The 124048-nt window shown below is 40.6% G+C and overlaps 8 protein-coding genes across 18 annotated transcripts; 3 read left to right on the forward strand and 5 right to left on the reverse strand.

Annotated features, from left to right (window-relative positions):
- Positions 1-29603: 29603 nt before the first annotated feature.
- On the reverse strand, positions 29604-44401 carry trip10a (thyroid hormone receptor interactor 10a). 4 transcript variants are annotated; one of them, XM_079642643.1, is made up of 16 exons: positions 44139-44401; positions 40063-40178; positions 39471-39527; positions 38931-39078; positions 38084-38146; positions 37535-37639; positions 37309-37437; positions 36748-36894; positions 36473-36661; positions 33841-34005; positions 33615-33638; positions 32864-32973; positions 32578-32710; positions 32334-32422; positions 32112-32245; positions 29604-30987 (listed from the first exon to the last, which is right to left on the reverse strand). In XM_079642643.1, the coding sequence occupies exons 1-16, from the start codon at positions 44160-44162 to the stop codon at positions 30836-30838; spliced, it is 1785 nt and encodes a 594-aa protein (XP_079498769.1). In that variant the 5' UTR covers positions 44163-44401; the 3' UTR covers positions 29604-30835. The 4 variants fall into 4 exon arrangements, with proteins under 4 accessions (XP_079498769.1, XP_079498771.1, XP_079498770.1 ...); XM_079642645.1 differs by lacking the exon at positions 33841-34005; XM_079642644.1 differs by lacking the exon at positions 33615-33638.
- Positions 44402-45038: 637 nt separating this feature from the next.
- Positions 45039-50135, reverse strand: LOC307014813 (vascular cell adhesion protein 1). 2 transcript variants are annotated; one of them, XM_079642998.1, is made up of 10 exons: positions 49938-50135; positions 48846-49127; positions 48451-48759; positions 48006-48320; positions 47586-47846; positions 46750-47076; positions 46412-46648; positions 46099-46320; positions 45717-45980; positions 45039-45571 (listed from the first exon to the last, which is right to left on the reverse strand). In XM_079642998.1, exons 1-10 carry the CDS (start codon positions 50002-50004, stop codon positions 45369-45371), a joined length of 2487 nt encoding a protein of 828 aa, XP_079499124.1. In that variant the 5' UTR covers positions 50005-50135; the 3' UTR covers positions 45039-45368. The 2 variants fall into 2 exon arrangements, with proteins under 2 accessions (XP_079499124.1, XP_079499123.1); XM_079642997.1 differs by having other exon boundaries at positions 47586-47849.
- A 201-nt stretch (positions 50136-50336) lies between these two features.
- On the reverse strand, positions 50337-55032 carry angptl6 (angiopoietin-like 6). Of its 2 annotated transcripts, XM_079643000.1 has the most exons (7): positions 54769-55032; positions 53772-54267; positions 53556-53693; positions 53258-53459; positions 52111-52304; positions 50886-51156; positions 50337-50792 (listed from the first exon to the last, which is right to left on the reverse strand). In XM_079643000.1, the coding sequence occupies exons 2-7, from the start codon at positions 54240-54242 to the stop codon at positions 50608-50610; spliced, it is 1461 nt and encodes a 486-aa protein (XP_079499126.1). In that variant the 5' UTR covers positions 54243-54267; positions 54769-55032; the 3' UTR covers positions 50337-50607. The 2 variants fall into 2 exon arrangements, with proteins under 2 accessions (XP_079499126.1, XP_079499125.1); XM_079642999.1 differs by lacking the exon at positions 54769-55032 and having other exon boundaries at positions 53772-54450.
- Positions 55033-57659: 2627 nt separating this feature from the next.
- ppan (peter pan homolog) lies at positions 57660-61493 on the forward strand. The gene is made up of 12 exons (XM_079646742.1): positions 57660-57885; positions 58205-58375; positions 58519-58620; positions 58735-58785; positions 58983-59153; positions 59365-59441; positions 59650-59757; positions 59883-60006; positions 60093-60171; positions 60363-60492; positions 60620-60783; positions 60870-61493. Exons 1-12 carry the CDS (start codon positions 57871-57873, stop codon positions 61289-61291), a joined length of 1614 nt encoding a protein of 537 aa, XP_079502868.1. The 5' UTR covers positions 57660-57870; the 3' UTR covers positions 61292-61493.
- A 437-nt stretch (positions 61494-61930) lies between these two features.
- On the forward strand, positions 61931-64680 carry p2ry11 (purinergic receptor P2Y11). Of its 3 annotated transcripts, none has more exons than XM_079643906.1 (3): positions 61931-62032; positions 63133-63216; positions 63418-64680. In XM_079643906.1, exon 3 carries the CDS (start codon positions 63478-63480, stop codon positions 64402-64404), a length of 927 nt encoding a protein of 308 aa, XP_079500032.1. In that variant the 5' UTR covers positions 61931-62032; positions 63133-63216; positions 63418-63477; the 3' UTR covers positions 64405-64680. The 3 variants fall into 3 exon arrangements, with proteins under 3 accessions (XP_079500032.1, XP_079500033.1, XP_079500031.1); XM_079643907.1 differs by having other exon boundaries at positions 63144-63216; XM_079643905.1 differs by lacking the exon at positions 61931-62032 and having other exon boundaries at positions 62265-63216.
- A 1375-nt stretch (positions 64681-66055) lies between these two features.
- eif3g (eukaryotic translation initiation factor 3, subunit G) lies at positions 66056-69359 on the forward strand (the record flags this gene model as incomplete). 2 transcript variants are annotated; one of them, XM_079643908.1, is made up of 10 exons in its annotated part: positions 66056-66167; positions 66260-66306; positions 66921-67009; positions 67504-67563; positions 67656-67760; positions 67914-68109; positions 68229-68345; positions 68447-68583; positions 69057-69163; positions 69245-69359. In XM_079643908.1, the coding sequence occupies exons 1-10, from the start codon at positions 66145-66147 to the stop codon at positions 69258-69260; spliced, it is 897 nt and encodes a 298-aa protein (XP_079500034.1). In that variant the 5' UTR covers positions 66056-66144. The 2 variants fall into 2 exon arrangements, with proteins under 2 accessions (XP_079500034.1, XP_079500035.1); XM_079643909.1 differs by lacking the exon at positions 69245-69359 and having other exon boundaries at positions 69057-69167.
- Positions 69360-71904: 2545 nt separating this feature from the next.
- Positions 71905-85753, reverse strand: dnmt1 (DNA (cytosine-5-)-methyltransferase 1). Its single transcript, XM_079644877.1, has 34 exons — positions 85567-85753; positions 85112-85148; positions 84460-84567; positions 84123-84363; positions 83932-84004; positions 83719-83830; positions 83590-83630; positions 83458-83512; positions 83266-83349; positions 80744-80853; positions 80481-80599; positions 80289-80381; positions 80057-80208; positions 79427-79614; positions 77822-78002; positions 77641-77738; positions 77295-77439; positions 77090-77205; positions 76805-77006; positions 76588-76721; positions 76314-76493; positions 75996-76220; positions 75700-75892; positions 75398-75488; positions 75168-75308; positions 74778-75060; positions 74530-74671; positions 73831-73997; positions 73574-73751; positions 73251-73446; positions 73007-73170; positions 72639-72755; positions 72283-72376; positions 71905-72195 (listed from the first exon to the last, which is right to left on the reverse strand). Exons 1-34 carry the CDS (start codon positions 85611-85613, stop codon positions 72158-72160), a joined length of 4545 nt encoding a protein of 1514 aa, XP_079501003.1. The 5' UTR covers positions 85614-85753; the 3' UTR covers positions 71905-72157.
- Positions 85754-89805: 4052 nt separating this feature from the next.
- s1pr2 (sphingosine-1-phosphate receptor 2) lies at positions 89806-110370 on the reverse strand. 3 transcript variants are annotated; one of them, XM_079642647.1, is made up of 2 exons: positions 109788-110370; positions 89806-92952 (listed from the first exon to the last, which is right to left on the reverse strand). In XM_079642647.1, exon 2 carries the CDS (start codon positions 92819-92821, stop codon positions 91706-91708), a length of 1116 nt encoding a protein of 371 aa, XP_079498773.1. In that variant the 5' UTR covers positions 92822-92952; positions 109788-110370; the 3' UTR covers positions 89806-91705. The 3 variants fall into 3 exon arrangements, with proteins under 3 accessions (XP_079498773.1, XP_079498774.1, XP_079498775.1); XM_079642648.1 differs by lacking the exon at positions 109788-110370 and adding an exon at positions 93595-94005; XM_079642649.1 differs by lacking the exon at positions 109788-110370 and adding an exon at positions 93466-93485.
- Between the last annotated feature and the right edge of the window lie 13678 nt (positions 110371-124048).

Here is a 124048-nt window from a genome sequence, read left to right on the forward strand (position 1 = left end):
GGAAGCAATTACCTGCTGGGGGCTATAAACTTGCTGCTTTTACAACCCCCCTGGCACATAGCCTCCAACTTGAGGTTGAAGGATGCACAGGTACAGGACTAGATAATGAAATAATCATGTATCAACTATATGACCCTCCTGTCACATTAGTTCCTCCACCCTTGCTTTGGTGTTGCCAAATTTGACCGGACACCACAGCTGTAAACACTGTGAATATACAAAGATATATGTATATAAAAAGACACTGAAAATGTAATTTTGGTTGTTTACTATCTGATGGATAAACATAATCTAGTGCTACCCTTTCATTTCATATGGCGGTAATACTGGGAATACCATAGGTGTAACAAATCATAAAAAAGAAAATGCAGTAAATGTACCATGTGCACTTTTCTTCTGTATTTTATGTATGGTTTACCGAAGGGAGCGATACAATAAACATAGACACTGAAAACAGCTCTCCAATGCAACACAAAGTCAGTGTTTACTGAGGATGCTAGTTCTCCATCTCTAGAAGGGATTTTATGAAGCTAAAGATTAGTTTTAAGTTACATCATGAATCAAAACTAGCTCCCTGTGGTTGAAGATTAAGTTACAGTCTATACATTACAATGTCATCTAATGTGTGGGTGTACAGAGTTATAACATTTTGTCTTGAGTATATCTTCTTCAGTAAGGATATCAGTGGTTCCTCAATTTATTCAACATGGCTGAATGTCCCGTACTGTATGTTAAATCTGCTTGGTAGTTTATGCAATATTGATCTGCTAGTTTGTAATATCATTGGCGCAACGCTCCGAATAGAAACCTAGGCAACAGTTTGATAAAATTGTGTATTTCATACTGTATCTTCAGTGTAGAAGTAGTAGTACTACTGTTATAACATTTGTGATAAATCAATGAGGACATTTTGCACCCCTCCTTAGGTTCTTTTGATGGTACCTCATGTAGCATCAAATACAACACCATCTTTCTATCACACATCTATTGTTCTTCTCTCATTTCCTCTCTCCCTCTCTCCCCCTCCGCCTACAGATGTGCAGATTCTTGCTCTAGGTTGAGACACGTGCAAGATCAAATTCCTTTCTTAAAGCTGTTGTATAATTCATGCCTATAGAATAAACTGTAATGTATTCCGTTTTAAACTTCCCATACATCTTTATCATGCCCACACACATTCATAAAAGGTGTTCACCATACCTCATACATGCATTAAAACATATTGAGGCTGGGAATTTAATACACGTTTAGGTATACATGTATTAGAGCAACCATAAAAGCCTCAAAGTGAAAGCAGTAAAAAAAGAAAAGCCATGAGGGTGCATTCGTTTTGGTGTGATTATTTTTCTTCAACTTGCAAAAACAATCCCACCACTTCTCTCCTGGGTGAGCAGAGACACAAAATGTATTTTTAATAAAAAGGCAGAAGTTCCCGTCGGAGAAATGCAGCCTTTTCTAGCCTCCACTGCGACGCGAAAGGGACCCACCCCTGTCACCTTGAGAGTAATACAAAGTAAAGGTAATTAAAAACAGTTGCCTCAGCCCCACCCGTCCATAAACATTTCAAGCCGCATGCTCTATGGTACATTAATATGCAAATTAGGGCTAGGGCTGTGATCATGGTGCTTTACTGATCTAGGTATTAAATTAATTTCCCCAAAACAAGTGGCAGTATCTGCTGAGGTAGTCAATGGGTTTTCCCTATACGCATATTAATGAGTCATTATCAATTTTACATTCATCACAGCAGGGAGATGGAGGGGACAGCGCACTCTGGCTCTCCCCCCTCCCCCCCCCCAGAGGCAGGCCACCGCACTCTGCAGTCACAGACATTCACACGGTCGTCCATCACCCTGAGCAACCCCGGGACACGGGGGGACCAGGATCCCATATCACCCTGCTGCCCCACCTCCCTCACAAGCCCAAAACTCATCCGTCAAGCATTCCATGCACAGCTACACCCTGAGATGACATGATCAAGTTGTTGCAGTGACAGCAACAAGTGATGTCACACAGCAGCCAAAATGCTGCAGTCTCTGAGGAGCAGCGCTGTCAAACCACTGAGAGCTGCTGAGGGTGACACACACACACACACACACACACACACACACACACACACACACACACACAGTAGGTAATCATCAACACAGTATCGGAATGGACACCGACACAAAAAGACAGGAGGTCCCACTGGTATGGTATAACACTGCAAAAACGAAATAAAAGCAACAGACTACTGTTATAATGTGTTGTCTCCAATGACACAGCAGCAAAATGGACTATCATCAAACCAATCATCAACACTATCAAAACAACTGACTTCCAACAGTCAAATTAACAAATACATGATGTGGGGAGAGCAGGTGCAATTGTGGTTTCTCCCTGTGCGCATTGTGGGAACTATTTGATTGTTGGTTTAACTTGCCTTCTTTTATATGTATCAGAAATGACCTTGGGCATAGACTGAAGTAGAGGGACATTAGCAAACCAGCAAGCATCATTATAGCAATTACTTGAAAATCGAGGGGCCACAGGGAGCAATTATGTGCTCGGTGTTTATGATCCGGCATAGGAGAGCGATGGGGGAAATTATGAGGAAGAGCAGACTTAAAAAATAGAATAAACGGAGCAAGTAGGAGAAAGTGAAACGAAAGTGCTGGATGACAAAGAAAGAGGAGGGTGCAGCAGAGGCAGCAGATGAGAGGGTCTGCAGTCATGTTTGTGAAAGTGTAAGAGGAGAGCTGGAAGGGAGAAGAATTTCAATGGCAAAGAAGTAGTGGGTACGTATAATTGAGTGAACACTAGTGTGGAGAAGAGGGGAACAAAATGGGCAATAGCTCTTCTGGAGTCTCCGGAGCATGCGTTTCCCGACACGGAGATAAGTTGGATTTCTAATACAGCATCTCTGTCCTTAGGGGCATACATTTCAAATTGCTGTGTCCCCACTGTAGCTGCCCACATTGGCCGATGTGAGCGGGCACAGCTAGGCGGCGTCTGGGGCTCGGCCGATAAGAGTGAGGTGGGGGAGGTCACTGGGCTCACTGTATTGAGACATAACCGCCAGTCAATTCAATTTCCTTAAGGACACAGGAGTCCAAACCGCAATCAGAACATTTCATATCACAGCCAGGCTCCTCTTGCCCTTTTGCCAATCCCATTGGATGAGAAAAGGTGAAAGGTGGAGGAATGAGTGAGAGGTAGAGTGCCAGGCGATAGTTGCCGGTGGGCATGGGTACTTTGAAGGTTATTGCAATGGCTTAGAAATCTTAATTTCCTCACAGTTTTTAGTTTGTAGCCAGTCATTAATCTTCGGGTGATCTCAAGAGGGAACAAGTGGAGGAACATCAGAGAAAATATTCACAAACAGATTCAGTAAAGCTTTAGTGCTCAGACAAACAAGTTAATACTGTCGGGATGTCGGCTTCTGTAAAAGAGAAGAATCGGTCTCTCCCCAGAAGTTTAATTATTCATGTCAGAGTCTGCTTGACTTTCACAAGGAAGTTGGAGCAGTATACATGCAGGCCACCCAGTGAATCAAACACTGTGCCGTCTGCAACAGAGAAACAAGCAACAAAGATGTGAAAACACCCTCTGAAGCAGAGAAAAAAAGAGTTGAGGATGAGTAGGAAAAGTTGAGAGATTGATGAGACATACAAAGCAGAAATCTAAAATTGATTGACTGAAGATTAAAGGATGCCTTTGGACACCCACGGACCAGGAACAAAAAAAAATTGTAAAGTTTGCAGCCTCTTCCTACTTAGATGTTAATGTTCCCTTGTTTGGTAACTTCTAATTTTAGACTACCTTCGCTTGAATCTTTAATGCAGGCAAGTGGTCACACAAAGTTCAAACCTTTTGTGCTTGGTTGATTATGATGATATTTCACAGGCCCAACCAGAGCTGACTTTATGACTAAATTAGGCCCAATATTTAGGAGCGGTAAAACAAGTGAGGGTAAACCTGATTAAACTTATGAAAACCTGTGTTTTTTTTACGGAACAAATAATTGAGGGAATAAACCCTGGTAATTGTTAATTTGCTGAATTTTAGTCAATTTCCTGTAAACAAAGACATTTAAAGGCCTTTCCCTGCCTTATCCATACATACAGGACTGTCTCAGAAAATTAGAATATTGTGATAAAGTTCTTTATTTTCTGTAATGCAATTAAAAAAACAAAAATGTCATACATTCTGGATTCATTACAAATCAACTGAAATATTGCAAGCCTTTTATTATTTTAATATTGCTGATTATGGCATACAGCTTAAGAAAACTCAAATATCCTATCTCTAAATATTAGAATATCATGAAAAAGTATACTAGTAGGGTGTTCAACGAATCACTTGAATCGTCTAATTAACTCGAAACACCTGCAAGGGTTTCCTGAGCCTTGAAAAACACTCAGCTTGGTTCAGTAAACTAAATCACAAGTATGGGGAAGACTGCTGATCTGACTGCTGTCCAGAGGACCGTCATTGACACCCTCCATCAGGAGGGTAAGACACAAAAAGAAATTTCTCAAAGAGCAAGCTGTTCACAGAGTGCAGTTTCAAAGCACATCCACAAAAAGTCTGTTGGAAGGGGGAAATGTGGCAGGAAACGCTGCACAACCAAGAGAGATGACCGCAGCCTTAACAGCATTGTGAAGAAGAGTCGCTTCCAGAATTTGGGGGAGCTTCAAAGACAGTGGACTGAAGCTGGAGTCCAGGTATCAAAAGTCACTGTTCACAGACGTGTCCGGGAAATGGGCTACAATAGCCGTATTCCCATGGTCAAGCCACTTCTGAACTCAAGACAACGGAAGAGGCGTCTGACTTGGGCTAAGGAAAAGAAGCACTGGACAGTTGCACAGTGGTCCAAATTCCTCTTTTCAGACGAAAGCAAGTTTTGTATTTCATTTGGAAGTCAAGGCGCCAGAGTCTGGAGAAAGGCTGGAGAGGAGCAAAATCCAAGTTGCTTGAAATCCAGTGTGAAGTTCCCACAGTCAGCGATGGTTTGGGGAGCCATGTCAGCTGCTGGTGTTGGTCCACTGTGTTTCATCAAGCCCAGAGTAAATGCAGCTGTGTACCAAGAGATTTTAGAGCACTACATGCTTCCGTCTGCTGAAAAGCTCTATGGAGATGAGGAATTCATTTTCCAGCATGATCTGGCACCTGCCCACAGTGCCAAAACCACCAGTAACTGGTGTACTGACCATGGCATTACTGTCCTCGATTGGCCTGCAAATTCCCCTGACCTGAACCCCATAGAGAATATGTGGGGTATTGTGAAGAAGAAGCTGAAAGACACCAGACCCAACAATGCTAATGAGCTAAAGGCCGCTATTGAAGCATCCTGGGCATCCATAACACCTCAGCAATGCCACAGGCTGATTGCCTCCATGCCACGCCGCATTGATGCAGTAATCCGTGCAAAAGGATTCCCAACCAAGTACTGAGTGCATTAATGGACATTTTCAAATGTTTGATTGTGTTTTGCTGTTATAAATCTTTTTTTTTTTACTTGGTCTGAGGAACTATTCTAATTTTTTGAGATAGGATTTTTGAGTTTTCTTAAGCTGTATGCCATAATCAGCAATATTAAAATAATAAAAGGCTTGCAATATTTCAGTTGATTTGTAATGAATCCAGAATGTATGACATTTTTGTTTTTTTAATTGCATTACAGAAAATAAAGAACTTTATCACAATATTCTAATTTTCTGAGACAGTCCTGTATATGTCCTCTAGATGACATTGAAAAGATATGACAGAGTTTGTATTTCGTGTATATATGTACATATGGTATCAATTGGATTGCTCTCAACAGCAGAATTTTAATGAAGATGCAAATGAACTGGAGACCCTGAACGGATACTTCCCTGGTCATTTATCATTTCATAAATCATGCAGCTGGGCTAATTATGAGTTGGGCAGATCAATAGTTTGTGGGACTGTATTAGACAGCACAGACAAGGAGATTACACAAGTGGGCGGCTGATATGAAAGTTGCAATGGATGAACCAGATGATGAGAGGAGGTTCTGCAAACAACTCCTTTGTTGCAGTAGCACATTCATCAGCAGTGCAAACGCAGAGATGAGAAGGGATGAAGAGGTGGTGACGAGCAGCTGAGGAAAACAAGAGCGGCTGATGAATTGATTAGAGCGTTTTAAAGTAGAGAAGGCAAGATAAGAGCTCCTAATCAATACAAGTGCAATCATGAGCATGTGTGCTTATTTACATTGATTCAAGTTTCAAACTCTAGGGTATCAGAAGGATCTTGTTTCACATTCTGTGTCCTTTTCTTTGTCACAAACATGTTTTGGTTAAATGCTTATCCAACATCCAACCCCAATGTAAGGGAAATTCATTTTCTATAGAAATGCTATAATGCGGCAAAGTTGACAGGCACAGACACACAAGGGTCAAAGTTTGGCATATGATATATTTCCAAAATGATGGTGGCTATGCAACGCAATGTGTTTCTAGTTTTTGCCCGAAAAAAAAACAAAACAGAAAGAGAAGCAATGTCAGACAAACAGTATCACTCTGAACAGAATCTCTGGAGCTTTAATTCCAGCGTTCAACAGCAACAACTCAATGATGTGAAAGCAAACATGGCGTCACCCCATACCCACATCCCCTCTGCTCTTCTTGTCATCTTTTCTCTCCCATATGACTCCAAACACTTGACTTCACCCCCGCTCGGTCGGACCCTTTGACTGACTTTCCTTTTTTGCTCTCTAATGTTGTCGGGAATAGGGCGACCGTTTTGTGGGTCACTGCATTGAGCAGAACTTTTATCTCACTGCCCGACAGAAAGAGAAAGGAAGCCAAAATGGGGAGTGGAGAAAGAAATGGAGCTCTTTAATGCCCAGAACTAGGAATGGATGAAGAGACAGAAGGGATATGGGGGAAGAAGAGGAGGAGAGAAGTTGTACAAACACAGAGGACCTGTCGTTCTCTTCACAAAGACAAAACAAAACACATCCAAACGAAGATTGTGCACAACCACAGCGGGTTCACCAGTCTTTTAGAAGCTTCCATTGCACAAGACATAACACCTGACAACAGCTGTCAGACTCCACAGCAGGAGGCAATGCAGGAAAACACAGCACATGTTTTCTATACATCTGGCTTGCATGTGCAGTTCACATCAATGCATGAAATAGGGTTTACAGCTGCTGACGTGACTAATGCACTCTGCAAACAGGATGTATAATTAAGATACAACTGTCATTAAGACATAATTTAAAAGACGTCATTTCAAACTTACACGCAACTTTATCTCACTACTGCTTGTTTCTGCGTGTGCATGTTTAGAAAATCACTAAAGGCATGAGCGTTATCAAACTTTTACATGTGCCCTTCATGTATGGCCGAATGTAGGATGTCCACATGGGAGAAGAAAGGCAGGCATACATCGGAGTGATGTGAAAAGTGAAATGTGAATGGGGAGCGCTCATGATGAGTGAGAGATTGAGGTCATCCTGCACGCTGATCATTGTTACAGGTGGAGGGGGTCTTTCCAAGGCTGCCACTTCGTAAAGTAAAGCTATTTAATCAGCACTCAACACATATTTAAAAAGAGGTGACAGTATTGGGTCAGACATCATTGAAAACAGAGAGCTTCTTGAATTATCCAATGAAGCCCATGAGGCGGAAATAAATCTTGTTTTTGATCTCTAGAAATTATCGTTCATCATTAATGGAGGAAGGGTGCTAACATATTGCATCCTGTTAAACATTTTTCATAACTCAGACAACTGGACAGCATATTGACCGGAACCGTGACGAGGTGTGGCTGTGAATGACTTCTTCCAAACTTTCATACTCTTATCTAAGAACACATTTCGTGGCAGAAGGCAAATGCCAAGGGAAGTTATTTATGTAGCACATTTCAGCAACAAGGCAATTTAAAGTGATTTTTGAAATATCAAAAGCATCAAGACAAAGGTCAAAAGAAACACATCATCAAAGGACATATACATGGGAATAAAAATAGGCATTAAAGAGCCAAGAGAAAAATAAAATAAGAACCAGCTAATTATGAATAAGTCATAAATTACAAAACAAATGTTACAGTGCTGTGTACGAAATGTTAATTACTAGATTAAATAAAAGGCGGCAGCAAACAGGAAAGTATTTAGCCTTGGAGAGTTGCAGCAGTTTTCTGGGACATTGTTCAAGGTCCATGGTGCATGAAAACTAAACGCTGCCTCTCCATGTTAAGTTTTTGCAGGCCTGAACCAGATGACCTTAGAGTTCTGGATAGTTGATAATGTAGCAAAAGATTACAATTAATCTTGGCCCTAATCCAATGTTTCATAATTCAACAGTCATATTTTGAAATCAATTCACAGCAGGACAACTAAAAAAGAATGTTGATCTGAATAAAGCTTTCCATTTAATTCTTCCACAAATCATTTATTTTTTGTATTTTCCTACACAGTGTTCAGAGCTAGACTCAAAAACCTCCCCGCATAATCCGACATATACTACAGTGCACAGATCTCTAATTATAGACTGTAATGTATTCATTTGGCCTCTTTAAAGAGAATTTGTCCCACTTTCTGTACATTAAGTATATATATTTCTTATGTAGGCTAAGTATGCAGGAAGAAAGACTTCCAGATGAATGAGAAATAGATAGCAGGTGCTACTAGATACGGGATGTTAGTATAACATCCCAGCTGTTCATTGTACATCAGGTCAGTCCAAACAAACGTGTGATAATCTTCTCACAGTATAAGATAATCCAATGTTTCTCAATTATTTGGGAGAAAGAATAATACATGAAAAACAGGTACAAGTTCATTACCAAAACACTTTGTCGAATTTCAATCCGATCTAAACATGAATAATAGATGAAATGTAACTTTGAAATTCAGCTTGTGTGTGATTGAAATTAATACAAAGGCTTTTCAGACAAAAAAGAACAAGCCCGTTCCACCTCTTACATGATTGTTCTTCACTTGGACATAAAACCTGAACATGCACTGATAACATAGAAATACTGGGGCCCTGTCTCTGCAAGGGCCAATTGAGAACATACAGGATTTTCTTGGCCATGAAGCAGAGCAAAGACCACTTACCCAGTCTTCAAATAATATGGTTAAAACTAAAACAGACATCTAGATGTATAATTGGGGCTCTGTATACATTTCTCTTTCCGCCATTAAGCTCTGGACAGCCAGACTGAAGCAATTTGTGCTGGCTTCAACTATAATTTCAACAGGGAATAAGAGAAAATGAAGCAGAAATACACCTGAAACAAAAACCCTCAGTTTCAAAATTAAAGGAATGTTAAACACTTGTTCCATCTCAATGTTTATATAATGTTTGTTTCAGAAGTGTCAAAAAGATGACTTGGCAGAAGCTTGTTGTTTGCTGTGGAGCCTCTGAGCCTCATTTGAATTTCAATTTGGCGTGTAGGAAAGCAATACGAAGAAAAGAGAGAGGCAGAAATGTAAGGTAGCGAAGGCAAGTCCAATCACTCATAGATGAGAGTCATTTGTCTCAGTCTGAGGAGGGCACTCATTCAATTAGTCTTTAACTGTTTGCTTTAAAGCAGAGCAAGTATCGATCTATTTCTCTTTACATAACATCAAGAAAGCAGTACCCCCAAAAACTTTTTACAAGAGGAAAACAAAACAAAACTTGTGTCTTTTCAGCCTGTAGTGAGCATAATGTGAACAAATAACCGGTACAGGTAACCACCAGATGAAAACGCTCCAGGATTATACTCCCTGGAGCTAGCAAAGCTCTGCTGTTACACGGTTTGTCTTAGAGAATGAGAAAGAAAAGGGAAAAGGTTTGTTCTTTTCTCTATAGAAGCGATTTCTCATTATGGATTCGGGGGAAGAAAATAAGCATCTTCTAAATGGGTCCCGCAAGAAGTGTGTGTGTGCAAAGAGTTTGTATTTGTGTGCATGAATAAGACTCTGTGCGTCAGTGTGCATTTGTTAGCAGGTAATGTGTGCGTATTTGTGCATTAGAGAAAAGGAAGAGAGGGAGAATGAGAGGAGGGGAAGAAAGTAAGAGCCAGAAGAAAAGTGTTGCTGTAAATTGTGAACGGTGAGAGCCAAATTGCTGACTCATGTAGGCCACCCAATCACACCCCAGCACTGCCCGGGTGTGATTGAGCTGCTGTTCGGGCTTCTCTCCGCAATTTATTATTTTGAGATTTTCTAATGTTTTCGTTCATAAAGCAAGCATCACAGGAATGCAATTTGTTGCCCTGTAAAATCTATTTTTTTTATTTTTAAACAAAGCGCTTATCTTTTTATTTTTTTTATCGTTTATTTGGCAGGGACAATGCACAGTAATGAACACTTAAAACATTAAAATGTGTCTTTGAGCTACATACTGACTTGTTGTGCCTTTGCCTTATTTCTGTATTTTCTTCACTGGATCCCATGTGTAGAAAACATAGCAAGTCTCACAAAGACATCATTGCTTCTTATAAAAGAGCCAATGAGTAGGATTTTCCTAAAATATATATATATATATATGACAATAATCCATAGAGATAAAAAAGTAAACGCTTTCTTTTTTGTTGAGCAAGAAAAAAATGCTTAAACAATGCCAAACTGAGAGAAATTCAAATTGTGAAGAAATAATTGACGTGAATGGCTGAATTTCAGGTTTTCCATAATAATGAGGCAGGGGGAACAAACTGTGAATGTAAATAAATACATGAATTGCTGCCACGTTAAAACAAATCTCAATACAGTAAGTAACAGCTCCAAGCAAAACATGAATGGCTTTTGTAGGAGAATGTGTAAAAAGTAAAAAAGTGGGATTAAGCGTTATCAAAATAATAAATTGTATCGAGGCGAAGAAATGTTATTTAAAAGTTTAGGGTTGACTGGTTAAAAATATGGAGCCATTTTGGTCCCAGCGATATATACACAATAACCCCGAACGCAGAACTCTGAGTTGGAGTAAATTGCCACCGCAAGAACACTGCATTATAAGTCATGCTGTAAAATTGGACGACATTCTCCACATATTGTCAGAGCGGCTATAACAGAGCTGCATGCAGACACCTAAGATGGAGAGGGATGTAATCTGTTGAATGAGACAAATCTTTAAAATAAAACTCATTTCTTCCCCCATGGCATTGTGCTTTGTCTGCAGAAAAGAGGATTTGCGGTTACTTCTCAGGCACTCAGGGTCACCAGTGAACAATAAGAGTTATTATTTACATCACAGTCGAACCCACCCCCCTACAACTCACACACACACACACAGAAAGATAAACACATGCTTTTGCAGTACTCTCATCCATTGCTATTCAGTGTGTCCTCCTGCTTGCTCCTTTATGTCTCCCAGAGCAGCTCTTGGGCTGTGCGGTTAAAAGAGGAACAAGTCTGCATATTCAGTAGACCTATAATAAAGGAGGAGGATCAGACAGACAGTGGGTTGGCAAATCTGACATCAACACCTCCACAAGACTCAGTGACTCCTGAACTCCAGAGAGATACATGAATACAGAAATAAGATACAAATTAGCTCGCACAGTTGAAAGCCTGTGATTACAGAGAGAAAAGTTTTACCTGAGACACGTTACAAAAAGTAAACCAGACTAGTGCTAAATGTCCATTACTGCTGGCCATACTTTAAGACCCATTTCTCTATATGTTTTATATTCCTTCAAGCCAATGGTTTCCTTTCATTTAATTTTATTTTCAAAAGGAACTGGAGACAAAAAAAGTACCCTAACTTTCTATACTTTAACTATTAATTGATGCTCCCTCTTGGATGCATATACCGTCAGTGCATATCCTATTTACAGTTTTTCTCAATCGCTAAACCCACTATTTAGAATCAAAATTCCTTTCATCAAACCAACAGCACAGCCATCGAAACAGAAAACCATTTCTCTACAACAGTATACCATTTCTCATTGATATCACACAAAATGCAGATGCTAAGCAGTGTTTTGCAAAACAGATCACACAATTCTCTAACTGAAGTTACAATTCTCTACACAAAGATCAAAAATCTGTTGTGTAACTCATGTCTACAAAACAACAAATAATCTTCTCACAGTGGATAACACTTCCTCATAAACTTAGACCATAGCTACACTAATTGACACTTGATGTGCAAAATATTAACACTTGTTATCAGTCAATCAGCCCATTGAAAAAGGTAACTCCATGGAATGTACTGTATACCTTACAGTAATGATGTTACATTGAAAACATTTACATGATAGAATTTGCATGACTGTACTTAAAATATTTTTTTAAATGGTGCCGGTAAAGCTATAATAGTGTTGATATGACTTGCATAGGTCTTTGAGATGTTCATATGGGGAGGATTAGCTATAGCTGATACAACATTTTTACAGTCAGTAATTGTGGTCTTTTCCTTTTTGCACATTGAGAAATGTTTTTTTTGTATTGGGGTGAATTGAGTACTTCACTTCCATGTAAATGAATTGCTCACAGCTGACATCAATGAATTTCCTATAGTAATTGTAATTAGTGAGAATCCTATAAAAGACCTCCCTCACTTCAGTAAGATGTTTGTGTAAACAAAATGGCTGATCGAGTAGGTAGAGGAGCTCTGAGAGGAAGAAGGAACCCTGTTGTTCAGCGAGGAAGAGGGAGGGCTGATGTTCAGAGAGGAAGAGGGAGAGCTGATGTTCAGAGAGGAAGAGGGAGAGCTGATGTTCAGAGAGGAAGAGGGAACCCTCATGTTCAGAGAGGAAGAGGGAGGGCTGTACGTATGCGTGGTGGAAGAGTTGAAAGGGGACCAATGCGAACAGTAGTTTCGGACAACACCCGTGCAACTATTGTGGACCACGTCATAAACCATGGCATGTCCCTCAGTGAGGCTGGCCAAAGGGTTCAGCCCAATATACCGAGATCAACAGTGGCATCCATTATTAGGATCTTCAGGCACGAAAATAGGTAAGCTACTGTAACCCTTTTTTACAGCACTTCATGCATTTCTATTTTGATGTAGGTTTCGATCACTGTTTTTATATTACAGTACATAACATTCTCAAATATTTATTGATAGAACTGAAAGAGCACCCCGCTCTGGTGGCAGACGAAAGGCCTTTACTCCAGAACAAGAGTCTGCCATTGTTGATATGGTTGTGGCCAACAATGAAATCCGCTTAAGGGAGATTCAGGCCAGAATAATTGCAGACCAGGATGTCTTCAGTAACATTCAGTCTATAAGTGTTGCAACCATTGACCGGGTGTTAAAGAGGCAACACCTCAGAATGAAACAGATCTATAAGGTTCCTTTTGAACGCAACTCTGACCGTGTGAAGGAGTTAAGGCACCGGTATGTACAGGTAAGGACCTCAATCACACTGATGGCTTGCCTATATTTTTAGTATGTCTGACTGCTTACAGTAATGTAAAACGGTCCTCTGTTTGTTTCATTTTCTTTAGCGAATGATGGAGCTGGAAGGCAATGCATTACCACATGTTTTTGTATATGTGGATGAAGCAGGCTTCAACCTCTCCAAAGTGAGGAGACGTGGGAGGAACCTTATTGGGCAAAGAGCGACAGTCTTTGTTCCAGGCCAAAGGGGAGGAAACATAACATTGTGTGCGGCTATCTCGACACAAGGCGTCCTTGCTCACATCCCTTTAATGGGAGCATATAACACGCAACGTGTCCTTGCCTTCCTGGATGTCCTGTATGACGGACTTGTGCCACCAGAAGAGAGGGATCAAGTGAGGTCGGTTCACGTGGTCATATGGGACAATGTGGCATTCCACCACTCTCGTGACGTGAGGGCATGGTTTGAGGCTCATCCACACATGGCCATGGAGTTCCTCCCTCCATACTCCCCATTTCTAAACCCCATTGAGGAGTTCTTCTCTGCCTGGAGATGGAAGGTTTATGACCATCATCCTCATGACAGAATGCCCCTTTTGGACGCAATGAATGCTGGCTGTCGGGACATCTCTGCGGAATCCTGTCAAGGGTGGTGTCGACACGCAAGGAGATATTTCCCACGCTGCCTTGCAAGGGAAGACATACGCTGTGACGTAGATGAGGCTATGTGGCCAGACAGACGCCAAAGAGCAGATCAGTAAAGTTATATAGATCTCATTCTCTGCTTTACTGCTGATTTACATCATTTACCCATGTTATTTTTTTCCAGTGTATTGCTATTCGTCTTTTGTTTCTGTTACGGTGCTCTTCTGAAAATGAGACAATAAAAACAATGGCATAGTTACAGTAAGACTCTGTTTTTCCTATATGTAAGTTTGTTTCTCCCAACTTGTCAGTTTTCCGTTCAGTTTCCAATATCGATAGCTTGAGGTTTGTGTATTGATGATTGTAGTCAGTATTTAGTGTGCCACTTAGTAATGACTGTTCAAATAGTCTTCTCATGAGCTGACAAATGTTTGTTTTTGGAGAAGGTATCTGGTTTTGGAAGGGGTATTTTTAGTTTTGAGTGCCTTAGAGCACTTTGCAAGAAATGTATATTGTTATGGTAGAATGGGTTATTATGGTGACCTGAGTTTCAGTTATGAAAACACATTTGTCTCATTAGAGGACAATTTGTTCTGTTTCGATCGACTTATTCTTTTTTGTGACCAGTATTTTCAGTTTTGGTCATGTAAGTGCATTTTGCAAAAGATATTCAGAGTTATGGCAAGTGTGTTTCTGTTTAGATGGCTATGCTCTTGTTTTGAAGAAATGAATTTAGATTCTAAAAAGTGGGTTTAGCGATTGAGAAAAACTGTAATAGACAATTGGCACAATAACAGTGTGAAAATGGGAAAGCACATTCACAAAATTGCTATTAACTTCCAAAGTGTGAAACAAGAAAAGAATGCTATCCATCCTTAGAAAATGTGTGTGTGTGTGTGTGTGTGTGTGTGTGTGTGTGTGTGTGTGTGTGTGTGTGTGTGTGTGTGTGTGTGTGTGTGTGTGTGTGTGTGTGTGTGTGTGTGTGTTTCCATTTGGAGAATAACACAAGAAAATATGAACCTTGAAGGAAGAGACCAGAAAAATAGGAATTTTGATCACCGACCGATACGATCTGGCTCATGCATTATGAATGATGTAGAGGAGTGCGACTTGCTCTCTAAACCATCTGCAAAAGCAGTTAAGAAACTGAAGGCATGAAGGGATACATTTGCATAAGGGTTTATGGATTAATTTATGGTACAATCAGGAGTTACTTTCAGCAGAGGGTTGTTTAATTATTGTCAAGAGGTTTTTCAGATGAGCTACAATAATTTTCGTAATTTCAGTTGGACCATTTAGATAGCAGTCCCAGCCCCCAGGGCCTCAGGACTTGTGTTACTACCAAACTCAACATCAGCTTGTATATTTCTGAGTGAGTGTAGACGAGAGCCACATCACCAAAGAAACCACAGTCAGCCAAGTACCATGGGAGCAGAGACTTATGCTCATATAATTATGCAAAACTATACTTAATAGATAAGAAAGTGTAAAGTAAAGCTTTAATAAGACCAACTTGTAGCCATGCTTTGTTGAGCATTCTAAGTTTCTTTGCTCTCTATTATCATTTATATCAGTATTGTTTTTAGTATCCAGTGTTGACATTCATAAGGCATGATGAAAGAATGATGTATGTAGGGAGGAAATCAAATAATAACTGCAGAAGGGCAGAAGCGGCAATGTGTGAATGTGTGTTTGTGTATCTGAGATAAATACAGAATATGGGAGAAAAATAATTCACAACATGATGGAACTCACTGGAAATTCAAACTGACAGGCGTGTTTAATTTCCTTGCAATAACTGAAACTTGGTCATAGTGGATAAACACTGACAAGGCTTTTCATCAACAGTAAGTGCCTATGATGAACCATCAGATACAGCAAAACATTAGCCTATCCGCATGCAGTAGAGAAAACCCTTGCACGTACTGTATATAAGGATGTTTATGGATTACATTACCCCAAGTGATGCAAATGTTAATGTAAAAAGCTTGCATCACAGGAATGCTAAAACAATATTATTATTTTTCCGTATTTGGGCTGCATCATTTATCAGTAATCCTTCCGGCCCGTCCACACGCCGGCATGCGTTGAAGCTTCAACGCTTCTGCCCATTCACTTTGAATGGGGTGACGTCACACTTTGCCGAACTGCATTGTGGGAGCGTCGCTTCGATTTGCTCGCGTTGCTCGCTTCAAAAGTTGAACAATGTTCAACTTTTGAAGCTTTGATGGAAGCGTCAGCCAATCAAATCATATGCCAGTACAAGCTCTAGCCAATCAAACCGCGTGCTTGTGTGTCCGGGGCGGGAGATTCATGTGATTGGTTGTTGGTCGAGCTTCAGACAGGACCGCCGGCAAGCTTCAACGCACGCCGCCGTGTGGACACAGCGGAAGGCGATTGAACTCCACCGTTGAAACTACAAAACATTATGTGCATATATTCGAAAGAAAATGCATTTACACTTGAAAAATATCAGCTTTAAACTTCCATAAAGCACAAACTGGTAAATGGTATTGATGCATGTTAATAGCTTATAATGCTACAAAGCAACATCCCTATAAAATTATAAGAAAAATGTGTCATCCATTTTGCATACATCCCTGAATGTTCCCTAAATCAATAGTGGGATGTGTTAAACTAATTTAAAAAAGAATTACCACCTCAGAGTGGATCTTGACAATGTTAATCTTTCTGCTAATACTGTTATGCTATTTACAACCCAGGAGTGATCTTTTTTTTTCTGAAACTGCAAATGTAGATAGATGAAAGTGTTTCAGCTGCTGAAGCAGAACACCGTGGAAGATGAATATTTATACAGAGGCACCCATGGGAGCCCTTCACTATAAAGCTGAAAGCCAAAAATGCAACCAACTCATTCTCCTCCCTTCTTCTGTCAGCCCAAACAGCCCCTCAATCGATTCTACGCTGGAAGCCCAGCCCTCCCTCTGCTGTGTGTACGTTGTGCGTCCTCCTCACGCATCAGAAGTAAGGAATACTTCATATTCACTCTGCCTAGTAAAAAGCTTTTAAAGGGGACAAAAAAAGCCCAATACAACCATGAGTAACAGAGAGTCCATGTGATTACTGAAAATTCTCAGCTTGCCGTTTATCCTCAGACAAAAGCGCTGTGCAGAATGAAAGGGAAATTGGAGTGCTTACTGAAGCTGCTGAGAGGGCCCCTAGCCGAGCCACAAATTGCTTCCCCCCTCTCCCCTACACAGCTCTAACATGGCTGAAGCCGTACATCAATTACCAGCCACCTCAATGGAACATCTCTGCCACTGCAGTACCTTTCCTGGTTTAATGTCAAATGAGTGCAGTGTGTACTTCCCATCATAGAAGTCAAGCAGGCAATACAGAGAAGGCAGGTGTATTATACATCTGCTTCCCATTCAAAGGAACTAAGTAGCTGTTGACAGGTGCCTGTGGCATCTCAAGTAGTGATAGAGAAAGATGACAAAGGTCTGCGAACCAGACTGAGGCGCAGGTCACTGATTTCACATTCTGCCTTCAAACAGTAATGATTAGGTTTGGAGGTATTTTCAGCACCCAGCTTGCCAAGCAGTTTGTGTAATATGATTGCTCTCTGTGTTCATTAGAGAGAAAAAACCGCCCCACACCGACCTGTCTTGCTTTAGTGTGGTGCTCTTTCCCCAAACTCCCATTCCCAGAAACAACTTAGTTCTGGGCAGTGGTCCATCAGAGTGCAAGCAAAGAGGGTCGGAGAGAGAGCGAGAGAGAGAGAGAGAGAGAGACATTTTGTCCAGCTCACTTCATCCCAAGCCCTCATCTCTTGTCTGGTGGCCTGCCAGACAAACCAGTGATCCCTAGACACGGGCTAGGCTGTCCTATTCAGCGATTACAAAATACTGGTGAGTGCACCCTGTATCCTGTTCCATCCCAACTGCAAGCTAAATCTGCAATGGGCAATTTTGTCACTGCCACCACCCTTGATGGAGCTGGGGAAAAGAGAGGTTGAAGATATAAAAGATCTGTAATGTATGAGGCATTTGGAACTGTGTGGGGAGTTAAATGATTGATGGCTTACCACTCACACATTTATGCTAAGTTGGTTTCAGTGTTTTTTTCGAACAGAGCCGTAATGGTTCTTTGGGCCTCTGGGCAGCCACACATGTATCATGCACCACTTCATACCCATGCATGTGAATGATTATGGAATAGCGGCATGACTGGGGGTCGGACTACAGCTGAGAGAGCATAGTACATACTAACAGAGAAGCCAATTAGCGATTCCAGCCATTGCTTGCTGAACCGGCACGGTACAGAGGTCTCTGTTCAATTAAAATACAAATGTGAACTTGCTAAAAGGGGACCAGGGTGCTTGTAAATCACATCACAGCCAATTTAAGCAATCGGATAGAAGACAAGGTACAAAGAAACATTATAAAATATTGTTTAAAAGGAAAAGGCCGACCAAGTCCTCCTCTACAGACACATGCAATGCTCGCCTAAGGTTATAAAAATGTGGAACCATTTAGATTCTCATTTAGTTTGAGTTGATCCGATTCCTTCGCGAGAGACTTTTGTTTAATTGCCGATCGCATGGGAAATCACTCAGCCCTTGGGCGAGTTTGCATGAACAGTGCTCTCGAAATTCTGCTCACAAATTCACACCCTCATGTTCTCATGCTGGTGAGCTTTCCAGCTCTCACTCAGCCTTATGATTTGGTTGAAACATATCCCGAGCCAGCAGAGTTAATTAATTCCTGTATTCAAAACAGTGTTTAACCTAGTTATCCTATATTTTCTGAATGTCAATACCTCACGGATGTTTGTGCTTTTGTTTATTCCCATAATTTAGATGTTGTGAGACTGACGAAAAACACTTATGTTAGACATAAGAAAAAAACGTTTAGCCAAAAGGCGAATCTCAGCCAATGAATCTGCATATTGAAATCCAAGAGAAGGCCTTGATTGAAAACAGGGGGCTGACAGCAATGGCCTAATTTGTATCTACCACACTGTTGGTGTACTCTCTGGAGCTTCCTGTGTCTTGATTTGAGCAACAGGTAAAATCCCACCTGGGAGTGTGTTAGTAAACAACAGGTTTAGTATGATCTTAAAGAAAGTGATGTATAGTGTAAGGATCCAGGGCGGTCTTTATTTGTCAATACTTGATACAACATGAGATGGTTGAAAAGATGCACAGCAGAGCCCGTCTCAGCTAATAGACCTAATACCTCAAGCCAAGCCCCAGTGTCCACTCATGTACATTCCTATCTGACTAGTGCCTACATATATCAGTATGTCTTCCCACCCACAAAGATGATGTGCTGAGAATGGACCCTGCACTAATTTGTCTGACCTATTCTCATATGAAGAGATTCAATGTAGCTCCAGTGAGGGTGGATCTGCTCCAGGGTTGACATTTAATCCATGCCAATTTATCACCACTGCAGCCCACCCCAGTGGATTCTACCGGGTGGCATATTGCCGCAGAGTGGACCTCTTGTGCACACATAGAGCAAATTTTTATTTTTTATTCACGCACCCCGTTGTGTGCTTGGGGGTCGCATAGGGGCAAGAGATGGGCTTGTTTATATTTGAATAAAAAAAAGGAATGGCCATAAAGGAAACCGTTGTTTGCACCTTTTATGGCTGATTGGAAGCTGGCCAACTCTGCTGTAGTGCAGAGATAAAGTCATGAATCTCTTAAACAGCCTGGGGAGGAAAATAACATTACCAAGTTTCTTGAGAGACGACATTACCATATTAGCCGCATTGAGAGAATAGTTGATGATCGCTCTTGCTTAAGGTGTGTAAAGCCACTGTAAATGTATTCACTTGTCAATAAAGGAAGTTTGCACCAAGAAATCAAGCCTAATAGGAGCTGTCTTTGTTTACAAGTCTAAACTTGTCAGACATGATATCTTCCCCAAATTATCTCCATCTCCTGTGATAATAAAAACATAGATTATATTATTTGTCAGTTTCTCCACCCTCCCTGTGCATCACTGTGATCGCTTTTCAATTAATTTACTACAGGAGTTGGATCAAATATGTGTCCCAGAAAGGTGGTACAAAACAGATTACTAGAGTTGCATTCTGTTTCCCATGCAAAACCTTGTTTAGGATGATGTTTACATTCAAGCTGTCTGCTTTTGAAAAAGCACATTGACTTTATTTCCAATGAGGTGAGGATACCTAGAGAGAATGCAAAAACAATGAGCAGGTACGAGAGAGGAAACCAATGTATCTGACAGCATTTAGTGTCATGATTCATATTTTTACCCTGAGCTTGCCATGTATCTCAATCTGTGTACTGTGGCCACCAGTCTTCATCGATCAAGGTTAGCAATGTTAAAGAGACGGCCTTACTAAGCAGATGGTCAGCTAATCCCTGTTAAGATATGTTTGTTGAGAAAGTTTTGCCTGTAAGACTCAACTTGGAGAATAAAGTCTCCCGTTGATAACACAAATCTATTTCGGATCGTGTTGTTGCTGTATTTGCGTACAAAGAAAACCCTGTAAATTCACAGTGATTTGCATACTTTTCACAGACCATAAAACACAGATTGTATCATATTTTTGCTTTTTCCCACACTCCCACCTCTGTCCCTCTTTGCATCCTCATCCTTGCCCCCCTGATCTGTCTTCTAACTCCCAGCTTGGGGCTCTCTCAGGCCCATGACCACTCAGTTCTGCTAAGACCTCTGAGGACCCATCCATCACCAGAGCTGTGTTGTAACCTGGGAATAGATTTCCTCTCCCCATGCCCACTCATCAATCACTGGGGGCTACTGAGCATACCCAAGCAGGCTGCAGAATGTGAAAAGGCCAAGAAATGTCATACAATAGGCCAAGTATGTACACTGACAGTGTAAAAGTCAGTGTATTTGTACACAAGTTGAGATTTAAAACAATCACATCCTCCTTGAGTAGTTGGGAGAATGTTACAAAAAACAGCATCTAAATGCAAATGCACTACAGTGAAAATGTCATTGATTTAAATTGTTTCCATTTATTCTTGTTCATTTGTGTCAGTTATGGGTATAGCAGCAACAAGAAAGCATTAATGGCTAACAGATAAGAGGGTTGTGATAGCAAATGCATGTTGGCTCAGGTAGTGATGCACAGCTGTGTTTGCTTGTGAGTCTTGGCTCAAAACAAAACCAGCACTCTCTGAAGCAAATCTCTGGTAGATCATCAGAAAGTCATAAAAAAAAATACAAGAAGTTTTTGAATTGCACATCATAAACTTATTAACGGGGGAGCAAGAATTCATTGATAAACTCTACAAACGGAGATACTGTAAGAAGGAGCCCAAGGTGATGCAAAACAATGCAAGGAAGAAAGCAAGAGACTCAAGAGAGGTGAGAATATTGGGGGCATTTATCTCTCATGCTCGAGGAAAGGGAGTGGTGATGCAACAGAGTTGAAAGAGTACAAAATGGGGATAAAAGGGGTAGAAAAGCTAATGCAAAACAGGGCAGTCACCTACATCAAACAGTGTTGCATGTCACCGGCACCTACACAAAGAGGGTGCAGTTTCGGTCAGAGGTTTTGTCACATCGATACAGCAGAGGCTGAGCCCAGTGCTGACGGCGTCGAGTCAGCCAGTGCCAGGTGGCCTTTTGACATGGGCGCCACTCTCCTAAATGACTTCTTACAGGAGAGGGAGAGAGCGCCTGAAAACAACAACATCCCTTCAATTAAAACCTCTAATTAATGAGAGCTATTTAAAGAAGCCCACTCATCCCCGACGGCAGGAAGCACGCCGACAAGAGAGAAGATAAACTGCACATCTTTGCTCTGATTTACCTATTCTCCAAGTTGCCCTTTGGCATTGCTGCTTTCTTACACAGCAAACGTAAACAGCTGTCACAATTACAAAAAAACAGAACTGCATGAGTTTGACCCTGTTAACATACATGTTCTTTGTCATGTATGCATTCTTTAATTCATTTCCTTTTTAAGGCAGTCATGTGTAACGTTTATACAGAAATAAAGATGACATTCATTAAGCCCCTGTCACACTGTCCCGAAATTGACACCCGATGGACACACGATAAAGGAAATGTTCAAATTCGGCTCTGATAGTAACAACATCGGGCCATTCATGAGGGCATCTTAAGCCATCGTATGACTGCCGGTGGGCTCCGGCAGCAACTTCGTGAGCGGTGGCAAAATCTTTGGCATGCCAAAGGACCTTGCGAAGTTTCATTTTCCTGTTGAATTTGTGTTTCCATTTTGCCCTTCGTAAGGCACTTGTGAGGGCATCTTGTCAAATCGTGTCATCTTCGTCTGATCATCGGTGCCATCGGGCATTTTTCGCCTCACGAAGACAATAGAGTGCCACAGTGACGCGTCCTAAAACCCGGAAGTAAACTCCTTCCGGTTCTCATTTTTTAATCATAAATCTATCGATCATGGACATGTGGATATTATCCGGCTGAACAAAACGTGATCTGTCTCTTCAATTTGTGTCAACCACATACCTTATTTCAAGCTATTTTCCAAAATCCTATGGAGAAATGGCATTGTTTTTTGTCGAAGGAACCGGAAGTGGTAAAATGCTAACTTACTTCTAGGTTTTAGGACGCGTCACTGTGGCACTCTATAGAGAGGCGAAGTCCCTCCCCTTCCGGGGACCTCCATGGGACCTTATTTCGGAAAAAGTATGTATTGAAGTCAATGGAGAGAGAAAACGTATCCCTCAATCCCGTTTGAATTGTGCCACGAATTACACATATGATGTTTGTCAATCTTAAAAAATAATTTCCAAGTCAAAAATGCCAGCGTTCTCCTCCGGTTTACAGGCACATGTGTAAATTATATATATAGAATAATTATGATGATGAACACAAACCGAATTTGTGTTCTGTGAAACTGAAAAGGATATTACATTGTTTATGTTACTTTCGTTGCATTTGTATGTCTTAAATGTAATTTAGGTTAACTTCCTGTTTTATTTAGATGCTTTTATTTTGAAGGCGAGTTTACGCTGTTGACAGGAAGTTGTTGTTGCGATGGAAACAACATGACGGAGATAAGTAATATCTTCTAATCTACATAGAAAGACGGAGAAATTAAAGAATAAAGTGTATGTTTAAATCATGTTAGCAACCCCCGAAGAGGCACAAGCTCTTACGTTGAGTCTGGATACATTCTAAATCATCAGTAAAGTCTACGACCATATTTTCGTGTGTGGTTCGGGTGCCATCGTGTGGCCTTCTGTGGGCATCGTACTTGCTTCGGCTGTTGCTTGGCGGTGGACCAAGTTCGGGGCCATCTCGTGCGAAATTCACAATTCCATATTCGTGTGTCCATCTGGTGTCAATTTCGGGACAGTGTGACAGGGGCTTTACCAAAGGAAAGCTACAACAGAGAATAGGTCACAACATGAACCTATACAGAACAGGCAGGTGCAATGCAAAATCCTGTATCCCCGTCAGAATATCCCAAGCCCACAAAAGCATTTTGTCGTAGTCCAAACTGTGTGGATGTAAGAGGGAAATCTTCTGGCAGCCTGCAGTTTCTCCCTGAGAAAGAGCTCATTAGCTTCTCTTGGCCTCAATTGAGCTTCCCAGACATCACTTCTCTCATGCTGAATACAAATCCACCCACTTCAACAGGATTGGGACCCCCAAACACTAACCATAATCATAACCCTGACCATCTCAAACCTAAATCAAATATATAGCAACTTAATTAGTTGAACTTTTGGGGGGTGGGAGCGTGCAGTGTCTGGAGGCCTGATACCCGAGGGGATCAATTCAGGACAAAAACATTGTCTCCAAATGAAAATGTTTCCTTCCTTCATTGGAGCTAAAAAGCTGGTTATCGACAAAATATACTCTTAAGCAGCATGTAAAAAGTTTTTACAAAATCCCAAGGGTCAGAAACTCTGTTCCAGACTTTGACTGCTTTACAAACCAAAGGCACAGATAGAGTAAAGTTCTCCCGCTATACTGTGTTACTTTTATGGTTGTTAATAAGTTGAATTCGCAAAAACTAATGCAAAAAGTTAAACAAAATCTGTGCTCATGACAAAAACTATGAAAAGACCAAATTGAAAATTTGCTTAATTGTGTTTTTGAATTTGTTTGACCCTTTTTAGTGATGGTCCATTCAGTTTAGAAAGAGGTAAAAATGCTTAATCTTCATTTTAATATCTTTTCAGCGAAATGTCCTCCCTCAGGTAATGACTCCTATTAGCATGAAGAATCTGATCTTTGTACACACTTATCCTTAAAGTACCTAGCAATTAGACTGAGAAGCTATTAAACTGAATCTTCTTCATTACACAAATGTTCAAAATTGGACAGTCTTTTTTTTTTGGTCCTGAAAAATCATAGGTCTCGCTCTGTAAGACTCCTCCTAACCCTCTTGAGTATACAAATATTTTCTGCTCTATTCTTTTATAAATGATAATGAGAATATTTCCTTAATCTTTATGCGGGGGTGTAACTACAAGCTGCACAATCAACCAGGCGTATTAAATGTTTTTTTTTTTTTTTTTAAACACCCCAAAATAAACCCAAACACTGGAAACCTTGGCCAAGTGACACGGTTTTGCTCATCACGACATACGTTCTCGTGCGCAACGGATCGCCAAGTAGGAAGTGGAGCTGTGCCTTTGCACCGCCTTCGCTGTGTTTACCTTCATTAGAACAGCTAAAGAGTGACTGCAGCCTGCTTCGTTTTTATGAAGGAGATGTCCGGTAACCAAGGCGCATGGTGTGTGTGTGTGTGTGTGTGTGTGTGTGTGTGTGTGTGTGTGTGTGTGTGTGTGTGTGTGTGTGTGTGTGTGTGTGTGTGTGTGTGTGTGTGTGTGTGTGTGTGTGTGTGTGTGTGTGTGGGGGTGTGTGTGTGTGTGTGTGTGGTTAAAACGAAAGAGCCTGCAGTCGCTCTTTAGCTTTTCTAATGAAGGTAAACACAGCGAAGGCGGTGTGTAAAAGGCACAGCTCCACTTTCTACTTGGCGAACCGGTAACTTTCTCGTGCGCATGAGAACGTATCTCGTGATGAGCAAAACCGTGTCACTTGGCCCAGGTTGTTTCCACAGAATGGACAAAACATGTTTAACGACTATAAACACACTGCTGTCCATAGGTACCGGCGGTCTATCTCCCAAAACAAACTTAAGTTTGTCAATCACTTGCACGTCACTTCTGGTATGATGGACATTCTCTTTCCAGTTTGATTCTCTAGTTTTTAAAGTTTTTCGGCAAAATGTTAAAGTGTTTCGGGACTTGTGAATTTGTCTCAGTTCTCGTAAGTGTTTTAGCTAATGTAATTTTGTTTTATAAAATTTAATTTTGTTTTTATAAAATTTAATTTTGTTTTATAAAATTTAATTTTGTTTTATAAAATGTAAATGTGTCTCTAGCTTTGTAAATGTGTTTCACACTTTGTAATTCTCGATTGCACTTCTCAGCCACCGTTAAATGTAAAGTTCTAACCCTGTTCTAACCCTGTTCTTGTGAGTGTCTCGCAGCTCACCATTCTCCTGGCAAAAGTCTGAGTAGCTGAAATACACCTGCCTAAGTAGATGGGCATGGATCATTGGAATGTGCCATTCTCAAAATAATAGAGGGGTGTTTTTAAAGGAGCCACTTCATCCAGCACCTCTTTTTGAAGTCTTCACTTCCCTGCAGATGACCATGAGGGCCAGCATGATTATACAATCCTGCAGTTGTGAGAGGAAGGCAGTGTTTCTTGGACAGAGGAGCACTCACCATGTTCTGTGTTAGTGATGCTTTGGGCTTTAAAGCATTTCTGTGCATATTATATATAATTAAGCTGATTCTGATTTTATAACCCATCCTAAACATTGTTAATGTGGGTAAATAGAATCCCTATTTTTTTCAACCTGCCCTGCCCTTACCGTAACCAAATCCAAACGCTACTCTACCACTTTGAAACTTCACCTTGTGCTTCTATGTTTTAAGAAATTCATGCTTAAGCCAAACAGATTTTACGGCTTTGCTTTCTATTTGACTGATTTTAAAACGAAGCATATGTTTTCCTGCTATTTTTTGTTTTCACAAAAAAGGCATTTTTCAATTTTACATCTACCTGTGAAGGCAAATATCAACATAGCTGGGGATGGTTGCTTTAAAGTCCACCAGACTTCTGATGTAAAAGTAGTGCTTATAAAGAAATATAATTCATTCAGTTGGGATTTGTTAAATTTGACCATAATATGAACATTTAATTTGTGGTTATGTGAAGTCTCAGTTAGAAAATTGGATGACTCAATATTACATTGATCATTATTTACTGTCTATTCAGGATTTGCTCTGAGTGATGAAACCGAGTCTGTGACAGTGTTGCACTAGGCTACTACTGAGCTGAATACGGCTTGATGGGGGAATTAAAATACGCTTGATTGGTGAAGCTAATCAAAAGCTCTTTGGAACCACAAATGCTGAATGCCTCCAATATGGCACTCTGCATTTGTGCAGCAGAATGGCTATGAGCGTGAGCGCACAGAAGTAGTAAACATACTCCTGCTAGCCTAAAGCTTTGCCGCAGGAGTGAACACGAGGCAGTGGTTTATTCTGAGGGACTGGCATTACTCACATATCACAGACTTAAACTGAACCTGAAATATTATATTTTTAATTTTTGACCTACTAATCTTGTAAATTGTCTTTGTGAATAGCTTAATAGTGAGATTGTATACTATAAGAGCACACAAAGCTGCTGAGAAGCTTAAAGGTTTCTTTTTGAGGAGGGATTCTGCTCCTGCTGCCTCCCGGGGATACCGCTCCTTCCTCCCGGGGACTTCGTGCCTGCCGCCGCTGCGCCCTCGCCTGCGACCGGGCAGCGCTCCTCCCTGCTGGGGACCACCGGGACATTCACGCCCGTTCCCACGTCGCAGCACAGCGACCCAGCTTTCTACGGTTGGCGGATGTTGTCTTCATTCGCCACGACGCCTACCGCGGCCCCCTGCGGGCCCCTTACAGCGGCCCGTCACATGGCCCGCCCTCCACCCCCCGGTGGGGATGCCCTCACCCTCGTTGGGGCCACTGCCCTCTCCTGCGATCCCCCTCCAACGGCCCGTTCAGGGTAATGCGACACAGGGACAGGTGTCCTCCGTCCTCCCATGGCCCACATAGGAGCAGAATCCCCGGGAGGAAGGAGCCGTATCCCCGGGAGGAAGGAGCCGTGGACAGGGAAGAGGCCAGACGGGGTCCAGAAGTGTGTTTTTTTTCTTCCTATCGAGCTCTTAAATCTTTAATCACCTGTGGTGCAGTAGAGGGAGGAATAATCGCCTATTTTGTAACAGCAGCACAACCTACCATAATAAAAAAGTTATAATACATCATTTAAACTGTTATGGAGTCTGACACAGAATACAGATACTAAAGTCTTGCCAAGAGATGGATGTTTACAGTACAGATTTTATGCCAATAGTACAATATGATTCAACTGAAATTAAAGGATTGTTTATTCAGGTTGTTGATGCCATGACAACTTGCATTATAATTATGTTGGTAAATAAGAATGTGAGCCCTGTTAGTTGTCTTCGCTTCCACTAAAAACAAAAACAAGTACATAACAAACACAAACTCTGAGGTCCAACATCAAGGTTTATCTTTGATGCTGTAGGCATTTCAAAGCTCTGTGTATATCCTTCAGAAAACACAAAACATCACCATGCTGTGATGAAAGAGTCACATATACACAGCCTCACATTTCTATACTGAAGCTCAACCTCTGCAGTGCGTGATTTGTATACAATGTCATTGAGAATGGTTTAATTTAAAATAATGTAAAATGAATAAAACCATAATTAGCCTACTACTTTACCCTTGATGATTATACATTGAAATGTACACGCTAATGAATATTCCTTATCTTTTTTGGACCCGGTTGAGGACAGTAAAACGTTTTTTAAGGGAATGCCTACATTGACATAATGAATGAGACAAAGATCATACTTAATACCGTGTAACAGATATGAGAAACAGTAATAGAATCTTGTTGATGTCATCTTGTACAACTACACAGTTTCTTGCTAAAGCATCTTCCCAGATTGTTCTGCAGGATGTATTTTCCAAACCAGTGGAGCAGCTATCAGTCTAATCCCTTTTGTGAGGTGAGAGATAATAAATGTTCCAACAGGTATGGTAAACTGCAGGTGGAATTGCCCAATTACCTCTGTTGTCTGTTTTTAAAGGGTAAATATGTAATGATTGTTAAAGGGCAGATAACTACTGTTGTACCTCTCGTTCAAACCTGGAGCATGTTACTTTCCTGTCCACACCCCAGTTATGATGGTGTTGTTTCTTCATTTCTTTATTAAGATCCCCATTATCACTAAGGATATGCTTTTCTCCCTGGGGCCACACACACGGTAGCCATATATAAAAGCATAACACCAAACCAAACAGCTCATCTCATTTAATGAGCAATCAACTCCTGTGTTTTGTTACTTCCTGTTAATAACCTTTCACGTACCTTTATTGATCTTGTCACTGGTACATTTCTAAGAAAAAAAAACGTTCTAGGTAAGCACTGTAACAAACAACACACTCTTAATTTGAGGTACTGTTTCTCTCTTATATGCTATTGAGTGTGGATTTACCCTTTAATGTCCACACTAGGCTGAGTCTAGGTGCAAGGATGCAGTGTTCTCTCCCAGCTGTAGGCATGCGCAGGATGTTGGCAGGGTCCAGCAGCCTTGTTGAAACGCTGACCTTTAACGCATCTTGAGACTAAAGGCTCTGCATACAAATGATGATCTGATTCCTCTGTCATTTGACCAGCCAGTCAACGTCACAGCAGATGCTGCATGCTCCCGTATAGCAGAGCTCCACCATTCCTGACCAGTGACTTTTAATTTTTATTGGAAATATTGCAGGATCTTTTTTGTTTAAACCTTGTGTAGACCAAGTTCAATTGCATTGCCTTTTTGTTTTACTTGTCTGCTGTTGTAAGGTGAATGTGAAAGTGGGGAACTTGCCAATTTGTGGTTATTTAATTAATCCTATAAACAGTATAGTTTTGAAGCCAGTGCAATTTAATCAGGTATTCAATTGCATGGCCTATATTGAAAACGTAATTATGAAGATAGGAGAGTAGACTCAGATCTACACCACTTTTCTAAGAAATTATACAACAGTGCCACCTACTGAGAGGGACCAGCACCTCCTCTGATCAGTTGATAGTCACAGGCGTAGCAATGAATTCTGAGCCACCCGGAAGAATTGTCTTTTTATTAAATAAAGGAATTGGAATGTTGTCTTCAGATAATGCTATCACATCCTGTCTTCTGTGCACACAACAGCTCAGTCGGCTTTGGTGAACTTTAAAGATTGCCTTGTGAAAAAAGAGAAAACAGATGATTTCGATGTTAGGATTTTAAATATGCATTTACTCTTCATTAAAGTGAAAGCAGAATTAACAGTAAACTGAGTTTGAAAAGCAATACTTAGAATCTTAAATCCACTCACTGCCACATTAATGTTAAAGTATGTGGGGCCTCTTTAAACCCCAGTGAAACCATACATTTAAGATCCACAGTTTCAAGCTTTAGTTAAAATGACACATGTTCATATGTATTGACTAAACTGTCCTGGGGAGCAGACAATGAATTAACTGAGCTGTTCTAGGAGACAGTACTCACCTCAAAACCAACACACTGTTAGCTTAAAACATGTATTTTATCAAGTCCAGAAATGAAAACCACTTTTTACTTTGAAATGTGCTTTACATTTATTAAGAAAACAAAATGTCTTATATGCAAACATGGTATATACACAATGCTTTTAACCAGAAAGGCACCAAAGACACATTAGCAGAGACTGCTTCTTGCTGGCTCTATAACAATGTAAAAAAACAGGACGTGATCGTCTTGAGAAGATGAGAAGTAAATCCGAACAAAACATAATTAGCAACGTATTAAGAGACTTGTAGTTTCCTCTCACGATGTAAAAATCTTTATTTGAATGGTTAAAAAAGCTAATAAGACAATAGTGGTGTTGTGATAGCTAAAATATATATTATTCATTACATAAATACAATAGTCTTAATGTAGCACATTGTATGTGTGCATTAATAACTCCCTTTTGTGGCTACAGACTGTCCACTATGTGTGCAAGGGGAAACCATTTGAGACCTTCCTAAATTGAAAGTAAAACTTCTGTCAAACTTAAGTTTTATTCATAGAACATACACATTTGTAATAAATTATTTTTAGTACATTTCTCAGGTTGTAACAGCTATATCTTGTTATTGGTATGTCTTGAAAATAAACTTGACTGTGATTGTCTGAACAATAGAGTGTTTGTGATTTACTATGATGGGAGAGCTGTATCCACATTTGGTCGCTCAAAATAAGAGTTCTTCCCCAAAACCTCAAGATCTTACCCCCGACAAGGAGCAAAGTGACAGCACCATACATCTTTGCAAGTGCTAGTAAAGCTAAGAAGTGGCACGTGTGACATAAATGAGAACGGCAGGTCAGTTTTTGCCCAGAAAACGTAAAGAGGTGAGGTAACTTCCTTCTTCTGGCATTAACACTCAGTGTATAGATGGCAGCAGCACTCCTTTCATCCTCCGTCTCTACTTTCTTCAGCTCACTTTTAGCAGCCAATGGATTATTAGGCTGTGAGGATGAGCACTCGTACCGTGATAGTGCTAAAGGTCCATGCAAATGTTTTTAACCAAAACCAAAGAATGATTCTGACATGATATCAAAAAGTAAAACAACCTTGTGTTTTGGGTAGATAAGTTTAGTGTGAAAGGAGGAGGAACAGACTGTCAGCACCAATCCTCTGCCAAGCGTGGGCATCCCCGTCTGGATACACCAGAGGTCCCGCCCATAGTGCTGATGCCTCTTCATGATTGGTCCCATGGGAAGAATTGCATACAGTTTGGAGAAGTGATAATTCCTTTCTTCTCTTGTTCTTATTATGTCTGTCATTTGTTTATGCTGACGGTGACATAAGATGTTGGTATGTAGCCTTCATCCCCATTGCTCCTACGGACACGGGTCCAGCCGTCCCCTTTGTCCTCCTCCACCACAGACAGAACCTCCCCCTCCTGCATAGAGATGGTCCCTTCACTGGCACCTGGAAGAAAGACAAAGTAGGTGGTAGCAAATATCCCTAGTTTGTGCATAAAAGACTACATCACAGGACTCATGATATTATTTTGACTGTGAAAGTTATCATTTGCTGACCAAAAGAGAAGCTACTTAAAGCTAGCCATTTTGCATTAGCCCCTTTTCCACTTCCTGTTGATCATTGAATCATTATATTGATCCAGATTTGTGTATCGTTACACCCCTAGTAGTTCCCGCTACAGCCCACAATTTGCTATGACGATACATACACACAAACTCAACAGGTTAACACAAAGCTGCTGGATAATGCAATCACATCCTGTCTCCCCTGAATAACAATGGCAGCTTAAAGAAAGTTAAGCAACAGTGCAATGCAATATCAATTCATCATCCTCCTTGACAAAACACTAATTATTAGAAATGTATAATATTATTTGTGCAACATCCTCTTCCTAGGCTGAGCCAAGCAGCAGCCTCGTGTTTTAGGGTTTTATTTTAATCAATATAATAAGTGTATTGACTTTGTCATGGTGCCAAAAAGCACCAAGCTAACATGTGATACTGAAATTGAGCGGCAACAGTTTTGAGCTGTGAGAAAAGCATAAATAGTTTTTCCATTGAGCAAAATGTGTAAAACAACATTAATATTGCATAATAAAGGGTGGATGTAGAATCTACATCCACCCTTGTACAATATTAATCTACATTGTAGATGTGGATTGTCTTGTCGTCAAAAAACGTTGAAGTTTAAATTTGTTTTACCATCTCAAAATGTACTGAAGTCATGAAGTAAAACCTTTTAAGTCATGCTATTTCTGTGCACCTTTTCCACTTCCGGTTGATCATTGAATCTTTATATTGATCTGGATTTGTGTATCATTAGTTCCCGCTACAGAACACATTTTACTATTACGATACATACACACAAAGCCAACCACACACTGTTATAGCAGGTAAATGCACTAACACAGCCAAATACCATCAACGCATCTCAAAATGTCCATGTTGCTCACTAATATTCACATTTATGTTTTATACATATTATTTATTTTTTAGTAACTCTTGTCTTTAAATAATATAGGGGAGAAATTGTATACACATGGTAGACAGTTTAAACAGCCTGTGACATACCAGGGAAGCTGTACATGGCCGTGCATTTCCCGATAGGAGCAGTCAGTTCCTCATCTTCAAAGTCATCATCAAACTCAGCGTAGATGGCCTGGGAGGTATCAGGAGTGCTCTCATCTGAGTGAGCTCCATCAGGGCTGGAGAGAAAAACAAAGGTTTCATGTACAGATCGGACAACACATCATTGCGCTAAACACACTGTCTATTAAGAGAATTTAGTGTTACCTGAGAAGATCGTGAGCTCCATTGTTGTTGAATGTATGGCTTTTATAGCGCAACGTGTCCCCTCGAACTCCTGCCTCACCAACCCAAGTCTACATCAGAGAGCCAAAGCATTAAGGAGAGAAAAAATACTGTTTATTATGAAGCATTGAATAGTAGAAATACCAAGTCAGGTCGAAAAATCACAAAAAGCCTCAATGGGCTCACCTCATACTGGTTAGTGATGACCTCATCATCATAAAATTACCTCGTACTTGTTGAGCTCTCCTCTGAGCCGCTCTATATTCTGGGATGTCTGGTTAATTTGGGGTGCCAGACTAGCAGGGTCTCCCATTTGGGGATTCTTTTCATAAACATCTTTCATTTTCCCCAGGGCCTCACTGAAGAAAAGAACAAAGGAGGAGGGGGGGTGACTTTCAGTAAAAAGCTTAGCACTCAGTAAACAACACTCTCACACACACACCAGAGTTATACACACTGATGTGCACAACAGAGATGATTATTAATACCCACGTATACAAAAGTGCACACACCTCTGATCTACTTCCTTTTGCAGCTCTTTGCAAATGTCCTCTAGTTTCTGTTGCAACCGCTTCCTGCGCTGCTCAGGAGGAAGATGGGCGAAGTCCTCTGTCACTGTAGGCTGCAAAGAGTTCACAGGGAAAGGCGTGTCAACACTGAGCGGAGTCTCACCTTTGCATGTCGACAGTAACCATGTGAAAAGAAACAGACACCTCCGGAGGAACACAGCCTGCTGTTTGAGTTCAGCTAAAAGGACAATGTTTAACTGTCGAAACTTAGATTCAAATATCCTAGTTAAAAATTTGCTAGGCTTATTAATATAAAGCCTTCCATGTACAACAGTGAGCTCAACCAACAAACACCACCCATAGACCAACACATATGATGTAACACACTCTAATCACTTTTTGTATTGACTTTTTTTAACTACAAGTTCAAGAAATAAATATTTGGGATGGAAACGGTGACCCAATAGAAGTGTAGAGACAATCAAGGCTACTTTGAAATGTGTCCTCCTGTTCTACCAATCATTTCCCTTGCTCCACCACCAGGTGGCCACCTCTTCAATACAAACTCAAGACAAGCCTTTTGCCACATAACATGATCATGTATGCTGCATGTTTGTCTTTAAACACAGAAACTATTTCAGTTTTGTCAGTTTAATAAGGTAAATTATTTAAATGCCTTGAGCTTTTGTAATGAAAAGGAGGCCATCTTGTCACACAACGGAGACCCCCACACCAGCTAAGTGGTCCATATTACCATGATCCTTTCTGGAGTAAACTTCTGAAGGAAAAAGAAACAGTATGTGTAAAGAAAATGATCATAATAGTTTAGTTTTAAAAGTTACTTGTACATATTTGTACATGTTTAAGTTTTGAAAATGTTGACAAGACATTCAGTCATTCTTTCATGCGCAGGAACACAGTATGATGTGTTCCTGATGAGTGGAGGTCTTCTGACCCCCAAACCTTCTCCTCTGACTCACCGATCTCCTGAGCGTCCGGAAGGAAGAGATTCTGGGTTTGACTGTCTTATTGATCTCCTTCAAACAGTACGACAGGGGGTCCCGGCCAAACTTGGGGGAATTGGGTCCATTAGCAGGCGAGGGGACGGGGGGTGTTGAGAAAGGTGGGAGCGTGGATGTAGAGAGCTAGGGTGGGGGGTGGGGGGGATAAGAAGTACCAGCACCCGAGCATGAGGTATGCAGGCGGTGTACAGGATGGGGGAGAGGGGGATGGAAAGATAGAAAAAGAGGGGAAGACGGGGACGAGAAAAACAACAAGGTGACAAGGGAAAGAAAAAGACACCATCAACACCTTAAAGCACACCAAAGGCAGGAAGACAACACTGGAGCAAACTCAGGACACAAGCCCGGAGAGAATGAAAGCACAAACACACATCTGTCTTTTTGGCTTGCATGGACACACATGTAAAGAAAAAAAAATACAAAGTTAAGACAGAGAGCCCCCGACCACAGCTCCCTCAGCAGAGCCACAGCAGCACTGCACCTACACACAAACTAGCTGTGGTTATAGGTAATAGATACAGACAGAAATAACCCAGTGGCATCATAACTTCTCCTGTCAAGCGGTTGTGATCTATTGAGGGGACGTGTGGTTGGTCCACTATCGCAGCAGCTACAAACCATTCACTCCAAGGTGTGAAGCCTCATTGTAGAGATATGGTGACAGTGACACACATTTAAAACTAATTTAATAGGTCATCACATCAGACCCATAATATCTAACTACTTCTTTGGCAATGTGATCAAGAATGATAATTTAAAGTATTGTCTTAAGTATTATTACATTTTCAACTAGGCTCATCTATATACTGACTGCATATTGTGTTTGCTAGGCTCTAATGTGTTAGTTGGGTTATAATAACTGTGGATTTTAATAAAATATATTTATAATGAACACAATTATGAAATAGACTCCACTTTTTAAAGAAGAAGAATTATTTAAATCAACTCAATTAACCTGTACCACTGTTTGATTATGACCTATATAGATAGAATATCAATTAATATATTAGTGGGAATGTTAAAAATAGCCTGCTTGGTTACCATATTACTAATTTGTGCATATAGATTGCTCCGGGCTCGATGAATGCCCTGTATGACCTCTGAGAAAGAAGTTAGCTTGAAAGAAATGCTGGAAGCGAACTTCAGTCAAACCTCTTGCTGTCAGCTGTAAGTGGATGTGAAAATGTGGGGGTGGGATCTATTAGCTAAATTACAAAGGAGGCTGATGCCTCCTAGCCTTCAATAGTGAACGTCTAAAACAGCCCTGAAACACGTCCCTTGTGTAAATACTGAGAGCCGGAGGTACAGCTCTATCATTAGGTGAACGTCTACTTTTCTTGAGGGTTATGGGAATCTAAGTACAGGAGAGCATCTAAGAGTGGGAATGTTTTAACCGGCCTGACATAAACCAAAAGCTCCCTCCAGCCAATGTAGTCCGCCTCCTATTCGTACTGCTCTACAGGCCTAATTAGGAGAGCATGACCGATGACACAGAGCAGTGTGCCACACACATACACAGAACAGGAAGAGTGCACAGCAGAGCACAGCCATTAAGACATGCAGTGAGAAGAGAGGCGCTGAACAAGCAAACACTGCAGGGAAGAAAGAAGGGATGCTTTAGTGGCGAGGCGGGAGGGGTGGGGGCTGTGAGCTGGTTAGTGGTCAGCTACTCATATCAACAGTTCAATTTTGGACTTCAGCGGGAGTTCTTCTTTGAGATAAAATCCATGATTTGCAATGTAGTGGGGCTCTCTTGACCCTCATATATTCTGAAGACCAAATAAAAAAAATTCTATGTTGACATCCATAGCAGTTGGATCTGATCCAGTTTTTCTGACCTGGCAAACATGGTGTCATCCCAATCATTGTTTTGTCATGAGACATAATGCTAGCTTCTGCGCAGTATAATAGAGGCAGTGTGTTTGTGGATGCCTGTAGAGGGAAATTCAATGTTGTTTGGCCGAGTGCTGATGAATGCACAAGCACAGCAGAATGCTGACTGCCGGTCAACCTATTGGAAACCACGCTGCAGACGAAGGGAGAGTGTGTGTGTGTGTGTGTGTGTGTGTGTGTGTGTGTGTGTGTGTGTGTGTGTGTGTGTGTGTGTGTGTGTGTGTGTGTGTGTGTGTGTGTGTGTCGGGGGGGGAGGTTTATTCACCCAGTCAGGGGATTGAGTCATGCAAAGGACCTGTTCTAGAAGAGTTATTTTGTGTACCAGTTCACTGAAGTCAAATTGAAGATTCATGCAATATTATACTGAGCTTCAGAGATGAGAAGGGTGCGTGTGCGTGTGTGTGTGTGTGTGTATGTGTGTGTGTGTGTGTGTGTGTGTGTGTAGCCACAACTACAGGTCCGTCGTCACAACCACAGGTCCGTCGTGATTGCTCTATGCGGAGGGGATTTCCTGGCTCCTTCCTGCTGGCACTGTGGCTCAAACACTAACACTGACTTGCAAGGAGTCATCTACTAATCTGACCTGTTGTTGCTGATCATGGATTTGGGGGCTTGCTAGTGTCTTCATTGCACAACTACATTCAAATATTAAAAAAAACATGACTTTTAATGAAAGGCAAATTATGGATTGACCTACCTTACTCTTTTTGCTGAAAAGCCAAAAGTTTTTGTTTCTATTCTTTCCCAGGAGGTCCATGGGGCCTTTGGGCGTTCCCAGGCTGCTGTCAGAAGAGGCTCGGTTGATGCCCTCACTGTAGTCCTCAAACTCCACATCTCCAGGGCGCTCAAAACCAGACTTGTTCTGCTCTATTACAATCAAGGAGTCCTACATTTGATGGAAACAAATTAACTGTATAAATCTAAACTGCACATAAAAATCCATTTAGCATTTTTTTTTTTAGACCAACTCACATTCTTCTCATCAACATTAGTGCCAGCTTTAGTAATGCCCTCTAGGCACTTGCCAATAATAGGCATCACATGCTTCTCTGTGTCCGAGAACAAGGTGTATCCCTGCGCCACCTTCCGTACTCGCCTCTCATCCAGATCTTGCAATTTCTAGAGAACACAAAACAACAGTTTCATCCATGTTTATACATGCCAATGAACAGATCAAAGTTTCAAATCGAAATGTAAGTATGTGAAAAGTTGAAACAAAATGAACTGAAATCTGGCTTGAATCAATTTAAATGCAATGTTAGTTTTTCTGTTATTGAGATATCTAAAAATCGAAATGTCAGTGTAAATTGGCTAAATTAAAGTTTCACATTGTGCATGTAAAGTCAAAATACTGAACAAAATCAGAGTTCAGCATCAAAATGCCCAACACAATGTTTTTCAATGCAATTATAATATATCCATTAAGAAATATTTTGGCACACTAATAGCAGTTATTGCTATACCGGATATTAACAACTCAAATAAACATTTGTGGTAGTAATGTGATTGTTTGGCCGTATGTAATTCACTTACATTGAAAATAAGAGGCATATCGCTAAAATAGAACTGGTTCTTTTCCTTGTTGTACTTCTGAAGCTGAGCAGCGTAGTCGTTCTTACACTCCTCCGCTACATGAGCTCTCATATGAGCCTGCTGTTTTGCCTGGAACCACACAATCAGCCCAGGTTAAACAAATGAATCTGATTCTCCTTTTAATCATGGTAAGTAGTCCTTAAAATGAAGACCCCCCTCCTTTTACTTTTTCAACATCCGCCTTTGTGGCATTGATGTCCTGATCTGTCTTCTCTGCGTACTGTGCTGCGCGCTCTGCTTCTCTCCATTCCCTTTCAAAACGCTTTTTACTCTGGTGTGCAGAAAGAAAAAGACAGAGAGAAAAGAAGAAAGACCATGTTATCATCAGCTAAGTGAGGCCTCAATAAGATATGAGTAGATGAATGTACTTTGAACAAAACATTCTTTTATTTTCTTTCTGAAAAACAGATAAGGGAGGGAACATCTCCAATAACAACTTAATATGTCTCGGTTTGATGATACCGATAGTATAACAAGCTTCTCTACTATCAGTCCATATGTTGTTACTGTTGAAAAATACAACTATCTGAACAACCATATGGAACGTTCCGCCATTTGCTTACAGACAATCTTTATAATCATTCATAATGACCCCAACATAATAGGAAATATGTTAACAGTTAAGCTAATCACAAAAATCTAATGTCACCTATAGAGTGATGGAAACGTGCTAAGTGTATTTTAGAACATCTTAAAATGCTGTTTCTAGACTTACACTGTCGAGCTGTTTGTAGGTGCTTTCCAAACTCTGCTGGGCCTTCTTGGCGTCCAATAGATACTGCAAACATTCATAAAAATAGACCGAGTGAGGAGAGGGGAGGCGGGTCATATGACAGAAAGAAAGACAGCCGTATGCAGGGGTAGACACTGAACAAACAATAACCTCCAAAAGCAACACAACATAAGTAACACACAATAAAACAAATACCAGTGAGTGTTGAAATATCACATCTGCAGGGAGAGCTTGTTAACAGCTGCTGCATTCTAAAATCCAGTGAGACCTCTTCCTGCCACAACAGATCTAGCATCTCCACTCCTCCTTCAAATCTCTATAGACTCCAATTTAAAATCTCCTTTGGCATTTGTTCAGAATGTTGTTAAACATGGCGCTGCAGTCACACACAAGTAAACACACTAATAGAAAATGAACAAACATCTACTTTGATAATTGAGAAATCATTGTTAAAGTTTTTTTATTGTGTTTTGAGCTGTTGGTCTGGAAAAAAATAGACACTTGATAAAGTCACTTGAAGCTAAAGGATGTTGTGATGGGTGCTAGTGTTCTAATGTTTTATCGACGAAACAGTTAGAACAATATTTAAAATAATCTGCAGATTGTTTGACGAAAGAAATTATAATTGTTGCACCGCGTTTTAGGATTAGCCCTCAATTGGGCTAATTGCCCCAAACCTCATTACAGCAACGTGGACAACCTAATGGTAAGTGGTAAGTAATGCTGTGGGGAAATGTCAACACGTTGCCTTATTAACACGCCTAATTCAGTTGTTTTGGTATACTTGTGGGTAAAAATATGGACTTCAATGCACTCCTAGTCCACTCACCGTTTTTCGTTCCTGCTTGAGCTCTTGCAGGTACTTTGTGAGATCGATGCAAATGTTCATCATCATGTTCTCAGCAATTAGCTCTCTCTGCCCCGCGTAGTCATTCATCTCATTCAGGATGTCCACAAAAGACTGGTAGCTGGACAACCTGCCATTTAAGAAGAGGAGAGAGGAAAGGGTGGAGAAATACGAACTTAGTGATGGGACCACTGATAAGATGATACAAACAGCAGTGGACCAAGACATAATAAGAAGCTCATGACTTCCTTATTCCTGTTTCCTTTTAGGGGTATTTAAATGCCCCCATCAGCAGTCCCACATTACTGTATTATAGACACTAATGACAAAAAAAAAGTTTCAAATGTGATATTATTTGCTGGTCAGTCCTAACAACAAGATATTCGAGCAAAGGTGTATATCCGAGTAAGAATAATTTAAGCTGACATTGTTTCGCTGTTAAAAAGGAAAAGGAAATACTGAACCTCAAAATGTGCAAACATATATTAGTTTTTCTTGGAGATATGCTTTGCAATCGCTCACCTGCACTCTGGTTCATCTTTGCCGCTTCGTTTCGGGTTATATTTCTTTGAAAGGTTCCTGTGGGCAGTGAAGGTTCAAATCAAACGAATTGGTAGAGAAATGCTTTACCACTTTCTCTGACAAAAGCTCACTAAATTAAACTATTTATATGAAACTACAGACTATTTTATACAATAGGATTATAAACAGCAGTCCCTTCAAAATATTAAAATAGCTTTTCTTCCTTCTTTCACTATCTCTCCCTAACCATATCCTGTCTATCATGTGTCAGTCTGCTCCCACTTCCTCTCCGGCAGAGCTCAGCGCTACAACAGATGTGGGCCTGGAGACTTGGAGAGGGAGCACCGCGGGTGAGGAGAGAAAGAGAGGGAAGCGAGTACACTGCAGCTGGAGAATGAGGCCAGTGTTTCAGAGACAAATCAGATTCTGTCCCTAAGTAGTCATAAGACCCCACAGATATTTCATAAACAGCCTTTTAATATGCACCCATACAAACAAAAAGCCAACACACACACGCTGATACAAGCTGCCATGAGCGACACACTCACACACAAAGCATTTGGGGGAGAACAATGACAACAGCAAGGCCTACCTCAGTTGTTTGGCATAGTTTTGCTCAATCTCTGTCCTCTCCTTCACAAACTTCACATACTTCTCCACCAGCTCAAGGCCAGACTGTGTGTGCTTCTCAATGATGTCATATTGGTCCTGGAGAAAGAAGCACGAGAGACAAATAAGGAAAAGATATTAAGCCAACACTCTGCATGATATGGAACATGTGGTGACTTCTGGGTATTAACTGAACGTTCCTCCCGGTTGAGTTTGAGGTCATCTAAACATAATCTTGAATGGAGGGTAATAAACTAAACACGTTGACATTTGTTCCTGCATGTTGGAGTCCACCCACACTCTCCACATATTGGCGATGACCTCTAAACTTCCGCCTAGCTTTAAATCCCCTGGCAACTGTGTTGTAAAAGGAGGACAGTCGGAAGTATAAGGGGTCACAACAGAGGTCAGAGGCAGAAAAGAGAAGGTATATTTCTTTTATATCTTTATATCACATGCTCCTGCTCATCCAAGTTTCTCAAGTTGGGGAGACAATCTTCCAACTTTGTTGTGTTCAAGAATTCTAAGTTGTATTTTGGAAACACATGGATGCTATAAAGAAAATATGTTTTATTTCTTGCTTAGAGCATTTAAAAAAAAGGTTGACACTGGTTTCAAGTTGTTGTTTCAACTTGAAGGGACGTTCGCATGAATGTTCCCAGTCTGGGAATCATGTTTGCTATTGTTCTGACACCACATGAATGCAGCAAACATGCTTTAGGGCAATGTTAAGAAGGTACAAATGTGTTTATCAAGATTTTTTGTTTTGTTTGTTTCTTCATGGTTGAATGCTATTATTGTCAGATGGATAAAAGCATCAACAAAATGTCTTGTTATGTAAGGTTATAGTTTCAAATTCTTAGACCCAATTTAACTGAGTTTGCTGACTTTTCCTTTTCATTGTACAGTATGCAGAGGTTGATTGTGATTCTCTTCCTCTTTTTTCCCTATCTGGGAGAGAACTTTATGACACCTTCAAGCTCTGACAAGTCTGAGAGAGCGATAGACGATATCCAAGCCAATCCTCTCACACGCTCAAAACAATTCCCCCAAGCTTTATACTGCTGACTTTACTATCGAGGAGGGGCATGTCGAAAGAGATTCTTGACAAGTTGGGTCACGTTCATCTATACTCTACCTGCCCTTTAAATTAAACAAAAGAGACAAAACCTGAATGAATGATGAAACACAGTTAAAGGTTAAGACAGAGGTCTTGCAATCCATCACCACAACCACATCTAACCAACAGGCAGCATTAGGGCTTTGATTTAGATTCATTAGTTACAGAGAAAAGCTAATGAGGTTGGATACAGCCAACTTACAACTACAGTTTCCAATTTCCTGAAGTGCTTGTGTTAACAATAGATTTCTTCTTGGATGAGGAAAATAATTGTAGAATAGAAGAATTGGGCAACTTTGTTTGAATTTAGCTCTCAACGTTTAAAGAGTGAGAATTGATGAATGATTTAAACATGACTATTAGTTGTCTGCATCCAGTACAGCCTCCACACATCAACAGTAGAGCACAGTAAGGCTACGAAACACATCTACTGACTAAAACAAATTAATTCCACCATTCTGATAGTAGGCAAATAGTATCCATGTTGACTGTTTCCTCTATGTACGTATATCATGTTTCTCCGGTTGAATCCAGCGTTTCCTGGAAAGAAGGGCCTTGTACTCATGCTCTTTTATAAATTGCAGAAAAAGTAGCATCTGATTATCTCTATAAATCAGCTCTGACTGCTTGATTCAAAACAAGAGTGTTCCAATTATAAAAAAGCCACCTCATTAAACTGTCTTAAAAACACATTGAGATAGCTTTCAAGGACATAATCATTGTCTTGTTGTCAGCACTAGCTGATTTATAACCATTGCAGCCACAGTCAGAATTATCTTTATAGGTCCCAATAGACTGGGTTTGTACAGAACTAATTTCCATAAATCACAACAGTGTGTGTATGAAACTGATCCTAATAACTTTAAATGGTCATGAGGTTTAATTAACAGCAAATGTCCTGTTTCCGGTTAAACTATGCTATGTGTCCTGGCTATTTCATTACTACTTATGTCCTTTGTCCTGGCCTGTACTCATAAATTAGACATTTTGAGTAGCTTTTACATATTGTAAAGCATTCCTTAGGAACATCCAGTAGCACCCTGGTAATTATAGAACTTCTTCTGCACCACAACCTATTTCTGTGGCACAGATTAAGGCTAGGTGGTGAACAAATACTGCTACATAATACTTAAAAATTGAGGACTTCAAGTGTTTATCTAAACCTAGCATGCGCAAAACATGTCCACTACATTTTCCAATACATTCCGGAAACTGGCGTCAAGTGAAAGCCACATAACTTTAAAAGGAGTCACCCTGAAAGTCACCATCCTACAAGGCTTGGGTGGAAGTTTCAGCCCTGAGTCACCCTGTCGTCTAGAAAAGTAAGGCCTGATCAGACCTGTAGTTCTCTTGGTCTGGTAGCACTCACTATCACAGCTAATGCTAAGACACTTATCTTGCACTCTGCTAGCTTGTACCTTAAAATAGACAATGGATTAACAACAATCAGGGGACAGATGCCATCGAGCTGACTGTGCCTAGCTGAACCAAAACAAAACATTAACAGAATTATACCTTAAGGGCTTTTACTAAACAGACAGGTGAGAAAATAGCAAAGTAAATGGAGAGTAAAAATAATATATATATATATATATATATATATATATATATATTTAAAAAAAAGTACTGACGAGAGAATACATGAGTTTGTGTGGAGAGTTTTCTGTAAAACCACTTCATGTGATGAACAGGAAAGCCTCCTACACCCAGATAGAGCCTCTGATTAGTTCTGGGGTACGGATATTTCTCTCACTCAATCAAAGTAGGGCAAAACTAATTAGTCTTTTGCACCAGCATGTAGGATGGAAAAGGGACAGAGGAAGAGGCCTAGGGGGATACTCAGTAATGAGGTCACAACCTCTTCATCTTTGCAATACTCCAATTTACATATTCAGGTTCCCTGAGCATGTGTGACTGTTGCAAATGTGTAGCAGTACATGGTGTCAGTCATCAAAGTAATGTGTTCTAAGGTGGGATGTTTCAACAGGGTTTGTTTAGATTCAGGATAGTGTCACTACCAGAACAAGTTACAATGTTTTAGACTGGTGCCATCTGTAGCCTGGTTTGTTATGACCTAGAAAACAGCCCTCATCTTTTAAAATTACCAGCTGAAGCAGGTAATTTTAATTGCTACATTGGTCAGTGCAATAACAAAAACATACCCTAAGGAATGTGTTTATATAAGAACTAAATTCACCAAGTCACTTTAATTGAAAATCAAGACTTCTTGAAACCAGCTCACTTTTTGGTTTCTTGAATAAATAATCATGAAACTCAGGTGGACACTTCATCAGCTTGTTGTCAAGGCAAATGACAGCAACTGATTTCATCTCCATGGAGGCAAGGAGTGCCAAACTGTAAACACTGAGACATCATAGCAACCCGCAATTTAAAAGTCTTTATATGTGCATAATAAATAGTATTCTGACACAATTTTCCACCTGGCATTACAATACACATTTAGCAATGTATGCATGTTTTGAATACGTGCAGGACACATGATATCTACAAATTAGATTGTTGTTCAAGTTGCCTTGATTCATATGTGAAGTATGGCAGGAACTGAAAAGGCAATAATACGTTTAGAATGTGTTTTTAGTGCACTGCAGATATCACTATACAAATACTTGAGGGAAACAATCCTGCAGCACATCCAACCGATGTGCAAACGTGGATCAAAGATGATTCCCTTTCCACAAGAGCAACATGTTGGTAGCAGGTCATTTTTTGAAAAACATCTGAAAACTAAAGAAGGTTCTGAGAGGAACTGTGTTCATGAATGCACCGTTTTGCAGCACCTCGTCCTCCTTCAGTCATGTATCCCTCAACAACAAAACGTTTGGCGTTACCAGACTTTCTCGACGAACTCCATCTAAGAAATCGCTTTATCTCCATCTTAACAAGTATTACTAGCAAAGAAAGCCAGATGATGGACTCACCCAAAGCTCTGTGCCCCAGTCCATGTTCAGCTTGTTGGCCAAGCTGTGTGACTATCCCGAATACAAAGAACTTCTCCAAAGTTATCCCAGCGGCTCGGAGGACGGCCCTGGCAAGTATAATCCCTAGCGGCCCTGACCACTATGCACTACGGTTCTGATTCTGTCAACAAATAATGTAAATCAGCATCATAATGAGCTAATTAACACGGGCTGGCAATCGTTAGTCCAGTATGCCCAAATATTTTTCATAGCGAAGGAAAGAGGGATAAACTAGCTTTCATATCCGCGTCACTCCCAAATCCTAAATCTTAAAGGGGCAGTGTAGCTTCTGATCCACAGGCGCATCCTGCCACTTTTTAGGATAGTGTTAGTTAACCTGGTTCAATAGTTTTAGTTAACCTGATTTAATAATTTTAGTTAACCTAGTTTAATAATTTTAGTTAACCTGGTTTAATAATTTTAGTTAACCTGGTTTAATGATTTTAGTTAACCTGGTTTAATAGTGTCCCTGAGCAAGGCAAGGAGCTTTTAGGGCTTTGTGCTGCCCTCACAGAGCATGGTCCACATTCATCATCACACATTACATCCTTTTTAACACCCTGAAAGATTCACATTTCTTCAAATAATGAATGACTCTATTAAGTGCTACAGACAGGTTTCTGTGCTGATAATACATCATAACTTAAATTCTAAAGTAATGCTCAGATGTTTAGCTCTTGTAGAATATTGTAATGTTTCATAATCAAAATCAGTCCTCGCAGTCAACCATACCCTGTTATTTTCCAATGTTTTTTATGTAGCTGTAGAACAATGTTTTTAAAAGAACATTACTCTTTGATGTAACCAACATTAGCATACATAATAAGCAATGAAGTTGCCAAATAGACACACAACACATAATCAAAGGCTTTTGTGTAACTTTATTAAGAATAGAAACAGAGATAGAAAAATTGATTATACTAAGATTAAATTCACACATTTGAAAAAAATAATCAATGTTATAATACACCGGCTTTGTTATTAGCACTTCTTGACGAACAAATGCTCCTGATTAAGAATTTGTACATATTTGTTGCTGCTGAAAACCTATACTCGTCCTACCACACCAACGTTTACATTTAAAAACAATATTTACAAACATATTATATAGATGGCAAGAATGACTTTTCTGGTTACGTTTTAATTAAATGAGTTCATTGGCTGGTTTCATCTTACCCATTGAGAAGTATGTTACACTGTATCTGTAGTCCCGTTAGACTGAGGAGCCATTGGGATATCTGAACCATCATTGGCTCTGTCAAGGACAAAACTATATCGCCCATGTTTTTTATAGCGTTTGTGGACAAAGACAATGAGGATGACGATGAAGACGACGACGATCAATCCAATCAGCAACCACCAAAGGAATCTCCAAGAAAATACACAGATTTTACCTGAAAAACAAACAAGATAAAACCAAATTCATTGAATTATGTTTTTACTTCTTGATTCAATAAATAATCCCCCCCACCCCCACCACAACCTATGTATAGCATTAACATCAGAAACCACTTCACTGTACATAGTCAATACTGATACCTTTCATCATCAGTGTGACAGTACTTGTCACTTCCCCAACATTATTCGTGGCAACACAGATGTAAAAACCAGCATTGGTAGACGTGGCTCTTGTGATGGTGAGGCTCTTCTGGTGCCCTCTGGTGGTCTCCCTCACATTCTCTGCAGTGGTGTAGTTCCAATGAAGGTCAGGAAGAGGGTTGCCCTCAGCACTGCAGTCAAGAGTCACATTTCCATCCAAGTTCACCTCCTTACTGTAAGTTCCCTCCTTGATCTCAGGGGCAACTGCAGAGAGAATGGTAAGTGTTGAGTAGAAGAAGTAATATGATTGATAATCCCAAATCACTGTCAACAAAACAATATACTAAGGCTTATTTTGTGCATTACAAACTATAACACTTACACAGAACATCAAGTTGTAGCTTATGAGTGGCTGTTCCATGGCTGTTGGTTGCGTTCATCATGTAAGATCCACTATCGTTCTTTGTCATGCTTTGCCAGGGGGAATCCACAATTGTTCCACTCTTGAACCATTTGATGTCCGGCTTAGGATTCCCCTCTGGTTCACACAGCTTGCTATTCACCTTAACCTCATAGTGATCATCACAAGTAAATGTGGGGCCATCTGTAAAACATTTAATCAAATATTCTTTAAAATAAATGATGGAAAATTAAACATAAACATGTATACAATCAGGCAGGTCTCATTCACTCACATTCGATTGTGATATCGACGGAGGTCTTGCTACTGCCAAAACGGTTTGAAACTTCTGCTGTGTATTTTCCTGATTGAGTCCTGGTGAGGGGTTCAGATGCATTGATAATGTTCCCATCATAGTACCACAGAAAGATTGGTGGAGGGTTCCCATCAGCTTGACAGGGAAACTTGTCCAAACTGAATTCATGCTCAACACGAGCGATATGACCCTGACAGGCTTTGATTAGTGGTTTATCTACAAAAGAAACACAGCATACATTAAGCAAAACTGATTGTTAGGGTGTGTTTAGCAAGTAAAGAAAAATACAAAAATAGATATATAAGAGGACAACTCACAGTACACCATAGCCGTGTAAGGTGATGAGGTTAAATTATGACCAAGGTCAGGTCTATTTGTTTCTAGTTGCAGCTCAGCCTCGCATTTGAATTCTGCTCCATTGTAATCTCTCTCAGCAGTGAAATAGAAAATAGATGACATGTTTACTGGGATCTTCCTGTTTTTATCCAATACATCTGTCTGCAAAATGTCCGTTCCACGGTACCACCTCACAGTGAGGTTTTGCACAGGAGTCACATTAATGATGTCGCATTTCAGTTGGATCTCTGTGCCCTCCATCACTGGCCCAGGATTCGACGCAGAGACTGACACAATGTCTGGAGTCTCTGAAAATAAAGCAAGGGACAATACTTAGTTGAAAACAAAACAAAATGATATCCCTAAAATTACAATCCCAGGTGTTCAGATATAGATGTTAGGATGATGCACAAAGACTGATTTGAAACATATGGAGATATTTAATAGTTAAAACAAATAATAGGAACAGCTAATTTAGGATACCAATGTTGTTTATTTGGGCTTCTTTCCTTTTCCTCGTGTTTTGTATATGCAAGACGAGATGTATGTAAAATAGTGGTGTCTTGTTAACTCATGTGAGATTAGCTAAATGTTTAGTATGACACAGAAATACAAATGTAATGAATGAATGGATGAATCAAATATATACACCAAATATGCACACACAAATGCCATGATATATTCCATATTTACTTGCTTTTTAAGTGTCACTTGTCACAAAATGTATACAATTAAGAATATCTATAAGCAATGGACATCATTACTTCCCCTCAGGATAAAGACAGAAGATAGGGTGTATCTATAGACTTGTACTCACTATAAAGAGTGATGTTCAGGTCCAAAGAACACTGTAGTTCCTTGCCATTCTCTTCATAAGTAACGAAGCACATAGGCTTTATGCTCCAGTCTTCCACTTTCTCAAGACTCCAGGTGACAGAAGTACTGTTATGTATTCTGTCTCCACTTGTAACCTCCCAGCCCATTGTTATAATACTTGCAGCTGATGTACTGCAGTTAATGGAAACTGGATCTCCAAATCTCACAACTATTTTCGCAGGTGTCAACACTAGTGGGCATCCTGCTGTTAAAAAAAAAACATGTTTAATGAGCGCTTAAGTTTAGTACACGATAATTAAAAAAACATAATTAAAGTTAGCAACAGGGTGATCGTCACATATAATTAGTGATACATTTGAATCATGTAAGCTCATGAAAAGGACACAGGAATGTATCCTACCTCTAGGTTTGTATGGCTCAGGGGTTGTTATGACTGCAGGGGTTGTTATGACTGCAGGGGCTGCTGGGATGTTCATTGTTACACGAACATGGATTTCCTTGGTTATGTTTCCAAGAGAATTGATTGCTGAGCAGATGTACGTCCCACTGGTGTTTACTCTAGTGATGTTGAGATTATTAGTATCAGATAATTTCTTCCCATCATGTTTCCAATGAAAGGTGGGCTGGGGTCGCCCCTCAGCCTCACAGTTCAGGGTCACATCATCACCCTCATGCACAAAAAAATCCTCTGATGTGTTCTTGAATTCAGGAGCATCTGCAGAGGCAAATCAAGGCTTTGTATTTTTATTTATTTTTTAAACACATTGATTGATTCAAATATTTACTTTATGATATGGAACAATTTATTATTCTGTTTATCCGGAAACAACAGAGTGTTTACTCACAGTTCACAGAAACGATGTATTTGCCAGAATGAACAGGAAGTTGTGGTCCGTGTGACCCAAAGTCGAGCTGAGCCTCACACCTGAGCTCAGCTCCATGTTCTGCCCTGCTGATGTTGAATGCCAAAGTAGAGGACTCAATTACAGGTGTTGTGGTTGTGTTGGTGAAATTGTATGTCTGGATTGTTTGATTATCTTTCAACCATCTCACAACGAGGTTTTGAACTGGTGCAACATCTATATCACACTGCAGCTCGAACAGGGTCCCTTCCACCTCACGATTAACTGGAAACAGATAGACCCTTGGATTCTCTATCAAAGAGAAAGTAGATACTGGAGTTATTTCATTATGTTTTCGTATTTTTCAATGTTGTAGTATTCATTTGAAATGTACTTACGGTATATGGTGATTTCAAGTTCTTTGCTGCATTCATGAGTGTCATTCAGCTTTATTCTGCACTCTGCTGTCACATTCCATTCAGACAGTGACACTGAGTGGGAGATAAAACTTCCCCCATGGATAACTCCAGAGTCATTGTTTCCAATTCTCCAGTACATCCCCATATGATCCGCCTCTGTGCTGGTGCAGTTCACCTCCACTGACGCTCCATAGTTTTCTATGACCCTGGGCACACCCAGAGTGAGAGGGTTGAGCTCAGTGGGGCATATGCTGTCTGAATCTGTTGATGGACAATTGGTAATGCTTTTAATGGAATTTAAAAGAGGACTGTGCTGCTCTCTGGTGGTCCAATTATACTTTGAATTGGGTAGGGCTGAATTCTAGCTCACAGGAGTCTGTAATGGTATCATTTACAAAAGTGCTGAATCACAGATATAGTCATACAGAAATGTAAGGTCAGCACTAAAATATGTAGGTTTTTATAACTAAGAGATAAAAGGCAACAATACAAATAGATTATCCTAAAAATGTATGATAACGTTTATTTATTTGGTGTAGTGTGATGTTTTAGGATTTAAAAACTACCGGATCCTTCCATTTTTAGAAATAGATAGTTATGTACTGTCTTGAAAAAAAACATCTGTGCTTTGCTAAAACTCAAGTTAATCTGCCAAAATGTTATTAATCATTTTTATTTCAAAAGGGATTCTTTATCCACCACACCCATTGCCGTTAATATGGTTAACAGAAGTCAACGATATAGCGGAAGTTTGTGCCACAATCATTTCAAATTGCTTTGCTACTTAAAATCTTATCTTTTTAAATTCAATTACATTTTCCAACTTTATTATATTTGAAAAGTCAAAGACAACAACTTCCACTTTTAAAGATTCTCTTTAGATGATCTTTTGAAGCAACCAAACAAAAGGAAATCAATCCGTTTATTTGTCTACTTATCAGCACTGGTAACAACTGCAGCCTTTCAAACTACCCCAGTAGTGTAGTAAGTATTATCTATAGCTCAAGCATAAAATGAGGTGTAACATTTAGGACCCACACAGAGCTCCTGTAGAGCATCATTATCACTCACCACACAGTGAAAGCATGAGCATGAGGAGGCCCAACATCCTGAGAGGCAGCATGCAGGCTGTGAGCATGCACCAGGTGGAAGGAAGAAGTAAAGTGTGTTTCAGGGTGGTCCAGAAGATGTCCAGCTTCAGTATCTGGATAAGATGAATGCTGTCTCGGAGCTGGCCTGTATGGTGACTACCTGCTGCTGACGGTTACACGTGCTCTGGGGGATGAAAAGAAAGTATACCAGTGTACAGGAAACTGCCAGACAAAACGGAAATATGTCACCATAACCACAAATTCCTCTTAGTTGGGTGCTTTGAAAAACCCTATATAACATACTATTCTTCCTCAATATTTTTCGTCACCTTCACAGTATATTATCTATTCATTCATAAAAAAATTGCAACGGAATTAATTAGGCTTATTTTTTTATTAAAAAGCACAGAGCAAATTGAATTGAAAGATTCAAGTTGTCAGGAAATTGCAATAACGGAAAGATGTGTCAACACAGAACATGATTCACACACGTTACTCAGTGGCCTCTTCAACAAATAAAGACATTTTTTATCAAACACACTGGCTCAACACTGTACAGGGATAACACTGAAATATATTCTCTAGGCCCTCTACATTTATCTGCATCAGTTCATCATTATGTCCTTCTTATTATTTATAATGCAACTATGTTATTTGGGTTTGATCATCATGGAAACTCGTTTGAGGGAGTAGGACCCTCCGTGGAACTCGGCCCAGTAGACCCCATCCTGGTAGCGGCTGCGGTAGTGTCCGCCCCGATACCACACACCATTCAGATTGGAGTGGGCACACATGTGGTACCACCAGCCTCCTTTTTGGTAATGAGCACAGTTACCTGGGGGCACAATGGAGGAACAGGCTTATAAACAGTTCAAGTCAAAACACTAACAGAGAGCTAAGAAACAGGAGCAGAAGGAGCTATACAGACCTGTATAGCTGTCCTTGTCTCGATCCAGAGTGGTAAAAGCCTTGTTGTTGTGCCATGAGAGGGAGTCCCCTGCGTTGCCTTGGTATTGTCCTAACCGCAGTCGATACCAATCGCTCTCCGGTTCCAGGTGGAAGCTGTCATACTCAGCATAAACCTGCCGGCCCTGCCAGTCCTCCATAGCCACACGAAGCTTATACTTAGCCTGTTTAGTCAGCCAGTAGAGGTGTTCAAGGCCGAGCCAGTACTCTCCGTCTAGGTTCCCAAAGCCTTGCTGTAACACACCCACACAACAATTTAATGAGGAGGAAACCTCAGAGTCTGAAAAGTGAAGCCACTGTGAAAGTGATTTGACTTCCATTAGGGGGCATCCCACTGGATGTAAAAAATAACCCTGTTGAATAGAAGTCTATGAATACAATTATTCTATTATGTTATGGATGTATTACCTCATAAGACATTTTCAAGCTCATGATGTAAAATTCTAGTTTTTTGTCTCTTTTAGCAGAGCATGAATTTAATTTTCTTAAAAGTTTTTAAAAGTCCATTTGAAGTTTAAAAAGCAGCTGTCTTGTGATTCACTAACATGGTTGTCCAGGTTGGAGCATTCTCAATGTTTTTGTCTTAGAAGATTTACCATTTTACAGTTTGATTTCAGTTTAAAAAACTGTATTGCACCTGGTTAGTTGCCTAATGTTTTGTTCAGAATACTCAGTTCCCCCAATTGCGTCATTTCTGGTTCTTAGAAAAACCACATGCCTCTAACAAAAGAAATGACAAACTTTAGGTTTCAAAACCATAGTCCTCAAACTAATTTCGAGGACAACGTTGTCATGTTGTCAAATCAACAATGTTGAAATCATGGTTACTATGTCAACTTCCGGTAAACATTGTATGGGTTATTTCTGACGGAAAGTATTCATCATGTGTAGGTCTTTTTTCCCTAGCTCTAGTGCAGCAGGTCACATTTTCATTTATACCGTATTAATTTAAACAAAAATTGGTACATGCATCTCAACAACTATTGGATGGATTGCTAAGCCGTTTACTATACACAATTATGCCCCCCTCCAGAAGGAATAGGAATAGAATAGGGATCCACAACATGGGGGATCTTTAATACATTGTCTAATGACTAATTTGCAAAAGCAATGACATTCCCATGAGCCTGCTACTTTGTGTTTGTTGCTAACTATCAAATATTCTAATAAAATAAGCTAAGAATCACCTTATACTGTTCCCAAGTCCTGAAGAAGTTTACAGAGCCATCCTGTCTCCTCTGGATGACCGTCCACCCTCCCTCATCTCGACTCTGCTCACACCAGGCCTGCAGCAGGCGGTTGGCACTCTGTGGTCGGAGCAGGTAGATCCCGCTGGTGGTCTCCCCTGATTCCAGGACATGCTGGCAGTCCCGCCACGGCCCTGATTTATGAGAAAAAGGATATAAGCATGTATGGGTCGAGAAGGAAATGCAATATTCAGATATATGTTGTCATATAATATAATATTTTATTTTGAAATACTTTAAATAAGGTATTAATATAGCCAAGCGCTCGGTTGGAGTGTTTGGGGAGAAAGAAGTCAAATCCAGACATAACGGATCTCAATCTGTAATTTTTCCTTTCTTTTTTTAACAGTAAACCTTTGAAATAAGTAACTGAGGATTTGTCCTTCGTCAACGTTGTTGCTTTAAGACAGAGTTAAACTCAGTAGCGACAATTTTGTAAAACACAAGGGTGCCGGTTATAGATAGTTTATGGAATTGTGTTTATTTTAGCATCAGGAAGATCACAAAATACACGGCAACTCCAGCTTATCTTTTGACAGCTAAACCATTTTTCTCCCAACACATGCTTAGTGTCTAGTAGTGTGACAGAGATAAGATAATCTGCCTGGAGAAAATGTATACATGGAGAAAAATCTCCCACACAAATGCCTAATTCCCAACAAGCATTAGTAGTCCATACCTAGTCTCGTTTACATAAGATTTGACAATGTACGTCTTTGGTCTGTACTTTGAGCAAGAACTGAGGCACTCACAAAGTGGAGTCCCTTTGTTCTTGACTTATTAGACGTCCTCTACTTTTTTATTACAAGTATTCCAGTCCAACTATACATTAGTCGTGTCATTTGAAGCTCCAACAAATGCTCTGGTTCACAAGAGTGTCTTCATTATAAAAGTCCCTCTGATAAGAGCTTCTAGCGGTTTTTGACATTGTTTAGGCATTCCCAGCGAGATAGGCCTCCTACCGTCGGGTCACTGACTCTTTCAGCGTCTGCTTATCTAAGCTGCTAAATAACTCCAGCAGAAGATTGATACGCTTAGAGTTTGAAGTCTGATCGAGTACTTCAGCTGTGAGTCGTGCTTTACATACCTGGTGTCTTTGTGACAGGAAAACTAATGAAGGAAGGGTCTGTAGGAGTGTTGGCTGTAGTGGTGTTGAGGGATAAAACAGTTTTTTCCTGCTGTGGTAGAAGAGCACTTTGGTCCCTTTGAACATCATTGGTAATTTCTTTGGCTTCAGAGCTGTAATTACGATCCAGATTAGGCTGGCTTTTTGGTGGTTTACTTGTCACCTGTCATGACCAACACAAAAGCAAAATACCATCGTCAGTTCCAGTGGAGAAATCGAGTATAAATGTGCAAAAAGCAGACCACATTTTCTTCCCTACCAGAGGAGCCTGTGTGGTGTCCCTGCTCTGGCACTGCTTCTCCAGGCGAGCAATGATTTGGTTCTGGGAGTTCATCATGGAGGTGAGGACTCCATATTTCTTCTCCAGTTCCCTGTAGTTACTGGACACCTGCAGTGCCTGACATGTTGTAAGGATAAGTTTGATTACAATTAGGATGTTGCGTTGCTGTGACAAGGAGTGAGGTTATCTGCTTACTTGTGTTGTAGCATTTAGCAGGAGGCTCTCCACCCTTTGCTGCTCCAAAACGTGGTCTTTCTTGTGTATGACTTCATGAAGCAGCTGGGCGTAGAGCTGGGCAATGCGTGAATTCATGCTGCTACTTTCTTTTTGCAGGGCTCTTACATCCATGGCAAGAGACCCCTCCTGCTCCAGTTTGCCCTGGAGCTTCTCCATCTGTTCCTGCTGCTGCTTGAGCTCAGCCCGCAGCGCTGCCACCTCCGACTGGTTGGTATAGGACGACTGTGTGTTCAAACACAGAGCACCTGTCAGTTTTTGCTGTGGCACAATGAAAGTGTAGGAGCAACGGCCTCCTTTTGTTTCGGAAGATCGCGAAGAACGTTTCTGAGCGTTCTCGCCATGAGTCCCCTCCTTACGTCCTCCGGCCCCTGGTATGTCCAGACAGAGTGTTAAAAAAAGAGTCAAACCTATTGTCCATGTCTTCTCCATGAAGGTGATGGATTCTGTGGACACCCTGGAAGTGTAGGAGAGGACATGATTAGAGTTTCCACTGCAGTAACAACACATGATTCAGTTACTTAAACTATGTCTTCATAGTGCTGTGGGTATTGACACCAGATGTTTCCTTGGAAAGTAGCACATTTCCCCCTGGCTGGAATTTAATAGCAGGTCAACAGTGAAAGGACAATAGTCAACATCAACCAGCCAGAGTCAACACACCTCCATCACACGGTCAACAGAAGAGTTAGCCCCACATCCAACCACATCCAACCACAACAACCACGGTCAACACCATAAACACATGAACCCAATTAGGTCAACAAGGACATCACACACAAGAATCTCGAGTATACCTTTCTCACAGATATAGAAGTATCTACACTTCAAAATACTTTTGTTCAGAATCAACTCTCTGGTAGGATTTATCAAATCAATAAGTTATTTCGCCGAGTGAGACTTTGTATGCCAACGCAGTACAATTCAGTCTACATTCAAATGTATTACATTGACTTACCGTAACAGAAGAAAAAGGCTTTAGGACGTCTTTGTTCTGCTCCAGTGTGTAGCTGCAGCTCCAAGGACGCACATATGTAAAAAAAAGAGGCTAACACTTTTTTTTAAATCACATGTTAAAGGGGTAACCAAGAGGCATATCAACAAGCAGCCCCTTCCAAATGAACAGTTGTCTGCGGTCCTGTGTGAAGTGAAGATGTGAGCAGAGAAAATTAGGCTCACAAATGTATCTGAAGAAAAGAACAAGAATTGCACTCAAGTTTTGCAGCAACTAGACTGCCCCTTCTCTCTCAAGGATCTGTCTCAGGATCTCTGAAGAAGAGACATCTAATTACAAACTATCCAAATGACGCCTCCCAGTACCTGCTGTTTAGCTGGATGTCTCCTCCCTCTACCATCAACCTGCTCTGCTGCCACAGACTATCCTTTAGGAGTTGAACTAGTGAGGTACTCAAATACACTTGTTTGAAGTAGGGATGCAAGTTATGAGTCTCTATAAATGGTTTGTTAATTGTGTCTATAAAATGTCAGAAAGTTACGACAAATGCAGCAAAAAGTACTTAAAGTATAAATTAACTTTGTCACATTTTGTATTAGAAAATATCCCATGATATTTTCAACGATAAATGTATATCTATGCATCCTTTAATGTCACGTATGGTTGGGTGGCGCTTGTTTCCACTATTTTCTCTACTAGTAGCTTTTAGCACTTTAATCCATGATAATGCATCTTATTTAATAAAGTGATCATGTATTTTATAGGTAAAATCGTAGTCTGTAAAATAACTGTTGCTGTAAGAAAAATGTATTTATTAGTCCAACAATTGCCTCCTAAATATAGTGAAGTATTAGTACAAAGTATAATAAAATGTAAATACTCAAGTAAATGTACCTCGGAATTGTACTTTCAAGTCTGCAAAAATTAGCAATTTCTGTTTCAGCTTTCATTTGTTGAACAAAGAAATCCAGAACTGTAAATACTTAAAAACATGGACCTGGCCTACAATCTCACGCCAAGCAATTGACCTACTTTTTTCCCCACTACCTACCTGTGTGAGTTGGCATTCTCTTCTCTGGTTTACATGAAAAGCAACAGGAGGTCGCGCCTCTCTGTTGAACAGGATTTGCGAGTGGCCCTCTCCTCAGTACCACCAAAGATTACAAAAATCTGCGCACACCGCCAGGCACATGTGTCTCACTAGCCTTTAAGTAGGCAGAATATATTTACAATAGCAATTATTTGAATGCTTATTGAAATGTAAGTTAGGTCTAATATTTCAATTTACAACAATTCACAGTCATCTATTGCTAACTGCGTTGATGGTTGATCTAAATGTAGCTTTCAATTCACAACTAAACATTTTCGAAACAGCGTTGATGATTTGTCTGTATTCAGTTTGTGCATTCCAGTTCATTTTCATTCTCAATGCATCTTTTTTCTTTACGACTTTAGTAGAAAACGTTTTATTTTCAACTCATTGCTGTTGTATCATATGTCAATATAAATGTACTGTTGGGTGTGTTGCTACTTTAACGTGGCCCAATTTTACAATAATTCATTAAATGGATTCTTAAATTATTTTGTGAATAAATGATTATTTAAATAATATAATTGTCTGTCAATATTTTTTTTGCATTAATGATAAAAAAACGTGTTCACAGATTGATCACAGTGATACTATGTGTTATAGAGGGTATTTTGACCAGATATGATTATAGGTGTGCCTTGAGATTTTGGCTTGGTGTTAGGTGTGACTTGGCCAAAAAAAGTTTGAAAACCACTGACCTAGAGTATACAAAGGCAAAAGGGAAATCCATTTCATGCAATAAATGTTATCGGGGAGATTCAACTTTATTGCACTGGTTACACCCAATATGTCATATGAAGGCACACCCGGTTTTGGGTGGGGACTCGGTGTGAGTGAGATAACAAAAAAACACAAAAAAAGCAGCAGATACTTTTGACTTTTAAATTGCTAGGACAACTGTTAGGTGTTTGCATGTGAAGCTGGTGTTGCACCATGTTCTTTGGCCAGCATTGTTGTCGGTAAACACTTGAAATGCTATCTTTGATATTTCAGCAGTCTTGTAAGCTGTAATAGCTGTTACTAACAGAACTACAGACATGTCAAAGATCCCTCAATGATGGGGTGGAAGTGTGAAACCTAAAATTAAATTCTTGTTTGTGGTAACACAGCAGCTGACAATGTAACCTTGCTGCCATTTTAAGGAGATAATTACAACTTGTGATTTCAATACCTCCTGTACTTAACAGTCTAAAATAAAACATAGCTTTTGTTTGACTTTGTTTAATTTTTACCTCCCTGTTCTCTGTTGCCACTTTTAAATAAAGCTTCTACAGACAACTCTCCTTTGCGCTTAATACCTGGAATGTGTTCATATAATTCTTAATGGCTTATTAGGACACAAAAAAAGAATACTAAATAAATGGAAAAACATAAACCTGAAGCATTAGTGACCTCTTCATCGCTGGTCGAGATGAAGCATGAAGGTGTCCCTCTAGTTATCATAATGTGGAACTGCATAATTAAAACACTTGCTTAAATATTAATTTAAACAATGCAGCAGGCAATCACAACTGAACAAAATTGTTATTCATTAAGAAATATTAATTGTTTGCTGTTGCTTCAAATCTAAAACTCCAAATGTTTATTGAAAATTGCAAATGGCAAAACAAGTGGCTTACTTGGGATAGTGCAATGAATGACAAAGGCACAATTGTAACTATAAGCGGTCTTTTTGTTTTCATTGTACTTTTATTTTAAAACGTGTAAATTGCCTAGGTTACTATCATCTACCTCTCTGATCATGTTGAGGGACGCGGACCCTTTTTCTCTAGGAACTATTTCAAAACACGTGAGCAACCACCCCGGACACATTAGTACGTGACACACACCAGCAGAACCACCATGTGGAAGACGTCGCGCTGTCTTCGCAGTTGAAGCCTCGATGGTTTAAATTGTTGTTGATTGCATTTTACGGTCATAATGAACGTACTTGTTTCGTAATAATTAATATAGTGTTGCAACTATCTATGTTATTATTGTTAACTCAATATAACTGCTCTACATCTCGTTGAAAAATGGGGAAATCAAAGGTAAGTGACGGCCTGTGCGCATGGGTTAGCCTTAAGGAAAGATAGCTAAACTTGTATTTATATTTGAGTCTATTTAATCAATAAACACGTGATATATGTTATACGAGAAGGATAAACCTCAGTTTGTGGTGGATTTGTATAACTATAACTGTTAGTAGAGCTAGTTAATCGTGTACGTTAGCTTACTTAAAAAAAAAAAAATCTAATTAAACTGTAAACTCTAATCGTAATTCAAAGCAAAATCAAACAATAAACTGTCAAGTGTCATGTAACTAAATGTATTTATTATAATTAATATGTTGCTGTTGTGTTTTTTCAGACCAAGAACCAAAAGAAGTCCAGAGCCACAGCTAACCATGTGGCCGAGGAGATTTACGGAGCTATCCCCCACTCCTTCGTGTTTAACCGGGGACAGATCGGGAAAAACGTGGGTCAGCTCATCGAGGATATGCGGAGAGTCATGGAGCCCTACACTGCGGAGTCACTGAAGGTCGGTGGGGTTTATTTGAGCATTTTTAATTAAATGTGTATATATATGAGCTTTTTCTGATACTTTTAATCTGCAAGTATTTTTGTCATTTCCTCTGCTCTTTCACTTCAACTATATCTAATGTTGTTTTTTCCTTTTACCAGGTTAGGAAAAAGAATGTGCTGAAAGACTTTGTGGCTATTGCAGGACCTCTGGGAGTAACACACTTCATGATATTCAGCAAAACTCCCACCTGTGTAAACCTGGTAAGATTAAATAACCTATTTTTTAAAAACCGCTCTCGGGTGCTGAACAACTTTTTCAGTTTTGTCATGACTAGCCTGATCCCCATCCAACCATATTTTTTTTTGTGCTTTCAGAGACTGGCTCGACTTCCGAAAGGTCCAATGCTTAATTTCAAAGTAGTGAAGGTAATTGTATGAACTCATCCTTGAAATAGAAGTACAAAAGGAAAATGGGCTCAAATGATGACAATTTAGTATGTGACTGTAAGTGATGTTTTCAAAGTAAACGCACTGATGCGCCCAAACTGCCAATGTAAAGTTTAACACTTAAATGTTTCCCTACATTTTTGAGGACTCTTTTTTTTTTATATAAAACTTTTCAGTACTCCCTTGTCAAAGATGTGGTTTCATCTCTGAAGAAGCACAGGATGCACGATCAGCAGTTCACACATCATCCTCTATTAATCCTCAACAACTTTGGATCTGATGGCATGCACGTTAAACTCATGGCCACCATGTTCCAGAACATGTTTCCTTCCATTAATGTGCACAAGGTATGTTTCTTTTTAACAATAATACTGCCTTTTTGTGGTTGACTCAAGATTTAAAGCCCTGTTGGCATCATGATGATTGTATAGTCTTCTGAGATTTCCTTTGAAGATGAATCAAAAGTAAACGCTATCTGATTACTAAATCTTTGAGCATTCAACACTGTAAAAATGTATACTTCTTGCAACCAAAAACAAAGATATTGTTGTTTTCCAGGTAAGCCTCAACAATATCAAGAGGTGTGTGCTGCTGAATTACAACCCAGAGACCCAGGAAATAGAATTCCGTCACTAGTAAGTACTTTTAGTTTTTGCCCTGTTTGCTCTAGCAAAGGGCTTGACAGCAGAGATGTTGGGCTCACATGATGACAGATTTCGACATGACTGTTCAGTGATGTATGTTCAAAGTAAACGCACTGACGGGCTTCAACACAATGACCATATTTATTTTTATTTGAGTAATTGTTAGACTGACCCACGTGATCACGTTTCCAACCTGCAGCAGCCTCAAGGTTGTCCCTGTGGGAATGAGCCGTGGAGTCAAAAAGCTGATGCAGGAGAGGTTCCCCAACATGGCCAAGTTTGAGGATATCAGTGAGCTGATGATGAAGTAAGGTCCTTTTCAAAATGCTCAGTGAGATGTAGCTGTTCTAACACAGGGATTCAAGTTGTTTGTTTCCTTCTGCAGAATTGATGATTTCAATCTGATCAACTTGTGTTGTCTACAACTCTCAGGGGGGCAAACCTTTCAGAAAGTGAGGCAGAGCAAGACGGGGAGCACAACATAACTGAACTACCACAGGTCTACTCTGGCCGAGGCAACATGGCCTCCCAGCAGAGCGCAGTCCGTCTGACCGAGGTGAGCATCCTGAGGAAGTAAAGCACAAACAAAAACAATCTTGGTGCCTGATTGGAACCTGAATTGTTGCACTGTGTTCTCCTCAGATTGGGCCTCGCATGAGCCTGCAGCTGATGAAGATACAAGAAGGCATGGGAGATGGGAACGTCCTTTATCACACCATGAGTGAGTGCACTACTGTCCTTTTATTCACCTTTCTTTGATATATTCAGATGCACATGATGACAAAATCATTATGAATTCTGTGATTTATCTCTAAAAGTAAACGCTTACTGATGCATCCAAAGTGTACACAGTATAATGTACACTGGGTATACACTGTCTTTTAATTTGAAGTTATTTTCTGTGTTTGCAAGTCTCAAAGACTGAAGAGGAGATAAAGGAGATCCTGAAACGAAAGGAAGCCCAGCTTAAACAGAAGCAGGCCCGCAGGAAAAAGCAGGAGCAAGATGTTGCTCATAAGAATGAGAAACGAGAAGACCACAAGTAATATATTCTCTTTTTTTTAATGAGCTTTTAAGATGGAGCTGACAACATGAGAATATGACCGTGTACGTTTGTCAATGTTTAATGTGGTTAAAGTATTAAATGGAGTTTCTTTATCCTCTAACAGGAAAAAGAGCCTGGAAGGCATCAAGAAGAAACGTGCTGAAGAGGAGGCCGAAGAGGACAGTGAGGTAGAGGATCCTGGGAACCAAGATGACCGGCTGGCTGCTGTTGAATCTGATGATGAGGTGGAGTACTACAGACAGGCTGTAGGACAGGATCCTGATGAAGGTGAACATAATTGCTGTCCTTTAAACCATATATGCTCCTGGGTCTTTTTTGGTTTATTTATTGACAATACTTTTTTTACATTTCAGACATGTTCCCAAGTACCAAGAGGAAGCATAGTTCAGAAAGGACTCATGGACCTGCAAAGAAGAGGAAAATGTCCCCCGGTAAATCGTTTGGAAAAGACAGAGATTCTAAATCACCCAAGAGAAACGGTCCAGGAGGATATCGGAGAGACGGGAACACTGGAAAGGGATGGAAGAAATCAGGGGACGGGGAGAAGCCATATGGAAGGAAAATGAGTCCTGGTGGAAAGTCATTCGGAGCAAAGAGAACTGGCGATAGGGAATCATTTGGTGGGAAGAAGAGATTTGAAGGGAACAAATCGTTTGGTGGAAACAAAAATAAGGACAGATCTTTCAATTCTAAAGATCCAAAAAGCAGTTCGGCCTTTAGGAAGAAAGGTGCAGGAGCAAAGCAAGGCTTCAAACAGAGGAAGGGAAAAGGCTGAGCCCCTCCCTCTTCTTTCCGGACATTAAATTTGTTTATAATGCTTGACCACCAGGTGGCAACAGCGAGCCACCAGTGCCTCAGCAGAGAGTGATGCTTGTGAGACTGTTTATTGCTGAAAATCAGCAGAGGAATGCTCTATATTTTTCACACTGTATAAATGAATATTGAAATTGTTCCTGTTCAATAAAATGTTAAAACGATTGACTTGGTGAATTGTATTGTACTCTTCAGGTGATCAGTGCAGTCATTTATTTTCCTTCAGGTTTGTGTAATAATTTGAGTGTCTTTACATTTTCATTCCATAAAGCAAGCAACGTTTTGTATTTATTATATACCACATGCAAACAAGATCATTTAAAGAACACAAATAAAAGCATAAGCACAGTGCAAAAGAAACTCATTGCAACATGCCATTTTTAAAAAGGCCAAGAGAATAAATAAAAGTAGACTCAATGGATATAAAATACTATAATATTTAAAGTGCTGGGTAAGATATGAATAATTATAATGTGATAGATGCATGAGGTCTATTTGAAAAGCTCTCAGACTTAGCATTACAACTCGCGTTTATTGCAGAAACTCACAGCATTTTAAGAATGTGTCTTCAGGTTTTGTCACTACCTGATCTTCCGGGTCACTCGACTTATTCAGGACCCCCTCGATCCCTAAAGGTCGCACCCATTGCTTTTGAGTTAGTTTCGCTCATTCTTCATCCGTGCCTTCATTTGAGGAATGAATTGTAAGTAGCTAAGCATTATATCTGATCAGTATGCTATAGGTTACTGTATTGGGAGGAAATTGTATAGCACACCAGGCGTTTATCTTCTTTTGGATGTTTAAAACTAAACTGGTTTTATGTAAGTGCGTTCTTATGGAAAGCATTTAATAGGATATAGAAAATGACACGGTAATATAGCAGCTCACTTCTTTCACTTCAATGTATTTCAGAGTAAATGCAACTTATTCAAAGTGCGAGTTTGTCTCAAACCAAAGTACAAAATGGAACCGCGAAATGCGTACATGTCTTCGAATTATTTTATATCTCGCACGGATTTTAAGTAGTCTATAAACTCTATTCACAGAACATGTAAATTACGGTTTAAAAAGCCTTCCTAATTGAAATTATGTTTCAGCAACGCGGAAGACAATTGACCATGTGCTGTTACAATTGTTCCAGCTCCTGGGGGCATATGTAGCCTACATTTTTTTAGTCCGAATGATATTTAAAAAAAAAAAATGTTTTACGGGAGTGAGGCAGAGACTGGCAGCAGCCTCTATAAAAAACACACAAATCAGTTTTTTGTATTATTATTTGACTTCACAATAAATATAGTGGCTCGTGACTGCTTGCAATAACATTTGATGACTTTCAACAACTAGGCTACACAGATAAAAGTTAGCATTAGGTATATCCATACTGTTCAAGAGGTTTTTGGAAATAGTAACATAGTTTAAACAAGACAGCTTATCTTTAACCAAATCAAAGTATTAAAACAAAGTGAATGCAGGTTTGTATTTGAATAGTCCTTTTAGTAGAATGATTATGAAGAGTACTTTTGAGGTCCTTTTGTAATCTGTATGAGTTATCTGTTCAAATATGAACATGGTTTCTAAAAAAGCAATTGATCACTCCATGAGTGACCTTAAAACTGCAGGCTGTTTTTGCGAGCATGTCTGTCAATTGCATCGGATGTGTGTCTTCAGTTTTACTTCTTCAAATTGCGTGTGTGTAAGAGGAAGTGTCTTGAGGTTGATAAAAGCCCTTCGTGACAAACTCACATTTCTCATCTTAGATTTAGATGCCTAAAGTGATTATGATGGTGGATAACCTTTTGTCAGTTTCATTACAGATACATACCACAAAGGGAATGAACTCTCATCTTATGAGCCACTTTACAGAACGCTGCAAGTCGAATCCTTTCGGTAAGATAAAGCTTTCATTATTTAAATGTCCTCTTTTCTAAATAGACATAGAGATATAGAGAACATTTAATATCGTAAAAATGGTTATCTGCATAGATGTCCTTCTTATATTTAACTTCACAAATATGAAGTGCACTTAAACGTACAAAAAGAGATTATGACTTATTGCAAGTCACTGAATAAACATTCTTCAATTTACAGCATTGGTACGATCTGTGTGAAAGAAGCTCGACAATAAAATAACCTTCAGCTGAGCTGAAGATGGATAATAACTCCTTTCGCTGTGAGGGGTTTCAAGTGGCTCTGCTGCCCTCGATGTATGGGGTGGAGTTCATCGTGGCCCTGGCAGGAAACATGTTTGCCCTGTGGCTGCTGGTTGTCAGAGAGAAAAGGAACTGGCACACCGGGGTGGTCCTGTCCTGTAACCTGGCCATCAGTGACCTGCTGTATGTCCTGACCTTGCCTTTGCTGATAGTCTACTACTCCCTGGGGAAACACTGGGTCTTCGGTGATGCCTTGTGTAAAATCGAGAGGTTTCTTTTCTCCTGTAACCTGTATGTAAGCATCTTTTTCATCATGGCGATAAGTGTGAACCGATGTGTGGCCATCGCTTGTCCCTTCTTCACCCGGTCCTATGTAGAGCCTGCCCACGCCAAGGTCGTAAGTGTCATCATCTGGGTTGTTGTGGGACTCATTTCCTGCCCTGAGTTGAAATTTGCCTCAGTTAACATCAATGTGCAGCACAATAACAACACTCTGTGTGTGTCCTCCTTTCACAATGATGAAAGTCCTTACTTCTACTACAAAATATTCCTTGCTGTGTTTGGTTGCGTTCTTCCCTTTGTTGTTACTTTCACTTCCTACTGTGTGTTTATTTCAGCGATTTGGAAAAATGTCAGTATAACCACCCTGGAGAAACGCAAGATAGGCCTGTTGGTCGGATCAGCGATTGTGATGTATGCCATTTCATTTGTGCCTTACCACATCCTTCATATCTATTACTTGTATCTGAAAATCAATAAACAAACAACATGTTTGGTGTACGACATGTATCAGGTGTCCAAGGGACTTGCAACTCTGAACATGTGTATCCATCCCATCCTATACATGGCTTTGTTTGACAGTATAAGAGTGGCATGTTGTGGGAAGAGCTCAGAGGAAAAACAGCTGGGGGTGATAAGAAAGTAGAGCTGCTGATGCTTGATAATCCACACAATGTCATGCTGTAAAACTTGCTTTTATTTTGTGCGTTGTTAATGCTGACATTTCTTTTTATATTAACTTTGAAACAAAAATAAATCATCTGAAATAAAGAATGAATTGTTGTTGTAGGGTCAAGTCAGCGTTGTTGGTAGCAGTACGTTTCATTAGAGAGCAAACTCCCCTCTTTTACATGATTGAACAATGGACCTTTTGATAAATAAAGTTTAAAAATCTGTGTAATAAATTAAATCAAACCAGTTATCTCTGTGATGAATTATTCAAAATGTTTAATGAAGCGATGTCAATTTATGATATCCTAATCACATAATTGATATTATTAGTATAAGGTATTCAGATAGCCACAACCCAAAAAAAAACATAATACACAGAATCTTAGGAACATAAAACATATCAGCAGAAATAGTTTTTCTTTATCTCCCTGAAAATGTGAGCTGAAATCCTAAAATAAAACACTTCTCCGATAAAACAGTTGTTTGGTGTCTGAGTGGGAGCTCAGGGTTACTGTCCCTATTCCTTTCTATAGTCCAACCTATATCAAACCTATTTACTAGTGATGTTACGTATTGCGCCGAGGCTTCGTGTGTCGAGTAATCCCCGAAGCTTATGAAGCTTGTATCGAGGCTTGTATCGTTTTGGGCCAGTGACGTCATCGATGACAAACGAAGCCTCGCTGCCTGTCGATACCACGTGACTGCTTCAGGAAGCTATTCAGATCGGTTGAACCGTTGAACCACAACGCTCATAATACCCATGGATGTATAATAAGAACCATATTTACCCTTCATGTACCCGGGGCCCGGTGACACGAAGGAATCAAGAGAGCCCAGACCCTCACTTATATAGAGGTCGGAACATGTCATAAGTATAAATGGATACAAGCATAAATAAATGTAGGAATAAAAACATGAATAAATACAGGAATAAATATGATCCAGTGTTTTCAGTGAGATTCAGCTGGAAAGCAGTTGACTCATGACCGCAGGGTCCCTGGTTCAACGACTGAACAATACTTATTTGTTGATGTTTATAAAAGCTACAGCTAAATTAGATAATGTAGTTAATAAATGTATTCTTTGATATGGTTTTGCCTTTCTCAGGCTACAACATGGTTACGTTTACGAATATTATTAAGGAATACAAATCCCTCTTTGCAATGTTTACCAGCCTCCTTAGGCTTTTCAATCACAATCATTCAACTGGAATAAAAACAATATTGTTAACATGAAAATGTGATTTTATGTTCGTTGTTTAGAGTTATTCTAAGGCTTTACTAAAACTTCCTAAGGGAACTCTGTATGAGATAGAGCACACTGTTGAGATGTCCAATCTGCCTGTTTTACACACTTTGACCAACAGGGGGTTTGTGTTCAAATCTTTATACAGTCTATGGTTCAAATGAAGCCCATGATGAAGCCTCATGAGATGAACCCTTTTGCTTCATAAGGCTTCATCTCGCCATCACTAATATTTACGATGTGAAACATCTTCATCAAATTATAAATCTGAAAGAAAATATGGCATGATGATTACACATTACTTTCTGTCAGCCCTACAACAGGACTCTTATTGTGAAACTTAAATGTAACAGACGCGGTCCTTTTATTGTGAAGTTTAACCGGAAGTGTTAGGATTGGCGGCTCGACTACGCTCCTCGGCTAGCACTCCTCCGCTCTTTACGGTCCTGAAGCTAAGCTAGCCGAGAGGATGCCGTCGATGGAATACGACGAGTGAGTGCTATTATAAACATTTCATCATTTCTACTTGTGCGAGAGGTCTTTAGCGATACATCTAATGTTGCTTTTCAATCTGTACTTTCCAGCTCCAAGCCCAGCTGGGCAGACCAGGTGGAGGAGGAAGTAGATGAAGGTAAGGAGCTAACATTAGTTAGCTTAGTTAGCTAAAGCTAGCTCCTCTCTTGTAGTCCTGTGACCGGAGGAGGAGGCCGGCTAGGCGGCTTCAACTTCCACGTGGTTGCTGGCTTTAATACTAGAGAAAAAAATTAACGTACCTGTGTTGTATATTACGGGTATATTATGTTCGAAAGGCTAGGTTATTACGTTTGCGTCACTGACATACAATAATGATTGTATTGATGAAATGTGTAGCTAGTCGACATATGCTAGACAGTGACGTAGGCAGTGTCATACACTGCTAAGGGAAAGATGGCTAAAAGTTAGCAAGATAGCCTCGCCCCTTTGTAATATGTAAACATCTATGAAATAAACATACTAACAGAAACGTGTCACTGTCTTTATAAGCATACGCATTTTCCGTTTGGTTGTAAAGCAAGTCCTAGATTAGTTCAGAGCTGGAGATGTGATGAAGAGATGTGTCCTGCATTGCATAGGACAGTGAAGTGTCGCCAAATAAACGTTTTGTTCATTTTGTAGTGGACCAACACATGCAAAGCCTCTTACAAGAGTGCATCGTTTAACTTTTCCCTCTGGCTTGTCTAACTTGACTGTATATTCTTTTATCAGGCACACTACCCCCTCCCAAGGAAATCATCAAAGGAAATATTAAGACCATCACGGAATATAAAATAGATGATGATGGGAAGAAGTTTAAGGTAAGTTGAGCTTCACTAAGGTATACATTCTTGCATCTGTCTAGATTGTTCATAATGCTGCAGTGCTTTGACAGCATAACAGGCTTTGACATCTGCTATAAGACCTTATGGTACAGAGGAGTTCATTTCCCATAAAAAAGGATTTGTATGGTTGTAGACTAATTCATGAAAATGCTGTTAAAATAAGCTGTACTGTAATAATCAAGTAGTCATCTAACTATACATGTTGGTTATCTTCATACGTTACAAGAAATTGAATGTCAATTAAATAGAAATCGGCAAGACAAATTAAGAACGTTTTTTTTTGGGCAAAGTTTTCAACTGCTTATTTTTAATAATTTTGAACTGGAACTGTCATCGCTATGAAAGAGATTATATAATACTATACAAGCTTTAAAGTTTAGTACCGCAGTAGTTTCAAAACAGAAATACAAGCATTTTGCTTCTTTTACATATTAAATGGATTTAGCATTCCTTGCCTATTTGTCCCCAAGATTGTGCGGACCTTCAAGATCGAGACAAGGAAAGCCTCAAAAGCTGTTGCAAGGAGAAAGGTTTGCATTTACGTCTATTTGCCTTCACTTCGAATTGATTTAGATTTTGGGTTAGGTCAGGGTCCATATCTGATATTGTTTTCTTCTTTCAGAACTGGAAGAAATTTGGCAACTCTGAGTTTGATGCAAAAGGTCCCAATGTTGCCACCACCACAGTCAGTGACGATGTCTTCATGGTGTTCATCTCCAGCAAAGAGGCAAGTATGCTTTGGGACTTATAAAATGTCGTGCTGCTGCTTAGTGATGTGTTGAGGACCACATAAAAAATGCTGCAAATGCATTAATACAGTATTAATTAGTTATTTTCTTGGTTATGCTTGTTACTGAGTTTCTCATCTTACCTCTTGCAGGACTTAAATGCCCAAGACCAGGAAGAGGATCCCATGAACAAATTGAAAGGACAGAAGATTGTGTCTTGCCGTATTTGCAAAGGCGACCATTGGACCACCCGCTGTCCATACAAGGACACCCTGGGCCCCATGCAGAAGGAGCTGGCTGAGCAGCTTGGGCTTTCCACAGCAGACAAGGACAAGCCTGCTGGCTCTGGTACATCCACACGCTATTCAAATCATTCAAATTTAGATCTGTCATTCCTGATCCACTTGGTTTTTGGACCTTTTCTAAAGTCATGACTAATATGGCCTGTTTCTCCGTTGCCCCACCAGGAGAGCCTGAGCCGGCACAGCCTGCGCAGAGCAAGACTGGGAAGTATGTCCCCCCGAGCCTGAGGGATGGAAGCACGCGGAGAGGGGAGTCCATGCAGCCCAACCGGAGGGGAGGATGTACGTTAAATCAGAATTTCTATATGCCAATTCTATACATAAATCATGTTTCATCAACAAAGCTTTGCCCATTATTGATGAGGTACTTCTGCCCCCAACAGCTGATGACAATGCCACTATTCGTGTGACCAATCTGTCTGAGGACACCCGCGAGACGGACTTGCAGGAGCTCTTCAGACCATTTGGCTCCATCTCCAGGATCTATCTGGCCAAGGACAAGAATACTGGGCAGTCCAAGGTCAGTGCTGAGCCTCAACAACACAAACACACGTGCTATTTACAAAAACAATCGACACTGTAGAAACTATTTTGACTGTAGTGGTCACTCAAAGTATGTACTATGGGGTTTTCACACAGATGACAATGACCATTTTAAACATTTCTATTTTATATAGAAAACTCTACATTTACAAGTGCAACTGTACTAAGAAATAATCACACAAAATAGAATTTAGGAAACAAATGGACTAACTAGTAGAGCAATAAAAACAGTAGAACCTTTTTTTTTTTTTTTTTTAATGTTTCTCTGTCTTAATTGCATGTAAGCTGGATGTATATAGTCTTTTTTATATATAGTCTCTTACTTGTGTTTTGTTTGAAGATAATTATGACCTAAACATGATAGTTATAATTCAATAGAAATGATAATGGTCAGAAACACAGCCGGTTACAGTTGTACCATCGATCAACCGCCCACTTTGTTCTCTGCAGGGATTCGCCTTCATCAGTTTCCACCGCCGGGAGGATGCAGCGAGAGCCATCGCAGGAGTGTCAGGATTTGGATACGATCATCTTATTCTCAATGTTGAATGGGCCAAGTAAGTAACTTCAGTTTTGTCAAATAAGTGTTACATGTGTTTTTGTTTTTTGCTAACAACCTTATTTATTTCTCTCTGCAGACCGTCAAACAACTGAGGAATCCATCAGAATATATTCCAGGATGACGCCAGCTTTTATGGTTTTGGTAAAACATGGCTATCACCTAAATAAAGAGAATCACAATTGTCATCACCATTTCCTTGTTATTGTTTTCATTAGTGTGCACATTTGTGAGCAGGCTTTACTCTTACTGAACTTTCACTTCTAGTTGGAGATTAAGTAGACCCAACTGAGAACTGGCAAAAGCAGAGTGTTTCATACACCCTTTTTAAAGGAAAGGGAACACAGATTCTTACCACTCAAGCCACATGCTTTCTGTTCTGCATTGTAATACAACTTATTCAACTCTGAAGATAGCATGTATTAAACCTCAACCTCAAGCCGAACTTTGGGTGAGCAGTTATTGAAAGAGTGATTTGTTTCAAGCCATATCAGTACAGTCTTCTGACTGGTGTTTCATTAAATACAAAGAATGTGTTTGATTCAACCAGTTAAGACCAGACAAAACACTTTGGTAAATCAAATCTTTAAAATGTAGGTAGCATATTTCCTTTGAAACAGTGCTTATTGTGACATACTGGTATTTAAGACGGTAACAGACGGCTGCATTGTATTTATATTAGTCTTAGCTGTTTTTCCCTCAAGATCAACAACTCAAAGTACTACCTGCTCATCTTTACATTACTTCAATAACACTTTAAAGCAGGGGTGTCAAACTCAATTTAGTTGTGGGCCACATCAGCATTTCTGGCAGTGGCTCAGTCAGTAGGGGCGCTGGTTCAAGTCCACGAACAGACCTAAATATGGATTGTGCACTGCTACTTGGAGAGGTCCCAGTTCACCTCGTGCCCTGCCGTGGTGCCCTTGAGCAAGGCACCTGACACCCTGCCAGTTCCCCGGGCGCTGTGCAATAGCTGCCCACTGCTCCTAGTACTAGACTCCTGGTACTAGGATGGGTTAAATGCATAGACTGTGTATATATACACCGAACAAAAATATAAATGCAACAATTTTGTTTTTGCTCCCATTTTTCATGAGATAAACTCAGATCTAAAACATTTTCTATATACACAAAATAACCATTTCTCTCAAATATTGTTCACAAATCTGTGATAGTGAGCATTTCTCCTTTGCTGAGATAATCCATCCCACCTCACAGGTGTGGCATATCAAGATGCTGATTAGACAGCATGATTATTGCACAGGTGTGCCTTAGGCTGGCCACAATAAAAGGCCACTCTGAAACGTGCAGTTTTGCTTTTCTGGGGGGGTCCGAAAACCCTAACCCTAACATGTCACCCATCTCCTTCGCATAGAGTTGATCAGGTTGTTGATTGTGGCCGGTGGAATGTTGGTCCACTCCTCTTCAATGGCTGTGCGAAGTTGCTGGATATTGGCAGGAACTGGAACACGCTGTCGTATACGCCGATCCAGAGCATCCCAAACATGCTCAATGGGTGACATGTTAGGGTTTAACCCTAGGGTTTGCAGACCCCCCCCAATAAAGCAAAACTGCACATTTCAGAGTGGCCTTTTATTGTGGCCAGCCTAAGGCACACCTGTGCAATAATCATGCTGTCTAATCAGCATCTTGATATGCCACACCTGTGAGGTGGGATGGATTATCTCGGCAAAGGAGAAATGCTCACTATCACAGATTTTTTCAGATTTGTGAACAATATGAGAGAGAAATGGTTATTTTGTGTATATAGAAAATGTTTTAGATCTTTGAGTTCATCTCATGAAAAATGGGAGCAAAAACAAAAGTGTTGCATTTATATTTTTGTTCAGTGTATATAAAGGTTAAATGCAGAGAACTAATTTCACTGTGCTCTGCACGTGTGACCATTAAAGAGGGTTTCATCCCTCCTTTTCTTCCTTATGGAAAGGGCCAGTTGTAACTTTAAGACTATAAATATATAAAATGTATTGGATTATCAGATAGAATAAAAACGTAATTAACGTCTGAAAGCAGAAGACTAGGGAAAATAATTGCAAGACTCTTCAGTGCGCATGTCACAAAATGAGATGCATTATGGGACATGTAGTTTATAGACAACGTGCTTCTGTAAAGCGGCATCTAACCGTATAACAAACATATTCTATTCTTTGCACGCTCTTGCGGGCCACATACAATTGATTTGGCCTGCAGGCCTCAAGTTTGACACTCCTGCTTTAAAGGATTAATCCTTGGATATAATCAATGGGAGAGAAAACCAAAAAATGTGGTTGTTTCAAAAGGTTGACATTTTCTATTATTGATGCCTTGTGTTCTGCAAACTGCTCAACCTTTAACATTTTTGTTAATCCATATATCCACTGTATGAAGCTTAGACTATAAAGAATCATTAGGCTGTGATTAACTCGTGTCACTACTCAATTTTTGCAGGAGTTAAAGTTTAAAAACGAAATGTTCTTGCTACTTTGGGGACTAACATCACACATGAAAACAGATGGGGTTATTAAATCCACACGTCTAAACTTCCAAATCACAGCCAATTGATGCACTGTGTAGGCAAGTAGGTACTGTGAAACCCTTCTTAGGATATTTTTGAAGTGAGAGGTCAAGCAGTGTCTGTAAATGTGGCTAATCAGCTCTTCCCAGTTCACTCTAGCTGGAGGGCAGCCTCTTAAAGACAGCAAGGCCAGGCGGGGATCACAGACTCATGCAAGTCACAAGTACATTTCATAAGAGCTTTATTTGAAATATTACACATATAAAAACTACATACAATTTGATCCCAAATGAAGTGTACCTTTCTCAACACAATGATTAAAAGCAAAGTTTAAAACAAACATGGAATGGCACTGCACTGAAAGTTCATGGCAGCCACTTAGTGACGCAGTTGAAAGCCAGATTATTTAAAACAAATGATCCCTGACACGCAGCATCAGGTTTGTTGAGCAGATCTCGCTTGAAATGGAACCGGGGACTAATCAGAGGCCTCCATCTTCTCTTGTTTGACCGTCTCTGCAGAGAAGGAAAGGTGATAAGGATTTATGCATCTTCACTTGTCAGGTGAATCATGGACAGTTACATTCAAAATGGATGGCTCACCTGATGCTTGTTCTTCCTTCAATCTCTGCATGACACACTTCTTAAGCTCCAGGCCGATGGCCCTGGAGAGGGGGGGGGGCACTGCATTTCCAACCTGGCAGAAACAACAACAACATTTGGCATTCTGTTGTAGTTTTGTTACTAGCGACATGATAAATGCAATTCCAAAATGTCCTGCACGCGTCTCCTTGGTCTACTCAGAATAATTACTGACCCACAGCATTTGGTGGTCTTTAACCAGACCTTAAGCCCTGATGAACAGCAGGACACACAAAACTGAGCTGCCGGTGTCATTTAGGAACCGAAGGATAAAAAAGAAGACCATTTCCCAACTGCCTGCTTTAAAGGAAAGTTACCTGTCTGTGTTTGTCCAGGGTGCTTCCAAAGAAGCGGTAGGTGTCGGGGAATCCCTGAGAGCGAGCACACTCCCTCACACTGACCACTCTGTGCTGCTCAGGGTGCAGGACGCGGCCCTGAAAACAAAACACGCTCAGATTAAGATGCAACTACAGGATATCTGATCCAGGGCTTGAAAGACAAATGCACTGACGTCCTTTTGTAAAATGTCCATAATTGTAAAAATGTTAAGCAATTTCTGATATTTGGGTAACCCAGACAACTCTTAATTTGACAGAATTCAGTTTTTTGTCCAATCTACACAAAAGGCAGGATGTTTCAAGGGAGTGTATTTATAAATGATTTTATTTATAGAAAGTTGAGGTACCTGCTTGCCCATGGGTTCAGGGTTGGTAACCGTGGTGCTGAAGAAGCCGTCCCACTCCAACCTGCCGTAGAGTCCGGCCCAGTGATTGTGGCGGTTCCCGGTGTGGGGGAGACACCAGGGGATCAGGGTGTTAAACTGCCGGTCTGCAGGGTCGCAGGGGGTCCCTACAATGACAAACATGATCAGAAATGCCTCCACACTGCAAATGTAATCCTTAATAAAGTAGTAAACTCAGCCCCCATACCTGCTGAACACGCGCAGACCCCTCTGAGGGCCCCGGTGCTGCTGCGGCCGTTCTTTTTATCTGGGTGCGCGAAACGCAGTTTCTTGGAAATGGTGCCATCTCTCAGACGGACCTCCATGTTGGGCAGGTCCCTCCAATCAGAGCCCGGCGCCAACGGGATGTGACGCATTCGCCCTTCAACCAGAGCACTCATGTCCTGACAACAACAAAGAGCTCTTGTTACAAACATAGCTTTGACATACATTTACAGAAGTAGGATAACGTTACAATCCAACATTAACATCAAGTTAAGATGAATATTTATATAAAGAGAGACAGCTCACCTTGCAGATATGATCTCGGAGGATTGGCTGGTACTGAGTGCCTCTGATCTGCCTCTGGAACCAGGACTGAGGCTCTCCGTTGTAGGAAATCTCCAACGATGCTGCACCATTGCGGATCTCTGGCAGGTCCGACATGGTGTCTCTGACGGTGATGGTTCTGTAGATTCCTCCATTACCTCTGTAGACAGAACATTACATTTAAATGTATGATCTAGAATTACACTAATGAATAGTACTGTAGGGGAAGTTTTCATTACCTTGTGACATTACTGACGTATTTCTTTTCGTCCACCACCACGTTGAGAGAGCAAGCTCTAGGAGCGAACACATGCAGCGGCTCAGGGAAGCGAGGCAGCTTCTCTCCAGGAGCCGCAGCCAGGACGATGGCCCTGCGGCGGGTTTGAGCAACGCCGTACTGACCGGCCTGAGGAGGGGGGGGGGGGTTCAGCACGTTAGTGATGGAGCAGACTTCTGCAGTCATAAACATTGGCATACAGGACTATCTTTTTCATTAATCTGGGTGGGAGATTCATTGGTTAGTCTGCTTCTATATGACATCACATATACACAGTACGATCCGCCATCAGCCAGTCAAGTTGGGTCGGTCCAAAATGTGATCACTTTACAATTAGACCATTGTGTGTAATCTAAGCATCTGATTTCTTTGAGTTATGGCCAAAGATGTTTTGGGAGGTCACAGTTGCATTGAATTTAAAGATGGCCAAAGGGGAGGTTTGTACACATTTGAAGAAATTCCCTGTTGTCTTCTACTCAGAATATGATATAGTCAAATACATTAGGAGTTATGAGGCACTGTGCTGATATGCTTCGCTGGGAGGTTTACCATGTTAGAGGGAAAGGCATCCCCGGAAATGCCAAGAGTCAGAAGCACAATTTATTTTTGAATGTCATTAAGTCCAGACCGGAAGGAAAAGTGTCCCTATAGTCAGACCCACCTGAAGGACACCAAAAGTACACTGGTAGCCCATGCGCACAAGACAGCGTAGAGTCAGCTTCAGAACCATGGAGCTTTTAAAGGAGACGAAGTTCCTCACATTCTCAAGCAGGAAGAACTTGGGTCTGTAGTAATCACAATAGCTGCAGGAAAGGAAAACGCATGTTCAAAAGGTGCACTTACTGCAGTGAACTTCATGTCAACAATACATCTCAAATGGTCAAGATGAGAATGTGGTCCAACACTGACCTGATATAGGACACCACGAGCGAGTTCTTGAACTTGGAATAAGTGCGAGAGTTGAAGCGGTTCATCCCGCTGAAGCCTTGGCAGGGAGGGCCTCCACACAGCATCTCCACGTCTCCTTTCTGGGGTAGTTTCTGGCCGAGAGAATTGGTCTTCTCACCAGACATGACCAGCTTCAGCAGGACGTTGCAGTCCTCAGTGAACACTGTGGTGCCGGGGTTGTTGAGCCTGAAGGCCTGAGCGGCGGGCTCCCACATCTCTACGGCCCACAGAGTCTCATTCATACCTGACACAAACCAGCAGTCGTGTTTTCAGCATTACATTGAAGGATACAATTACAGTTGTCCATTATTTTATGCGTGTGAAAATGGGTGGCACAGATCCAGCACTTACCAGCCTGGTGGAAGCCTTCAGAAAGGCCTCCGCAGCCGGAGAAGACGTCCAGCGTGCGGTACTTGGGCACTTTAAGTGACTGTGCGTCATTCTGAGAGTCCTGAGGCTCCTGTGCCGCTGCAGCCTTTCCTTTGCCTTTACCTATAAAGTTCAGCATTTTCAGTGAGCAATATTGAACAATATTAAGATCAAACAATCTTTTTCTTTTAATTTAAATCAGGGATTTTCACCTTTGCCCTTGCCCTTCCCTTTGCCTTTAGTGACAGCCGAGCGAGCATGATTTGGAGGGTCTTCAAAACCTTTTGTTTTTGCGTTATAGGCCTGGGAGAGCGGTACATGTATAAGATCAGACACATCATTGAAAGCTGTTTTCATATATCATTACAGTGTAGCATATACAGTGAATTCATGCAATGTTAATTGGATATTGTAGCTTTGCGTTTCCTCCCTATGCAGTGTGAACATCTTTAATGTTAAAGATATGCCAACTTTAACAAGTGGAAAACAGAAACAAATATGAAATAAAATGTACCTCCAAGAAGTAGAAGCGGTCAGGTCCACCACTGGAATAGTCCTGGACTGACTCATTTAGGTCTTCTGAATATTCTACTTGACAGCGGCCGAGCACCTCAGTCATGCTGACCGTCACCTCTTCATCACACCAGTACAGCTGATTGATGTCTGTGTGGTAACTGGCTTTGACTCCTTTGTGAGTGTTCTCAGGCCTGGGAGAGGATTCAAAAGCTAGTTCATTCTGAGAAATCAATTGTTACATTAAAAAAAAAAAGAACCCTGAATCAAAACCAATTTAGTTGCAATTTGTTTTACCTGTAAAACTTGTAGAGCCGCAGTTTGACCTCTGAGGCATCGGCTTTCCCGTTGCTACGCCTCTGACAGAGGATCTCCTTGATGCGACCGATGCGGAAAGGCTCTGGAGCATCCTGGTTGGATCCCTTGATGTAGTCGGAGGACTTCCTGTAATATTCTGGATACAGGTCCTCGTCCACATCCTGTTTCCTATGGGAGCGCTTCACGGGACTGGCTGGCTTCACACTGAGAGTCGAGAACAGAGGCAGCGAGTCTCGTATACAGGTTTGTAATTGTACAAGTTTGAGTATATTAAACATTTGGATTGCCTTCACTCACCTGAAATTAAAAGCGTCAGGATGCAGGTAGACGCCGTCTCCCACCTTGAACTGATCCCCCTTATAGCAGGCCAGGGCATAACAAACCTTAGAGTCATGCTCCTTGTCCAGCAGGGGTTCAAACGCACGAGGGGTCTCCTGTTCCTTTTGCTCGTTAATCCTAGCACAGCTGTGACAGAACCTAAGAGCGAGGGTGGCAAATCCACAACGAAGGGTAAAAAAAAAACATGACTGAAAATAAATAACTCGTGCAAATACATGTGGTTGGTGCTTACCCGAACTTGCAATCTTCTGTTGGATTGGTCTTGGGAGGAGACTCAAAGCGAGCGTAGTCCGTGTCATACCAGAACTGATAGAAGAAACTCTTCCCGTCATCCTCTATCACCTTGATTTCCTCATCCATCCCCCCCTGATCAAATAAATAAATAAATGTGAGCATGAGAACATGTATGAGAAAACATTTCAAATGTTCGTGCAGTGAAGTTAACGTACCTCCATAAACCAGTTGTCAGACGGGGCCCTGTACATGACGTTAACTTTGCCTTGCACATAGTTGAGCTGCATGTCCTCACACTCGTCCACAAGCATGAGCTCCAGCGGGTCAGAAGACTCTCCCAGCACGGTTTGAGTCCCACGAAGGAACCAGTGGGCATGGAACATCTTCCCAGTGTGGTCCTCCCACAGTGATGCAATCCTGACATTAAACACACCATTAGATGCATCCGAGCCAAAGTTACAAAACCTTATCATAGTCCATCAAGTCTAAAGATGTCTTACCTTGCCAGATAGAGGGGCACTGAGGGGTCTTCTGAGGAAACAGAGACACAGTCGCCCACTTCCAGCTCTTCATCATTCACACAGATCTTCCTGTAGTATTTCTTCTTTCCCTCGGTCTGAAGGGGGTTGGAGAAAAATACATTTAATATAAAACCACACAGCAAACAAATACTTAGTTACTTTGTACTTAGGAGAAGTAACACACCTGCGCTGGCTCTCCGATCCACGACAGCTTGCACTGGGCCTGCTTCTTCCTCTTGACTTTAGTAACCTTTTTGGCCTTCACAGGAAACTCTTCCTCTTCAATGGTCTCATCATCCTCAGCCTCCTTTACGGCAAGGTTTGGGCATCTAACAGAGGGACACATGTCAAGAGGAATTAAGGACTAAAGTTGTCCCATGTCCTTGTCACAGTACAGCAATAAAAAGCAGGGGTGCACATTATACACATCAAGCAACTTAAGAGTAGCCTTTGGTTGAAACCACTTCTCAAACATTCCGAAGTTGCATATTAAGGATGTTTGGAGTTATCGGCTCAGAAGACAATCTTACCTTCTCTGCTTACAAGCCTGCTTGCTTTTGCCACTTCCACCAAACTTGATCATGTCCTTGCAAGCTGGACACTTTCCACAGTCAGGAGATTGGCATACCTGAAGGCATACACAACAAGTTTCAATTACAACTGCCAAGTACATAAGAAACAGACAATTAGTTTAGTTCAGACACTACTCACCTCACAGACGCCACAGCGCTGTCTCTTGACCCCACCATTTTCTTTATCATTCTGCTCTATCTGATCAGAGAAGAAGGTATCAAAGATCTGGTACACCAGCGTGGTAGTGGTCGCCTTAGTTGGTCCCTTGTCTTTCTCGATCTTTGTAGGGTGACGAATGGACTGTCTTCTGGCAGCTCTCCTGTCAATAGAATATGTTCAGAGGAATGTGTTCAGAGGAAAAGGTCCGTTGGGCTGGGCATAAACACCTGATGATATGTGGAGCAATGGCAACAATGAAGCCCCCGGCTGTCAACACACCACAGCATCAGGCCATGCAACGTAAGGAACAAGCAAACAAACAAACAAACATTAAAGATGAACGCAGACTTCCCGTTAGATGCAACTGGCCTCGGCCACAGAAAACACTACTTAAGACTAAAGGTTCAAAGTGTGCATTGATGGTGACCAACATGTTTTCCCACACAAGTTAACCTGTTATTTTATCTCCCATTGTAAAGCGTCCTTGGGTTTCTTGAAAGGCGCTATTAAAAATCAAAATGATTATTATTAAAAGCTTTGCAAAAGACTTCTTAGGAAGATTCTCCGAGGATATAATAGATTAGTGAACCCATGGGGTCCAAATAGTGTTTGAGTTCTCTTACTGAAGGCACATAGGATGCCCAGGTGTAACTTAATAATTGACTAATAGATCTGGGGCAGAATACCCTAAACCCAAAGGTTAAGCAAATCAGAATAAGCAACCAATAGAGCCAACATCCTTACAGCATGTTTGAGTTACTGAGTAATAAAAAGCCCATATTCAACTTTGCAATAGATTTCTATTTGAGCAGGAAGACCCCTTAGTACACGATGCTAAAGTTAGAAGTTTGGCTGACTTTCCTTTAAGGAGCTGAAGGTTCAATTGAAAAACGACTTTCATCGTATAACAATTTCTTCACAAACTGTTAGGTTTTATAATTCCTTTTTTTGTTTAAATTACATTTCACCAGAACCATGAGGGTTGCATGACTTCAATGTAAAAAATAAAATAAAAGCAATTTTACTAACGGTACTTTCTTACAGTACAAACACAGCTTTGTTTTATACAAAACACAGAAATAACTTTTTTGTGAGCTTCTCTTCAAAGCCTACAGACACATCTTTTTCAATGAGTTTCTTAATCAGTGGTAACTAAGTGAAGATCAATCTTGGGCACTTGTCATATAGTGAGAATTCAAATAAAGCAGTTCAACTAAAAATAAACCACAAAGTCAACGTCTAGCGTGAATGCTGTAGTTACTTGATCCATACAGCTTCTAAATGCATTACAGTAAACAGTAAACACACCACGGTACAAGCTAAGGATGCATGTGGAAGGCCTACCTACCAGTACAGCAGCATGCTGCATTAGGAAATGTCAAAGGAATGTTAGACATAAGGGATAACGAGGAGTGAGGAGCAGAAATACAGGAATATAAGCAACATATTAAGTGAATAACTTCAAACCATTGAAGCACTCTTGTTACCATATGCCTACTTTTTACAGTTACCATAAGCCTACTTTTATGAAACATGTCAGTACAAATGTTAAGGAACCAATTCATAATAATTCTCAAGACATACCTCTTTCCCAGAGTGACTCCGGCGAGTTTGATCAGGTCCCTCATGCAGGGAGTAACTACGATTGGCTGCTCATCAGTGTCCCCGGCCTCATCGTAGCTCTCCACCTGCTCCACCACAAACTGGGCGTGGCGCAGCAGCGTGTCCTCTGTGAAGCGGTTGAAGTTCAGCCCCGCAGGAGGCACGGTGGTCTGAGGGCAGGAAACAAAAGTTGACGATTTTCCTTCCACGAACGAATGTTCTGCTATCAATCGGGAAATATTGGCTTAACAACTCCTGCATTCTTTTTTTATAGTGCCCTGATATGAGCAACATTATTTTTGAGTATTGTTATTATTTAGCCTGCAAATTGTCAACATTGACCATTGACATGTCAGATGCTCTAAACTGCAATATATTACATTAGAAGAATCAATTGAACAATTAGTTTATTAAAAAAAAAAAGCTTTGTCAATCACACCATCAATGGGATATAGGAATTATAAAAATAGAAAAGTGAAACAAATCAGATTTCTTAATAAATTGCATTGTTGCATCACATTAATCACAGATCCGAGAACAAAAAGGACCATGATGAATATTGCAGCTCGTCCTAATTCACTAATACATTATTTTGTAGGAAAAAGTCTTCACCTCAATCTTGTTGAGAAGGTCCTCATAACTAGCATCACGATTCTTCTGAAGGAACTCCACCACTATCTTGCTCATATAGATCTTCTCCTGCATCACAGCAAATATGGGAGCATACTCCTCACTGGACTGCATCAGGATGTAATCGGCAAAAGCTAGATAATGAACATAGATAACCATTAGTACTTCATACAGGGCGAAATCAATCAAACGTTGGAACAGGAAACTTAGCTACCTGTAGTAAAACCAATTAAGGCTTTTTCTCCACCATCAAAACCAGTGATCCACCAGGCATTGATGGGTCCAAGCTTCTTGGAAGGAACCCCGCCTGAGATAAAACCAAGAAGATAAGTTACCAAGTTACTGGTTGACTGTAATGGCTAAAAGAAAAATAAATATTTACAAGATCTTGAAATGTGGGATTTACCATCCAAGCAAGGGTTGTCATCATAGATGGGTTTGACCACACAGCTGAAGTAGAGCTCCACATTCTTCTCAATCAGGCCAGAGTCAAACGGACAAAGGTGGCCCCGCTTGTCATAAATGCTGCAAGACGTAAACAAGGTTACTCTACAACTTACTCAGGGGCTGCAATACAAAAACATGTGACTGTACAAAATGAGTAGGGACATGCGTGTTCGTCTGAACTGGATCAACATGCAAAAGTGTCACTGGTGAAGAATGGCTTACCTGAAGTTTGTGATCTTGTGCTGTGGCAGATCATCATAGCTCTCAAATCCATCCTCATTAGAGTCAAACAGGGAGAGGCGCTCATCTGTTAACATTTCTGGTTCATCCAGCTGAAAAAGAGCACAGACATTTCAGGTTTCACATTAGTTTGATCAATTTAGGTATATTTAAAACATTTTAATAACATTAAAGTAATAGAGGGTTTCATTAACCTGTTTTTCAGGTTTCAGGCTCGAAAATGACATTCCCAGAACAAATGACCATAACTTCACTTCTAAAAGGGTCAAATTAATAATCTTTTTTCTCAAAGTAATGATAAACCTGTGAGTTGGATGTAGATAAGTCAGAATCAATATAGATGTTTTTTATTTTAAACAGGGTATATGCAGGAATCCTGAAGTCAAATTTAATACCTTTTAAGACCTTTTTTAAGACCCTTTCCATACATTTTAAGACCTCATCGCAACTTTGAGTTCTAACCGGTTACATTGGCAACACACTTTACTATATTGATTGTAAGATAGCAAAACTAAACAGAGTGCAGACAGACTACTGAAGCCTCCTTTCCACATGAACTTCAACCTCTCTGTGAAGGTCAGCTTTAATGCAGTATGCTGCTTTTTTGCTTCTGTAGACTCTGTGTTCTTTCATTCCAGTAAAACTCCTCAGAAACCATGAGAAACCAGTAGCTGACCAATAAACAAAACAATTGACAAAACTTTGAACTATGAAATATGTTAAACTTTGGTGAGCTTCAGCGGGGTAATGCCATATAGGAGCTCCCTCACAAATACCCAGGGGTTAAATTGGGCTGGGGCTGTCCGGGGCTAAGCCCTGGCACATAGGACGGTGCTCTGACGTCATCATCCTCACACATTTGTCATATGTTTACAAAAAAGGATATATATGTTAAGACTTTTCTTGTTCTTAAAATAGACTATATTTAGGGTCTATATGTGTTGACTTTACTTTAAAATAGCAGATCTCTGTGACCGGATATAGTTTGGCTTAGACCCCGGCCCCACAAGGACGCATACGGTAAAACGCATACGGTAAAACGCATACGCAATTGCAAAAAAGGCTTCCGTTCACACGCATTCGATTCATTAACGTGTCCGTTCACACTAGACTGCTGGAAATGCTGGAAACGATGTAGTACATATGTCAGGCCTGTAAGTGGCGCTGCTGCCACCCGAAATACACTAAAAGCAGTGAAGAAGACCCCGAAGCATGGTTGCCATGGTTGCCCTTTTGTTTATTCTCCGCGGTGGACGGCGTGTTCTCCTGCTGTATCTCTCAGGTAGTCCACCAGCAGATGAAAAACACCCACCTCTCCGCCTCTTCCAAGGAACGAGGGGACCGTGCGGCAGTTTCCGTAAAAAAAATGTTCCGCCGGTCAACATATCCGTTAAAGTTTCAATCTTCCGCACAAAATTAGAAAAGTGCCGGTCAGAGGCCTTCTTTGTTATTTATTGAGCTTTAAAACAAATTGATAACGACTCTGTTCTCTGTATAATAATATAATAATATTTAATAAACGGTGACTGCCTCTCTTTTCCTCCCCCTCTTCTGACAGCCCAGCAGCAGCAGGAGACGTGGGGAGAGGGAGGCGGGCTATTTCATCATTATCAGAAAATTATCATATAGGGCACACACGGAGCCGTTGGACCCCCAGAGCGTTGCGTATGCCGGTCTACCCACCTTGGGACCCTTTACCGTAGTCGTTTAGTTCCCCCCCCCCACACACAGAGCGGCGCAAGGCAACGAAACTTAAAATAATAAGCAGCATTTTACGGCGCGCTATGCATGGGGCCGCCTTGTGGGGTTTCCCGACATGTCGTTTCAGTAAATTAAAGGGTGTTTCATGTTGTCGTTGCTGTGAACCTTCTTAATACCTTGGAAAATGCCGTTTAATACTTTTTAATAGCCTTAATTTTCGCTAAATTGATTTATCAACTTTTAATACTTTTTAAGACCCCGCGGACACCCTGTTAAAGAAAATTCCAATTGAACATGGTAAAGAACTGTAAATGATAGTGTCCGTCCAAAAAATATTTTGTACTTATAGTGAAAACTAACCTTGGATGATGGGTTTGAAGACTAAAAGCTTTAGGAATCCACATTTTTGTTGATAACGTCACGAGTTTGTATCTTTCAGTGTTGAGTTGGGCACCGTTAGATTGTGTCTTTACGATCATAAACGATGTGTTGGATGTGTAGCTAGGATTAAGTAAGTAATAAGGGGGCTAGGAGTGATTTTCGGTGCAGCAATAGGTTAGCATTTTCCGCTCTGGCTAATTCAGAGGCTCACTGTTAGCATTGTGTTTTTTTTTAATGAAAAAGATCAGTTAAATTAGTTTTTTTCCGTTATAAGGATATCAAATATTCATAGTTTATTAAATATTAAGGTTCCTTAGACGTTGTTTCCTGCAAATCACGCGATTTCAGCCACGGAACCAGGTCCGTGGGGCTTAAGAGGTTAACAATAAAAGTTACACAGGAAGTAGCAAACAAATTCTCACCGCATTATCAGGATCCCCCTGAAAGAACTTAAGGTCAGAGTCATCCAAGTATTGTCTGCAGTCTGTACATTTGGGTGGTGGTGTCTGTTTAAAAAAAAAAAAAAAATACATGAGGTTTGACAGTACTAAAGATGAAAGTTTACATAAACTGTAACCGCTATGACACTGAGCAAAATTAAGACACGTCATTACCTTTGCAGCAGAAACTGGCTTAGTTGTTTCAGTCGTCGATTTGTCTGGAGCAGATCTGAATTAAAGAGAAGTATTAGTCTGTTCCATTAGTGTTAATAGCCATCATTCATTTTCAGGGATCTTAACGCTTACTTTTCAACTGATTCCACTTTCAGACGTTTCTCGTCCTGGACCTACAAGAGATTTAGAAGGTCAGTGTTATATACGAGACGAGTGGAGAAAAACACGTTTGAAAATCACTAGTAGACAAAAAAGCTTCACCTCCTCAACATCCTCTTCCTCTTCCGTAACTTCCTTTTGTCCATTTGTAGATTTTTGTCCATTAGTAGCTTCGACATTCAAGTCTTCAGACTTGCGCTTCTGACTGCAAGACCTTCACAGAATACAGATGTATGAAAAGTTGTTTACATTTTTTTCTACACTTGCTGAAGTGGTGAACAAAGCACGAGACAATCTAGAAAATCATATACGCACACTTTAGAGAACATCGACAGGATGGTTGGCTGTTTTCCAGAGTTTCTTGTAACCCTGGAGCTAGCTGGAGACTCTTTAAAAATAAAAACAAGATTGAGTTGTTCCTTTAATATCTTAACATAGTGTTGCTCATTTCCATCTTATATTGCAGCCATTATAGGGCAAATGTTAAAAGGAATTCTAAAACCTACTTTTAGTGTCAGAATTTGCTTTGCGCTTACGGCCTCCCTTCCCTTTGGAGGCAGTTGGTGACTTGACAGCCTCCTCTTCCTCCTGTACATCCATGGTTACATCTTCAGTGTTCTCATCTTTTTGGGAACCATTTGACGAGCCATTCGTCTTTCCATTCTGCTCCACGTCATCCACATGAGAGCCCTTTTCAATATGAAGCTCTTTTCCCAGCAAGGCCTTTACTTTAGAGATGTAGATCTCCTGAGGAAAGAACATTGCAATACATCACGCAATTAGAAATGATAGGCAGTGACATTTCAGAATTGTAAATTGTTTTAAAATGTTAAAGTCACTTACCATTGAGATCTCGGATTTGTTCATCTTGTCTTCCAGGCTGGTCAGTTGTTCTTTAGCATCAACATGCAGGAATTCCTGAACCAACTTGAGCTTCTCTTTCACATGATCCTGAGAGGCATTTTCAGAAGAAATAAAAGATCAAGTCAAAAATGACAACTTAAAATAAAACACTGAAACTAAAAAAGACCCTTTAACTATTGCTGTTTAGTAGGTTCATGATACAAATTGTAAAATCCTATCGTACAATATATGGCCTGTTTAGATTGTTGTGTTGACTGTGATTGATGCTAAAATGTGTCACCTGGAGACTGACTTCTTGTAGGCAGAAAAAAGTATTGCCTGTTGTCTTTATATATCCTTGGTGATATGCACCAAACTATATATCGAAATGACAGTTAAATACATGTCTGTCAGCACGCTAAGCATCTGAGAAACTCAGTCATGCTAACAGAATATAATTGAATTAGACAATAAAATAGTAGAGTTTCCATTTAAGGCAGAACACTGAATCTACAGTCTTATTTAATCGTCTTTGGAGCTCAAAACGGAACGGAAGTCATTAACAAGACTAATTAGTGAGCATCTAGAATTCAACTTTATTCATGCAGGCTTTCAAGAGCAGTAAGTAACATTAGAAACAGACATAACTTACCTCCTCCGAATCTCCATCCTCGCCCAGCACCTGCAGCCTGTCAACAACGAACACAAAGCTTCGTTGGTGTCATTTTGAAAACACATTTACTAACAGGGTCGTGGTAATAAAGCCAGTGTGGCTGCAGCTAGCAGAAATAAAAAGGCAGCAAAACTTCCTGAGTGGCGCCAAATCTCACACGCTGCTCCGTCTATTGACAGCCTAAACATGCTAAGTGGCTAACAGGATGCTAACTCTGTATGCAGTACCAGCTCTAACTGTCAAGTGACAACAAGCTAACGCTAGGTGCAGATGCTAGGATAAGCAAAATAGTAGAGGAGCAACAACCAGAGCAAGTGTAGAGCAGAGAGTTATACGGGTTTTATGTAGCTTTGGCGTTTGGACAAGACAACAAGCTGCATGCAAGCTACATCATCAAGACATTATTAGCAGAGAGGTTACAAACGTTAACGTACCTTTTCCTGACATCCTCTGGCAAAGACAGGGAAGTCCTGGATGGCATGGTACACAGCTAAGTTAACGTTTGAGATAAAACAATAAAACTGATTTAAAAATACGTTAAAACAATGTTAAAAACGCCGTTTGTAACTACAGCGCTTCTCCACAATGACTGTCTCTCGATTGCTGTCTCTTGCAATGGATGCTATAAAGCAATTCAGGCGCGCGGGCCGTCTTTTCGCGGGGAAACCCGGGTGTTGTGGACTGTTCCACTGCTGGTGTCTATGGGTGAAACACTTCCAATACGTTACAAAATATTTCCCTCCTGAATGCATTTGTGGGGTTTAAAACCCATGTTGTATAACATATACATTGTAATACAACATTTTGATTATCACACAGTTATACAAATAAAGAAATATACGTTTCATGAGAACAACAACTATCTCAACTTACCTCTACTGCTTGCAAGATGTTGTTGACAACTGACCAGGCGGAAGCAATCTGAATGTTGTTTACTAATGAGCTATGTTAGCAAAAATCCCTGCATTTCAAATTCGTTTTATGAGGGCTGCTATACTTTTGAATGATAAAACGTAAGCAATCTGTAAGACAATGTTTATCATGTGAATTATAGAGTTTTTGCCTTACGTGCTGGTTTACACTTGTAGATTTCTATATTTATTGAACAACTAGATTAGAAGATGTTTTAGATAAGACAAGCTCACTACGATCATGGATTTTATTTTTAAGTGAACGACTACACTTTAGTAAGCATATGTATGTAAAATGTCAAAAGATTCACGAATCACTTTCTGCTGTTATGTGTCATTTCCATTCAGAATCTGGCTGCAGCATTTTCTTTTTTCGTATAGATTCAGATAAAAAATTAAGCAACTTTTGGGTCATTCCAGAAATGGAGGAGATTTTCAGTCCCACCTATGACATTTAAAATAATCCATGACCAAAAGGCTAAAACATGCACTTGTTCTCCTTTCCTTAGGCAAAACGTAAATAAAGTTGAACGAATAGTGGATTTAAAATCTTATTCAAAATATCAATAGGCTCTTGAGCACTCCCTAAACTTGCATTTTTCTCTTGTCCCTCCTTCTTGGTGACTAAAATATAACGTTTAAAATATACTTTTTATATTACATTATTATTTTATTATTCATTTGCTACAATTTTGTTGATATATGTCTCCTGTAATGGTCAAAGAAGTTTGTAAAAGTATAAGCACATTTAAAATAACATTAATTTGACACTAAAAGTGTGTCAACATGCGCACACCCCGTTAGTGAAACCCATTTAGCCTGGCAGAGGAAGGAAAAAACTGTAAGTCAAATGATAGAGGAGTTTGACATTATATTATAAAGCCATGTGCTACTGACATGGGCAGACCAAAGGTAAGTCCTTTCTTTTACTTTTCATACAGTGCATCCGGAAAGTATTCATACCCCTTCACTTTTTCCACATTTTGTTATGTTACAGCCATATTTCAAAATTGATTAAATTCATTGGTTTTCTCAACATTGTAGACACAATACCCCATAATGACAAAGTGAAAAAAGTTTTCAAATAAGTTTTGCAAATCAATAAAAAATTAAAAAACTCAAATATCCCATAAACACAAGTATTCTCACCCTTTACTCAATACATTGTTGAAGCACCTTTGGCAGCAATTACAGCCTCAAGTCTTCTGAGTATGATGCTACAAGCTTGGCACACCTATCTTTTTGCAGTTTCTCCCATTCTTCTTTGCAGATTGTCTCAAGCTCCATCAGGTTGAATGGGGAGTGTCGGTGCACAGCCATTTTCAGATCTCTCCAGAGATGTTCAATCCGGTACAAGTCTCGACTCTGGCTGGGACACTCAAGGACATTCACAGACTTATCCTGAAACCACTCCTTTGTTATCTTGGCTGTGTGCTTAGGGTCGTTGTCCTATTCGGGTTCTTGGTCACCTCTCTGACCAAGGCCCTTCTCCCCCGATGCTCAGTTTGGTTTGGGCAGCAAGCTCTAGGAAGAGCCCTGGTGGTTTCAAACATCTTCCATTTGCAAATGATGGAGACCACTGTGCTTGTTGGGACGTTCAATGCTGCAGACATTTTTCTGTACCCTTCCACAGAACTGTGCCTTGATACAATCCTGTCTCTGAGGCCTACAGTCAACTCCTTGGACCTCATGACTTGGTTTGTGCTCTGATATGCACTGTCAACTGTGGGACCTCATATAGACAGGTGTGTTCCTTTCCAAGTCATGTCCAATCTATTTCATTTACCACAAGTGGACTCCGATCAAGTTATAGAAACATTTCAAGGATCATCATTGGAAACGGGATGCACTCGAGCTCAATTTTCAGTGTCATAGCAAAGGGTGTGAATACTTATGTACATGTGATATTTCAATTGATTGTTTTTAACGTGTTTGCAAAAAATTATTTGAAAATGTTTTCACTTTATAATAATGGGATATTATGTGTGGGATATTGAGAAAAAAATGAATTTAATCCATTAAGAAATAAGGCTGTAACATAACAAAATGTGAAAAAAGTTAAGGGGAATGAATACTTTCCGGATGCACTGTATGTTTCTTATCTTTTTGGCACTATAACCAACCAAACCCATTATTCATATTATCAGAAAAAAGACAATTGAATCTCAAATCTGTTTTTATTTAAATATCTAAGTTTGTCCTTGTCTTGAAGGTAGCATGACATTCTGCAGCTAGCATTTATTTCTAAGTTAAAAGCTAACATAAGCAATGGTATGCAATCCTGTTACTATAATTAGATTAATAATTACAGTTGCACGGTTGTATTTTTTGCAGTTCAATTTATTATGTTTATTCATATTAAATGTTTATATATCATTTAGCATAATCTAAATGTTTCAAATGAATTACTATATTTTCCCAGAATATGAACTTGTGCTGCCTTTTTTATTGTCACCAGGGAGCCTAAACAACATGTTAAGTTTGCAACAATTAACACATTTTCTTAACAACTAACTCAAAATGAACACAATTTTGATTCAATTATAGTTTGAAGATGTTAATGGAAATGTTTTAAATGAAATCAAAAAAATCTAATAAGAAGTTACCTTTGATGCCTGAGTTGACCAAATAATTTATTTTGATGGTTTACTAGCTGTTTTTATCAAATACATAACAGAACATTCGAAAATAAAAGGTTCATTTTTTCAAAGGTTTTGATGTCTTAATGTCCTCCAACTCTGGAACATCCCTTTTATGCTTTTATTGGGTAGACATCTAGTTAAAGAATATATGGAGGAAACATCCTTCATTATTACCAGCTATATACCCATTTCACCACAAGGTGGTGCTATGTCACTGATAATCTTTTCAGATTGTAAACCCTCTTGCTGTCAAATTGCACATTCAACCTGGCCAAGTTTCTTTTCTTCAGATAAATTATCTCTCTCTCTCTCTCTCTCTCTATATATATATATATATATATATATAGCTATTTTAATTGAAAAGTGATCCATTTCAATTCTGCAGACAGTTTAGGCAGTATGATGTGTATATTATATACAAAAACTCCTTCAGATGATATACGTGTTGTTTTTTGTAAATGTTTTGTATATGAAGTATTCCAAGCCATGCACTGTTTTCAAAGACAAGCTCACATCTGTCTTGCTTGTTGCTGATTTAATTGTTTTGTGTATACAACTTCACCTACAGGTTTCTGAGCGTGATGTCATATCCTGCATGGGCACTGGAAATGCTTGGCCGGCTTCCCAGCAGTGCAGCCTCCTGGGGCTGATTCAGCCAAAGTTCCCACCCAGGAATCCTGGACGTCTGACAGGAAACAACCCAACTCTCCCAAGACCACTATAAGTCAGTCTCTCCCCTCACTAAAAGTCTCCCCCTTACCCCAAAATCTCTCCCGGGGCCTTTTTCTATGCTTCTCTCAGACAAACCATCTTACAAATAGAAATATTTTTCACCACACCCCATATTCTCCCTCTCTGCCCTCTGCCCAGCTTCCCATCATAGCCCTCTCTTGCATTAGCCTTTAGCGATTGAACATTTTTATTAGGCAAGACAGCCAATTTCAGGCTTTCATGTTGAAGCTAGTTTTTTCCTAACCTTGTTAGAGAATGTTTGGATTAAATGTTGCATTTTGAATAAGTTTCAGATGAAGGCACAATAGGGAACGTCTCAGGACCTGCAGATAAGCTGCAGCTGCAATGAAATTGTTTACAGCTAAGAATTCAAGTCAAACACACAAACTGGATTTATTTATTTCATTTATTTTATAAAAAAACGGAATGCAATTAACAAAAAGTTTATGTACCTACATTAGTGTTTCAGATTGTACCGATTTAACACAGGCAGCGTGCTACTGGACACAAAAGGCTATTGCACACGAGACATTTCATACAACACACATCATACATATTGTACAAAAATACATACATACTTACATACGAACATACATAATTATTCATGTATTTATTATAAACATCATAGAGTCAAGCAACACAATGAAGTGATAGGTACACAGATTCAAAAACCTCTCCATCTGAAAAAAACTAACCGGGGGAAAGCAAACATCACTGAAGCTGCCAAAGTGCTTTTCACCATTTCTACTTGGTTGTCTAAATGTAAAGTCCATATATAAAACACTGGGGGAGAGAATAGTTTTAATTGTGTGGCTACGGGAAGAAGGTTGGTGTAACCCTGAACAACAGGAACCGGAAAATGAAAAACAGGACTTCCTGTGGTTGAAGGAAGTTACATGTTGTAGGATGTCAGACGATGAGGATGAAGGTGACCTCCCATGAGGGTAGATCCCCCCTCCATGCATTTGTAGCCGGATCTTCTCCCATTTCTTTTACGGAAGGCTTTGGAAATATGAGACGTGTTTACCTCTTTAGCTGCACAAGACATATGGCTAGCAAATTAAACAATGACGTTTACAACACATTTTTTGTTCATGGTGCTATTTAAGACTTCACAGTGAGTGACCTACCCTGTTCATTCCACTCTCTGCTAGTCATGACTTGGTAATTCAAAAATAATGATCAATAATACTGTCAACAATGGAGCGCCTGCCCCAAACACTTCATACATACATTCAGCCAAATTCCCTAAGAAGAAGGCACAAACAGACACATCACATTGCTGCTATGTTGCTACAACACTGTCAGGACATTGGTCCAGTTAGTCCAGCTGTCATTGAGTAAGATTCATCAGTGCTAACTCACTTCAGGAAATGTGCTTTCTGATTAGGCCTTCCTCTAAGGAAACTGTTAAGATACAAAAGACAACAGTAAAAGCAAAAGGTACAGATTATGAGGACATATGAGGGGAGGGGTGTTAGTGATGGAAGCTGGAGCTAGAATATGTCATACATACATTAGCACTTACAAATAAGTTAGAATTTCATGCATTAAATGTAAGCAGATTATGTAAGTTTGTCATAGTTAATCAAATGTTAAAGCAAGGTTATATAGGGGATATATAGCCCTGGTTTTGGTGAGGGAGCACTCGTGTTAATTTGGCTCCTTTGGAGTGCAGTGCTGAGTAAAGTTGATTACTGTCTCCAGCTTTGTAAAGAATAGGCGATGGATCTCTGGGCCTAATCTTTACATATATTAACAGAGGAAAGTCATTTGTTAACGTTTCACTGAGGACAACAATATCTGAAGTAATCTACAAAGTGCAACTTTACAAGCATTTGCATTGATGAAGTTCCTGAAACAACCAAAACAACTCACTATAACTTTGATGTTGTATGTTATGTGTCTATTTTTGGCTTTCAATAGGGGTTAACATGCGTAGAAAAAAAGTTGACAGTCATATACAACTAAATGCTTTGCAACAAGTTTGAGTACCCATGAAAAAGCTATTTTCACATTTCTGATAGTTCTCCCCACTGAATTGTCTCCCTCTTGAAGCATTGTGTTTTTACACCGGCTGCCACCAAGTTAATGCTGATTGTGAATTCAAACAATTCTGATTCTAATAAGGAAACGTCTACGTTGTAGCTTTCCCAGGCATCAACGTACACAGTTTGGTCGCTTCTTTATTTACGTCACTTGATCACATCACGGCCTTTCTTTTTGATCTCATATAAACACACCTGCTTCCTTACATGCACTCAACCACTCTGATGTGGTGCAGCTTTTCAGACACAGGTGGTACAATCTTTCATGATTGGTGTGTTCTGGTGTTCGTATTTGTTGGTGCAGTGTTCCAGAGAGCTGGAGCTCTTTAGAGGAACCAGACAACGGTCAGATGGCCGCCCACTCTGCAGCACCCCCCAGCAGCACAACACACGCAGGAACTCCTTTCTCATGTCCTTGCTGCGCAGTGTGTAGATCACAGGGTTAAGCGCTGAGTTCAGAGTGGCAAAACCAAAAAAGATGTCTGCTTTGGAGAGGATCGGGCAGAACTGTATCCTGCAGGATGAATCCAGGAGGAGGATGGTAAAAGCGGGCAACCAGCACATGATGAAGACACCCAGCACTATAGTGACAGTTTTCAAAAGAGCATAGGCCGGGGAGTTGGTTGCTTCATGGTGGCTTGATCGTACAATCAAATAGATCCTCACATAGAGGATGACAATAGAAAGTAGAATGAGGCTGAAAATGGTGACAACGAAGAGGATGTATTTCTTGGAGTAGAGTGGCAATACAGCTGAGCATTCAGGGAGGTTGTTGATGCAGTTCCAGCCCATGATGGGAAGTCCTCCGAGCAGGATGGAGGTGAACCAACAAGCGCCTATCAGAAGGAACATGCGGCACGTTTTGGTGGAGCCGTACACCTTCACCTTTGTAATGGCAATATAGCGCTCCGTAGCTATCGCCAGCAAACTGAAGACCGAAGCTGCCAAAGCGATAAACGCTGTTCCCTCCCGGATGAACCACTGCACAGGAATCAATTCGAAGGTCTTGGAGCCTGACAGGAAAATGTTGGCTATGTAGGCCGAGCCTGCCAGCAGGTCAGAGAATGCCAGGTTACCGATGAAGAAAAACATTGCAGAGTGAAACTTCTTGTTGCGGAAGACAGCAATAAGGACCAGCAGATTCTCCAGTATGATGATGGTGCAGAGGACCACGATGACAATGTTGAGGGTAGTCAGCTGCTTTTTATTCTCAATAAGTGTATCGAGCTCCTGAGCAGTCATGTTCTTAGCAAAGGCATAGTAGGAGTGGATCAGGCTCTGATTGTAGTATTGGGAATACTTGCTCTTCATGGTGACAGGTTGGCACAGCACAGCAGCTATACGGCAAAGATTCATTCACACAGTGGAGATGTGCAGAGTGTCTAAGACGATAATCATTGCCTTTAAGGAAAGGACATGAAGAGGGCCCAGGCTGGGAGGGGCACTGCCTGACCCACGTCACATCTATGAACCTCTATGTGGGTCACCTGCAGAAACACAGAGAAGAAGAGAAAGCCTGGGTTACTTACAAGGGATTTTTTTTTTTGCACAAATGAAATAAAGTGTAACTAAGCAAACATTCACATTTTAGCAAAGCAATGTACTTGCCAAAGCAAAGTCCTCGAGCAAAACAAAGTAGCCAGGCAACAACCTGCACCTCAGTCTGCACAGTGGAAACTTAACATTTCAAGTCCAAAAGTTGAAAACCCCCTTTATTATCAAATGTCCCTGATTTAATCCACAAGATAAACAGATTTTAAAATAAGTAGCTGGTATTTATATTAAACTAAAGACCAACAACCACATGACAAATGAGTGGCCGACACACTGTGAACAAACTGTTCATTTGTTCTCAAACTGGACACCCACACAGACAACTGCAGCTTGTTGCAGTCCAAAAGGAATGGAAAGTAATAATCCAGTGATTCACAAGGGAGTCGTATCTTATCATAAAAACACACTTTTTAGGGAAACTTAAGTTCACTCTAACAAATATTTACATGCGTAGATCTTCTTATTTTGGTGAAGCTGTGCAGGCAAAGATCATCTTCAGGTGGAAGAATAAATACTCTGTGAGTGCTGGTGCTTGGACAAAGGTCTCACAGTCTGATAGGGGACATTCCACTAACCCTGTCCGAGCACTCTGCTGTCAACACACGGCATTGTTGTGGGAGCAGACCATTCCACTCCAGTGAGCTACCTCTTGAAACTTCAGCATAGCTTGTGGATCAGCTAGACCTCTCCATCCCGACCCGCCCCTTTCAACCAGTTCGCACAAGCTGACAGCAATTCAAGAAGATACCTGAGAAGTATAGGTGGGAGTTTTCCAGACTTCTTGAGAAAAAGCTTTGTCAGACTTGATTCCAATGCATCAAAAGCACATTTTACACTCTTTGAATGACATATTGGACATCACTAATCACAATGAAATGTATTTAATTTGTATTTTTCATTAAAAGGTTACATACACACACACAGTGACACAACGCCGTACACTGCTTTGTTTCAACCTATGGTTTCAACATGCCGTTATGGTCTGAAGACTAGGGCTGCTCGATTATGGCAAAAATTGTCAATAGTTGATATCACGATTATTAAAAATGATTATCCATTTATTTTGAAAACACCCATTTATTTAAAAAAAAAATTGAACAGTATGTTTTTAACAGTTTATTACCCTGAACTTTAAGTATAATTCAACTGAAAAACCAATTAATAAATTAAAAAAATGTTTTTAAAAAGAAAATCGTTTTATTTCGATTATGTTGTTTTCATAATTGTTGCAAGCCAAAATCGTAATTGCGTTTAAAATACGATTAATTGAGCAGGCCTACTGAAGACACAAACAAGTTAAGTGTGAAAACAATGTACTGTATATCCTTGGACCCACAAAAGTGTTCGGGTTTATAATGACGCATTCAAACTAATTAATTAAACCTTGTGAAATGTTAATGTGGCTTCAAATTACTTAAAAATGGGCTGCGGCTCCAGGGCGAAAAACAAATGAAGGTTGGAGGCTCTGTAAACCTAATTAAAGGTGGAGCTGCTGTCTTAAACCTGTCAAAAGCAACAAGATCCCTCTGCAGGCCAGCAGCTAGGTAACTCTAGACTGATGCTTCCACTGCAGCTAGCTCTTAATTGGAAACCTTTAGTGGAAACTGGGTCTGAACCTCGTCTCTGTTCTGCTGGGCTTTGACTCAAACCCCTGAGAGACTGAGAGATGGAGAGGGAGCGACACAAAGCCAGACAGAAAGCATGCATGTGGAACGGCATCTGGACACAAAGGCTGGAATCTGAGACATCACTATGACGTCCACACACACAAACTCATCCATGTCACGTGTTGCACTGCACACAAGTTTACTCTACACATGCACAGATAGCTTTCTTCAAACACACCGACTAATTGTGACAGACATATAGAGTAATACAGAAAATCCTTCACCTTCATACAGGGAGGTTCAACACACAGCTACAATTGGTTGCCGTCTTTAATAACCAGCACACTGTTTCCTCAAGCAGGAACAAAGAACAATAGTCTCCTTCAGTGTAGATAGCATCGCCCTTCAGCCTTAATAATGGGACAGCACACTTCCATTTGGCTGCTGTAACTGTATCATAGCCGCAATGTATTTAAAGTCCAGCAATCCCTTATCAGAACTGCTGTATCAGGGCAGCTCGTCTCCCCCTCCCCTCTTTTTCAGGTCCGTAAATTGACACAAATATGAGGCTTGAGCCTGAGCACATGTGCCAGCCGCACCAGTGTAATTACATTTGGTTACATTACTGCAGCCTATAATGATTTTATTAATGGAAAAGTCAGCTTATATAGACCAGCTCGATATCTCCACAGTCTCCAGTCTGCTAAGATGAAAACACACTGGTTTTTGCTTCACCTTGGTTTTCCTCTCAGCTCTGCCACATATAGCGTGGACACTTTTCATATGTGATGCGGTGACAGCTCGAGGTCGTCCTGTGTCCTGTCACGTTATAGGAGTCTGTCATCACAGGGATTTCACTTTGTGTGTAAAACCTGAAGGGCAGGTTTGCCTAGAGCACCGCCTCGCCGCAGCCCCGCCCCTCTACCTGCCGTGTGCCATTCAGATGTTTCGACGGTGATTGGCTGATAGGAGCACAGACTTCCTGCTATGTAACCCCTCCCTCCCTCCCGACAAGTTGTCAAAGTTGTGCCCTGAGTTCGACCCAGACATCCCTGTCACACTTCAACAATAGACATAACACACTGTATCTACCAATTGCTTTCCTTACTAACACAATGGGGTAGAAAGTTACACAAACTCCTAAGGGGAATACTTCAGTTTATCACCACAATAACCACAACAGTTTGAAAGTAATTTTACAAGTACATTTTTTAAATATTCCTTGTATCCTATGAGCTGTTGACATTCAAGAAGAAACTTAAAATTATATACAAAATATTATAGAATCTCAATCCTACAACCTCAAATATAGTTATTATACCAGACATTATTAATTGACTGCATACATTTTTGCGATGTATGCATTTTGCCTTAAATATGTATCCAACTGTAACTTAGATATAATTAATCTGTAGGTCACATTCTAGTCTACTACTATTATAGGATTAAAATGTTTTGCTTTGGAGCCAAGGCAGAGCGTATAAAAGTTAGCGCTGAGCTTCAGTCTGCAATGTTCAAAACAACAGACAAAGCTAGAAATCTAGGTGTAGTCATGGACTCTGACCTGAGTTTCAACAGTCACATTAAAACAGTTACTAAATCAGCTTACTATCACCTAAAGAACATATCTAGGATTAAAAGACTAATGTCACAGCAGGATTTGGAAAAACTTGTCCATGCTTTTATCTTCAGTAGACTCGACTACTGTAATGGTGTCTTCACAGGTCTCACTAAAAAATCTATTAGAAAGCTGCAGCTGATTCAGAACGCTGCTGCTCGAGTCCTCACTAACACTAAGAAAGTGGATCACATCACTCCTGTTCTGAAGTCTTTACACTAGCTTCCTGTGTGTCGAATAATAGATTTCAAAATACTGCTGCTGGTTTATAAAGCACTGAATGGTTTAGGCCCAAAATACATTTCCGACCTCCTGCTAAATGATGAACCATCCAGATCTCTCAGGTCTTCAGGGACTGGTCAGCTTTCTGTCCCCAGAGTCAGAACTAAACATGGTAAAGCAGCGTTCAGTTATTATGTTCCAAATATCTGGAACAAACTCCCAGAAACCTGCAGGTCCGATGCAACTCTGACTACTTTTAAATCCAGGCTGAAGACTTTTCTTTTTGTCGCTGCTTTTGATTGAACTATTCATATCTTAGACTGCACTGTAACTTTTGTATTTTTTATTCATGTAATTTTTCTTTTAATGTTTATTTTATTATCTTTTCTTTTTAATGACTGTTTTTAAATGCCTTTGTCTGAATGTCTTTCATTTTTGTGAAGCACCTTGAATTGCCCTGTGTTGAAAGGTTCTATATAAATAAACTTGCCTTGCCTTTGAGACATTAGAGACTATTACCGAGTTAATAGTTATTTCATTATGACTTAATGTAAATACGCTGAAGTTGTTTCAGTTTTTTCAATTTAGAATAGTCTAGACTATTTTCATAAGAACACATATGATGGAACATTTTGAGAATCATTTCTTTTATAAACAACTGTCAAATTACTATGATGAAGGTGAAGGTTTAGAGAGGCTACAGAAAGAACAACAGCATAATATCCTGTCTGGATTTCACATTGAAGCTCAGACACAGGAGGAAAAGGTGATGAAAGAAATAACTGAGAAGGAAGTCAAACAAGACACCTGAGACAGGATATCCTATCAGAAAGCTTATGTGAGATCAGAACAGTATATCTTGCTCTTTATTTGAGAAATGGTGCTAAAGATCTTGTGTACTGCATGCCAATATAAACACATGCCTACAAACTGTTGTTTAGGTTTTCAGAGCCATGCATACTTATCACAACCACACAAACATACAAACATGTATTAATTATACTGCGGAACTACAGCTGCAAAAAGCTAAATGTATTTTTCTAACGTCCAAAGGAAGATTTAAAAAGGAGTTACTGAAAGCTGACTCTGGTTTTCCTCCTAATCGTAGCAAGAGACAGCGTTTCCCTCTCCATCAGGGCACTGACGGCTTCACAAAAGCCTCAGGTGTTTTTCCCAGAAACACCTGATAAGCCCCAATTAGCAGAGCGTCTGCTCACAAAAAACCAAGGCCACACCGCCCCATTACACCCCTGCTACCTGTCACACTCTACTTAAACATGGCTCTACTTTCTCTGGGGGAAAGCACTCAAACCAAAAACAGAGCTCCTAACCCTTGACACAGCTTGAATGTCCAGGCTCACTCACATGTCCAGTCTCCAGCAGACTAGATAAGAGTGGTGACTGAATGTTGTGTTTGGACAGTTTTTATTCACAGTTTATGTTGTTTGCATTTAAACTGTTTGTTTACTAGTAGACTCACTCAGCGTGCTACTTTGTTGAGCCGTGTGGTCTGAAGCATCCTGTAACACATCTTTCTCTATCTGCCCTTCACACTTACATATCTCTGTGGTGGCAACAAACGCCAGACCAGTATTTTTTATTCACACACACAATCAACTGTTAATCCAACAGCGTGAGACTATTTGATCTTCTTTCTTTGGACTATACAAATACAAATTGAACATTTTCAAGATTTAATGACTTCCTGTGCCCTCTACAAGACACCAGGCTTTTTCTCTTGGAATAGACCCTAACTCATCCATACACAGCAAGCATCTGTTCTTTCCTGTTCAGTTTCACAGCGGTTTATGGTGGGATCAGTATTTATTTATCTCTGAGAGTACTTTTCTAAAAATGTAAACAGAATATGTCTACACCTACCTTATCCCCTCTGCTTGTCGTGTCCAGCTTCTGTCTACCATCTAACAACTAGCACTAAGGAAGTCATTTAAGTTTTCCAGGGCAATAGCAGATGTGTGAAAGTCACAGGACTGTTAGAAATAAACTCATATACTGTTTTAGGGGAAAAAAAGTATTTACTCTGAAACAGGATTTCATGACTAATCCGAAGGCGTCTTTTTGTGCTGACGTATATCAGAAGGTGTCAATGTGGTTTCATACAACAGAATAATTGTAGCTACTTTGAGAAAAATTCCATATTCAAAGCACAGCGATGTACTTTCAAGTGTTTACATGCCACTGGGGAGAAAACACATCTAACTATTACAACCACAAAGTTTCACCACTGTTACCACATAAGCTTTAAGAAAATGACTTCTACTGAAAGATGCAGACACACAGTCATTCCCTACACTTCTTGTGTTTATTAAAATTTATCAGTGATTACGTTGTCTTTACACTGCAAGCACACAAGCCATTGCACACATGGGCCCGTTATGGCAAGCCTTGTTTTTTTTCTGTCGCATCGAGTAGCTGCATGCAGTCACTGTGCAACCACAGAAAACACAGGGATAGGCTGTGTCTGCTGGCAGGTGGCTGCTCTGCTGCTCCATCCATCACTGAGCCCCGCGGCTCTGTGAGTGAAATCTTTTCACATCAACACAGCAACACTATTGATTGCCCACAGTCAATTTCCAGGAAAAAGCAATAATGTTTCCAGTATCTCTCTAACTGGGATAAAGAGGATTCATGTTGCCGCTGTGACATGACTGGTCCTTCATACAACCTTGGTCACAGCACATACTAAATAAACCCAGTGACTCTTTAAAGTTGGAAGCAGTGTCTCTTCTGTAAGGTCAACATAAACCCAGAACAGTCCTTACATCCATGTCTCCCTGACCTTATCTTAAGCCGTCGCTGTTATCTTTGTTACGTGCCACTCTGCCGACAAGCTCTGATAACAAAAATGCCCCAAAAAAAAAAGCTACAGTATGTAAAGTACAAATGCATTCACTTTAAGAAATCATGACTGAATGCCACAGCAACAATTCTTTGTTTTTTTTCGCAACACACTCAATATTGAAACTCACACTATGTACAGCTGTTTAGTGACAGTCAGTAAACGCCGGTCGTAAAATTCCCCAGAGACAGAAAGTCTGACACATTATTGCTGTGATTTCAATGGAGCCTAGTACTATAGAGGACAAAAGTGTGGGCGGAAGTTGATGGAGTTAATGAAACCAACAGAAAATGAAAACGCTGGGTTTTCAGGGGGAAGTACAGACAAGAAAGAGGAGAGCATGTTTCAGTGTTACAGTGCAACTTGCACGGTCTAGATGAACAGACTGAGAGATATGAGAAGGGGTCTGTAATATCTCACACCATCTAGCTTTGAGAAGAACTCAACTAGAACAACAACTTCTACAGAGGAAAAATAAATCCGCAAAGAAATGTCTGTAAAAGCCAAATAACGTTGCAGACGAACACAAATCAACTCCTTCTTCATGATAAAAAAAAATAGAGAAGTAACACAAGCTTACATTAGAGAGGACAAAACAGTTCCCTTTTAACAATGGAATAAACGGTTCCCTCTGTGTTTGAGGTATTATTCAGCTCTGAAAACAAACCTTCTCTCTTTTTCTGTTATTATGCTAACATTATTCATAAAACTGTATATAAGCTGCTAGATATTAGGGGAGTGGATGTCCCCAATACATGGAATTTCAGCTTTTAATTAGGGATTACCCTTTCGCTCGTCAGACAGTTTGACAGTTTGGGTACAGCCTCTTCTGAGGGGTCCACTCTCTCAACACAGTTCAGTCAAGAACAATTTTCTGCTCAAAAGTGACTTGTCCTGTTTTCTGTTCCTTTCCTCAGTCCGTTCATCACTAGAAACGTTGCACTGTTTTTTTTACAGCAGCTGAACATGTGCTGAGGCTCTTAGTGTGGCATTGAGAGGAGCTGGAGACAAAGAGTGGAGTAAAAAAGGGCATCATACACCCTCAGGAGTCATAAACCGCATGACCGGCAGACCCCCCACCCCCAGCAGAAAACCCCAAAGTCTGCTCCATTGGGGGTCGGGTATCTCCAGGGGTGGCGCCTGAGAGGCAATTACTGTAATACCTTCAAACTCGGACCATTCCTGTCAACTACAGTCACTGTCTTCCAGATTATTCATGATTTGATATTGCTCTATTTTGCATATTTCCCTTTCATGCTGCTCCCTGATTTGCAGAGCCACATCTTCCTCAATCCAACACCCCCTCCTCCTCTCCTATTTTAAACTTCACCACAGGGATCAAAAGACAAGGCCACAAAGAGGCGATTACATGCACATCAGGAAGGATTTATTAAGCACACATCTGGGGCAGACATGTTCTTATAGTCCCCTATTAAAGACTTCATTACAGCACATAGTGTGCAATTAGCTCTCGATTCAGGAAACTCTGGAGCTCTGCACTAAGAAACAACTTTCTCAGAACCGTCTGTGTCCTAAATCCTCTTGTAAGTGAACAAATGTGTATGGTGTTTTGCGTTACTAATAATTCTTAAAATAAGAAAAAGGAAATAATATCATTATCATCCTTCTCAAATAACCTTGTATGAAAATGAAAGTTTCGCGGCATTTGAAAACTGTCATGAGACTTGCACATTTCTCAGAAATCAAGCTTCCTATGGAAGAGCAGTAAACCACAAATGCTCATGTGTGAAATATGCTGTATACATGTAGGATAGTGTTAACCACAGTGCGCTCTTTATACAGACACAGATCACGTGTCCTTGCTGATATATTGCAGTTAGAAGTTAGATGATGCCTGGCTGTTCTGCATCAGAAACCTCTGGTCTGAATGATGGGGCGGGCTTGATTCAAGTTTCAGCCACTTTGCCCCTCTCACACCTTCCCATGTCCTTACAATGAGGTTTCCCCTAATGAATGGCTTTGAACACTCTTTTAAGATCTCTTTTGTCCTGTCTCCCTGCTCATATTCTACTCTGTTGCTAGACCTTGAACTCCCCCTTCTCATGTTCTGTTGCTGCGATGGGAAACTGTGAGGTTGCCGTGTGAGAGATTACTTGTGTGATTATTTGTTGCTTGGCATATGACAGATGACAACATATCTATGCCGTGGCGAGCTGTCAGGGCCATCTAGGCCCTCTCTGAGGGCCTAAGACATTCTTCAAAATAATATTTAAAAACACTAAACAAATATTTATTTAAAATATTATTTTAGTTAGATTTTTCATTAGTTTTACCAAAATAACTTGAATTAATATAAAATAAAATGTCCAAAGAAATAAATCTTTTGAATCTGCCTGTTCATTTTCTGTTTCACTGCCCCCTGGAGCAGACACCAACTACGCAGTGTGGAAATGCCTAAACAGAATAAGATGTTGAACGTGAAAAAGCCACTCTCGCCAAATGGGGATACCTAAATGACGGGGACGTTGTGTGTGACTGCGGCATTGAACCACAAACCATGCAACGTCTCCTGATATCCCCCCTGCTGGAGCAACCCTGCACAACATCGGACTTGGCAGAGTTTAATGAGAAGGGACAGCAATGTGTTCAGATGTGGCTGAACCACATCTAACCAAGCCCTGCAACTGACTGCCTTGTGGACACGATAAGAAGAAGTTTCTGTTTGAATGTGAAGGGTTGAATTAAAGAAGCTCGTCTCATCGAGGTGAAGATAGGAGGCTTGTTTGAGACGCGTTGCGGCTCGCCTCAAAAGTAGACGAGAATAGCCGATCGCAGCCGGGGGAGGTCTCAAAAAGCTCGCCTGAAGTCGGACAGCTCAGTCTTCTTCTTCTTCTTCTTCTTCTTCTTCTTCTTCTTCTTCTTCTTCTCTCAGTTTTTTGGCGGATTGCAAACAACTTTAAGGTGCATACCGCCACCTCCGGAGTCGGCTTGACTAAGTTTGCATTTATAAAGAATGCACACATGTGTTTAATCGTTAATGTCAGATATGTACTAAGTAAATACATTTGTTCCTGCTCAAGATTAGTTTCAACTCTATTGTTATTGCACAGATTACAGGTACTGAGACAACGAAATGCAGTTTAGCTTTTAACCAGGAGTGCAACAAGCAGTAAAGTGAAAAGTAATGTACACAATCTACAGAATAAAATATTCAATGAAGTGAATGATGAATAAACAGTGAGGGGTATGAATACACTAGATATACACAGCAGCCTGTGAGCAGTATGAACATTCTATCTTTTATTCTGTAGATTGTGTACATTACTTTTCACTTTACTGCTTGTTGCACTCCTGGTTAGAAGCTAAACTGCATTTCGTTGTCTCAGTATAATCTGTGCAATAACAATAGAGTTGAATCTAAACTTGAGCAGGAACAAATGTATTTACTAGGGATGCACCGAATATTCGGCCGCCGAAAATTATCGGCCGAAAATGGTTAAAAAGGCCCTTTCGGCTTTCGGCCGAAAGGGTTCTAGCACCGAAAAAATATCACCGAATGTCAGAGAACAGGGTTACGTTGGTAAACTAACGTGTTGTTGTGATGACGTAATCAAAAGGCGGCGACAAGCACGGCGCGCGACCATGCTCGCGGCTGGCTCACAGCCAACATGTCTGGCGCTTGGAGATATTTAAAAATATCAGAGAAAGAGGCGCGGATTGCGATTTGTAAAACGTGTTCAGCTGACATTTCTCGAGGGGGTGTAACTGCAAAGACTTTCACCACTTCGGGATTACTCCACCACTTGAAATCAAAACACCCGGACAAATATGCGGAGTAAGATCAAATCACAAGCACTGACAGCGAGAGACTGTTCAGCGCTGCCTCTCATGTGCTTGATGAGAAGAGGAGCAGATTTATGGCTGATAAAGCAGAGAAGCTACTGTTCATTAAAAATAACCTCCCACTTTTCCTTAATAAGGAGACAAGGCTGGCTTATCATAAGCTTATCTAGTTCTACATGCCTACTCTATACCCACTTTCCTGAACAATTTTCATTGTGAGTTATAATTCACCATCTCAGGTTATCATTAGGGGGAAATGACAGCAGCACAGTGTTCAATATATTGTACTTTCGGTATCTAAATGATACAATGTTGTTTACATTGCTCATGAGGACAGACCACCTTATTTGCAGATTCTTGAAATTGTAATTTAATTTGTAATTGATTGTGGATTTTGTATCCAGTTTTCACTTTATGTATCTATACAATATTTACTACTTATTTACAGATTCTTGAAATTCAATTGTAATTTCATTTGTAAATAGTTACATTCATGTGGATTTATCAAGTTTGCACATTTGTATGCATGCACTTATAGGTGCATTTGTTGTTGTTGAAGGCCTGGCTGTTACATTCTTTATTTACACTATTTTGTTGTAGGCCTACTGGCCTAGATGTTTATGTAGTTTTAAAGCACCTTGGCTTTGTTCTGAATGCACTTTGTTGTAGTTATCCTACAGAGAAAAGAAAATGCACTTGACTTGGAATTAATGTACTGTATGCATTCAAAAGTGCTGAATAAATGTTTTATGGACCCATAATAGTGATTATTATTTAAGTTAAGTTTTGCCATAATCATTTATTTTCCCATAATCAGGTAGCTGAACAACATTGGTAAAAAATGTATACATTATATATATATATATATATATATATATATATTTCTATTAATCATTTTCGGCATTCGGTTTTCGGCATTCGGTTTTCGGCCAACCGTTTCCTATTTTCGGTATTGGTTTCGGCCAAGAATTACCCATTCGGTGCACCCCTAGTATTTACTTAGTACATGTCTGACATTAACGATTAAACACATGTGTGCATTCTTTATAAATGCAAACCGAGTCAAGCCGACTCCGGAGGCGGTATGCACCTTAAAGTTGTTTGCAATCCGCCAAAAAACCAAGAAGAAGAAGAAGAAGAAGAAGAAGAAGAAGAAGAAGAAGAAGAAGAAGAAGAAGAAGAAGAAGAAGAAGAAGAAGCCGCCGACTCGGAGCTGTCGGACTTCAGGCGAGCTTTTTGAGACCTCCCCCGGCTGCGATCGGCTATTCTCCTCTACTTTCGAGGCGAGCCGCAACGCGTCTCAAACAAGCCTACTGACACCAAACAACATCAAACTTTTGCCGAGCCAATTGGAGAGTTTCATCAGCAGCACGGGGTAAAAACCACCAATGAGCGCTCAGCTCGAGATACCAGCGAGTCGTTTCCAATCAAGCATTTCGCTTCCGCAACCCGTGGAGAGGAACTGCGCCGCCTCGCCGCGCCTCGCTCTCAAGGCTGCGGGCGTCTTTGTCCCGCGAGATTTCAACGTCTCATGTGAGCGAGCCTCCAGAGCAAGTCGGACAAAATGAATAACCATCATGCAACGCACGAGCAAGACGTTGATCGAAATCGTGCAGGTCTGCGCAGGTCTTGCTTGTCTCAAACAAGCCTAGTAACTCAACGAGAGAGTAATGTCAAATGACAGTACAATTGAAATGGGGGCGTTTTATTATCGCAGACTTTATGACAATTTCCGCCCGCTGTGAAGCTTTTCTTGTTTCCATAGCAACAACAACAACTTCCTGTCAACAGCGTAGACTCGCCTTCAAAATAAAAGCATGCCACATTACACTTAGGACATACAACTGCAACGAAAGTAACAAACACAATGCAATATCCTTTTCAATTTCAAAGAGCACAAATTGGGTTATTTACAGGTGTTGTTTTGTGTGGTAGAGGGATGCTTTCATTGATGCGTTTTGCACCCCGGGCCGTTGTTTTTATATTCCGCTGAAGTATACGCTGTGACTAATACTTCTTTTTCTTTTTCTTTTTTTTTCGAGGGAAGGGGTGGGGGTCAGAGGGCCTAGGTATAAAAGTCACGGGGGAGGATTAGTTGTGGCTGTGAGAGTCATATTTGTTCCACTGACTTTTAGAGCATCACAACAGGACATCATGTCAAAATCAAATGCCAGGTGCTATAGTCAAAGCAAAGCACAGCATAATGGAAATTGATACCATCTGCACAGGCTGACAAATAGAGGCACTGAGCCGCTCTGATTACTTCTGCCTAGTGCCTGCTGATAAAATGATAAATTGATGGAGGCTTCCATCTCTCCACATGGTCCAGCTAAGAAAAACAACTCCAGACTCCTCTGGCAAACACACATACATTTAACACAACTCGATTTTTTGAGAAAAAAAATGGTTGCCTAGCGACCGAGGGAACATTGTTGTGTCCACACATCTATAGTTGGTCCTCGATATTTTATACACTCTTAACAACTTCTTGCTTGCAACAGAACATTTATTTTTCTGAAAAAACGCCACATAAGTCAGCCTCTCCTGGCATTCAAACTATGTAAATTAAATTGTGAAAAAATATTTGTGCACGGCCAACACAACCTGTATTTAAAGACCAGTCAATGTCTGGGCAGAAAGAGATCCGGGGTTTTTTAACCTTACCGACTTTTAGAGGTGTATGTCTGTTGTACATTCTTGTAACATCACAACATTTTTTTTAAAGAAAATGCCACCACTAACTTGGCTTGGTCAGAAGTGGCTTGCCAAGTGATGATTTTCAAAAATAACCTACTGGACAGGAAGTGAGTATTGCTGTGGTTGTGGTTTTTAAGAATATAAGAGACAACAGCCACTTGACTTTGACCTAGACAACGCTCATCTGAAATGGACATGTTTGAGCAGTTGTCACATTAGTTTTAAGTAAACAGATTCCACTTCCACTCAATCTGTCTGTTGCAATGGAGAGGTCTGGCCTTTGTCACGACCCGACTGGAGGTTAATTCCATCGTGTATTTTAGCCAGGAAACACTGAGGCTGAGGCTAAACAGGATAAACAATCTTAATAGGTATTTCTAACAAAACAAGCTATGATAGTTGAATGTTCAGTCATTAGAACATCTGAAAGAGCTCATTTGGAGGAGATCAACTTTCAGTTCCAAACAAAATTAATTGCTTGAACAGGTTATTTATTGGCTTCATGGGACAATTCTAAATCCAAGAAAACTATCTCCAGCTTATTCCTGGATTTGGGGAGCTGGGTTGTGTGTAAGTAATCCTGTCGAGATTTCCAGCTGCACAAACAAAGCTGCCTGGATAACAAAGGCTTCCAGGAGAGAAGCAGAAACAGGAGGAGGTTTTAAAAACACACACCATATTCATATGTACCTGCTCCCTAATGTTGCTAAAGGGGGCACAGAGTATGACCAGAAAGCAGGAAAACCACAACATGACCACACTGATTAGGCCTGCCGCCTCAAAAGACAGTATATGGTTGCAACCCTTCAGTTCATAAATAACACTGCATAAAACAAGGAGAGGTTGCAAAGTGATACATCCAACGCCACAGCAGTAACCAGAAACATTTGCTTCAACCTACTTGTCATTTCTGAAATATATATACTGTTCCTACAATAGAAATGCCTGTCAAAGCTTTCCAAAAATCATTTGCAGCATTTTTTCCAACAGGCAGCAGCTTGAAATGTGACAGGAGAACAGACTTATCCCCACCCCAGGAAGCGTCAGGAAATCCTGGCATGCTGCTACAAGCATCAGTGCCTGGTCATGGGGGGTCTCATAGTTTGTTCAAGTCTTTCAAGTGGAGCAGGAATGTAACAGGGGACTTTAAAGCTAATGGATTATTTCATTAGGTGGAACCCTTTCCTAAAATAGTCCACACCGAGTTCCAGCTAATGTAAATGTTTATGTGATAATCAGAACAGTACTGACAGCAACGGAGAAAGGTTGTTTGGAAATAGAGAGACAAATATTTCAAGTAAGTGCGCTTGTGTATTTCTATACCTGCCAGCAAAGACAGATTTTAGTGACCTTTAGTGACATCATGATCTCAATTGTGTTTACAAAATGGGTAGAAAGCAGAGGACACCATATTTATTTCTCTGACTCAGACACTCCCAGCTCTTGGATGTGAAAGCTCCATGCTGTCAGCTGTGTGTTGTGACTTGCACATTGGCAGCTTGTGAACAGAAGGCGTTTATTTTACTCCAGCTGCCACACCCAAAGAAAGTGTTTTTTCCAGCTAAAGGGGGAGTACCACCTTAACTCTGAAGCCTGCAGAACCCAGATGGCTCTCTGCAGAAATCTATTACCATCACAGAGAGAAACGCAAAAGCGATATAAACACATGCATTTTCTCCTGAGATCTGCCAAGGATCCTATTCTTTCTTGAAAGTTATTTATCCTCTGACTGGTTTCATTTGACCAGGTAAAAGTAAAGGTGCCTCCAGCAAGGCTCTCCACTGATCTTTCAGTGTTGTCACCATCTTGTTGAATAAAGTGGGAAAAGTAAACAACAAAAGAGAAGTCAGTGTCCCTTAGGAAAACTCTTCTCGCTGTTTCATTTCGCAGGCCGCTCTCAGGCCTGAGCTGAAACCCGAGCATCCTACAGGCTTCGACACCAGCCACCCATCACCCATCCCCGCCTGCAACCCCCTAGTGTCCCACTCCATAAAAAAAGTCCCGCAAATCCAGTTCCCACTGCTGAATGGACAATCATTTATTTATCCACCCATGCACTTATACATCTATTGTATTTATTTATTCAACTCATCTATTTGTCTTAATTTCTCACGCCTCCCCAGGCAGACCCTATTGAGGAGGGTCCGATTACAGCAGGAAAACAGAACCATGGGTCAGCAACACACAAGTCATGAAGTCATGGGCTGCTGGACTTTATACGATTTTAAGGTATAGACTGTTAAGACTAATGCTCCATTTCTGTTAAAGACTGTGTGTGCCCGAGCTATGTTATTGGCCATTGTCTGGCCAATAAGTTGCCGCTGCTCACAGCACCCTGGGGTGACTTGCCCAGGCCAAAGACGGTAAAGTGTGTGAAGTAACCTGGCAAGAGTCAGGCCTGGTGTGGTGGCAGGTTTTGTCCTGGTGCAATGAGCCATGAGGTCACATTGGATGCACACAGACGACCGTCCGGCTGTATCATTGCCTGTCTAAAGCCATCCAAGGCATACTGGGAAAAGCACCTGAGTCCATGAGTCTTTGTGCCCCCCCCCCCAAACAAACCAAGCTGCTCTTACACACAACACCAGCATCAATGAACCTGCTGACAGGGCCTTCAACACTTAGTAGTTAGATAGTCCTCCGCTAATGCTGCGGAGCGAGCTTCCTCTTCACCCCTTACCCCTGATGTTATCACAGTAAGATGTTTGCTTGTCTTTATTCAGGCTTTGTAGCATCTGTGTGCATTAGAGACTTTGGTTTCTTGCCCTGTAAGCTCAACTGGGCCTCAAGATAATGTCACCACAAGCCTTTCCAGTTTCAGACAGTCTGCTAATGAGCACAACACCGTGCAGACAGAATCAGAGCGTTCACAGGGTAAAGGATGACGGATGGGGGCTTTTATCTGGGCAATAAACATTAGTTCCTTCTCCTTATCACCTTATCTCACTGTGATTTGAGGATTCCCCCAGAACAGGATGCCTCATGGCTGGACTGCTGACACCTTTGCATCCCTCCCTGCAAGGCTCACTTTTTCAGACAGAAACAACATGCTGTTGGTCAGTGCGGCCTTTCAGTTGTGCTAGATGGCCCACAATTACCGTGTCTATAACAATAAAAATGCTTGTTGTTGTGACAGTGTACAATTGATATACTTATGTCTTGATTATTATAAATGTCTGACAACAACGCACTGTAGTCAGTTAATACCTTGCTTGTGCTGCCTTCCTCTGGGGAGCACATCTCCAGCCCCAAGAGATTAACTTTGGTACATGGGGATAATGGGGGCTTTTGTCTTATTAATACATCCTTTCATTACAATGCCTTCTTTAGAGTGACGGATGAACAAGCCTCAACAACATCGGGGGTCAGAGAGAGGGGGTTTTGGGGGGGAGGAGGGGGTCACAGCAGGCTCGCAACGGCTCCAAGAAAAGGCGTTTGTGAATGTGTGTGTGTGTGTGTGTGTGTGTGTGTGTGTGTGTGTGTGTGTGTGTGTGTGTAGGCCGGGATTCACGCAGCTCGTCTGAGCCTCCAACAAGAGCTATACATGTACCATATGCATTCAACCCCCCACCCCCACCCCTCCAATGTTTGATTGACAGCTGTAGTCCTGCTTGCTAATGTTTAACACCACACAGTGTTATTCATTAAAACACACAGTGTGTTTAATTAACGAGACAGAAGCTAAAAAACTCATGTGTTGCCTAATGTTAGTCATTCTGCTGTCATCGATGTTTATTAGTCAACGAAACATTTGGAGACGTTGCGTGACAAAAGAGACCGACTTCTCCAAAGTCAAAAAAAACTCTTGGAGTTTACATGTTAGAGATTTAAATAAACTAATCTCGCAAAACTATATATATTTTTGTTACACTAGCAGGCTACGAGAGACACATCAGATCCTTTTGTTAGGCTGCTGCAGCACATGCAGGCGATCTGTCACACTTAATATATTTGACTTACCCCATGAGAGATATAGTAGTAGAGAGCAGCGAAAAGACGCTCCGACAAAAATAGTTGTCTCCAAATGTCCTCACATGCGGTCACCACTTTCGACTAATGCTGTGACAAAGTTCAGCTTTCCTCTGCTGCGTTGTCGAGAGTCAGCGATGGCAATCAAAACTTTGGTGGAGCACTAGACGGCGTGTCTCGTCTAGTCTTTGGTAAATCCATACCGGTCCATCGCGGAAACTGTGCAAAAGGTCTCGAAAGAGCGACGACTCCAAATAATAAAGCGGGGAGCGATGAGAGCCAAAGAAGACTTTTTTTTTTTAAATAGCACTTTCTCTTTTGTTGCTCTAATCCAGCAGTCCGTCTGATTGTCCTCCTCCTCTCTGGGAACAACAGCTCCACGGGGCTTTGGAGCGTCAGGGAGGCGCGCGCACAGTACCCACACACACCCACACACAAACACTCACACGAGAGAGAGTGTATAGAAACGTCATATGCCCATTACGAGTCTTGAATCTCAGTGTCGAAATACAACGATGGTTTGTGGAGAGTAATTCATATGGAAAATACCTTTTAAGCCTATTTCTGGACCTTTTCACCACTCTGGAGCACACAAATGAAGTCCAGATGTTCCACTCCTTCACTTCCTCTCTCGAAGCAAATCCCAGCCCACACTTTTCAACTCATGTGGCTCATTTCCCATGAGAGAACCTTTATGGAATTAATAATAATAACTTTATTTATATAGCACCTTTTATGATAGGATGCAGCCCAAAGTGCTTAACAGAGCAAGATGAGATACACAAAAATTAAAAAGACATAATAAATAAGAGTAAAACACATAATTAAAACAATCTACAGTGTTAAAGGAGAATGATATATAAACACATGAGTATTTGACCTGCTTCTGTGCCACTGCCTTATGTGTTGTTTCTGGTGAGTCATTGCTGTGATTTTCAAGTATATCCCTAAGGTCTGAGTATAAGTGTAATGAGGAGGAGTGAGATGAAGGTAAGTCAGGACTTGTTAGTCATCAGGGCTGCACCTAGACACACAGCAGGGCAGGTGTTGCCTGGATACAGCCCCCAGAGGAGCGAATAATGTCTTCACAGTCATTATGCTGAAAGCCGAAGTCATCCCTAGTGGAGATGATGTAATGTGTCTGTCATACGAGGAAGGAGCTGTGTAATCTTGTTATAAGATTTATTAGATTGTTTACAAAACATCCAACAGCTCCCCAGCTTCTGTGCTAAAGATATGTGATTTGCCTCAGGAATTGCAGTAAGGTTTTTCAGAAATATACAGTAACTGCTCACAAGAAAATATATAAACAGAAAATGAAGGACTTCTGTTGAGACAAAATACTAAACGAGCTAAAGATTGGACACCTAGGCAAAACATTTTTAAGGTATTCTTTAATTTTGGGCTACTTGCAAAACACACACTTAGTTGCCTACGGTCTGGTTTCATTTCCATATTCAAACATGACATTTTAGAAATCTGTGAAAAATTGTATTTTTGTAGTTAGTCAACTGGAGAAGTTTCATGGTGACATCATCAGTATTTTTACTCATTTACCTCAGGTTTCTCTTCTTTTTAAGATATTTGTCCTTCTATAGTGACCAGATGGCAGATGGTTCTTCTTCAGACTCACGCATGGCAGTACTACCTGTCTGAATGACATCAGAGCAAATTACACAGGGAAAGCACCTCACTACTCATCAAACAGTCTACCTACAGGAGTGAATGAAACATGCCCAATGGAAAGAAACCAGCAAATGAGTCTGGTCTGGTTTCCACCATACGGTTGAGCCACTTTGACTCATCTTGTGTCTGCTGATGTTTTACTGGGAGAAATACGTTAATGATTGTGCAATCCACTCTTACCGCACTCATCTCTGCCTCCCCCGCAGCAGCTGGTATGTGGAAACTCACTCCAAAGAATACAAAAAGGGAACTTCATCGACTTTGAAATAACACCGTTAAAGATGGAGACAACTTTTACAGTTTAACGGTGCACCTTCAAAGCTTTTGTTGTTCACGCTCTGTATTCTGTGCTGAAGTGCTGGAAGGTTAAATGAGCAGTTTGTAGGGTGTGTTAGTAGAAAGCCTTTATGGACTCTCACTGTCAGTGGGTTTATGATGGGACATTTTTAAAAAGCTGCCCCACTGCTGTGTCTCTCACTAAGCTTTTAGGGGAGGGGTCAAGAGCCCTGACCTCACTTCCTGTTGGGGCTCCTCACAAGCATTCCATTGTCTGTGAGAATGCGCATGGGCTCGGGGGACTCTGCACATCTGGCAGCTGTTATTAGCAACCTCCTTTATCCGCCACCACCCCCCAAGGAAGATTACTTCATGTGCTGGTGGATGTGCGCCCCCAAAATGCACCTCAAAATAAACTCTCTGGGACAGTATTGTTTCACATGGAACAGCTGTATTTTTTTTTACAGGAATAAATCCAATTCAAATGTGTGCTTTGTTATGTATTTCGTGATTTGCCTTTTATCTCCCTGCCAGCAATGTAAGCATTAATGCATTTTAGTTATTCACTCTTTTGCAAATATTTAGATAATTTGACAGAAACCTGAACCTGAATCTGAATAACACATTCAATCTCATCGGTTTATTCTGAACAAAGTTATGGGCCAAATTATTTATTGTCCAGCAATTTCCTCATATCAATCACAGGAATTGAACTACATTTAAATCATGGCAGACATTGTGTTATCAGCTAATATTGTATTAAATAGCAGTAGATATAATATTGTATTGTGATGACATTTGTGTTTTACACCCATACTGGCAACTGCTCATGCCCATAACAAATACTCCCAGTGTAAAAGGGTGAATTTCTGTTTCACATGGGTAATCGTATACCAAGTTTTTTCTTTTTTTTTGTTAATTAGCAAGATTTAAAGGTTCTGGTAGGTGGATTAGTAACTACATTGGAAAAAACATGACTGCAGTATCTGTTATGTTGTATCTGTTCTGTACAGGTCCTGTGATGTTTTTCTTGTTTGTTTCGTCGGCACCTTGTCTCTCATTTCGGATTCTCTACTATCGGCCTTTGTGTGTTGCCCGCCTGTGTGATGACATGCCCCGCCCTGGTGAGTTTCACCTGTCCCTCATTACCCTTCCCAGTGCACTGAGTCTGTGTAGCCCCTTTGTCTGAGCCAGTTTGTCTTGTCAGTTTCTGTCAGCATCCCATCCCTTGTTCCTCTGTAATAATCCTTTCTGACTCTGCTTCAGCGCAACGTTTTCTAACTCTTGGCCACATTGACTGATTATCTGTATATCGAATTCTGCCTGATTAAAAGTCAAGACTAAACTCTTGTTCTTCTGGCTGTTCTAGTCCATAATAGACTACCATATCCATCAAACTCCTCGTTGGCATTGTCGCCTGCCACAATTGACAGACTGCAAATCTGACTCATTAAAGGAGCATTCACACGCTGCGGTCACCTGACCTAGGTTTGAACTCAATAGAAGTGGTAGAGCAAGCAGGTTTTATACCAGAGATTGAGAAACATAAATGCAGCATCAGAAAGTAGTTCAGACCGACAAAGACACAACACCGCATTGTTTTTTTTACACATCTCTGTAGACCTTTTCTACAAAGACCCAAAAAGGCAAAGACGTCTTAGAAGAGCAGCTAAATATTCTATGTTCCTACTTTTAGATACAGGGTTACACTGGGGATATCATTAACAGCAAACAGTTCTCAGGCTCTGTGGTGTGTATCTGATGGGGGACATTCCATCCCTTGTTTATCCACGTTTCCAGAGCACATCAAGCTGAACCACAGATGCAGCTGTTAATATGTATGCATCCGTAAGAGCTTATTTCTTTCATGTAGCTCAATGAATACGTGTGAGTTTTTTTCTTATTTACAAAAATCCATCAATCCATACTAGGGGTGTGAAACTCAATTTCTTCTCAGGCTTCATTATGGTTGCACTCAATTGGCCGGTTCTAACGTTAAGACTATGTAAATATACATATATAAATATATAATATATATTAAATATAATGTATTATATATTACATTATTGGCTGTGCATTGGATTATTATCAGCTCTGGTAAAAAATACGTCTGAAAGCTGATGTCTAGGGCAAATAATTGAAAGCAAATATTCAACAATTACACCAATTGTATTGCATATTATATTCTTTGCAAGCTCTTGCAGGCTGGATTTGGTCCGCAGGCCTTGAGTTTGACAACCCTTGCTACAAGTCTGATGATAGCAAACTATTTAAATTAAACATACCACATATAGAAAGCAAGTTATAAAAGAAACACTTCCCATTTATAGAAAAAGCCTCCTCTTCTAGATCAAGTCTGTGTGGGAACCTTCCTCTTTCCTGCACAGATGCTCTGAAGTTCGATCTGTGTATCGCTGCAAGTGTTCTGTATGTGCATCAAAGTTCACAGGACAAACGTGATCTGAGTGACATGCCTCTCAGATGACTCTACAAGTTAAATGGGAAGTATTGTGTACAGTTTGCATCTGAGGACACACCTCTATTCTGAATAAAGGCCTCAAAACCTTTCTTTAAAAGAAGCCTTTGATTAAACTTTTGTTTGTTTTGTTTGTTTTTATTATGTCTCCTGTAGCGCCTTGGGATTGCTGTTAGCAATGAAAGGTGCTTTACGAATATCAAATGTATTATTTATTAATATTATTATTATTATTATAAAGTGACCAGACACTTCTTCACACAGATGACTCACGATTCACTGTACATTTTTCCGCAAAGTGTGAAAAGCTTTACTTGCTCTACTGTATCTGATCATAATTACCACTTTGGATAAAAGAAGGGTAACACACAATGAAAATGCAACTTTATTTTAAGTTACACAAGATAAAAAGATGATTAAATTGTGCAGAAGGGAAAATATAGAATATATAAAGATATATCTATAAAAATAAAGATATATATACTGTACATAGAGAGAGAACGATGTAAACAGGTGTAAAACAGTGAGTAAAAGTAGGTCATTGTTCAGGACCTGCTATGCAAAACAAACTGCCTTGTTAGAACAATTAAAATGTATAATCCAGGGCGCTGTGCTTACAATCAACACACACAGCGCTTGTGGCAGTGGAGGTTTGGTTTCTCCTCTCAGCAGCGAACAGCACGAGTGCAGCCTGGAGTCAGGCTGGCTTATCTCTCGCTGCACTCCAAACAGGAGGCTTAAGTGCTGGCTGTGCCACATGTCTCTGCTGTTCACAGGTTTAGAAGAAATCTGTCCAGCCTTCTCTCACTCCCCCGAGACCAGCGGCGTTATCTTACCGCTTATCTCTTAAGCATTTAGAAGCTTCTTTTTTTCCTGCACAAAAGATCTCAAATTCTTCTCACATCTGATCTATCCTCTGCTCAGGAATAAAGTCTGGATAACTATCCACATTCAGGTTACTTTATATCTTCTTTAACAATGGAAATGTAGGCCTCATGTTTAAGTGACAAAAGCCAGTCATTTTGTGATCATTTGGCCTAAATTCCATTTATATGTGTCTTTTGGTGTTGAATTCAATCCATGATGTCCGTTAAACAAAAATATTTGTATATATTTTCCTCTGGTGGTTTTTAAAGATTTCATCACTCCAACCCTCCACTGTGGCGTCTCACAGGAGTATAGAGTTACCTTATTTTTACAATCAGGCCTCAAAAGACCATTCCCATGGTCCACTTCTGCACCGGTCTGTGTACCGGTTACAGTGCTGGAGTATTAATTCATTCGTATTGGGGGTTTGTTGTGTGCACCGTCCTCTGGTTTGGTCTCAATGAGTAGAAGAGTTTGAGTGGATATTAGAAAGTAATGGGGACCCACATGGTTATGTGGGGTGGGGTGGGGGGGGGGGGGGGGGGGGGGGGGGAGTCATGACTTTAGTGGCTTCCTGCAGATTTTAGACAATGTTTATAAAGCCTTGTTGGAAACCCTTAGCAAAACACATTCAAATCCTCACACTCATTATTAGAGTCATTTCCGTTAAACATTAGAGCTGGGCTTGTGTGTTTTATATTGTAGCAGGAGCCGTTAGCCTACAGGAGAAGTGATGCCCCTCCTGTCAGCTCTGTGGTCCAACAGTCATTTGGTGGTTAGAGAGGTGTCTTTCTTGAGGCAAAGATACATAAAAGCCAAAGTTTAACATTTAGCAGAGCCACAGATAAGATCTCTGATATTTAATCTTCAGAGGCATCACAAAGGGCACAGCTAAAAATCAGTTGTTATGATCTGAAAACATATGGCAGCCATCAGAGGCTCCTCTGGCATCGGCAAAAGAAACCCAATCCTGACATGTCTTGCTAATTCATTGACCAGAAAGTAAGTTCAAAAGGTTAGTCATAGGTTTGCGTGAGTGTGTGTGTGTGTGTGTGTGTGTGTGTGTGTGTGTGTGTGTGTGTGTGTGTGTGTGTGTGTGTGTGTGTGTGTGTGTGTGTGTGTGTGTGTGTGTGTGTGTGTGTGTGTGTGTGTGTGGTTCCGAATCAGTCATGTTTTCTCAGTTTACATTGACACGGTGATGGTCATGAGTTGCAGTTTACAACTCTGTCACGTCTGTAGTAGCTTTATAACATCTGCTCTCGTTCTTTGACCTCAGTGCTGTTCAGAGTGCTACGTGCCTGTCGAGGTGAGTGAGGATTACAGTGCCCAGATGTTGCAAAGGAATTACTCAGAACAACAGTGAAAACAAACATGTCCTTGTGAGTCTGCTCATGCAGAACGTTTCTGAAGATGTTCACAGAGGAGGGCTGTGGTTAAATGAGTTAAGAAAGGAAATAGAAAAGGGATGGATGTGTGTAGGCAGAGGAGGGAAGGAAGTGAAATGAAGTTGGTCAACAGAGGGTAAAATAAGCTTTCAGTAACCAGGTCAAGCGTGCACCTATTGGAATCTTGCCTGAAGAAGCTTGCATGTTGTACGGCGGAGACAGGGAAGCTGGGCTCAATGTGTTGATCTCTGTGTGTTTTAGCTTAAGGCAGAACGTCCTTTTTTCTGTTTTTAAAGGTGTGTTTACAATAGAGTGTTTGTGCAAACACATGCGTCAAAGGTGCACATTTCTCTCCTCAAGCAGAACTTATCTTCTTTTTCCCAAAGGGGAAGCGGGCACTTGACTGCCGGGGTCATTGCTTGGGGTCATCAGATAAGAAGGATCAGGGTCAGACCATTACTTTAATCCAGCTGTTTGTGCCAGCCTCTCTCATGACCCGCACCCCTCTCCCCTCACAGAGCTCAGATATGTTGTCAAAGTAGTGAGGAATAGAAGATAATAGTCAATAGTAAAAAAGAGGAAAGACAAAGAGTGTGAGGAGAAATGGCAGGAAGGCAGCAGGGGTCTAAATCTCACACTCTGCTGACACAGCCTGGAGCACGTCTGTCTGCTGCGCTGATCACGGACTGGATGTGGCCCAGACAGTCACATGGAAATAACTACATGACTATTATAATGTGAAAATATTCCATTCATTTGGTTGTTACTAGAATGACAAAACAACTTACCCTTTTTAAGTGTACTACTACAGTAATGCTTTATGAGATCAATTGGTAATTCTCATTATATTCATCAATAAATGGTACACCAATTGTAAAACAAACTATAAAAAAGGTTAACAGTTATTTACTGTTAACAGACAAGAATTGTTAATTTATAGTGTTTACTAATTATTTGAAATGGTTAATTATTTTGTCAGTAGGGGCTTGGACTGTGAGCCGTTGAGTCACCGGTTCAAGTCCCCGACCAGACCTAAATATGGAGTGTGGACTGCTAATTGGAGAGGTGTGCTCTGCATGTGTGACCATTAAAGACGGTTTCATCGCTCCGATTCTACTCTATTCAAATACTAAAATAACATAAATGATAATCTTAAATAGGTGACTCATCTACAAATAATGTAGTTACATAACAGCACTATAATTGTATCCCTAATTAAATATTTCCTTATCAGATTATCAAATTATTCCTAAACCTTTAAATGAATTGTTTTTCAAAAATCTATGGCATAACAAGGTGGATGGAAAGTATTGATAGTTATGTTTAAAGTTGCTTTAAAAAAACAAACATTTAACAATGTATTATAATTCTCAATTGTAACTTTGTAAAAGCCTTCCAACTAATGTATAAAGATGTGGACAAACCAATGTTTAACCAAAATTTAACTAAACAAATTTCTGTTCTTCCCACGTCATTTGTATAGATGTTTTACTAACGATTTCTTAAGGGTTTGCAAATTATTTGGTAATTATTAATGAGAAAATAATATTACAAATCAAATGTTATAATCATAGACTGTTATAATGTGTGTAACCAACAAACTGGTAAAATAACATGACATTACAGCATCACTGATAATTACTAATGATGACATTATCAAAATAGCTATTATGTGAAGTTGAATAAACAATTTGCCTTTATTAATGGTTATTATAAAGATTTAGCTATTATTTTCCAACTAACAGATACATAAGGTATGTTTTTACTGTAAACGCTAAGAATTAAGTAGTTTGATTTTGATTTTGTTTTATGTCTATTTCATTGCGTCCCTCTCACTCACCTTTGCACTGGAGACAGACCTGCCCAGTTTATTGACGGCACGGTGCTGTTTCCTCCCCTGCGGTCAAGCTCCTTACGCCACCCGGGAAGCGGTGCTTTGATCAGCACACTGCACACATTCTTCCCATCATCCTCTCACTTCCCTCCCCGGTGTTTATTATTGGCTGCAGCTGGAACACCTCCAGTCGCTCAGACCTCACCCCACCAAGGTTGTGCTGACTAAATCACACCACACAAAGCACGAACAGCGCACATCTATTTTACTTTAACTCACGTAAGCATTGTAGCAGCAAGAAGAAATGTGTCTGTACAGGTTCAGATCAAGTGTGTCTAACGTCCCTGAGTTGGTGTTCATTATATATTTGGCTGAATAATAATGGTCAATACATTGCATGTAATGGGAGATGATTTATTCTCCTTTCATGTCTGTTCAATAATATTTTATTAAGCTGCAGCAACTCATTCGGTTTTCTATGACCTCTGACCCCTCTGTATTTGAAAGATGACAGTGATAAGCAGATGTGGGGCCGAGTCTTTGAACTTAAGTCCCATAAAGTCCCAAGTCCTAAACTTTGTATCCCGAGTCCTAAACAAGTCATAATGTTCCCTTCACCAAATAAAATGCATTTTCAAGTCTGATGCTCAAATTCCAAGTGTGTCACAGGCAACTGTTGTTAACCCAAGTCGAGTCTAGTCGAGTTTGACAGGAACCCTTTTTCTGTTAAATACATTCATTCCGTTTAGAAACATGCACACATTGATTGCCTTAAATTTATCACAGGGTTGTTTTTTTATAGTGCGAAAGAAAGAAAGATAGAAAGAAAGAGAGAGAGAGAACTTTATAAAGTGATACAAAAATTATGTCAGACAGGTTCTTCACACATACAAGGGTTCAGTGGAACAAAAACAAACAGCGTTTGATAGACATAGTCACTTTATATGAGTCATCTCACATCTCTTCTATTTTTTAACCGTTGAGTTTTTTTTAGACATTGGCAATCCTCTGTTAAAGAACTGCTCTGTCAAATGAAAAGTCCTGCACACAGTCAAGGTTGCTATGAAGCATTTGGACGGCAGTTGTTTGCACTTCAAATGACTTTTTAAGGCAAGACACAACTAAAAGTATTTCTTTAGAAACTACAACCTCCCCAATACTTTCTCCAAGGGGGATCAGGTTAAAAGGTGGAGAAGGAAAATAACAACTTGGCCAAGAGAGACTGGTAATATTGATACAGCTGCACAATGACCTCACTGGCCACATCCAATCAAGTTAAACATTATTTATCACCCACAGCCCAATCTTCAATAACCTCAACGATTAAAGAAAAGTTACCAGATACCATGAAGAAGGAACCAAATTGCAAGTTCATCTTTTTGTTCACATTAAAAGCACCACTGTAGAAACACAATATAAACAGTACTTTAAAAGATAATTAAGTGCAGCTCCAGATTCCACAGACTTGCTCAAGAGCTGGCAACCCACATACAATATCCCATCACTCGATAATCACCATGCTTCGTTAATGACATCCTGCCGTCACTTTTTCCCCCGCGGAAGCCCAGGATGAGCCATGATGACTAAAGCGTGTTGCCCTCTATTAGATTTCACACTGAATGCATTTGGAAGAGCCCTAACGTCAGTGAAGCCGTCGGCCCTGGATACACACATCTGTAAGTGAATGAGGTTTTTACATGATGACTGTTAGCTCATGCTGCTGCTTGCCAGCTGGGTTGGTCACGCCATTAGGGAATGGTGTAACAGAACGAATCATTATCTGGCAGACTGCAGGGTTGATAGGGGATAGCTTTCACTGTGAAGAACAAATACATAACAATTGTTTTAGTTTTTAGGCAGTTGGTGGTTGATGATGGGAAACATAAAGCCAGAGTTGTGCATGTGTGTGTGTGTGTGTGTGTGTGTGTGTGTGTGTGTGTGTGTGTATGTGTGTGTGTGTGTGTGTGTGTGTTTGTGTGTGTGTGTGTGTGTGTGTGTGTGTGTGTGTGTGTGTGTGTGTGTGTGTGTGTGTGTGTGTGTGTGTGTGTGTGTGTGTGTGTGTGTGTGTGTGTGTCAAGTGTTCTTCCCTAAGATGCTGAATTTGGCAACATTGCAGCTGCCGCAGAGACTGCTCCATAAAACTGACTAATATCGCTGCTGGATAACAAAAAAAGAAATGTGGCTTTGATTAACAGCTCACACGAATTCTTCTATGAATGGCAGTAATCTCACTAACCTAAAACAGATTGAATTAGACATTCTTCCCTCTGGTAAAGAAGCAACAGGACCACAGTTTTTACTAGATTTGAATGGTGTAACTAATCCAGACCCAAGATGGTTCTCTGATGCTGTAGCCACACACACCCACACAATCAGTGTCAGGGATGTTTTGGAAATACTTTCGTCTACTTTTATTTATAAATCCTATTTCTACAATGTGCTTTCATTTATAGTCGAGGTGTCAGCTTTGAAATGATGATGATCTCATTTTTCACTCTGCTCAAATAAATGTGCATTGCACATGTCCAGTGGAAAGAGCAGAAGGCCTCAATGCACTAAATGTTGGACTTTCATTTCTGCTTTAAAGAATTTTAGTTATTCTTTAACCCAGGCTGAATGTTTGTCACGTAATGATCTGTAGCACTGACTTCTACCAGTTCCAATAACACGGCTAAATTGTAGCTCTCCAACTTAGAGAACAGCCTTAACCTCTAGGGACCTGGAGAGGCCTAACGTCAAAGCGACTCGCCAAAGGAAAAGACAGTATGCTCTCCAGCTTGGCTCCTTCTGGAGGTGAATTGATTTAACGGCCTGAGTGAAATATTGCTCTCATCTTGGCCTCGGACCACTCTTGCCCCCTAACCCCTTCCTCAGCCTACCCCCGGCCCGTCAGAACAGCCCCGAATTCCTGGAAAAGATGCAGTGAAGTTCTGGCTTCCATAAATCACAGCTCCACTCCCCAGCCGCTCCCTGCAGAGCGCCGAGGGAGAAACATCATCCCCTTCCATTTCCCCCGACCCCCCCTTAGAACCCCCCCCGTTCTCTGACTTTTAATGCTGCGTAGAGTAGCGGATGAGAACTTCCTCACCATTTTATCAAAATCAACAGGTCTGTGTTTTACTTTGAGTCGCTCACTGTGCACTCAGATCTTTACGACCTCGTCTGTCACACCACAGTGGCGTCAAAGTCATGTGGCTTCAATCAGTCTCCACGCTTTATTTACCTGTTAGTGTTTCTGCATGTGGTCATGGTGTTGTAAGGCCTTTTATTGCCCACAATCCACTGCGGTGCCAGTCAAGTCTGACTGACTTCTAACTCTTAACTGCTTTTTTATAGTGAGCACAGCGGCTAAACAACAAAAAGTCCCTGCAGGGGGGTGTGCTGGAGGGAAGCTCATGTTGAAAAAGTTGTACAAATAACTGACAAGTACAGAGCTGCAATATTTATGTTGGGAAAATGTTCCATGACCCAACACACTAGTCTAAACAAATTTGTTACACAAGCATTGTTCAACCCCTTCTTGTGGAAAAGCTTTTTATTGATTGGCCTGTGTGTATGCCGAAAAAGGCGTGTGACTGCAGTGCTGTAGCCCAACCAATGTGAGCCAGACCTGTCTCTGCATGCCCATTAGACGCATGGAGCTGATTAATAACCAGGGTTTGGTTCACAAATGAATGACACGGCATCGCATGGCTGGGTTTCTGGGACAGTAGAGCCGAGGGGTTCTGACAGGAACTCTCGACACAGCTCTCATGAATAGCACGTAAACAGAGAACATCCGTAAACAGTTTAGAAGACCCGTTTGGACTTTGTTCCAGAGGGGTGGGTGGTTGGGTGGGAAGAAGTATACGAGGGAGAGTGAAGCACTGCAGCTGATACTCCCTCCATGGCGGTTGGGAGGAGCAACATCTAGCTGTTCTCCTTTGGGACGTTCTGCCTGTACAAACAAACCCAGGGCCTCTGGTCTAATGGGAACCAGACCTGCTCAAGGACCAAACCCCTTTCCCTTCTCCTCTTCTCCCCTCCCTCTCTGTATGACCAATGCTCTGCCGACACACACTCCAGCTGAAGGACGCACTTCAATTATCCCAAACAGACCTGAAAATATTCCCCAGTTTTCCCACACAGCAATGGTTCATGACGTTCCTACATCAACGCTGGCCCTCTTGACCTTCGAGACTTCAGACTCCAGCGACCGGCACTTATTTCCAAAGCAACACTTTCTCTCCCTTTCACATACTCTAACACTTCTCAACACTTCCATTCTATTTCCCTCCATCTAAACATCACACAACAATCACTTCCAATGACTCATATCAATACTTACACTTGTTCTTTTCCGGCTTCAACCATATCTTGCACATATCATATTCTGTTTACATGTATATAGACTTTTTGCACTACTTTTTATTTTGTATTTAGTATTTTATTGTATATGTTGGACTGTTGGAGGAACTCAGGTCATACGATTTTCATTTCCATTTCTACAGCTTTGTGCATATGACAGTAAAACCTTTACATTTTGAATTTGAATCTTGAATATTTCTGATTGATTTGACCCAGTTTTTTTTATAACAGTAAGATATATTCCGGGCGGAATAATCAGATCTCCAGTGAATGACTTCAGGCCTGGAGGCACCATGGTGAGCTGCTGGTTGCTGAGTGAGAGCAGCTCATCCCTGGCTACAAAGTCTGAATGTTCTCATTGTGAGGGATCAGAGTTTATCAGTGAATGTCCTCCCAGTCTCACTGCTGTCTCTATCTGAATGTTCTGTTTCACTAAAGTACGAATATTGGCACAGAGTCAGAAGGAGAGGAGAAAAGGCTCTTAAAACACATAACGCCTCCACGTTGACTGCACGTCTGATGCAGAGAGGGCTGATTGTGATACGGCCTGGTGACAGCAGGCCTCACAGACATGTGGTGCTGTTTAAATTGTCCCTTTATCGCAGCATTCCCCATCCTGAACGATAAGTCTGAGATAAAGAAATACATGTTAACGCTTCCTTCTGTTACTCGTCTTCGGGTGTGTTAGAAGTGCACAAAAACTGTTCAAGGCCAGAAAAGCTTGTTATTTGTGCGTGCTGGAATCAGCGATCGAATCGAAGTGCCTGGAAATACGGCAGACTTGTACTGCAGATTTGTTGAAGAGAACAGAAGATATGACTGTTCATTTCCGTCTCCCTCCCACACATCTGGGCACAAAACCGTCAATGTTCCCATGGGCAACAATCTGTGATGAGCTGAGCTGCTGTGCCCCCCCCCCCCCCCCCCTCTGATGCACATGCGCACACACACACACACACACACACACACACACACACACACACACACACACACACACACACACACACACACGCACACACACACACACACACACACACACCCACACACCCACACACCCACACACACACCCACACACACCCCCACACACCCCCACACACCCCCACACACCCACACACCCACACGCCCACACACACACACACACACACACACACACACACACACACACACACACACACACACACACGGCCTTGTGTGCTCCTCTTGGGTTCTCTCTATTTCGCTTGGCCTTTTTGCTTGAGTCTTTGTGCAGTGCACCTCGGGAGTGGCCAAGCTCAGACGCAATCCTCTGAAACAAAAGTGTTTTTTCGTGCAGAGTCAGCACAAATTGAGACCTGCCGGTAACAAACATGTTGCAACTCACTTAACTCACTCCCTGAAAGAG

This window comes from Notothenia rossii, assembly GCF_949606895.1.
Source record: "Notothenia rossii genome assembly, chromosome: 8".
Classification (NCBI taxonomy): Eukaryota; Metazoa; Chordata; class Actinopteri; order Perciformes; family Nototheniidae; genus Notothenia; species Notothenia rossii.

What these genes read in the sequence shown, in the direction of transcription:
- trip10a (XM_079642643.1), bottom strand. Translation starts at nt 44,162, where the DNA reads ATGGACTGGGGCACAGAGCTTTGG. An exon ending in TCAAGCAGGAACGAAAAACG is followed by an intron (nt 38,147 to 38,930) that starts GTGAGTGGACTA and finishes GAATGTTTGCAG; the next exon opens with TATCTATTGGACGCCAAGAA. An exon ending in GAGAGCTCAACAAGTACGAG is followed by an intron (nt 32,423 to 32,577) that starts GTAATTTTATGA and finishes TCTCTGATGTAG; the next exon opens with ACTTGGGTTGGTGAGGCAGG.
- angptl6 (XM_079642999.1), bottom strand. Translation starts at nt 54,320, where the DNA reads ATGTGTTGTTACTGCAGTGGAAACTCTAATCATGTCCTCTCCTACACT. An exon ending in GGACTTGGGAACAGTATAAG is followed by an intron (nt 51,157 to 52,110) that starts GTGATTCTTAGC and finishes GGTGTGTTACAG; the next exon opens with CAAGGCTTTGGGAACCTAGA. An exon ending in AGACAAGGACAGCTATACAG is followed by an intron (nt 50,793 to 50,885) that starts GTCTGTATAGCT and finishes TTGTGCCCCCAG; the next exon opens with GTAACTGTGCTCATTACCAA.
- p2ry11 (XM_079643906.1), top strand. Translation starts at nt 63,478, where the DNA reads ATGGATAATAACTCCTTTCGCTGTGAGGGGTTTCAAGTGGCTCTGCTG.
- ppan (XM_079646742.1), top strand. An exon ending in ACACTGCGGAGTCACTGAAG is followed by an intron (nt 58,376 to 58,518) that starts GTCGGTGGGGTT and finishes TCCTTTTACCAG; the next exon opens with GTTAGGAAAAAGAATGTGCT. An exon ending in GCGCAGTCCGTCTGACCGAG is followed by an intron (nt 60,007 to 60,092) that starts GTGAGCATCCTG and finishes TGTTCTCCTCAG; the next exon opens with ATTGGGCCTCGCATGAGCCT.
- s1pr2 (XM_079642647.1), bottom strand. Translation starts at nt 92,821, where the DNA reads ATGAATCTTTGCCGTATAGCTGCTGTGCTGTGCCAACCTGTCACCATG.
- dnmt1 (XM_079644877.1), bottom strand. Translation starts at nt 85,613, where the DNA reads ATGCCATCCAGGACTTCCCTGTCTTTGCCAGAGGATGTCAGGAAAAG. An exon ending in ACAAATCCGAGATCTCAATG is followed by an intron (nt 84,364 to 84,459) that starts GTAAGTGACTTT and finishes TTCTTTCCTCAG; the next exon opens with GAGATCTACATCTCTAAAGT. An exon ending in GAAGGAAGAACAAGCATCAG is followed by an intron (nt 72,196 to 72,282) that starts GTGAGCCATCCA and finishes CCTTCTCTGCAG; the next exon opens with AGACGGTCAAACAAGAGAAG.
- LOC307014813 (XM_079642997.1), bottom strand. Translation starts at nt 50,004, where the DNA reads ATGCTCACAGCCTGCATGCTGCCTCTCAGGATGTTGGGCCTCCTCATG. An exon ending in ATACATCGTTTCTGTGAACT is followed by an intron (nt 48,321 to 48,450) that starts GTGAGTAAACAC and finishes TTGCCTCTGCAG; the next exon opens with ATGCTCCTGAATTCAAGAAC. An exon ending in TGAGCCATACAAACCTAGAG is followed by an intron (nt 47,850 to 48,005) that starts GTAGGATACATT and finishes TTTTTTTAACAG; the next exon opens with CAGGATGCCCACTAGTGTTG.